Raw genomic sequence first — 125,584 nt, forward strand, 5'->3', positions numbered from 1 at the left:
GAGAGGGTCCTTGGTGCTCTCTGAGCTTGGCTGTTTTCTTGCAGGCGTTTCATTACCCAGCTACGTAACATCATCAGTACTAGAAGGGAGTGGGGTTTGCAGAGAGGAGGAGAACTATGGGGTCCTTGGTGCTCTCTGAGCTTGGAGGTTTTCCCGCAGACATTTCATTACCCAGATAGGCAACATCATCAGTGCTCAATTTGAAGCACCAAGGAGCCTAGTTCGAGATTCTTTCACATGGATCATTTCATTTCATCGGGATCTAGAATCTAGAGCAGTGGGCTGGTTTTTGTGGCCGAAAGCAGCATTCATCTAACTATGATTTCAATTTCATTGCAATTAAATCAAGCCTGCAAATGCAACAACTGTTGTGGCCCATCAGCAGAGCTGGCAGCAGATTCTGACAGTGAGGAGGTTGGGGAGGAAGATGGGCCAGTCCTGGAGTCTGGAGAAGGCTCTGATGAGGGCTCTGTGTCGGAGGCAGAGAGGGGGCCAGGGCCATCCGACAGTTATCAGCTGCCTTCGTAATTGCACATCAGTGAGGCAGACGAACAGCTGGAGCCTGTTCCCAGTGTGCGCATGCGCAGAGTTGCCAGACAAAGGGAACAGCTAAAGAACAAGGGTCAACTTGGGAGTGAGGCCACAGGTAGACGATGAACGGCCCCTCCCAGGGGAAATCAAAGAGGAGCGAAAGGGGAGTGGAGTTTGCAGGAGACCATTAGTTAACTTAATTGGTTCTTGCCTCTCTGAGACTCCTTGCTAAGTTCTGCAGATATCAGCCTGGCAGCTCTCCAAGCCAGATAAGGTCGGTGACCGTCAATCCTCCCTGGAAAGACTTTGCTGGATGTGAAAGTGCAGAATTCACAGTCCATTAATAAAAGGGTTTTTTTTTAAATCGCGACAAGGCGTTTGCTCCATGCTCTCAGGACAACGACGACTCCCCACAAAAGGTCTGTGGTTCAAATTGTCGCTTCACAGGATGATGGTGTGTTGATGGTGTTTTGTGCAAAGGAGAAGGGGATTCACCAATCACTGCTTTTTTATTTAAAAAAACACCTTTTTTTACATAGTTTTACGGTGAATTCTTCGTTTCTCTCTGCAAGGAGAAAGCGCCTTGTTGAGGCCTTGTAGCATTCCTTCATTAATCATAATGCTACCCCCGGATCCCCTGTGGCTGTGGCAGTGCCGAACCTCCTCCTGGAGAAATAACAAGGAAGGCGAGGCAGGTTGAAGAATGGAGAGCAAAGGGCTATAATTGTACTAATAAGCCTCCGAGCAAAGGAGGCAATTAATATGCCATCGGAATAAAAGGCGCATAAAGCTAATAATAGAGGCGAATGGCAGGCTCAGTCCTGGGCTGTAGGATGGCGTCGCCCTGTTGTTTATGCTTTTTGCCAAATTAACAGCAGGGAATAAATTCACACCCACAACTGAGTAAATGTCCTCTCCAGGCATAGCTTTGGAGGGGAAAGGCAAGATGTTTGAGCGGTGGGTCTGGTTTCCCACCAGGTTAAGCATCGTGAGAACACCCTTCTCCTAGAACAGGGGTCACCAAACTGTGGCTCTGGAGCCGCATGTGGCCTTTTCATCCCTCTGCTGTGGCTCCCTGTTGCTAGTCGGCCCCACAATTTTGAGAGCAGCTTCTGGTTTGAGGGAGGGGGAAGCAGGGTGCGCCAAAAGGAGACTCTATGGCAAGGGGCGGGTTTTCTGGTCAGCTCCACAATTGATAGGGCTTTCGGTTAGGATAGGTAGAGGAAAAAGGACGCCGCACTAGGAGGAGACTCTATGGTGGGGAAACCAGACTTCTGGTCGGCTCCAGAATTGAAGGGGGGGCTTCCGGTTAGGACCTTTGTGGCTCTTTGAGTATTTAAGGTTGCTGACCCCTGTACTAGAAGAGTTAAATGTTTTAGGAAAGATTTAAAAAAAAAGGCAAAATATTATATTCTCCCTAAAAGAGAAAGAGGAATCCTAAGGGAGACAGAAACTCAGAGCTTTGGCTCCCTTCCCCCGCCCCCCAGCAGATATTTGGTGCCCATTGAGAAGGACTGGGCCAGCCTATCTACAAGAGAATTAGACCTTCAGCTTCAGAGTGATGGGATGAAAATATGACCCTCCAGGACATTATAAGATTATCTAGCACAGGGGTCGGCAACCTTAAACACTCAAAGAGCCACAAAGGTCCTAACCAGAAGCCCCCACCGTTCAATTCTGGAGCCGACCGGAAGTACGATTCCCCTACCACCATAGAGTCTCCTCCTAGCGCAGCATCCCTTTTCTTCTGCCAACTGGAAGTCCGGTTCCCCTACCACCATAGAGTCTCCTCCTAGCACAGCATCCCTTTTTCTCTGCCAACTGGAAGTCCGGTTCCCCTACCACCATAGAGTCTCCTCCTAGCGCACCATCCTTTTTCCTCTACCTGTCCCAACCGAAAGCCCTATCAATTGTGAAGTCGACTTATCGTGCCTACGTTAGCGCCATATGCACAGGCTGCATCCAAGCAGATGCCACAGAGAGTACACAGAGGTGGCTCAGTGGCTAAGATGCTGAGCTCATCAATCAGAAAAGGTTGGCAGTTTGAATCCCTAGCCCCGTGTAATGGAGTGAGCTCCCGTTACTTGTCCCAGCTTCTGCCAACCTAGCAGTTAGAAAGCATGTAAAAATGCAAGTAGAAAAATAGGAGCCACCTTTGGTGGGAAGGGAACAGTGCTCTCCGTGCGCCTTTGGTGTTGAGTCATGCCAGCCACATGACCACAGAGATGTCTTCGGACAGCGCTGGCTCTTTGGCTTTGAAATGGAGATGAGAACCGCCCGCTAGATTCAGGAACGACTAGCACATATGTGCGAGGGGAAACTTTACCTTTAACGGGAGCCTTACTTCCCTCAGCTCTTCTTTCTTGACTAGGGGGTTGGACTAGAAGACCTCCAAAACCTTCCAACTGTGTTATTCTGTTAACCAAGGTTTCAGCAGTACCCATGAGGACTAGTACCTTACTGCTGATGTTTCTAAAAGAGACTGTAGGATATCTCGCTCTCTGCCGATTGTTCCTTTCAGTCTTTAAGTAGTTTTGCAGTCGGCAACACAAGTTAGGTTCCTCAGTGGAGGGGAAAAAAACCCCAAGGTCAAGTTGCGTTTAGAGATGCTGTTTCTTAATCAAACGCACATACCACCATCTACATCCGGAGGCATTTTCTCTCTTTATTGTCCCACTCTGATCGCATTTTCTGCTGCTGCTTTCCTTTCATGGGGGAACTATCAGCCTTTCCGCCTGATAGCTGAGAATTCCTGCCTCTCCAAAATGTCAAGGGAAAGTATTTGGTGATTTTTCCATTTGTCTGCATCCTCTTCAGAGATAATCTGGAGAGGGAGGGAGGGAGAGAGGGAGGGAGGGGGAGAGAGGGAGAAAGAGACACATAGAGAGAGAGGGGGGGAGGGAGAAAGAGAGAGAGAAAGAGACACAGAAGGAGGAGAGAGAGAAAAAGACACAGGGAGGAAGGGAGGGAGGGAGAGAAAGAGAGAATGACACAGAGAAATGGGGAGGGGGAGAGAGAGAGGGGGGGAGAGAGAAAGAAAAAGAAACACGGAGAGAGGGAGGGAGAGAGAGAAAGAGAGAGAGAAAGAGACACAGAGAGAGATGGAGGGAGAGAGAGAAAGAGAAAGAGGGAAAGACACAGAGGGAGGGAGGGAGAGAGAGGGAGAAAGAGACACATAGAGTGTGGGGAGGGAGAAAGAGAAAAAGACACAGAGGGAGGCAGGGAGAGAAAGAGAGAATGACACAGAGAGGTGGGGAGGGACAGAGAGAGAGAGAGAGAAAGAGACAGAGAGAGGGAGGGAGGGAGGGAGAAAGTGAAAAAGAGACAGAGACAGAAGGGGAGAGAAAGAAAGAAAAAGAGAAACACGGAGAGAGGGAGGGAGAGAGAGAAAGAGAGAGAGAAAGACACAGAGATAGATGGAGGGAGAGAGAGAAAGAGAAAGACACAGAGAGAGGGAGGGAGGGAGAGAGAGGAAGAGAAAGACACATAGAGAGAGTGTGGGGAGGGAGAAAGAGAAAGAGACACAGAAGGAGAAGAGAGAGAAAAAGACACAGAGGGAGGGAGAGAAAGAGAGAATGACACAGAGAGATGGGGAGGGACAGAGAGAGAGAGACAGAGAGTGGGAGGGAGGGAGAGAGAAAGAGAGAGAAAGAGTGAAAAAGAGACACAGACAGAGGGGGGAGAGAGAAAGAAAGAAAAAGAAACACATGGAGAGAGGGAGGGAGAAAGAGAGAGAGAAAGAGACACAGAGAGAGATGGAGGGAGAGAGAGAAAGAGAAAGAGAGAAAGACACAGAGGGAGGGAGGGAGGGAGGGAAGGAGAGATGATACCGGGGTACCCCAAATATAGGAATGTAACAGGAGGAACTGTGAGAGATCAAAGCCCTAGAAAATCCGCCTTTGCAACCCAATAATTCAAGCTGCCTGCAGCTTCCTACCCATCCCCCTTCGTCAATGAGCCATTAAAGCCTGAGCTAGTCCACTTTACATAACAAAGAGTTCTCCCCTTCAGCTCCAGAGTGATGGGATTAAGGCATGATAATATTGGCCTTTTACCCAACTCGTCACATGGCATCTGAGAACTCAACCAAACCTGGATTCAAAATGCAGCCTAGAGAGTTGCCCCTGCATGGGCCCATGGGAGTCTGACACCCAATCAGAATACAGGATCAAGATCAAAGGCCAGAGAGGGCATAAAACCAGGGTCTCAGCTTCTCTTCCTCCCTTCCTTTCTCTTTCCTCCACCAACATTGAAGCATGTGATCGCCTTTTCTGTTCAGGGCTCAAGCCACGTGGTCCTGTCCACCATTAAAACCATCTTTCCAAGCAGCCTCCATGTCTCCAGTGTCTTTTTCCTCAATTGGAGCAGAACCCAGAAGGACATTTCTTCCAACAGGAGCTTCCATGTCCAAGAGCAATATACCACTGCAGAGCAAGAGAGAAGATTCCCAGTGGCTGTCCTTCAAGGCCCACACCCCCGAAAGGCTGACTTTGTTTCCCCGGTGGCTTATCCTTTTGTAAACAGACCTGGGGTTTCCGAAGGCCTGTGTTGGAAGAATAATTTGGGGTTCTAACTGGAGCCGGGGGTTGCACACAAATAAATAAAAATGAGTTAAATTTGGGGAAAAAAATTTTATTCCTAAAAGCAAAACAGTTTGGTTTTAGGGGCTGCTGCAGAGAAATGGGGTAAAGTAGCAAACTTGTATAGAGGGAAACTTTCTGGGGTGTGGAAGTATCTATGTGCTGAGGTGCATGGGTGTGTGTATTTTTGTAAACATACAGTTCAGCTAGGAGACTTAATTTAATTAAGTCTATTAGCATTTGCAGACCTTATCATTTGATATGTGGATTAAGTCTGGGTAACATTTTGTGGTTTGAGGAAGTCTGTAATTTGATTAACTTGGAGACATGGATTTTTAGACCATCTATCTATATCTGTCTTATCTATCTATCTATCTATCTATCTATCTATCTATCTATCTATCTATCTATCTATCTATCTATCTATCATCTATCTATCTATCCATCTATCTATCTATCATCTATCTATCAATGGCTATGTGTGTGTGTCTATGTTCCAGCATAATTCTGGAGCGCCCCGGGCAATTCCAAACAAACATGGTACACAGATGACTTTAGTCTCTGGAAACAAATACTGTGCGGGTAAGATGCCCCTAACACCCCTTAGGGTGTGTGTTCTGTTAAGATACAGCCTGTTGTGCCTTAAAACGGCTTCTACTGTGCAGGACAGTGGAGTTGCCGTGGGAACGGTTTCACAGTACTCCACAAGGGGGCTCCCTATGGTAAGGGGGAAAATCCAACATTAGGAATTACGTTTGGTATGGACATTTTCCCCAGAGGTGGGTTGTGGTAGTGGCAGTGGGGGGGGGGGGCTCCGCCCACCCACACGGACACTTCTGTGCATGCTCGCGCACAAGCACGAGCAAAACGGTAGTAAACCAGTTAGGAACACACCACTGATTTTCCCCCTATAAATAAATACTCCAGGCAACGCCCGGTTATCGGCTAGATGTTAATATTTTAAGCGACGATGGAAACAGTATAGATAATAAATATATATTTGGATATAAAATGTCTCACATGGGGCTGCCCCAAAGAGGTTGCCACGCCTTTATTTAACCAATATTATCTGCCGTCCATCCCCACCTCATCCAGGACAGCATGCCCAAGGGTGCCCCCAAAGTGATCCACCCACTCTCCCCCACTGCCCCCTGTCTGGTCATGAACTTCTCTCTCTCTCTCTCTCTTAACAAAAGGGATTTTTTTTTTCCTGGAGGCAAAGAGATGCAAGTTTTGGAAAGGCCGTCCACAGGAAATGATCAATCCCATCGATTCCCCCCTTCCCTCTTCATGTTAAAAACAGCCCAGCCTGGGGGGACATCGCCCTCCCCTTGGCGCAAAGCAGGCCCACGTGACCGATTTAAAAATAAAAATCAAGCTGGAAACAATAACACCCCAGAGGCTTCCTAAGCATATTCTGTCTTGTGTCTTTTCCGATTTTGCAAAAAGCAGCCGACGGATTCTGAGTCTGCCTTCCGGTGGGATGGGGTGGGAAGCCATCAAAAAATCCTGCAAAACCCTCAATTGTGGCAGCAGCTCCCTCGCTTTGCCCAATTCATCTGCTGGATGGGATGGGGGTCTACCCTAATTTAGCCCCATTCGTCTTCCTGGGTTGGACTTCCTTAAAGCCCCCCACCCCCACCCCCATTGAAAAGCTGCTACTGGCAAGGCTGCAGATTCTTCCATTATTAATATGATTACCTTTTTATGCAATCCAACGCCTTTTTTTTCCCCCTTGGCTTTTGACGGGCTCAGCTTCACAAGGAAAAAAAATGCTAAGTGGCTTTAAGGGTTAATGTTATTTTATACACACACACACACACACACACACACCACACACCACACACCACACACCACACACACACAAAAACCCCTGCAAACACAAAATAGACAGAGGTGGGGGACGGGGCAGCTATTCAGAAGATATTCAGAAAGACTTGAACTGCGTACTAGGATAGGAAGGCTTTCAAATTTTATTATTCTCTGAAGGACAATCGAAAAACATGAGAAATAATCAAGGCATTTTACAATGTGAATCACCGGTGTCCAATATTTCTTGCCCTTGAAGAGCGTTCGAAGAGTTCAGTTAGTCCAGAATGCAGCTGCGCGAGCGATTGTGGGTGCACCTAGGTACACCCACGTTACACCTATCCTCCGCGAGCCCATTGGTCTCCGGACACGCTTCAAGGTGCTAGTCGTTACTTTTAAAGCCCTGCATGGCATCGGACCTGGTTACCTGAGAGACCGCCTCCTGCCAATTACCTCCCAAGGACCGATTCAATCGCACAGACTAGGCCTTCTCCGGATTCCATCTGCCAGCCAATGCGGGCTGGCGACTCCCCGGGGAGAGCCTTCTCTGTTGCAGCTCCGGCCCTCTGGAACGACCTCCCCATTGAGATCCGGACCCTTACTACCCTCCCGGCCTTCCGTAAAGCTACTAAGTCCTGGCTGTTCCGGCAGGCCTGGGGCTGTTGAAGTATCCAGCCCCACTTTAATTGTGGATGTTGTTGTATTTTAAATTTTGTATTGTCTTATTTATCCCCCTTCCCCTTTTTATTGTAAGCCACCCGGAGTCCTTCGGGAGTGGGCGGCATACAAAACTAATAAACTAAACTAAACTAAACTTCTGTTGTGGCCCGCCAGCAGCCAGCAGAGCTGGTAGTAGATTCGGACAGCGAGGAGGTTGGGGAGGAACATGGGCCAGTGCTGGAGGCTCGGATGAAGGCTCTGTGTCAGAGGCAGAGAGAAGGCCAAGGCCATCTGGCAGTTATCAGCTGCCTTTGGAGCTAAGCAGCAGTCAGGCAGAGGAACAGCAGGAGCCTGTTCCCAGTGTGCGCATGCGCAGAGCTGCCAGAAGAAAAGAACAGCTCAGAAATCAGGATCAACTTGGGAGTAAAGCCACAAATGGACAGTGAATGGCCCCTCCCATAGGAAATAAAAGAGGAGTGAAAGGGGAGTGGGCTTTTACAAGAAACAATTTGTTCGTTCGTTCATTCATTTCAGGAGTGTGGAGATCTGTCCCTGAATCTCAGAGACCCTGTGCCCAGTCGTTCCTTGCACAGCACTACATTTGGGAAAATATTGACATGGCAGCTTTCCAAGCTAGATAAGGTCTGTGGTCATAAATGCACCTTTGAAAGACTGTTTGCCAGGCCTTGGCTGAAGGCGAAGGAGAGGAATTCACGTACGTTCAATAAAAGGGGTTTTTGTTGGGACCAGGAATTTGCTTCGTGCTTTTTGGGGAAGCCTAAGTCAGAGCAGCTTCAGTCTTCCAAGCTTTCGGAGTCGTGCTGGAATCTATCCCCAGGGATCTTCTCTTTAGCAGAATGTACTAAAAGTTAACATTTCCCGAGGACTGGCTCCAGTGCCTCTCCGAAAGCTTGGAAGATTAAACTTCTGGTTCTGGTGACCGACCCAGATTGCAAATTTTTAATGCTTGGGAAACACTTGAGTTTTGTCAGAAGCACCGAAAGACGATTCACGTTGGTGATTTGCTTAACAACCCTGGTTATAAAATCAGACAAAACTCACTTAACGGCCGCTTCGTTTAGCCACAGGCATTCTGATCGGCCGTCTCTTATGCCGTCACTAAAGAAAGGACCACAGACAGTCAGTCACCGCAAACATGTCAAGAACTCAGGAAGTTTTGGAGCACTGCCTGTTATCTCCCCGGATTTCAAACCCGAACATTTAACATTCTTTCCCTCCCGCCTAGTCTTTGTGTATTGTTCTTTGTGTCTCGCCTCCACCTTGACCAAATCCTGGAGAATTTGCCCCAATTGCAAATTCCACCTACTTGTTATTTGTCATTTATTTCGGCATTTGACCTCAGTGGGTTAAAAGAAAAAAGAAAAAAAAAAGAATAGAATAGAATAACCGAGTTGGAAGGGACCTTGGAGGTCTCCTAGTCCAACCCCCTGCCTAGGCAGGAAATCCTATACCATTTCAGACAAAGCGCTATCCAACATCTTCTTAAAAACATCCAGTGTTGGAGCATTCACAACTTCTGGAGGCAAGTTGTTCCACTGATTAATTATCCTCACTGTCAGAGAATTTCTCTTTAGTTCTAAGTTTCGAGTTCGAGTTCGAGTTTAATAAATTTATATGCCGCTCAACCCCGAAGGACTCCGGGCGGCTTACATAAAAACAATAAAAGGAATACTAAAAAGTTTAAAAAGTAGAAGACAAGACAAGTTAAAAGAGAAGTTAAAAGTTGCTTTTCTCCTTGATTAGTTTCCACCCATTTTGCTTCTTGTTCTACCCTCAGGTGCCTTGGAGAATAGCTTGACTCCCTCTTCTTTGGGGCAGCCCCTGAGATATTGGAACCCTGCTATCCTGTCTCCCCTAGTCCTTCTTTTCATTAAACTAGCCATACCCAATTCCTTCAACCGTTCTTCATATATCTAAGCCTCCAGTCCCCTAATCCTCTTTGTTGCTCTTCTCTGCACTCTTTCTAGAGTCCAAATATTTTTTTTACATCGTGGCAACCAAAACTGGACGTCGTATCCCAAGTGTGGCCTCACCAAGGCCTTATAAAGTGGCATTAACCCTTCACGTGATCTAGCTTTTGGTCAGCTTTGCCTTCAATACTTTCAAGTATTGGCTATGCATAGCTTTGTTTTTCCAATTTTCAGCTTGCTTCTCAATTACTTCTTTCTTATATTCAGCTTTTGACATAGTTGTCTTTAAAAGGCCTCCTTTATTTACTTCCTTAATCATTGGTTCTTCACTTTTCTGGATGTAATAATTCAAGCTGTGTTTTTCTTCTTCCACAGTCTGTTTTACTCGTAGGAGTCCTCGACCACCCTCTGCTCTTGGTAGATATAATCGGTCAACATCACTTTTAGGGTGCAAAGCATGATTCATTGTCATAAGCTTCCTTGTTTTTCTGTCCAAATTGTCCAACTCCAACTGGGTCCAGTCAATTATTCATGCAGAGTATCGAATCACAGATATAGACCAGGTATTTATGGCTTTTATGATGTTTCCTCTATTCAATTTGGACTTTAATATCTTGCGAATTTGTCGAATGTACTCGGCTGAAGTTAATTCCTTGACTCTATTATGCATTAAGTCAGAGGCCTCTAAAATCCCCAAATACTTGTAGCCTTCTTCTGGTTTTACTGCCTTTATCATTTCTTCATTCTCAAGTTCTATTCCATCATCTTCTATGACCTTGCCTGCTTTGGTTACCATTGTTGCACATTTGTCAATTCCAAACTGCATACCAATGTCTTGGCTAAATTCTTTTGTGCTTTCAATTAATAAATTCAGTTCAGCTTTTGTTTTACCAAACAGCTTTAAATCATCCATGTACACAAAGTGCGAAATTTTCAGTCCTTTCTTTGCAAGTTCGTATCCACAGTTCATCTTCTTCAAAATGATTGTCAGTGGTAACATTGAGAGTATAAAAAATAGGGGCGAAAGGGAATTGCCCTGGAAAATGCCTCGTTTAATTTCAACTTCACCCAGTTCTTCCTCATTAGCTATAAGCTTCATTTTCCAGAGGTTCATTGAAGTTTCCGTGCATTTTTGTATGTTGCTGCTGATGCCAAAGATTTTCAGGCATTTTTTGATCCAGCTATGGGGAACTGAATCAAAATTGTTATTATTATTCGCAACAACAGAATTGTATCACAGCGGCCAGTTGTTTTGCCGGATTTGGCATTGATTACTAGTCGGGCCCCACCCAGGGGCCTAGGACGTTGTAATGAATTTTCGTAATATGCGTGCAAATCCAAGCAGTGCGGCTTTTTGCATTTGACTGATGGTGATTTTGTCAATTTTTAACTGTTTTAAATGTAATTCCAGTGCTTTTGGAATAGCACCCAGTGTGCCAATTACCACTGGAATTACCACTGCTGGTTTGTGCCATAATCGTTGAATTTCGATTTTTAAGTCTTGGTATTTCGCCATATTTTCATATTCCTTCTCATTGACCCTGCTATCACCTGATATTGCAATGTCTATGATTGTAACCTTATTTTTCTCAACCAGTGTGATGTCTGGTGTATTATGCACCAGTATTTTGTCTGTTTGTATACGAAAATCCCACAAGATCTTGACCATCTGATTTTCGGTGACTTTTTCAGGCTGATGTTCCCACCAGTTTATTGCTGTTTTAATATTATAATTTTTGCACAAATTCCAATGGATCATTTGTGCTACTGAATTGTGCCGCAATTTATAATCAGTCTGCACAATTTTTTTACAGCAGCTGAGTATGTGATCAACAGTTTCATCAGCTTCTTTGCAAAGTCTGCATTTGGCATCATCAGAGGATTATTATTATTATTGTTGTTGTTGTTATTAAAACATGAATGGTTGATATGGGTTGCTGCCAGCGTCCTAGGTATCAACCAAGTATCATTGTTAGTGTTGTTATTATTATTGCCATCTCTCCAGCGAAGCGGCTCCATCCATCCAACCATCCATCCATCCATCCATCCACTCTCTTTTCCTCCCCCCCCCCGCTTCCCTGGTGCAGATGGTACGCCCCTCGTCCCCCCTCCCGGCGCTCCCCATTGGTCCCTCCCTCCCTCGCCTAGCAACGGGTGCGGGAGGAGAGGCGAGCGCCTAGCGCCGCCATCTTAGTTCGTCGCCGGCGGCGGGGGAGGAGGAGGAGGAGGCCGCCGGAGCGAAGGGGGTCGCCCGCCCGTCTGCCTTGCTCTCCCGCTCGCTCGTTTTTGTCCCGCTACCCCGGCGTGAGCGGTCGGCCCGGGGGCGCCGTCGGGCCCCCTTGGAGGCGCCGAAGATGCGGCTGCTGGCCCCGGCCTGCCTCCTGGCGGCGCTGCTCTGCGGCGGCCTCCGCGGTGCCCGAGGTGAGGCGAAGGGTGGGGTGGGGTGGGGTGGGGGTGGGCGGCCTGAGGCCTCCTCTGACGGGGTCTTGGAGGGAGGGGGCGGCTGTCACGAGACGCGGCCTCGCCCGACTATGGGGGAGGGTTCTCCCCGCACCCCTCAGGGGGAGGGGGAGGGTAGAGGGGAGGGGGCTGCAAGGCAAACACGGCGGGTGGGGGGGGGAGTGGTGTATAAGCGCCTAGAGGGGGAGGGGGCTGTAGGGAGAACGCCCAGGTGCGGGATGTGGGGGGAGATGGGTGGACAGGTGCAGAGGTGGAGGGGGGGGGAAAGAGGGTCGGTCTGCAGGTCGTCAGGTTGGGTCTGTTTCTCTCCCTGCACAGACAGGGTGGGTGGTCCATCTGAGAGAGAGGGGGGTTGGGGTGGGGGGGTGCAGGGCTGCTGTAAGCGCAGGGTTGCGCCCTCCCCTCCACCCCTAAGGAGATGCACCCAAGGGTGGGGGTGGGAGTTGCGGGTGAGGGGAGGGGGAGAGAGAGAGAAAAGTGGCCTGGATGGAAGGAATGAGTGGAATAGATAGATAGAATGGATGGGTGGGTGGGAGGGATGAATGGAAGGAATGGATGGAATGGATGGGATGGAATAGATAGATGGGTGGGTGGAATGATTGGAATAGATGGATGGAATGGGTGGAAGAAAGGAATAGATGGATATAATGGTTGGATGAATGGAATGGATAGATGGGATGGATGGATGGAATGGATGGATGGATGGATAGAATGGATGGGATGGATAGATAGATAGATAAAATGAATAGATGGATGTAAGGAAGGAATGGGTGGAATGATTGGAATAGAGGGATGGAATGGGTGGAAGGAAGGAAGGAAGGAATAGATGGATAGAATGGATGGAAGGAATGTGTGGGATGGATGGAAGATGGATGAGATAGATAGATAGATAGATAGATAGATAGATAGATAGATAGATAGATAGATAGATAGATAGATGATAGATGGAATGAATAGATGGATGGAAGGAAGGAATGGGCGAAATGATTGGAATAGAGGGATGGAATGGGTGGAAGGAAGGAAGGAACAGATGGATAGAATGGATGGGAGGAATGTGTGGGATGGAATGGGTGGGTGGAAGGAAGGAATAGATGGATAGAATGGATGGGTGGGTGGGATGGAAGAAATGTGTGGAATGAATAGATGGATGAGTGGAAGGAATAGATGGATAGAATGGGTTGGTGGGAGGGAAGGAAGAGCAATAGGTGGAGGGAAGGAATGTGTGGAATAGATGGATGGAATGGGTGGGTGGATGGATGGATGGATGGATGGGATGGATGGAAGGAATGTGTAGAATGGTTGGATGGTGGGATGGAATAGATAGATGAATGGGTGGATGGATGAATGGATGGGATGGAATAGATGGATGGAATGGGTGTGTGGATGGCTGGATGGGAGAAATGGGTGGAATGGATAGATGAATGGAAGGAAGGAATAGATGGAGAGACTGGATGGATGGATGGAAGGAAAGGGGTGAATGGAAAGAATGGGTGGAATGGGTAGATGGATGGATGGGTGGCTGGGTGGGTAGGCTGGGTTCTGTCTACATAGGATTGCAATCTGAAAGATGAACCAATTTTGTTGTATATATAGAGGGAGATAAAGAGAAAAGTGGGGTGGATGGGTGGATGGAATGAGTGGGTAGAGCTCTCTGAACAGGATTGAAATCTGAAAGAAGCACCAAAGTGTGCAGTATTTACATAGCGAGTATTTACATGAAGAGAAAAGTGGGATGGATGTATGGATGGGATAGATATGATGGAAGGATAGGTGGACAGTGTTTTCTCTGCACGGGATTGCAATCTGAAGGAATAACTGCAAGATAGTTATATCCATAGGGTTGCCATCTGAGGAATTTCACCCAAATGTGTGATATTTACATGGATGGATGGATAGGGTGAGGAAGAGAGAGAGAAGTCTCCAGGTTGTGTTCTCTACACAGAATTGCCCTTCTAGGAGAAGAGGTGTCTTTTATCTGCACCATCAGAGAGAGAACACTCAGTGTTTTGTTACATATGCACAGTGTGGGAGAGAAGACCAAGGAGGACAAGTGTTGTGTTGCCTGTGCAAAATCCGACACACGGTGTTGTTACCCTCAGGGGATTGCAGTCCGAGACAGGTTTGTGATATATATACCTAGAGATGGATAAAGAGACAGGATTACTGTGCGAAAGAAAAGACACAATGTTGTGTTCTCTTTGCATAGTCTAAGAGAGCAGGTGCAATGTAGTACTCTGTGGGTACTGTCCAAGAGAGGTCAGTTGTTGTGTTACCTATGCACAATCTGAAAGAGATGTCATGGGGTTTGTTAGAGAGAGAGAGAGAGAGAAAGAGGGAGAGAGAGAGAAGAGGGTTGCTATGAGGGAGAAGGGTCACAGCATTGTGTTACACATGCATGCAATAGGCATCAGAGGAGGGGCAAGGTTGTGTTACCCATCCATAGGATTGCAATTCAAAAGAGAAGCCAGGAGCCTGTGCGACAGATTTCACAAACATTGCCATCCAAGGGAGAGTCACCATTTTGCATTTTGTTGATGTGTGCAGCCTAGCCGTCACAGAGGCAGTGTTGCGTGTGTATTACGTCTGTACACACGCGCACAGCATTGGAATTGGATTAGACAGGAGCATCCACACCGAAGAGGCACATAATGTTTCGGTATATCTCCACACGCAAGGAAGGGGAAGATTGAAAAGCTGCTTTTAATAGTTCCGTGCAGCTTACGGAGATTATAAGATTTCACGCTAAAACAACAGAAGACGCAACCGACACAGCTTTAAAGGGTGCTGGTTAAAGAATTGTCCTCTGCAGCAAGATCAGGCATGATATTCTAGTGGTTAGTCATATGTACACTCTGCATGCCACAGAATATTTTAATACGCATCCTAATGTAACTGTTAGTGCACTATAAATGCAGCGGCACATTAATGCACGATTCAATAACTTCTGAAGGCATTTCATGCGGACAGTCAGCAAAAAGGAGATTTTTTAAAAATGCACAGCTCAACTTTTGCCTTCCTCCTCTTCACAGTGATTTTTTTTAATAAAAAAAATATAATATAGCCTTGTGTTTGGGTTGTACTTACTTGGGACTAAGCCCCATTGAATTCAGGGGTAATTGCGTGCATAATACTCTGTGGCGAGATCCTTTCTCCTTCTTCCTCATTACCTGCTAATCACACCTGGGGGCATTTAATGTCTTCATGACTTCCCCTTCTCTCTTTTCCAGTCCATAACCCCAACGCAAGGACAGAGTCCTTTGTGTAGTTTGCATCCCCCCTCCCCACTTTGCACTGTGTGATTCGTGGCAGAGAGGACGCATCGGTAGGTAACACCGTATGTGTCGTCTGTGAAATGTAGGACACACTCTGAGATTTAGGAATCTTTCATTCCCCTTTACACACACACACGCACACGCACACACACACACACACCACAGCCTTTTAAACACTATCAACACTATCCTCCCCAATAATTTTACCCAGAGCAACCACCATTTTCTGTCTCTTACAAGAAGGCTCATTCTGGTTCTATGATTTGTGGGGTATAATTTTTTGGGTGGTGGTAGTGGGAGGAAGAACCTGCAGCAGACATACTAAGGCAAACTTTGGTTTTTTAAAAAAAATTAAGCACTCCTCCCTCCTCATCTTCTTTCCTCATCACTTATTTAGGTTGAAAGGAAAGCTGTTTGTTGTCATCCTGTTTGAGCTATGGAAGCTCAAGGTTGTTATTAGTGGTAAGGAAAGGTAAACTTCTAAGTGTGATGAATCTGCTTCTCAGGGCAATAGTGATATAATGCCTGTGTTTAGGTCTCTTTCTTTTTCCCTTTCCCTTTCTCTTTCTCTCTGCTTCTCTCCCTTTCTCTCTCTCTATCTCCCTTTGTTTCTCTCGCTCTCTTTTTCTCTTTCTCTTTTTTCTCTCGCTCTTTTGCTTTTTCTCCTCTCTTTTTTCTTTCTCTTTTTCTTTTTCTCTTTTTTCCTTCTGTTTTTCTCTCTTTCTGTGTCTCTGTATCTCCCTTTCTCTCTCTATCTCCCTTTCTTTCTCTCGCTCTCTTTCTTTTTTCTTTTCTCTCACTCTTTTGCTTTTTCTTCTCTTTCTATTCTTTTCTCTCTCTCTCTTTTCTCTCTTTTCCTTCTGTTTTTCTCTCTTTATGTGTCTCAATCTCCCTTTCTCTCTTATCTTTCTCTTTCTTTCTTTCTCTCTCTCTCTCTCTCCCTCTCTCTCTCTCACACACACACATACACACATACAGACACACTCACAGAGCGGCAGGGTTTGTCCGTTTGCTGGGGGAATGGTTTTTCTGATTGCCAACCAGGCAGGGACATCAAATCCTGGGAACTGGACCTGTGCAAATGTTCTTTTTCTTCTAGAAAACCCCTTTGTGGAGAGGCATTTCTCGGCCTTGAGGGTAGGGAAGGTTACGCATTGCAGAAACACCTCAGGGTTGTTATTTTCTATTAGACGTGGAAACCGAAAACAAGGGCCACGTGAGTCGGCTTAAATGCTGTATTAGTGTCTCGGTTTCAAAAGGACAAATTCACTCGCCGATTGATTTTTTCCAGCTGGCACAAGGCAAGCGCAGCAGAAGACTGAAATTTTGCTTCACAGTTGTGGGACCCAGCCTTCTCTCCCCCCCCCCCCCCGGCGTACCTGGGAAGGTATCAATTTCCTGCTTCATTTTCTTCAGTTTCCTTGCAGAGTTCCAGAGAGTTAGCACGGGATAATGAGAGCCAAAATAAACCCATTGGCGCTTTGAAAAGTAAGATAAGTAAGATAGATAAAAGAGTTTTCACCTCGGAATAATCTTCCCCGACAATTCCTGTGCCTTCCAGGCAACTGCAAGGCTTGTTATCTTAAAACTGTTTGTATTTTAACAGAGAAAACAGTAGTGTTGTATTGTTTCCCCTTGCCAAAACATATTTGAAGTCTCCCCCTCCACCCCCCTCCCTTTTTTTTTTTTGAAACTTGTCCTTTTGAAGGTTATGAATGCAATAAAGACAGAAGCTAAATTCTGGAAGAATACTTGCGCCTTAGTGTGAGATATGGAGAGGACAAAAATTGCTGAGGCAAACTTTGAATGACTGAGCAGCGTCATAATACCGGAACAGCCTTTTCTAGTGCTCCAGGAATAGCTCTTGATTTATGAAGAAGAAATAACTGGGCCAGAAAATCACCCAGAATCAGCTGCTATCATTTTCTACCTGCAACCATGGAAGGAATCCTAAATGCCAAAAGGGAAGTTAGGTGAGGCCTCTCAGCACTTTTATCCAGCTTGAATTACGGCCTAATGTAAGCATGAGTGCAGAAGGCAGGTTAATAAAGATTTTTTTTTAAAAAAAAAACCTGCTTAGCAGTTTTTGCAAATAAATCTGGGAATATAGACTGGCCTTCAGCCCATAAGTACAATAATGATTTGCAGTCTCCAGACACAACTCTGTTCATGGGGGGGAAAAATAGATGCAAGATATGAACAGTGATTTAATCACATCCTCCATCTTCCGCCTATCCACCATTTAGTGGCACTTGAATAATTCACATCCTCCTGCAGATTAGTCTTCTGGATCAATACATTGATTTTTAGGAGCAGCTCTGGTCCTCGGAAAACGTTCCCTTTGGGACTTTATTTTTATTTTTTACGAACTTTAGGCAGGATGATGATCCCCGAGATACTCAGCTCTTTGTTTACAAATATTTTTCTTCAGGACAGCTACGCTGCAGTGAATTGCTGATTTAAAACTGGAAGCCGGGGAGAGGAGATTATATGTTTTAATCTTTGGGATTAACTGGAGGGGATCATCGCGTAGCCTCTCTAGCTTTAACAGAGTTGGGTTTGCTTGTTTGAAAAGAAGGACCAGGGGTGACATGATAGCAGCATTCCAGTATTTGAGGGGCTGCAACAAAGAAGGGAGTGGGAGTCAACCAGAAGGCAATATGAGGAATAATGGATGGAAATTAATGGAGGAGAGAACTAAGAAGAACCAATCCTGATCGTGAGAACAATTAATTAACCAGGGGAACAGCTTCCCTCCAGAAGTTGTGGATGCTCCATCACTGGAGGTCTTTAAGAAGAGATTGGGCAGCCACTTGTCTCAAATTGTATAGGATCTTCTGCTTGAGCAGAGGGTTGGACTAGAAGACCTCCAAGGTCCCTTCCAGTTCTACTCTGATTGATTGATAGATGGATTGTTTGCCGGTGTTGTGAATCGATTTCACCTTCGTTCCAAATGGCCTAGGATGATGGGTCTTAAATTTCCACCCAGGGGTGGTTGTTTCCTTGCATTGACATTGACTCTCTATTGATTAGCCCTTGGGCCATATCCAAGTGCGAAGTTCCAGAAACAAATTATTACTACAATTTGATAAAAGAAATATAAAAAATGGAATTGGAATAAAATGCGGTTTAAAATGGAATTGGAATCAAATACGATTTAAAATGGAATTGGAATATAAAATGCAGTCTAAAATGGAATTGGAATAAAATACGGTTTAAAATGGAATTGGAATAAAATACGGTTTAAAATGGAATTGGAATTGGAATATAAAATGCAGTCTAAAATGGAATTGGAATAAAATACGGTTTAAAATGGAATTGGGATAGGATACAATAATTTAAGATACAGATAAAATATGATAAACGTATATTTCGGTGACACCCTTGCAATCTACCCTAATCAGTCCGACGTACGTAGATCTCAACCGAACCATCTTGTTTAAGGACTGTCCTGTGTTAAATGCTATTTTAAAAGACCACCTTGCCTCCAGGAAGCCCATACAGATGATTGCCTGGAACGTAGCTGGCTGGAAAGAGATGGTTGATACTGGATTAATGAGCTTTCTCCCTAGATTTGACGTAATACAAGAAACCTGGTTAACCAGAGTGGATGAACCACCACAACCACCGCCAGGCTTGTTCCCTTTTCAATAGGTGCCCCGTCTCGTGGATTGCTCGCTTCGTAGCAAATGAGGCTTCTTCCCCTCTTTTCGCTTCTGCATTTATTTTTATTTTTGCAGCCTGGGGTTCTCAACCCAGCAGGATCGCCGCTGGAGAACACTTTTGTTTTGGCCGTGAGAAACTTGCTTGAAAAGGCTCTTTGGCAAGAGGAGGGACCTTGAGCGTTCTCCTCCTTAAATGTCCACACTGCCATTGCAGTTAGGGTGGATGCTTAACGCTGTTCCCCCTGAGGCGTTCCTTTGATGTGGCTTTGCAAAACAAGAAAGGAAAAGAAAATAACCTTACATCTGTCCAAGACAGGGATTTGCAGCACAAGGGGAAAACAGAAGGAAAGATTTCTGAACTCTTCATCGTTTTGGGGTCACTTGGAATAGCATTTTTTTTACTTTGTCGTAAGAGACTAAGGCAGGGATGGTCAACCTTTTTGTCACATGCCAAAAGCAATGCAAGACCCCTTCTGCGTGCCTTGACACCAGCACCCCCGGCATGCATGCATGACCCCCCCCCCATGCTGCCCCTACCTCATTTTTGGCTTCCAGGTTGGTGCAGGAGGCTTTCCAAGCCTCCGTGTTCCCGCCCCCTGTGCCCCATTTGGGCCTGGAACAGTGGTGGGTTCCAGGCGGTAACGGCAGTACTGGTAGTCGCAGGGAGCAGCGGCCACCGTACCAGTACAGTGGCTGGTTTGCCCCCCCCCCGCCCGCGTTCCATAGCTGTTTATAACGCGACAGGCCAATTGCGCACAGCGTGCTGCGGCACTTGCGCGACCTAAACCAAGCATCTGGATGTCGCAGGGCGGTGGCATGCACATGTGTGCGCGGCGCGCATGCCTGGCTAGGACTCCTGGCAACGTACTGGTTGCAACAAGATCTGGAACCCACCACTGGCCTGGAAGGCCTCCAGCACCAACCTGGAAGCCAAAATTGGGGCATGGGGGTGCCACACAAGCCCCCAAAATGCAATGTGAGCGCCCCCCCGCACATGCTCCCTGGCTCCCTGCGCATGCGTGTCTCCCGCATAGGCCCCACCCCCTGCGAGTGCAGGGTAGAGACTTGAAGACCAGCTGGCTGGCGGGAGGCACACACGCATGCACGGTGGAGCTGGGCTGGGGTTCCCGCAGAGACATTCGCCACCACCAGACCAAGGGAACAAGCCTTCCTAGGCTCAGAGGGCGTCCCTATTTTTGTGATGACATTCATTCACCTGGGTCTCGATTTACAGGTAGTCGTCCTTGAGTTACGACCACAATTGAGCCCAACATTTATGTTGCTAAGCGAAACATTGGTTAAGTGCTCCCGTTTTACCGCTTTTCTTGCCACAGTCGTTAAGCGACTCATTGCAGTTGTTAAGTTAGTCACCCAGCCGTTAAGTGAATCTGGCTTTCCCCATTGACTTTGCTGGTCAGAAGGTCGCAAAAGGGGATCATGCGACACCCACCCACCCCCGGACACCCTAACCGTCATAACTATGAGCCAGTTGCCAAGCATCTGACGTTTGATCACATGACCGCAGGGAGGCTGCAACGGTCATAAAATGTGAAGAAGTCACAGTCGCCTTTTTTCCAGCACCGTTGTAACTTTGAACGGTCACTAAATGAACCGCCTGTATAACTTATGTGTTGAGCTTTCTTCCCTCCCCCCCTTTAAAATCTCTTGTGCTTTAGGAAAGATGATTTCCTTGATATATTCCTCTCTGATGCCTGAGAAATACGCCTGAAATAAAATACTTTTAAATAGGGGTTGGTTGCTTTTTTCACTAAATTTCAACAGTCAAGGGAATGCGGAACTGAATGATAAACAGTAATTAATAGTAGGTGTTTATTGCTCACCAGTGGATAGGATAGGGTAGGGTAGGATAGAATAGAATAAAAGTTGGAAGGGATGTTGAGGTCTTCTAGTCCAACCTCCTGCTTAGGCAGGAAACCCTATACCAGGGCTGTCAAACTCCTGGCCCATAGGCTGGATGAGAAGGGGGGCGGGGAAAGTCCCGATACGTCATGTGATGCCACCGTGACAACATGAGTTTGACACCCCTGCCTTATACCGTTTCAGACAAGTCCTATGATGCAGCACCCACAACTTGTGGAGGCAACTTCTGGTCCACTGATTAATTGCTCTCGCTGTCAGGAAATTCCTCCTTGGTTCTAAGTTGCTTCTCTCCTTGATTAGTTTCCACCCATTGCTTCTTCTCCTGCCTTCAGGTGCTTTGGAAAATAGCTTGACTCCCTCTTCTTTTGGGGCAGCCCCTGAGATACCATGTCTCCCCTAGTCCTCCTTCTCATTAAACTAGACATCCCCAGTTCCCGCAACCGTTCTTTGTGTGTTTTTAGCCTCCAATTGTCTTTGTTGGACTCTTCCCTGCACATCTTTTTTGCATTGTAATACTGGATGCAGTATTCCAAGTGTGGCTGTCAGCGTTCCAAGTATCATGCAGAATTAAATCAGAGTCTAAGGCAGAGCGATCCTTAAAGTTCCAATTTAATAAGACAGACATGTTGGCATCGTGCTATGGAATCCCAATGCTGGAAATGACATCAGAATCCCACCCAGTTAAAAGTTCATGATCTTGTCCCCACACCCACAATCCATCACACGGTCCAATCTTCTTCCACGTTGGCATCCACACCAGCTGGTACGGAGACAAAAGATGGCCTTGAGCTTCTAGAAAAGAATGATAACAATACATTCCACAATCTCACTCCTGTCTATTCCCCCTCCCATCAACTATACTAATGAAACAGCATAATGAAATAAGAGAAAGTGTGGCAGGCCAAAATTCTAAAAGGAATATAAATGCAGGCCTGACAGTGGCCTTACACAAGGCCCTATAAAGTGGTAGTAACTGTGGTATTATATTTAACAGATGAAGTTCAGCATTTTAGCTGTTCTTCATTCCAGGATTTTTCTTTTTATTTCGGGTTGCTGTAAATTAGAGATTATAAACAGCAGCAATAACCAGGAAGTAGATTCTGAGCCACTTATAAGGATTCCGGGATCCTGAACTTAAATCAACAAGTATTTTCTTACTAGGATTGTCTTGTGTGTCTGTGGCTTCAGTTTGTTTTTGTCCCCCCCCCCCCCCCAAAAAAAAACACCTAACCTCCTTTCTATCCTTTCTCACGATCCCTGAAACCTAGTTAATGGAGTATCCTTCTGCCCTGTGCTAAGATTTTGGAACACCATGACAAAGAAAGGTGCTAGAGCAGTGATGGTGAATCTTTCCGACACAGAGTGCTGAAAAGGTTGTGCAGAAATGTCACGTGTTTGTCTGGAGAAGCCGAATCTCCAGGTTCTAGTGCGCATGCACACCACACCCAACGATAGCTGGCCAACATGCATGTGCAAGCCAGTTTTCAGCACTGCTGCGCGCGCTAAGGGATTGCGCTTCAGAAAAGTTTAACGTCTGAAATGAGTAAATTGACATTTGAAATTAGAGAACAAGAAGATGAGCAATTCTATAAGATTTGGGACTTGTTTTATCAGTGGCTAGATTAAAAAAAAACTGGAAATGAAAAATGTTTTATTCATGTTTCAATTGAAGGAGATAATACAAAGACATTTTGTTGTTAAATAGATTAATAATGAAAGACTGGTATATATATGAATTGAATAATTTAGAATATTTTGTTCTAAAATGAAGGATAAGGATAATAATGAACCTATGTATATTTGATAGATAATTGGTGATATTATGCATAATTGTAGGTAGTGGTGTATATCATAAAGATATTTTGTTAAACAGTTTAAAAAGGAAGTAATGAAAGATTGGTATATGTATTAAGTGAATATTTAGAACATATTGTTTAAAAACAAAGGAATAACATTTGTGCTTGAATGTATGATGCACAAGGGCAACAATGAACATAAGCATACTTGATGGATGATTGGCGAGACTGCATAATCGAAAGTAGTGATGTATAAACATAAATAGTTAGAAAATTCTTTCACGCTGTAAAATAGCTAGAATGAGATAGGTGATTATATAAAGGCATATTGTTATTAGATAGATAATTAAGAATGCAAGGGAATTAGGTTTGCTTAAAAGGAAGGAATATTAATTGTAACTGAATACATGATGTTCAATGAAAGTGAGGTGTACTTAGTTATATTTGATGGAAATTTAGTGATCGTATATGTAATTGAAAATATGGATGCACAAACGCTTGTAACCAGTGGATGAGAGTTTTATATGTTATGTGTTGGTCTTTTATGTCTAAAAATAAAATTAAAAATTAAAAAAAGAAAAGATGAACGTCCGGGTTCTGGCCCGCATGCATACCCGACAATCAGCTATCCGGTGCGCATGCGCACACCGGTTTTTGGCATTGCTGCGCATGCAAAGGACAGCTGATTGCCGTGCATGCATGAGCGGCAGAAACCCGGAAGACAAACAGGCAAGGCCACGTGTGCCAGGCGTCCTGGCTTTGTGTGCCACTTTGGGCACCCGTGAGTTTTGCCCCATTTCACGACCGTTCCTGCCGCCGTTATTTAAATGAATTGCTGCAGTGTTGTGAAGTTAGTCGCATGGTTGGTCAGTGCTTTCCCTTTGGCTTTGCTTTGTCAGAAGGTCACAAAAGGGGGGAATCCCATGACCCCGGGACACGGCGACCGTCGTAAATACGAGCCAGTTTGCCAAGTCCCTGAATTTTGATCACAAGACCAGGAGGAGGCCGCAAAAGTTGTAACTGTTAAAAAACGGCCATAAGGCACTTCCTTCAGTGCCCGTTGTAACTTTGAATGGTTACTAAATGGACTGTTGTAAACCGAGGACTGACTGTATTGATAAACCAGTCCCTGAGGATCAAATAACATTCTTTTGCCATAAAGCGGTCCTAATGCACTTGAGATCTGAGTGCTATTTTTTTCCTTTTCACCTAATCAATACGGATTCTCTTTCTCTCTCCTGCATTAGCCTTTTTTAGATAAAGCCCTGTGCTATTTCTGTGCTCCAAGAACAGTTTGAAGGTTGCCACCAAAGAGTTGCATTAAATCTTAAATTACAAAACCTATTGGTAGGATAAAAGACATTTTTAAAAAGGGGGAAAAAAGCTCTAATCTTTCCATTTACTCGGGCAGCAGAATCTGCTGACTTTCAGCCGGGACATTAGATTATTCTCCTTTATGAAGAGAACGGGTCTTATTTAATGCAACCTTTTTTGTGCAGTGCTGCGTGCAAACCGAAGTAATTCATCTTTTTTTTTAAAAAAAGTCTTGCGGAATAGTCCCTATCTTGTCTGTGGTCGCTTCTGAGAATCCTAGCTCAGTTTTCAGGATTTAGTAGTCGGTCTCACTTCTTAAAGTTTTGAAGAAGAGGTTGGATTACCATTTGTCTAAAACGGTGTAGGGTATCCTGCTTAAGCAGGGGGTTGGATTAGAAGACCTTTGAAGTCCCTTCCTACTCTGCTATTCTATTCTGTCTTTCCTACAATCTGTTCTATTCTATATTCTATTCTTTCTATCCTACATTCTATTCTTTTCTTTCTATCCTACATTCTGTTCTATTATCTATTCTATTCTTTCTATTCTACATTCTGTTCTATTTTCTATTCTATTCTTTCTATCCTACATTCTATTCTATTCTATTCTTTCTATCCTACATTCTATTCTATTCTGTCTATCCTACAATCTGTTCTACTACCTATTCTATTCTTTCTATCCTACATTCTATTCTATTCTGTCTATCCTACAATCTGTTCTATTATCTATTCTATTCTATTATTTCTATCCTACATTCTATTCTGTCTATCCTACAATCTGTTCTATTCTATATTCTATTCTTTCTATTTTATATTCTTTCTATCCTACATTCTGTTCTATTATCTATTCTATTATCCAATCTATTCTATTCTCTTCAGTGCTTGTCTATTATTTAGGAAACAGGTGCTTGGTCCCCAGCTCTGCATCTCCTTACTTAACCTTGGCTGACTGTAGCTTCTCACAAGGCTCAGCTGGGTTTCCATCCTCCCCCTCCCTTCCTTCTTACATTCCAATCTGGCCCTCCCCTCCCAACAAATGCTAAATGTCAGGCTGTCCGCTCCTGAAGTTTGGATAGGTGAGATGCAGCCATGACCGAAAGCATTTGGGATAGATAGGCCGTTCCACTCATTCACTCACACTTACTAACTGTGTTCCGTTCATTGATTTTACAGTTAACAAGCACAAACCATGGATTGAAACCACCTACCATGGCATTGTTACCGAAAATGACAACACGGTGCTCCTGGACCCTCCCTTAATAGCATTGGATAAAGATTCGCCGCTTCGGTTTGCAGGTAAGGAGTTCCCGCAAAGCTTCCTGCAAGAGAGCCGGTGTCCTTTGATGGCCATCAGGAGCTCGGTTGACAGATGGTGATGCCGCCGACATCATTGTTCCGATAGATCAGTTCCAAATTGGAAAGAAAAGGGGAGGAGGGTCACTAATAGCATCTTCACTTCTGCATCTCCAGGAAATGAGGACCGAGAATTCCTTTTTTTTTTTTAAACCGAGGTTAACAGTGTTTGGGGAGGGAGGCCTTCCTTCGTGGCCAAGGCTCCTTTGACCTAGAGAAGTACCGTGTTTCCCCGAAAATAAGACAGGGTCTTGTTTTCTTTTGACACCTGAAATAAGCAATTGGCCTTATTTTCAGGGGTTTTTTATTTTTGAGGTGCAGGAGGTGGCAAGCATGGTCACCCCCTGACTGCTGCTGCGTCAGTGAGGCGCTGGGCCTGCCACTCTCTTTGCAGCGTCCATTAGCGTGACAGAAGAGGTGCAGTGGCTAGGGTTGTGGAAGCAGCCGTTAGGTAAGGGGCATTTGGGGTGCCTGGGGCATGTCCCCCCTCCCCCCCGTAGCCTCACCTCATGTTGTTTGCGCGGCAAGCAACCAGAGGAAATGGGGACCGGCTGCACACGCGTTTAAATATTTTCAGGGAGGGCTTATTTTGGGGGGAGGGCTTATTTTAGCGCATGCACTCAAAACCCCGATTAGGCTTCTTATCCCAGGAGATCTTATTTTTGTGGAAACAGAGTATACCGCTTCACAGTGCTTTTACAGCCTTCTCTAAGCGGTTTACAGAGTCAGCCTCTCCCCCCCCCCCCATCAATCTGGGCCCTCATTTTACTCACCTTGAAGGTTGGAAGACTGAGTCGAGGTCTTATTTTTGGGGAAAACAGGGTATATGCAGAGTTTTATTCCGTAAAACAGACCACGCTATCCCTATGGAAGAAATGTGAATGATAAAACAGGGCTGGGGGGGGGGGCGTCTGGAGGAATTGAGAGGGGGCTCTGAGAAAGGGGGGGGGAGCAGAATGAAACCCAGAACTCTATCTGAGAAATAATTGGCAGGTTACTTCACTCGGAAGGCAGTTCATATGTGAATATTTGGCCCGTGTGATTTTTGTACAGCGTAATGCGCAAACTGGGGATATGTATTCACTGGTTCGTGTAATCGAGAAAGCCTGGGGGGTGGGGGTGGGGAGGCAGTTGAAACCCATCCCGACTTTTATTTGCAACCGCTCTAAAGAGCTGCCAGCAATCTGCTGTAAAAACCAACTCGAGTCAATAAAGGGGCGATAAAACCTCTCAGCTTCATTTGACATAAGGAGATTACATGCAGGAGGCCATGTGGCGTTCATAACTATTAGCACAAGCTTTAAATTGGAGATTTGTCGGCATCGGCCTCTTGTTAAAGGGAAATCTTTGGCCACCTTCAGTCTGGTTTTCTAATCTGACACAGCCAAAAAGCCAGAGAATCAACCCATTTGTCACCGTGCCCCTTATCGGATTTCCCTTTTGATTGGCCAAGCCAATTCCTGACTTGGCTGCCAACCTCAGATCAAGTTGTCTATCCTGTACCCTCACCCTGCCAACAAAAGTGCGCCGAGTCAAGGCGATGGTTTTCCCGGTTGCAATGGATGGCTGTGAAGGTTGGACCGTAAGGAAGGCTGAGCACCAAAGAATGGAGGCCTTTGAACTCTGGTGCCGGAGAAGACTCCTGCAAGTCCCTTGGACTGCAAGGCCATCCAACTGGTCAGTCCTAGAGGAGATCAACCCTGACTGCTCTTTAGAAGGTCTTAAATCCTGAAGAGGAAACTCAAGTACTTTGGCCACCTAATGAGAAGGAAGAAGGACTCCCTGGAGAAGAGCCCAATGCTGGGAACGATGGAGGGCAAGAGAAGAAGGGGGGATGACAGAGAATGATGGCTGGATGGAGTCACTGAAGCCGTCGGCATGAGCTTCAATGGACTCCAGAGGATGGTAGAGGACAGGAAGGCCTGGAGGAATGTTGTCCATGGGGTCGGAAATGACTTCAAGACTAATGACAACCCTCTCGCCTTTTTTTTACACAGCATGCTGCTTCCCCTCAAGATATTGCACCGGTTAGGGACTGTTAAATTCTCAAGAACAAAGCAGCATTGGATCCTGTGTCAGTGTTAAATGGCCAAGTTCACACCTCCCCTCCAAAAAGAGAAGGGGCCATACACAGCAGAAGAATGCCTGCAGACTGTTCCCCTTGAATGGGGATAAGTTGTTTGGGTAGAGAATCAAAATTAGAGCCAGCTTGGTGTAAAAGTAAAGGCATCAGGCTAGAAACTGGGAGCCTTGAGTTCTACCATGTTTTCCCCAAAATAAGACAGGGTCTTTTGACCCCCGAAATAAGCGCTTGGCCTTATTTTCGGGGAGATCTTATCATTTTTGAGGTGCAGGAGGCCCCTTAGCCTCGGCCCGTGGATCAGCTGATCCAGAGAGGGATGGAAGTTGTGTCTCTGTTTATGGCGCACTCTTGCCAGCCTTAGCATTGCTGGGCCTGCCTCTCTTTTTGCAGCTGCCACTAAGAGAAGGGGCGCAGTAGGTAGGGTTCGTGGTTGCGGCCTCTGCGAGGCCATTCCATGTGGATGGCTGGGGCACATGGGGCATGTTCCCCCCTTCCCCTCCAAGGAAATGGCTGGGACTGGCTGCATTTAGATATTTTCGGGGAGGGCTTATTTTAGCACATGCGCTCAAAAGCCCAATTGGGCTTATTATCCGGGGAGGTCTTATTTTCAGGGAAACAGGGTAGTTCTGCTTTTTAGGCATGAAAGCCAGCTGGGCCAATCGCTAGAAGACTGTGAGTTCTAGTCTCATTTTAGGGATGAAAGTCTTTGGCCAGCCACTCATTCTCAGCCCTAGAAAAGAGGCATTGGGAAACCACTTTTAAAAATTCTTATTAGGAAAACTGCAGGGACTTGCCCAGGTGCCCGGAGTAAAAAAATTGGCTCAAGGGATTTGTAAAGACAGTGGTCATTTTTCATTAGGGGTTAAAGACTTGCTATAGTCTTGAATCGACACCTTTCTAATACCCGTGAAAGCAACTTCAAATGATTTTAGGATTTCTCCCTTCCTCTCGCTCTCTTCCCATCTCCCCCTTTGGATACACAATATTATTCACAGCTTCAAAGAGGTGAAAATGGCTTGAATGTAGGGGAAAAAACTCTTCAGATCGATACTATCTCTGCATTACACAAGGCCTTAAAAATACAAGCATGTTGGGTTTAATATTCCCTCTTGATTTTGGTGTACAAGAACTGACATAAGGGGAAAAATATCCTTTTAGATAGCTTGTGTCCTTTACAGCAGCTGTTTGCAAGTTTAGTTTCCTGTTGATGGTGGATTTCCCATCCAAACAGAGGCTGGCCTTTGGGAAAATGGTGTTTTCCAGAGCCTCGGGACAAGGCATTACTCAAGTTTTCCAACAGATAATATCGGCGCCTTCCCATCTAAGGCTGAGCTCAAAAAAAACCACATTGAGGGATGAAGCTGTTTTGGCAACCCTGCAGCGATCAGAAATGTCTGGAAGGAAGCAAGGATGGACGCTTTCAATCAAATCAAAGTTTTTAATGCTGCTGATTTTCAAAAACTGCTGGGGGGGTCTTGTTTGAAGGTACATCTTGAGACAGCCTTCCGAACCTAAACAGATTCATGCTTGAGGATTTGGCAGGATAGGATATGACTAAGACTCTTCTTCTTCGTTGCACCTTGAGTTCCCTGGGAGAAAATTTACAGAAGACCGATTAGGATATTTAATCTGAGAAAAACAGAACACGCTGTGAGAAAGGCTATTGCTAAACATCCTCTGCCAGAAATTGATTGAGAGACCTGTTTTCAGTCTGCCCAAAACTGAACCAAGAATTCAAAGAGGCTGTTCTCCTTTCAGGACGCAAGAAGATTTAGATAAGGTGTAAGCAGCAGGTCTCTGAAAGGTGGCTCAGTGGCTGAAACGCTGAGCTTGTCGATCGAAAGGTTGGCAGTTCGGTGGTTTGAATCCCTAGCACCATGTAACGGAGTGAGCTCCCATTACTTGTCCCAGCTTCTGCCAATCCAGCAGTTCGAAAGCACGAAAAAATGCAAGTAGAAAAATAGGAACCACCTTTGGTGGGAAAGTAACCGCGCTCCGTGCACTTTCAGCATTGAGTCGGCCACATGATCACGGAGATGTCTTCGGACAGCGCTGGCTCTTCAGCTTTGAAACGGAGAGGAACACTGCCCCTAGAGTTGGGAACGACTACCACATAGGTGTGAGGGAAACCTTTACCCAGCAGGCCTCTGATGTATTGTAAATTGCTTTTGAAACGTTCCCCTTAATTTTAGATTCTCCGGGTTGTTTTGTTTTGTTTTTTAGCTTCCCCTGCAGGGATCAGCAACCTTAAACATTCAAAGAGCCACAAAGGTCCTAACTGGAAGCTCCCCGTTCAATTCTGGAGCCGACCAGAAATCTGGTTCCCTCACCATAGAGTCTCCTCCTAGCGTGGCATCCTTTTTCCTCTACCTGTCCTAACCGAAAGCCCTATCAATTGTGGAGCTGACAGGAAAACCCGCCCCTTGCCTTAGAATTTCCCCTGGTGTGACAGGGAGCCGCAGCAGAGGGATGAAAGAGCCACATGCAGCTCCAGAGCTTCAGGTTGCTAACCCCTGCATTAGCGAAAGAATATTCCGTCCTCAACTATTCATGTCAAGATTAGCTCAAGGGCAGAAGATTTGTGATGGCTTGCAAAGCTCCCCTTTTGATGCCTTCGATATAGCATTGTGTACTGGTAGTCCTTGCCTTACGCCCATTCATTTAGTGACCGTTCCAAAGTTACAACGGCACTGAAAAGAGTGACTTGGGGGGTGATTCTGATGCATTTATGGTTGAATCGCTACATTGGGTGTTTAAAAAAAAATGTTTATTTGTTCAATGAAATGTCTGCGTGTTTGACCTTTTCCTCGTTTCCTCCTCTTTTCAGTCTTTCCTGAAGACTCGGGTTTACCTTTTCTCCCTTTAGAGAGTTTTGAGCTGACCCTCACCAAGGAAGGTGATGAATGGCTCTTTGTGTCCCGTTTTATCAATATTAACCCACTAACTTTTGTTATGAAATGGGGAATTGGCACTTAAACAGAAGATCCTGTCATGCTTTTCAATCCTATGTTACCACCCACTTTTCTCCCCCTCCCTTCCTGCTTCTCCCCCCCCCCACCTTGCCCTTTCCTTGGCGCTCCCCCCCCCCAAGTCCCCACTTAAAAAAAATATCAATATCAAAAATGTTGTGTTTATAATCCCTGGCTAGAAATATCAGTAAATCAGATATCCATTTGGAGTGTCCAGGTGGTGTGTGGTTTGAAAACTCCGGCCTTTCCAAGCCTCTTCTCAACAGCCTCATTTTTCCAAGTATATCGTATTTTTCGGAGTATAAGATGCACCTTCCCCCCCCCCCAAAAAAGAGGGTGAAAATCTGGGTGTATCTGATACACTGAATGCAGCATTTTTGGCCTCCTGAAACCCCGCCCCTTCACGAAAATGGACGTGCAGAGGGTTTCAGAGACATGCAAATGTTCCTGGGGGTTGGGGAGGGCAAAAACGAGCAAAAAAACAGGCCATTTTTTGCTTGTTTTTGCCGCCCCCCCCCCCAGGGCACTCTACAAGCCTCCTAAAGGCTATGCATAGACTTTGGGGGGGGGGCAAAAATGGGCCTTTTTTGCTCGTTGTTGCACCCAGGAGCACTTGGCAGGCCCCTCAAACACTCTGCATGCCCCGTTTTTAACACAAAATGAGGCGTGCAGAGGGTTTGAGAGGTCTGCAGAGTGCAAAAAACGTTTTTTTTAAAAATGTACCTCTTCAAAATCTTGGTGCGTCTTATACTCGGAAAAATACGATATATGATTTCCGCTTGAGTTGAGGAGATGGCGTGCCTGGGTTAAAAAAAACCTGCACTGAACTAGCAGTGCAGTCATCCTGACTGCAGTTAGGAAAGGGAGAACTCCGGGGCCATGTGGCATTTTAAAAATCCTAGCTTTGTCATTCCGCCCCCGCCTTCTCCCTCGCTGGTGAATTCCACCCTCCGGGTTCTCTCCGGAGCGCAGCCTTGCCTCTCTGTTGCTGAGTCGGTCAGCCGCCAAAATCAGCCGAGTGTGGGACAGTGTCCTTGCAGAGAATCTGTCGGCTCAATCCCATTGACTTTGAGCCGCGGAGATGGACGTTTTGATTCAGGATGAGTTAGTTCCTGGATCATCCTTCCCCTGGGACCTGGGGAATACAGGTGGCCCTCGACTTAACAACCACAGTGGAGCCCCAAATTTATGTTGTAAGTGAAATGTTTGTGACGTGAGTTTCTCCCCATTTTACCACTTTCCTTACCACTGCTGTTAAGTGAATCACTGCAGTTCTTAAGTTGGCACAGCGATCAGAATGCAGCCTGCCAGCTGCCTGCAATTCGGCAGTTCGAATCTCAACAGGCTCATGGTCGACTCAGCCTTCCGTCCTTCTGAGGTGGATAAAATGACCCAGATTGTTGGGGACAAGAGGCTGACTCTGTAAATCTCTTAGAGAGAGCTGTAAAAGCACTGTGAAGTGGTATATAAGTCTAAGTAATATTGCTCCCCTGTTTCCCCATAAATAAGCCCTCCCCAGATAATAAGCCCAATCGGGCTTTTGAGCGGATGCACTAAAATAAGCCCCCCCAAAAAATAAGCCCTCCCTGAAAATATTGCAACACAGCAGCAGCCATGAGGTGACCACGCTCGCTGCCTCCAGCACCTCAAAAATAAGACCTTCCCGAAAATAAGGCCAAGTGCTTATTTCGGGGGTCAAAATAAAATAACACTGTCTTATTTTGGGGGATTGCTATTAACTCTGTTGTTAAATGACTCTGGCTTCCCCATTGTCAGAAAGTTGTAAAAAAAAATGATCATATGACCGTGGGACAGTGCAACGGTCATAAGTATGAACCGGATGCCGAGCATCTGAATTTTGATCGTGGAGATACTACCAAAAAAAACAACAACAACTCATCAGTGCGAATAACGGACCTAAGATGCTTTGTCCAGCTCCGTTGTAACTTTCAACCGCCCCTAAACGAACCGTTGTAAGTGGAGGACTACCTGCAGTTAGAGAAACCCTACCAAGAAGACCCAAACTGGAGTTGGTTGGGTTTTGCTCAACGCATCGGTCTGCAAACACTAGTTTCCTGGAGCCAGTTGGGCATGCTGGTTTTGCAGAATGTGTGCGGATGCCTTGACTGTGTGCTCCTCTCCCCCCCCCCCCCCCCAGTCTCTGTCCTGGTGGATTTTCCAGTCGGCCAGCTAAGATCCAGGCAAAAAACAATGAAAAAAGGCATTAGAAGGGACAGCATTGCTGCCTAGAACTATTGAAATGGATGCCTGAGAAATTGGTATTTCTACCTTTCTCCTCTGGGTCGTTCATTTGGGTCCCCCTCCCCCTCCTTCTGCTTTTCTTTCTTTCTTTCTTTCTTTCTTTCTTTCTTTCTTTCTTTCTTTTTCTTTCTTTCTTCTTTCTTTCTAAAAAAAATCATTGCACAGGAAGACTTTCCTCCCCCTTCTCCTTTCCCCCTTGAATCAAGAATTTTTGTGAATGACAGTGCTCTTCCCCTCCACCTTTCCCTCGCCCTCACTCCCCCACCTTCCCTTCCTTGACTTGGATAACTGGAGTGTTTTTTAACTGCTCTGGTCAAAAAACATGAGGGGAGCGCCCCCCCCCCCTCCCCGCCCCGCCAGCCTTTATTCCCAGCGGCTTGACCAATTGATGCTCTCTGCTGTCGTATTCGCTCGAGTTTCTCAAGTATTCCTGTGAAATGCCTCTCTTCTCTTTTTCGACGTTCCTCCCGCATGAACGAATGCAAAGGCAATTTAATTGCTTGGAAATCCAGATGTCTGCCTGTTTTTGTTCCTTTCTTTTTAAAAAAAAAAAAAAAACAAACCACCAAACAAACTAAAAGTCCCCGGAACTCCCCAACACAAGTTCCTTTCGCTTTGTCGGCTCACAAAACCTCCCCCTGGCTGCTATTAAAACGGTTGAGACATACGTGTTTCTAAACCCACACGCTTGCTTGCGTGTGTGTATGTGTGTGTACTTCCTCGTGCACGCATCCCCCCCCCCTGTTTTTGAGATCCCTCTTCCTTTCTCCTGGCTCCCCCCCCCCTTCTGAATGGTACTCATCCGAGCTACCTTTGCCTTTCCCTTGTAGGTGAAATTTGTGGATTTAAAATTCACGGCCAAAATGTCCCTTTTGAAGCGGTGGTGGCGGATAAATCCACTGGGGAGGGGACCATCCGATCCAAAGAAAAACTGGACTGCGAACTGCAGAAGGAATATACCTTCACCATCCAGGCCTACGATTGTGGAACTGGACCGGATAGAGCCAATATGAAGAAGTCCCACAAGTAAGTGATGGGTGGGTGGGAAGAAAGGAAGCTCTCATCAGAAACACCCTTCGCTTTTTCTAAATGGCATCTAGTATATATGTGTGTGTGTGTGTGTGTGTGTGTGTTTGTGCGTGTGTGTGTGTGTTTGTGCGTGCTGGTAAATAAATAAAGGGAGACTAGTATAGATCTATTTCAAGCTATTTAGCTCTCATCAGCTACTGGGATTCGAATCTGGGCTATATTACATATTAGGCAGATGTGTTAACCACTAAGCCACAAGGTTCTCCTTGTTTATCAGCTGAGCCAGGGAAATAGATATGTATTTAGTGTTTCCCTGGCTCAGCTGATAAAGGAGGAGAACCTTGTGGCTTAGTGGTTAACACATCTGCCTAATATGTAATACAGCCCAGGTTCGAATGCCAGTAAGGGTATGGCTAGCTGATGAGAGCTAAATAGCTTGAAATAGATCTATACTAGTCTCCCTTTATTTATTTATCAGCACAAATACAACACAAAAGTAACAAAGGCAACAGTAAAAATAATGGCTTTCTGTCTGGATGGTCTTTTGTGACGAGCCGATAGAGAAAGGAAGCAGTAGACTTCCTCCCATATTTGGGCATACCAGGTTGTGACACTAAATACATACACACACACACACACACACACACACACACACACACACACACACACGAGACACATGTGGGTCCCTGCCCAAAATCCACAGCAATAGAATAGAATAGAATAGAAAATAGTATAGAATATAATATAATTGAATAGAAAATAGAATAGAATAGAGTAGAATATAGAATAGAAAATAGAATAGAATACAATGAGAGAGAGGAAGAGAAAGAAAAAATTGAAGAGTTGGAAGGGACCTTGGAGGTCTTCTAGTCCAACCCCCTGCTTAAGCAGGGAACCCTATGCCACTTCAGACAAATGACTCTCCAACATCATCTTAAATACTCCCGGTGTTGGAGCATTCACAACTTCTGGAGGCAAGTTGTTCCACTGGTTAATTGTTCTCACGGTCAGGAAATTTCTCCTTAGTTCTAGGTTGCTTCTCTCCTGGATTAGTTTCCACCCATTGCTGCTTCTCCTACCCTCAGGTGCTTTGGAGAATAGTTTGACTCCTTCTTGGGGCAGCCCTTGAGATATGAGAAGACTGATATCATGTCTCCCCTAGTCTTTCTTTTGATTAAACTAGAGGATGGAAGAGAGTGTGCCACTGTTGCGTCTTGGCACATGGGTTCCAAATCAGAAAGGCTCAGAAAACCCACTTTTGAGAAAAACAAACTCGGAGAGAGGAATTAAATCAGCAGCTTTTGAGATCATGGTTTGTAAAAATGAAGGGAATACATGCGCCACTCCCCAGTGGCTGATGGAGGTCAACGGCTCTGGCAGATGTGCAGGTTGTTTCTCTTGCAGGATTTATGGGACAGAAGCAATCTTCTTTTTAAAAAAATTCACATTAACCTTTAAGAGTATTTTCCACCTCTCTTTTGGGACAATAAAGATATAATGCCTGTGGTTAGTTCTCTCTCTGTCTCTTTCTCTCTCTCTCTCTTGCTTACTCTGTGTGTGTGTGTGTGTGTGTGTGTGTGTGTCTTTCTCTTTGTGTCTGTCTCTGTCTCTGTGTGTCTTTCTGTCTCTCTCTCCCTGTGTCTGTCTGTCTCTGTCTGTCTCTGTCTCTCAGTGTCTCTCTTTGTGTCTCTACGTCTGTCTGTCTGTCTGTCTGTGTCCCCACCAAAACCATTGTTTGCATTATGCTTTATGGCACAGTTCCTCCTCCAACATGCATCCCTTTGGCTTTTGCTGATCCACAGCGATCTTAACACATCCCAAGTCTTTTCCGTAGATCAGAAAAGCTGATCCAGGCGTCTTTCTCGGAAAGGTTCAAATATCTGAAAGATGTGATGAGGTGGGGGTTTTTTTTGAAGGCTGCTCAGTCTGCTGAAAGGGCAGAAAGCAAAGCATATCTGCAGCTAGAGTTCAGGATACCCTGATGAAAGTATATCCTGACTCCCCCCCCCCCCAAAAAAAATTACATTTTCACAGTAGAAGGGGCGTGCATAAGTGCACTAACATGCCTATCGTCCCTGTCATTGTATTTTTATTCTTAATATCTCTGATCTGATTTTCCTCTAATAGGAGAGCCCAGTTAGAATAAAATAACAGAGTTGGAAGGGACCTTGGAGGTCTTCTAGTCCAATTCCCTGCCTAGGTAGGAAACCCTACACCACTTCAGATAAATGGCTATCCAACATCTTCTTAAAGGATTCCAGTGTTGGAGCATTCACAACTTCTGGAGGCAAGTTGTTCCACTGATTAATAGTTCTCACTCTCAGGAAATTTCTCCTCAGTTCTCAGTTGCTTCTCTTCTTGATTAGTTTCCACCCATTGCTTCTTGTTCTACACTCAGGGGCTTTGCAGAATCGTTTGACTCCCTCTTCTTTGTGGCAGCCCCTGAGATATTGGAAGACTGCTATCATGTCTCCCCTAATCCTTCTTTTCATTAAACTAGACATACCCAGTTCCTACAACCGTTCTTCCTATGTTTTAGCCTCCAGTCCCCTAATCCTCTTTGTTGCTCTTCTCTGCACTCTTTCTAGAGTCTCCACATCTTTTCTACATCGTGGCGACCAAAACCGGATGCCGTATTCCAAGTGTGCCCTTACCAAGGCCTTATAAAGCGGTATTATAATGTCTTGGTGAGGCCACACTTGGAATACTGTGTGTGACTCTTAAGGTAGTGGGTTGTTATAGCTCCCTCCCACTCCCCTGCTTTGACCTTTTAAAACTATTGCCCAGGAGAAATTAAACAATTGGCCTGCAAATTGAGTGGTGTTTTTGTGTGTGTAATAAAACTGTCTGGAGCCTCCATCTTTTCTTCCTTTAACTGCCATAATTGATGGCTTCGTGAGGCCTGCTGCTCATAGTTGAAAAACCTAAAACATTCACAGCTGTCACTGCAACATGATGAGAAGCTGAGCGCAGATTTGTATATGGTGATGAAGCATTAGCCAGCCTCCTTCCCCATTGGCCCCATAGTGCCTGGGGAATTCTGGGAGTTGAAGTCCACACATGTCAAAGTGGACACAATCGAGAACACGTCTGCTGGGTCTCAAGCTCCCCCAGTCTTCACTTTATTAAGGCAAGTTAGATTCCAAGGGAGCTGCGCCATGGTGGCGCAGTGGTTAAAGTGCAGCCCTACAGGCTACTTCTGCTGACTGCCAGGAGTTCAATCCTGACTGGAAGGTTGACTCAGCCTTCCGTCCTTCCGAGGTCAGTAAAATGAGGACCCAAAATTGTTGAGGGCAATAATGCTGACTCTGTAAACTGCTTAGATAGGACAGTGAAGCCCTGTAAAGCAGTATATGAGTCTAAGGGCTATTGCTATCTTACCTTGTTTTTCTTCATCCTAACATCCGGTGGTACCCAGAAGTTACTCCCTTTGGCCTATTACCCAGATGTAAAGCAGAGTTAACTCCGTGGAGTCAGTGGATGGAAGACCAACAGGAAACTGAGCCTAAATGATGGGAGTTGTTGTCTCAAGACTATCGGTTCAGTGGCTGACCTTTTCTATTAATTCCCAGGCCCTGCTAACACTTCCGTCTGTGCGTCCCCGGTGCAGAATTTCCCTATTTATGAAAGAGCCATCCCCTTCCCCCATCTGTTCCCCAGAGCCACCGTGCACATCCAGGTGAACGATGTGAATGAGTACGCGCCCGTCTTTAAGGAGAAATCCTACAAAGCGACGGCAATCGAGGGGAAGCGGTCCGACAACATCCTAAAGGTGGAAGCAGTGGATGCCGACTGTTCTCCGCAGTTCAGCCAGATCTGCAGTTATGAGATTGTCACTCCAGAGGTTCCCTTCGCAATCGACAAAGACGGTAAGGCCAGTGGCCGGCTTGTCACGGAGGGCCTTTCTGGATAGTGACCCCAAATCCCTTGGAAGTGGCCCAGATCTCTGTTTTAAGTGGCCCAAAGGCCCCATTGACAGAGGGATGGGCTTGCCCAGGAGAAATTGGCAGGCCACAGTATAAGGTAGGACCTCGAATCCATCACCTTGGGGGAGGGATCGTCATAATTCCCTTTCTCTCATCACAGGGGTGCCAGCCATTTTTATTTGGGACCTCATTTTTTAAAAAAATAACATTTAATACCATTTTTTAAATATAACAAGAAGTTATAAACGGGTGAAATGCTACTGGTTCGGCCAAACCGCTAGTTAAAAAAATGCTACTGGTTCGGCCAAACTGGTATTTCCTACGATCAGCTGTGACCCATGATTTATATTAACTAAATAGCGTGGCACAGTGGATTTCTTCCCCCCCACCCCCGCTGTTCTACTTACCTTTGCAGATGCGCTTGGTAGCTGGCTCCGGCCACCTACCCGGACGTCATCACGTCCATTTCTGATACTCTGCCCATGCGCAGAAGGTCCTGCGCATGCGCGGAGGTGGCTCGTATGATTACATTTGTGAACCGGTAGCAAAGGTAAATAGATTTCACCCCTGGCGATAAAGTAATAGAAAATAGAGAGTAAATAGGAAAGCAGTGAGGAGGGAAAGGGAAAAGAGAAGTGAGAAAAGATAGAAAGGAAGGAAGGAAAGAAAGAAAGAAAAGAAAGAAAAAAAGTGTTGACTTCCAAGTCTCTCTGTTACAGTAAAATAAGGCATTCCCCTCAAATCACAACTTTTTCCTTTTTTCTGATAGTATAAACAAGCCACTTCTATAAAGTTCTATCAATCTAATGCGGTATTTTTTATTTGTGACCTCTTAATTCACTACGGCAAGGCCCTCTCCGTTTTTGAAACCTGCCCTCCTGCTTTTGCCAGGTTACATCAAGAACACTGAGAAGCTGAGCTTCAGCAAGGAGCACCAGTACAAGCTCACCGTCACGGCCTACGACTGTGGGAAGAAGAGGGCTGCCGAGGACGTGCTGGTGAAGATCAGCATTAAACCCACCTGCAAACCAGGCTGGCAGGGTTAGTCTAGAGCCCACTCCCCCACCCCCCTCCAGCCCCTCGCTTGCTTGCTTCGGGCACCAAAAACTGCTGGCTGCAAACGTCTCCTCTGTTAATGGTTTCAGGCTGGAGCAAAAGAATGGAATACGAACCCGGGACCGGGGCCCTTTCCCTCTTCCCCAACATCCATCTGGAGACCTGCGACGAGCCCATCACGTCCGTCCAAGCCACAGTCGAGCTGGAGACCAACCACATTGGGAAAGGCTGCGACCGAGACACCTACTCGGAGAAGTCCCTTCACAGGCTCTGCGGTAAGCCGAAAGATTCCAGGCTTCTCTTGGGTGGGTGGGTCAGGCTAGGTGAGCATCTCTCGGCTGCAGAATGGATGTTGAAAAGGGGCACAGAGGCCTTTTTCCTAACGTCCTCCAGACCACGTAAACAAAGATGCCAGGTAAGATCTAAAAAAGGAGTGTCAAACTCGATTTTATTGAGGGCCGCATCAGGGTTGTGTTTGACCTTGGGGAGGGGGGGGGGACAGAGTGGGCATGGCCAGCCACACATCACTCATGCTCTGCCAGAGAAAACGGACTCCCAAGCTCCATTTTCGGCTGTGACCGCCTCATACGATCCTCTGCCAGCGAAAACAAAGCTCGGTAGGGCTGTGTGCGGCCCTCCAGAGCTCTGCTTTTGCTGGCGGAGGCACCACGGGCCAGTACTTCTCTGTTTCCAGGGCAACCCGTGGGCCAGATCTAAGCACCCCGCGGGCCTTGAGTTTGACACCCCTGAGCTAAAGCTTTCCTCTCTGTAGCGGGGGGGGGGGGGGGGCAGAGAACTGAAAAATGAGAACCAAAATGAGTATTTTCCCTGCCAGAAGGAGTGACCCAATAGCAGATCTGCTTCTTTCCAGCCTTCCCTTTTTTATACTTCTTCATCCTGGTCTTAACAGGCGCTTCCTCTGAAACTGCCGAGCTGCTCCCGTCTCCAAGCAACACCGCCAACTGGACCATCAACCTCCCGACCGACAACGGCCACGAGAGCGACCAGGTCTTCGAGTTTAACGGCACTCAAGCTGTGAAGGTGCCGGATAGCGTGGTCACCATCAGTATGAAAGAGCCTTTTGTGATTTCCGTCTGGATGAGGCATGGCCCTGGGGCCAAGGAGAAGGAGACCATCCTCTGCAATTCAGACAAGACAGGTGAAAAAAAAAGGGGGGGACGGCACCTGTTCAGCTTGTGATGTCATGCACCTGTGGCCTTGTCAACCTCGGGATAGAATTGTTGCGACATCACAAAAGACCGTACCAACATCAGTTGGAGAGTATTAGACTAAAATATCATGGGGAACTCCCAGCCAAAAGGCTGCAAATTAAGTTCAGGCAAGCAGTCATTGTGGCACGAAACACAATGAGCAAAATCTTCAGAAATACGAACTGTTGTCTCCTACAACCACCACTCCCCTTTCCTTCTATTTATTCCCCAGCCAGGGAGGGGCCATTCAGCATCCACGTTTGCTTTGCTTTGCTTCCCGAGTCGACTCCCTGTCCTCTGTTGTTCACCTCTCCTATCTGCGCATACGCGCATCTGGAACAAGCCCCTTCCTCCTCACTCATTTCAGCCTCCAAAGGCAGCTGCCTCTCCAAGAGCTGAGAAATGTCGGACGGCCCTGACTCTTTCTCTCTGTCCGACACGTGAACATCCTTCAGAGCCTTCCCCAGGCTCCAGCACTGGCCCAAGTTCCTCCCCAACCTCCTCATCGTCTGTGTCTGCCATCAGGTCCGCTGACCTGAGCCACAACAGGTTTCTCCATAGTAACCCTGCCGTGGGTGTGTAGGGTTTCAGTCTGTCTTTGAGTTTTGTGCTCATTGTGATCTGGAGCTCCCCACCTTTCTTAGAGTCAGAAGCCCTTGCTGCCTCTTTTTTCTCCCTAGGAGACGTCACAATCTGTATATTTGGAAACACAACAGAGCAGATCTGATCCCCCCCCCCCCCTTCCCTCCTCCCAAGAGAAGACCTTTGCTCGTTGTCCCCTGTTCCCTGCCACCTATGTGTCTCTTAAACAGGTTCAACGTCTGGGCACTTCAAGTGGTTGTTTCTAACGCGGGCTTGATTCCAGGAGGAATTGGGTTTTGCAAGAAAGCAAAGAAAAGGAGATGCTTTAGTCACTTGAAAAGGCTCCATTTTTTTCCCCAGCTAAAATAAAAGGTTTGCTCTCAAGCAAGCAAAAACATTGACCACTGAGGTTTACCTACTGTTTTCATCAATGTCTGACTGACATGTGGGAACCGGTCAAGCCCACGTTCCTTGTTAAGTCACTGCGAGATTCTTTTTGCTTTTTGAGTTGCAAGGAAGGAAGAGTTGCCTTTATGTCACTCTCCCTCTCTCTCTCTCTCTCTTTTTAGTTGGCTCCAAAGTGGATTTAATTAGGGAAGGATCAGGAAATAGTGACAATGTTGTGGTTAGTTGCAAAGTCGTGTCTGACTCATCACGACCCCATGGACAATGTTCCTCCAGGCCCTCCTGTCCTCTACCATCCTCTGGAGTCCATTGAAGCTCACGCTGACTGCTCCAGTGACTCCATCCAGCCACCTCCTTCTCCATCGTCCCCTCCTTCTTTTGCCCTCCATCTTCCCCAGCATCAAGCTCTTCTCCAGGGAGCCCTTCTTCCTTCTCATTAGGTGGCCAAAGTAGTTGAGTTTCCTCTTCAGGATCTGATCTTCTAAAGAGCAGTCAGGGTTGATGATCTCTAGGACTGACCAGTTGGATCGCCTTGCAGTCCAAGGGACTCAGTGCAGGAGTCTTCTTCTCCAGCACCAGAGTTAAAAGGCCTCCATTCTTTGGCGCTCAGCCTTCCAAGGTGGCGCAGTGGTTAAATGCAGCACTGCAGGCTACTGCTAGATCAGCAGGTCAGCGGTTCAAATCTCACCGGCTCAGGGTTGACTCAGCCTTCCATCCTTCCGAGGTGGGTAAAATGAGGACCCAGATTGTTGGGGGCAATATGCTGACTCTCTGTAAACCGCTTAGAGAGGCCTGAAAGGCCTATGAAGCGGTATATAAGTCTACTGCTATTGCTATTGCTATTGCTTATGGTCCAACCTTCACAGCCATCGATTGCAACTGGGAAAACCATCGCCTTGACTAGACGCCCTTGTGTTGGCAGTGACAATGTAGGCTGCGTTTATTTCGTACGTCCCTCCCAAATCCAGGGAAGCTGCTCTGGAGAAGGGAATTGTAAGCTTCCTTTCACACCATATCAAGTGTTTCCTGCCATTTAACGAGGGGATATTTGGGATGCTGGGAATAATTACTTTAGAAAGGGGAGCTTGGAAACGGAAAATTATTAGAAACATATGCTGGCTTGCTTAGAGTTCCACAAAGGACTCGCTGCAGAGAAATTCTTCAGTGGAGCTGTGTATTCCCACCATGCATGTTGACTTCTGGCTCTTAAAACTTTCCTTTTTTCCTGGAGGCCTCCCAGCCTTCCGCACCCCACGGTGAACGTTTGTTGGACATTAGTAGGCCAATTATGAGTCTGGAGATAACGTGTTAAGTCCTTGTTTCTGGGTGTCGGAAAAAAAGAATGGTCTGGGCTTGCATGCTGTGATACTCAGCTGCGGTTTATTGGCTCACAACTCGAGTTGGCCTGGTTCCCGCTGAGCCGGAGGAAAAGTTCTCCAGTTATTAGCTGAAAACTGGGACTATTCCAGATGTTGTGCTCTTCCCCCAACCCCAGCCAGGGGTCGTGGATAATGGCAATTTGTAGTGACCAGCACTGGGAAAGATCCTATGACTTGCCAAGAGTATCAAACGCACATCACGTTGGATGTGTGAGATGAAGCGCTAATTCTGTTCTTCCCCTGTAGACATGAGCCGTCACCGTTACTCCCTCTACGTGCACAACTGCCGGTTGGTCTTCCTCTTCCGCCAGGATCCCTCCGAGGGGCAGAGTTACAAGCCGGCCGAATTCCACTGGAGGCTGAACCAGGTGGGCGCAAAAATACTTCTAGCCACCCTTGGTTAGCTTCCCCCGCGTGGAAACACAGCTCTTTCCTGGTTAGAAACTTCAGATTCGCAAAATGGGTGGCCTAAAGGGGGGCTGTAAGTTAGGCTCCTTGGGTTATCTACATCAGGGGTCGGCAACCCGCAGCTCTGGAGCTGCATGTGGCTCTTTCATCCCTCTGCTGCGGCTCCCTGTCGCTCAAAATATGTGTCACAGCCGCCAATGTGCAACACCCACCGGCACACAATTTGAGCTTTTCGGGCCCCGGTAGGTTTTGTGGCTCCCGGTGTTTTCTTTTCCGTGGGAAATGGACCCAAATGGCTCTGAGTGTTTAAGGTTGCCAACCCCCGATCTAGAAATTGGTTGCCTGCTATCAAGGGTTCAAGACCATCCTACCTGGAGGCGTATGATCTTGAATTGCTATCTGTTTGCATTCGATTATGATCCTCCCTGGCCCATCAAATCCAGAGTGCAATCTCATTAAAATCTCCCTCGCAGATAACTGTCCTGCCTTCCCTTGATCACCTCCAGCAAAGGGTAACCCCATACAGGTTCCTTGTCCTGTCGGAGTATAACTTTACTGATAGAGCCATACAGGCACAGAAGTAGCAAAGCCAGTTCTGAAGATTTCCTGGGAAAACTGCATAGTTGAAGTCCTCCTTTTCCCCCACCTGGACCACCCACTGTCCATTGTCCACCAATCCAGCGCAATCCCTTTGTTTTGGGAGACAGTCTGCTCAGATCAGAAGCTTCTTATCGGTCGACCTTGAGGTGTTGAGATTCTCCCCGTCTACCGACGGTTCACATGAATTCCTCCATTCCTTCCCAGCCACCCATACATTCCAGTCATATCCCTCCCTGGTTGTTATTGTCTGGCTGCGAGCACAGCCAATCAGCCACGACAGCTATGAATCTTTCCCAGGTAAAGCTAGGAAGGAGTCCCATCCTTTGGGAATAATGAAATGTAGGTTTGCTTCCCTCCAGTCTTTTTAAACGCTTGGCTCCCCTTCCAGGTTTGCGATCAGGAATGGCACCACTACATCCTCAATGTAGAGTTTCCAGCAGCCACGCTCTACGTCGACGGCGTTTCCTTCGATCCCTTCCCGGTGACCGAAGATTATCCACTCCATCCCTCCAAGATAGAATCGCAGCTAGTAGTCGGAGCTTGCTGGCAAGGTAAGCGACAACCTAGATTTTGTCTTGATGGCTTCTTTGTGGGCCGGGCTCCCCTTTGGGGGTTAAATGACCTTCAACTCATCCACCCAGCACTCCATGGTAGGAGCAATGGGGCTGGTTGAAGCAAAGACATTCGAAAGAGTAGCTCGGATATAATAAGACATCAGATCACACAATAACTCTTTTTCCTGCTTCTCTCCAGCTCAGATAGCTGCCTTAATAATTCTTAATGCCTTAAGAAACACTTAATTTGTTGTCATCTTGAGAGCTGTTAGTTCTTATGGCCCGCCAGCGGCCAGCAGAGCTGGCAGCAGAGTCGAACAGTGAGGAGGTTGGGGAGGAACATGGGCCAGTCTTGGGGGCTGAGGAAAGCTCAGACGAGGGCTCTGCATCAGCGGGAGCTAGACAGCAGCGAAGCAGAGGAATAGCTGGAGCCTGTTCCCAGTGTGCGCATGCGCAGAGCTGCCACACAAGACAAGAACAACTAAGAAAGCAGGGTCGACCTGGGAGTAAAGCCACACCTTGGGGATGATTGACCCCTTCCATAGGAAACAAAAGAGGAGCGAATGGGGAGGGGGCTTTTGCAGGAAGCAATTCGTGCCTTCAGTCGTTTCAAGGGTGGAAAGTTCTGTTTGTGACTATGAGAGACTCTGTGCCAAGTTTTGCCTTGCCCTGCCTTTGGAAACTAGTTATCTGGCAGATATCCAAGCGAGATAAGGTTCGTGTTGATAAATATTCCTCTGAAAGACTGTTTGCCTAGCCTTGCTGACTGTGAATGAAAGGAATTCATAATCCTGTAAATAAAAGAGGTTTTCCCGGGACCCAGACTCTGCTTCGTCCTTGTTAAGGAAGCCTGGGTCAGAACATCGATGAAGAAAAACGTGGAGTGAAGAACTTGAACTGGGTCAGGAACATATAAAACCAGAAAGTCTTGTGAGAATGTTCTCTCTCTGGTTCTGCCTTTCCTGCGATAGGGGGGTTGATTGGGAAGTTTGCCAGGATAATAATTCACTGAGCGGCTGGATATGATGATGGCGATTTTGTTACAGAGGGCCGTAAAAATGTAGCAACCCAATGGTTTAACTAACATTCAAAGCAGGTTAAAACAGGTTAAAGCAGCCCTTCCCCTCGGGAACTGCATCAGCCTGAGTCATAACCTCAGAGGTGCCCGAAGGCTTTGTGTCTCATCGGCATCCTTAGAAAATGGATGCTTGGATTAGTCTTAAGAAGGCAAGCACTGCACCAACATTTTTGCACTGTAATTCTTCCTTTTTAAAAAATAAATAAATAAAAATAAAATAAATCCCCTAATGACACAGCTCTTTAAGGACAATCAGGTTAGTGGGGAAAATGATTTTTCCTTTTCCGTAATCCTTCGCTTTCTATTGCTATTGTGTGCGAGGTGCCACCTGAAGCTCACACAGGAATTTGATGACCGTAATTGAATTGTATAAGTCAATAGTGGGATTAGGTTTAGCGCTCGGTCTAACTTTAGCAGGAAAGGAGGAAAGCAGCCGGAGAAAGACATCCCCTTTCTTTCTTCCTGCGACGCCACGGAGGTAAAACGGCTCCAAATTCATCCTTGGGTTTAGATGCTTTTTGGCTTCTCCTTCAGGGAATTAGATCAGGAGATGGGGAGTCACCCCACAAAGGCGTTGGAAACTTTGCTTGGCTATTTTTATTTTACATATTTAGAAAATTGATATTGTTGTGGCCTGCCAGCTGGCAGCAGATTCGGACAGTGAGAAGGTTGGGGAGGAACATGGGCCAGTCCTGGAGTCTGGGCAAAGCTCGGGTGAGGGGGCCAGAGCCGTATGCCAGTTATCAGCTGCCTTCGGAGTTGGAAATCAGTGGGGCAGATGGAGCCTGTTCCCAATGTGCGCATGCACAGAGTGGCCAGATGAAGGGAACAGCTAAGGAACAAGGTTCGGCTTGGGAGTAAGGCCACAGGTGGACGGTGAATGGCCCCTTCCAAGGGAATAAGAGGAGCGAAAGGGGAGTGGAGTTTGCAGGAGACAATTAGTTCGCTTCATTGGTTCGTGACTCTGAGACTCCTTGCCAAGTTCTGCAGATAATCGGCCTGGCAGCTCTCCAAGCCAGAGAAGGTCTGTGCCTGTAAATTCACCCTTGAAAGACTTTGCTGGATGCGAATGAACAGAATTCACAGTAACTTAATAAAAAGAGTTTTTTGGTCGGGACCAGGAGTCTGCTTTGTGGTTTGGGGGAAGCCTAGGTCAGAACAGATATAGTCCCCTACTCGCTCACAGCGACTCTCGGCAGCTTGCAATCAATTAAAAAAAAATACAATATTGAAAAAAAAACCACATAAATTTTAAAAATGGCTTCCCATGCATTGGCAACAGGACACGGTTAAATAATCCATTTGATGGGCTCCATCCCACTCAGGCTTCCCCAAGGCAGCAGAACCAAATCTTCTGAGCCTTCGGAAAGACTGCCAAAGTGGCGGCCAGTTTAATTTCTGCAGGGATGGTGTTCCAGAGGGAGGGAGCCCCCACAGAGAAAACCCTTCTTCTGCATCCCGCTACCTTATTCTTAACAAACTGGAATTCCAGGTGGGTGACTGTTCTGGCCCCCCTCCGTCCGGTAATGAACACAGACACAGGCTTAGCTGTTTGCTACTCTTTATTCACAGCAATTATAATCCTGTTGGCTGAAAGCCCAGACACGACTCACTGGCAAGACGTTGGCAGCAACTCAGACTCCAACAGACATGGGAACACAAGGCAGATCAGACAAGGAGTTCTCCAGATTATTACAAACGGTTGTGTCCTGCAAAAGGACTCCTCCCAAAGTCTCTTCTTATATACTCTTTTGGGAGGGGCCAAGCCACAACCACCTGGGCTTGATCATCTCTTATGAGTCTGTCTCCGTAACTGCTGTCTCTGTTTCTCTGCCCCACGTTGCCTGGTGTCAGGGACAAACTCCCTTTCATCTTCCCCACTGCTCCATGCCTCAGGCGCCTGGTGGCCAACCAGCCTCTCTGGTCCCCGCTCTGAGTCTGAACCCTGCCCAGGGTCCTCCACATCTTCCATAGCAGACTCATAGGGGTCCTCGCTATCGGAGTCCATCGGCAGCTCCAACGGCTTCTGCTGGGCCACAACAGTAACCCATCCAGGTCTGAACTGCGACAGGTTATAATATCCAGGCCCTACCTAATCCCTTTGTTCCTGTTGTTTCTTCTCCCTGTTTTCTTGCTTCTCCTCCGCAGAATATTCGGGAAATGAGAATGACACCGACCAAGCGACCGAGAATCCTACAGGTTGCTGGCAGTCTTAATTTTTCTCTTTTTAATGCTTTCATATCCAAGGCAAGCTGTGGCTTCATCACACATAGCATGACGGGCCAGCATTGCATTACTACGGCCATTGAAGAGACACATAATCATGTTGCCGAGCTTGTGTTTTGTTTTTTTCATTGCACTTTTCTTATATATATCTATATCTATATATTCACTTCCTCTTTAGTTTCTCCTCCCCTCACCTTTTTTTTAGCAATAACCCCCCCCATCACATGTTCATATGTAAGTCCATAAGCCATGAAGGTGGCCTTGAAATGAATTAGCAATAGACTTAAATACCACTTCACAGTGCTTTTCAGCCCTCTCTAAGCGGCTTACAGAGTCAGCCTATTGCCCTCAACAATCTGGGTCCTCGTTTTAACGACCTCAGAAGGATGGAAGGCTGAGTCAAAGCTCGAGCTGGTTAGGATCGAACTCCTGGCAGTGGGCAGAGTCAGCCTGCAATACTGCATTCTAACCACTGCATCACCAGGGCTCTGACGAACTAGTTTGAGAAATCTCCCAAGTGGGTGTTGGCTACCGCAGGGTGGGACCTATCATGGACAGTGACTTCTCATTGGCCCGTCGTTCGCTTCCTTGGAATCAAGCAGCCAACCCAAAGCAATGCCTCTGTAATTGATTTCCTGTCCAATGGGGCATCTTCAGCCATGGAAAGTCGCTGACCCATCTCGGTCTCTGTCACAGGCTGATTCTTGGGGAAAGCCTAGGAAAGGCAGATCCTAAGGAAGATCCCTTGGAGAAAAAGCAGGATCTCACCCAGAGGTGCCCAGCGTGGGGCTCATGCCCCACAGGGAGGCAATTTGATTTGTAATGGGGGCAATTTGAACCTTGTTTAAACCAAGTTAATAGGTTTCCTCCCCATGAGTAGTTCACGTTTTGAGTAAAGTAAGAATTATGTCACAGGAAGGGGCATCGGGATTTTAGAGATGCTTAGGTGGGGCATGCCCCCCCCCAAAATAAAAAAGGTTGGGAATCACTGATCTAACCCATCCATAAAGAGAAGAGAGAACAGGATAAAATTGCAGAGGTGGGCACAAAACGGAAAATGTTTTCCCCCACCTTCAAATCGGAGGCAAACCTCACCTTTTGGCCTTTCTCACGAACCCATTCCCGTCAATTCAAGCAAACCTCTTCAAATAGGGTTTTACAGGGCCAGGCTGGTGAGGATTAGTGGTGAGTCAGAGAATGGCTCACGTCCAATTTTGTTTGGCTCCTCTTAGTGCATCGCAGGCTGATGAGCAGTTGGCCACGCTAACCTGCTGAATCACCTGTCTAGTTTTGGAGGATATGACTTGGCGGCCTTGAACTTCCCAGTTGGAGGCCACTGAATCATTCTGGCTTTAATTTAAAATTGCCTCTTGCCAAATATCCAGCACCCAGGCATCTTTTTAGTATTATTATGATTATCATCAACCTAAAACAGAGGCCCTGGAAGCCAAAGGAAAAGGATGGCTTTCCTGCAATTATATCTAAAGGCTAGATTAAACTTGCGGAGAAGATGGGATTTCAGTGAAAGCTACATATGCCCCGTTTCCCCGAAAATAAGACCTCCCCGGATAATAAGCCCAATCGGGCTTTTGAGCGCTTGCGCTGAAATAAGCCCTCCCCTGAAAATAAAGCTCTCTCCGAAAATACTGCAACACAGCAGCAGCCATGAGGTGACCATGCTCACCGCCTCCTGCACCTCAAAAATAATAAGACCTCCCCGAAAATAAGGCCAAGTGCTTATTTTTTGGGGGGGGGAGAAAATAAGACCCTGTCTTGTTGTTTGTATGCATGGTGTTTGCATACAAAAGTATTTGTTTCAAAAAGTATTTCCTTTACGTGTGGATTTTTATCAGTGGGGATTATAGAGAACTACAAGAACAGGAAGAGTTCCAATTTTACTAGGCTTCATCAGTTTTTCAACCTTGGGAACTTAGCTGGCTAAGGGGAATTCTGGGAGTCCACACCTCTTAAAGTGGCTACAGTTGAGAAATGCTGGTCTAGAGTGATTTAGATGACTTCCAGGAATAGTTCAGTGAAACCCTTGCAAGGACTGGATTTCCAGAATTGATTACAGCATGGAAATGTAGCAGTCCACATCAGGTCTCTCCTCTCCCCCCCCCCCAATCCTGGCTTTCACTGCAGTCTTCATCCGGGACCTGTGATTCTTGGGAGTGGGGAAGGCCTCCCTTTCCACTGGTTGCAGTCACCTGTTTTACACAAGCTGTCTTAAAATAAAGGCCGCCGGACAGGTGTCCTTTTAAAGTCCCCTTGATTCCTCAACAAAGCTCGCTCATCCCATCCCTGCCCCTTGCTGCATGAAACGAGCATCCGTTTTATTTTCCGTTCCCTCCCCCATCACGCTTGAGCATAACTGCGAGTCGACCTCCGGAACGGGCAACTCACTAACTGCATGCCGTCGGAAAGCAAAGCCGAGCACAGTGCGCGAGTGGAACCGGGCCAGAGAGGCCGCCGAGTGCCAGGACTAAATACGGTTGCTTTTCCATTCCTTCCTCAAGGTGGCGACCAGCGGATGGCTCAGTTCTTCCGCGGCAACCTGGCCGGCTTGACCATCCGCTCGGGCAAACTGGAAAGCAAGAAAGTGATTGATTGTCTGTATACCTGCAAGGAAGGCCTGGACCTGCCCACCACGGACGGCACTGCAAAGGGCCTCAAGGTACTGTCCTGACCCAGCTCCCCAAACACAACAAACCTCCTGATGTGAATTCAAAAGATTCCTTTATTAGGAATGCTGGCGGTCCCGACAAAACTTTTCTCAGGCTAACGAGTCCGCCGGCTGGAAGATGAATAGTTATCTGCCACATCTATTCATCACCGCCTCCTGCTTTTTATCCCCAGAGCTAGGGTGGGGCTTCGCTAGCAGCGGTGGCTCTTCTGTCCCAAGGACCAGCCCATAGATTTTCATTGTTCTTCTCTCCTCTGCCTTCTGTGCAACCACAGAGCTAGGGTGGGGCTTCACTAGCAGTGATGGCTCTTTCGTCCCAAGGACCAGCCCATAGATTTCCACTGCTCTCCTCTCCTCTGCCTTCTGGGCATCCACAGAGCTAGGGTGGGGCTTCGCTAGCAACGGTGGCTCTTCCGTCCCAAGGACCAGCCCATAGATTTCCACTGCTCTCCTCTCCTCTGCCTTCTGGGCATCCGCAGAGCTAGGGTGGGGCTTCACTAGCAGTGATGGCTCTTTCGTCCCAAGGACCAGCCCATAGATTTCCACTGCTCTCCTCTCCTCTGCCTTCTGGGCATCCACAGAGCTAGGGTGGGGCTTCGCTAGCAACGGTGGCTCTTCCGTCCCAAGGACCAGCCCATAGATTTCCACTGCTCTCCTCTCCTCTGCCTTCTGGGCATCCGCAGAGCTAGGGTGGGGCTTTGCTAGCAACGGTGGCTCTTCCGTCCCAAGGATCAGCCCATAGGTTTCCACAGCTCCCCTCTCCTCTGCCTTCTGTGCATCCGCATGTCAGGCACTAGACCCAGCTGTTCCTCCTCTTCCCCATCAGCCACCTCCAAACCTAGGGGCTCTTGACTCCATCTGAGGACTGACAGATGGCCACCAAGTTTTAGATCGGTGTCCAGCCAACCTGGGCTAGGGCTGAGGCGCCGAGAACCGGTCCTTGGCTCTTTTCAAGGCAGCCTTGTGGGCTAGATCTAACCACATCGCGGGCCGGATCTGGCGCCCAGGCCTTGAGTGTTAACACCCTTGATCTAAGAGAAGAACAGACAAATTCCAGCAGGCTTTTTCATCTTCCATTATTCTACCTATTATTTACATTATTACATTTATTGTAAATTACATTAATGTAATAATTATTACATTATTATTACATACAGGATTATTACACTCCGGGTGGCTTGATTGACCAGAAAGCTTTTCTTCCCTGATGGGCTACCTTTCTCGCAACCTACGACTTCTCTTGCCCTCATTTCAGATCCACATGAATCCCAGCCAGTCAGCCTTGAGCTTGGAAGGGGACGACCTCGAGAGGTTCGACAAAACCATGCAACGCATCTCGTATGTGAACTCCCGCCAGTTCCCCACCCCCGGCATCCGGCGGATCAAAATCACAAGCACGGTGAAGTGAGTCCTTGCGGCGGGCGGAGAAGAAGAGACGCAACCAGGGGTTTGACTCAGGGGTTTTTCGGTTATTCTGGGTCACGACGTTTGCCTTGTGGCTTCGTTCTAGCCTTTTAGAGTGGGGCTGTTAAGATTTGAGAAGAATCTGACTGGAGGTTTAGGGTATGGTAGAAAATAGAATAGAATGCAGAATAGAATAGCAATAGAACTTATATACCACTCTACAGTGCTTTACAGCCCTCTCTAAGTGGTTTATAGAGTCAGCCTATTGCCCCCCAACAATTTGGGTCCTCATTTTACTCATCTTGGAAGGATGGAAGGCTGAGTCAACCTTGAGCCTGGTGAGATTCGAACTGTCAAATGTCAGGCAGCCTGCAGGCAGCAGAAGTAGTCTGCAGTACTGCACTCTAACCACTGCGACACTGTGGCTCATAGAAATAGGAATGTAATAAGAATTAGAATTAGAACAGAACAGTAATATATAGTAGAACAGAACAACAGAATAGATTAGAACAGAAACAGGAATAGAATAGAATAGGAATAAGAATAGAAAAATGGAATGGAATAGAATGGAATAGAATTAAATAGAATTCTTTATTGGCGAAGTGGACACACACAAGGAAATTGTCGCCAGTACACAAGCTCTCCGTGTACATACATGCAACAAGTGATCAATCATAATCATAAAATATGTCCATCAAACATCGTAAGATACAACATTCAGTGATAGTCATAGGATACCAAATTCAAGTTACCAAGGTTGAGAAACACTGGTCTAGTGTTAGAGAGACCCAAGGTCTGCCTGTACTCTCTCATGGAAACCCATCACCTGCTGATGGCCAACGACGCCTTACCTCCCCAGGTGTGCCGACAACGAAGCCTGCATTGCCATTCCGCTCGTGGAGGGTTACATCATGGTCTTGCAACCCGAGGAGCCCAAAATCAGCCTGAGCGGCATCAACCACTTTGCCCGTTCGGCTTCGGAGTTTGAGAGCCCTGAGGGCGTGTCCCTCTTCCCTGAGCTTCGGATCATCAGCACCATCACACGGGAGGTGGAGCCCGAGGGAGAGGGGGAGGAGGACCCTACAGGTGAGACACAGGGACGGAAGAGGAAGGGAAAGGCTGCCCGGAGCTCTGTTCTATTCTCAAGCAACCACTTTTCTCCCGAACGGAGCAAAGCGGCGTCTTCTCCATAAAAGTGGAAGTTAATTTTGGGAATGTTGCTTTATTTTGGGGGGGTGTCTCTTTTTATTCTGCCCTGAAAATCAGGGGTGAGTGGATGCGGGGTCAGATTCAGCAGTGTTTGAGGGAGATGGGCGGTTAATGAAATAGAGGAAGGGAAGGGGAGAGAGAGAGAGAGAGGAAGGAAAGGAAAGAGAAAGGAAGGAAAGAAAGAGAAAAGAACAAAAGGAAGGGATGGGAAGAAAAAAAGAAAGAAAGAAAATGAAAGGAAAGGGAAAGGAAGGAAAAAAGAAAGAAAAGAAGGAAGGAAGGGAAGAAAAAAAGGAAGGGGAAAGGAAGGGAAGAAAAAGAAATGAAGGGAAAGGAAGGGAAGAAAGAAAAAGAAAGAAAAAGAAAGGAAGGAAGGGGAAGAAAGAAAGGAAAGAAAGAAATAGAAAAGAAAGAAGGAAGGGAAGAAAAAAAGAAAGGGAAAAGAAAGGGAAAGGAAGGGAAGAAAAAGAAAGAAGAGAAAAAGGACGGAAGGGAAAGGAAGGGAAAGGAAGGGGAGAAAAAGAAAGAAGAGAAAAAGAAAGGACAGAAGGGTAAGAAAGGGAAAGGAAGGGTAAAAAGAAAGGAAAGGAAGATCTGGTGGTCAAGACACCAGACTAGAAAGTGGGAAACTCTTGAGTTCAGGTCCTGCTTTAGCCATGAAAGCCAACTTGAGTGACTTTGGGCTAGTCCTTCTCTCTCTCAACTCAGCCCATCTCACAGGGGGGTTATGGTGGAAGAAAATAGGAAGAGGAACATGTGTTGGATAAGTTTCCTACCTAATTTGTCCAAGCAATAAAGGCGGGTTACAAATAAATATTTAAAAATGTTGCGTATTTGGCAGTCGGGACAAGATCGATGAACAGAGAAAAACATCCAGCAACCATCTCATGCAGCCCAGATTTTATAGGGTAAAGATTCCAGTCGGGGAAACAACTTGATGATCAGCTGGTATTCAGCTGGTTAGGATTCAGCTGGTTAGGATGGGTTCTGGTGAACCGGTAGTGGAAATTTTGAGTACCGTATTTTTCAGAGTATAAGACGCACCTTTTTTCCCTCAAAAAAGAGGCTGAAAATCTGGGTGCGTCTTATACACTGAATACAGCATTTTTGGCCTCCTGAAACCCCACCCCCTTCACCAAAATGGCCATGCAGAGCCTTATGGAGGTTTACAGAGAGCTCCTGGGGGCTGGGGAAGGCAGAAATGAGTGAAAAACAGGCCGTTTTTTGCTGAATTTTGCCCCCCCCCCCCAAGCCCTTAGGAGCACTCTGTAAGCCTCTTAAAGGCTATTCATACAATTTTTTTTGACAAAAAATGGGCCCATTTTCACAAAAAAACGGGCCGTTTTCGGGAGGTCTTCAGAGTGCAAAAACTTTTTTTTAAAAAAATTGCCTCTTCAAAACCTTGGTGCGTCTCATACTCTGGAAAATATGGTAGCTCGAACAACCGGTAAATACCACCTCTGGTATCCTTCCCCTGCCACGCCCAAAGAACAGGTAGTAAAAAAAAAAATTGAATCCCACCACTGGTGGAAACCTAAAAGCCATTTCTTATTTCCTCCTTCCTGATCATTTTTCCCCTTCCTTCTCCTTTCCAGTCCAAGAATCCTTGGTGTCCGAAGAAATCATGCATAATTTGGATACCTGTGAGGTCTCGGTCTTGGGGGAGGAACTGAACAGGGACCAAGAGAGTCTGGAGGTCGACCTGGTACGGCTGCAACAGAAAGGAATGGAAATGAGCAGCTCAAGCCTCGGCCTCATCCTTACTGGTACGGCTCCCCCTCTCCCTTCAACCCTTGGAGAAGGTTTACACGTTGCACTAAGCCACAGCTATCTTTCCAGGACATTCTAGCTCCGTGATGGGGAGCCTACGGCGCATGTGCCAGAGGTGGCACACAGAGCCCTCTGTGTGGACACACGTGCCGTTGCCAGCTGCTCTTCTGGTTTCAGTAGCCCTGAAAACCAAAAGACCATCTGGCCAGTGTGCCTGCATGCAACGGCCACCTGATCTTCGGGTTTCCCGTGCTCCGGCGTGCGCGAAGACCAGCTGGCCAGAAACCAGAAGAACCAGCTGGCCGACGTGCGCAGGTGCACCTATCAGCTGGTCTTCGAATTTCCGGGGCTCCGGCGCACACGCATGCGTTCCGGTTTGGGCACTCAGGTGTCGAAAAGGCTCGCCATCCCTCTTCTATGTCCTAAATCATGGCTTGCAATCCGCCACAACCGGGTTTTGACAAAACACGGCCTCCTAACCAGCATTGATTGTTTTTAGCTGACCCGTGTCTGTTCTCCCCAGGGGTGGACACTATGGCCAGCTACGAGGAAGTTTTGCACTTGATCCGATACCGTAACTGGTACGCCGTCTCGCTCTTTGACCGGAAGTTCAAGCTGGTGTGCTCGGAGCTCAACGGACGCTACGTTAGCAATGAATTTAAGGTGGAAGTAAGTGAAGGAGTTTCCTCTTCCGATAGGACTTTGGGGTTTGGGAATCCTCGTTGGATGTATTGTGACCTTCTATCGATGGGACAGAAGTAGATTTGTCATTAATGGAAAGAGTACAGGAGATGAACGCAAGAGGAGAAACCATCAGTTAATCCTGTGAAGGAGGCGTTTAAAATGACCACCCTCGAGTGCCCTGGGTATAAGACGGGGGCTGTTGTGGCCCGTCAGCAGCCAGTAGATCTGGCAGCATAGTGGGACAGTGAGGAGGTTGGGGAGGGTCCTGGCGGCTGGGGAAGGCTCTGAGGTGGTCTTTGCGTCGGAGGCAGAGATGGGGCCAAGGCCGTTTTGCAGTGATCACGTGCCTACAGAGCTCGACAGCAGTGAGGCAGAGGAACAGCTGGAACCTGTTCCCAGTGTGCGCATGCACAAAGCTGCCAGAAGAAAAGAACAATCGTCCTGCAGATGGGGGAATTTGGGGAAGAGGACCCTCAGGTCAGGAAGTATAGACTAGTCAACAAGGCACACACACAAACAGGCATACACCGGGTTTCTGCGGCTGATTTCCTAAAACTCTTGTGTTCCCCTTTCTCTAATCTTGTATGTGCCAGGTGAATGTCATCCATACCGCTAACGTCATGGAACACGCCAGCCATATTGCTGCCCAGCAGCCACAGTTTGTGCAGCCTGTCCATCATTCCTTCGTTGACCTCTCTGGCCACAACCTCGCAAACCCTCACCCAGGGTTTTCCGGTAAGGACCACATCCCTTCCTTAAATCTCCCCGTTGCCATTTCCAACAGCTCCCCAGTTTTTGAAGAAGCAGCTGTTGAGATGCCATTAAACCAGGGTGTCAACATTGCCATAGTGAGAGAAGGCGAGGGAGAGCATTCCACGCATACTTTCAGCTAAAGTTGGGTCTCAGATTACTGGAGCAGGCTTGGGAGGGGTGCAACTCATTGGGGAATGTGATTTATGACACAGACTGAGGGGAAGGAAGTAACAGACAAAGTTCAGGGCTTAGTTTCCAGTTAGGCCTTATTTTGGGGGAAATACAGTAGATCCCTGGTATAGGAGTTAGCCCATTCTGCTTCTCCACTTACATCCCCGCAGATTCTGTTCCCCCAGATCAGTTGCCCCAAATTCCCGCCGCCCAGAACAGGGGAAAAAAATGAATGCATTTCTGTGCCTCCTGCCTTCCCTTCACACCTAACTCCCTTCCTCTTCTGAACACGCTGTTCCCCAGTGGTTCCCAGTACAGCCACGGTGGTGATTGTGGTGTGCGTCAGCTTCCTGGTTTTCATGATCATCCTTGGAGTCTTCCGGATCCGAGCGGCCCATCAGCGGACAATGCGGGACCAGGACTCTGGGAAGGAGAACGAGATGGACTGGGACGACTCTGCCTTGACCATCACGGTTAACCCCATGGAGGTAAAGGCTGGTTGAGATCTCGGCTCGTCCCAAAGTTTGGAGTCGCAAACTGATATTCTCATTATAACTTTTGAGTTGGATTGATTGGAGCTGTTGTGGGTGGGGAGCCAAGGATTTTGGTCCCATCTTTTCTTTAATAGCAATAGTCCTTAGACTTACTGTTAGGTAAGCTCCCCGTTGGGAGAGCGAGTACGTTCAGCAAAGCATTATGAGAGTTGTGTTGGAGAACACAAACCAGCATACAGAGACACTGCAGTTTAAATAGGCTTTTACTTTCGTGGAAATAGAGGTATCAGAGTCCATCAAACAGTCCAAGTCATACACAGATAAGACAGTCAGTCATCAACGTCTTTCAGTTAAGGGATAATCCAAAAAACATAGACCAGTAATCATATAATCAGTCCGGTACACAAAGTTTGCTAACAATTGCAAAACTTACAATAGCTCACGGCACTCAGATCAGATCAGCCCAGCATCTAACAAAACAGAGAGAGCTAAGAGTCATTCTGGCTCCCTCTTATGGCCGAATGAGGAAACAGCACCCAATCACATTTACAGCATGATTTAAAGAAACAGGTATAGCATTGTTACAAGATTTATATATTGCCAACCCAACCGTTAGAATTATATTCCTAATATTTGCCATGTTTTTGGAGCATAAGGCACCATTTTCCCCCAAAAAAGAGGGTGAAAATTTGGGCGCGTCTTAGATACCGAATGTATCCCCACCCACCCTCACCAAAGGCCAAAAACGCGAGGCATGGAGGCAGCGATGGTCTGTGGCAATCCCTGCAGCCTGGAACAGCCGACATTCCGGCAGTCCGACCCATCTGCCAATCAGCTGTGCTGATGAAATCAGGCTGCAATAAGTGCTGAAGCTGACCTGGCTTGTCAGAGTTTTCAGCAGCAATCACATTCAGAAAGCAGAGTGACTGATTCAGCAAGATTCAAAATAATAATAATAATATACAATACATTACCAAAAGCAGGTTTTCCAAGGTAGCAGTAAATACAAGCAAAACACAAGCAGTTTCACTTTCAGTTTTCAGTTCTCAGAGTCAGCATATCTCCCCCAACAATTTGGGTCCTCGTTTTACCCACCTCGGAAGGATGGAATGCTGAATCAACCTTGAGCCAGTCGGTCAGGATCAAACTGCTTGCAGTGGGCAGAGTCAGCCTGCAATACTGCATTCTAACCACAGGGAGGGAGAGGGACGAAGGAAGGAAGGAAGGAATAGTACTTAAGACTTATATACTGCTTCACAGTGCTTTACAGCCCGCATCTAAGCCAGGCTCCTTCCTGTCTCCTTGTTGCTCACACAGCAAATTTCAGACTCCAAATAGCCCTCATTGGCTGACTTAGTTGCTATGCCTATTCATTGGCTGATCCTGTTACCATGTGTCAGCTGAATACCATGGATGCTGGTAGGCAGAGGCAGAATTTTTTTCTTATTATTTTTCTCCCCCCAAAACTCAGGTGCACCTTATACTCCGGAGCGTCTTATACTCCGAAAAATATGGTATATACCGCTTCACAGTGCTTCACAGCCCTTTCTAAGCCGTTGATAGGGTCAGCCTCTTGCCCCCAACAATCCAGGTCCTCATTTTACCCACCTTGAAAGGATGGAAGGCTGAGCCAACCTTGAGGCAGTGAGGGTGAAACTACTAGTGGTCAGCCTGCAGTACTGCATTCTAACCACCGCGCCTACACGGCTCTTAAAAGCACCATTATTTTACAGTTTCCATGACTGACTTTCCGCATGGGAAACTTCAAATGCTAGGAAGGACCCCGTTGTTTTAGGAAAATTTTCCCCAAATTGGGCCAATTCCTCTCTCTATTATTTCTTGGAAAGCAGCTCCTTATTCTCATCTCCGTACGCAACACCCACATCCCCCTTCACACCCACCACCCAAAATACCTCTTAGTGGTGCTCTTTCCTCCTGTCCATCCTTTTCTCCCCGTAGCCTGCCTGTTCCTCCCTCGAGCTCTCTGATGAGACTTTGAGTTGAATCTCCGGGTGTAAGACAGGAGGGAAGGCGACTGCCCCCCCAGGGTTCTCTCTTAAGGTGCTTCCCCCCAAACGGGAGAGCCCCTTGAGAGAGAGTCTCCATGTGTCTCTGTTTCCCAGACGTACGAGGACCAGCACAGCAGCGAGGAGGAAGAGGAGGAGGAGGAAGAGGAAAGCGAAGACGGGGGCGAGGAAGACGACATCACCAGCGCGGAATCGGAGAGCAGCGAGGAGGAGGAGGGTGGGGGCGAGCAGGAGGAGGACCCCCAGCACGTCAACCGGCAGCAGCAGTTGGAGTGGGACGATTCGACCCTGCCCTACTGAGCTTCACACTCCCTGCTCGCCTCGTCGGTTTTTCTTTCGTTTCATTTCGTTCTCTCCCGCTCCGGAGGATGCCAGGACAAACCACTTCCCTTCCTTTCAGGGGTGCCAGAGGCCAGGCCGTCTCTTGGCCCCATTAGAGTTGGCCAGTCTCCCTTCTCTCCCACCCACCCCCTCCCCTTCGTGTGTCGGGCATATCCTTTCCCAAACCCCTGCCTGTAGAAATGTAGCTAGCACTTCTTCCTCCCCCTCCACCAGTGACTGGATTGTGGTGATTTCCCTTTCTTTCTTTTTTAACCGCAGGGCCTTGCCTTGTACTTTCTGGCCCCAGTCATCTCCCTCCAAAGGGCCTCGGTCATCCCAGCTGCCCCCACCCCCGTTTGACGAGCTACGTTCCCGCCCGCGACCACGTACGGGTGGGCTCTTAAAGCAGCCACCGTTTCCAGCTTGCGGAGGAGGCTGCTTTAATGAACCACAGGGAAAAGGGTGTCTTCTCAACGCTTGTAAAATATGCCCGGATCTAATGCTTCCCCTTCTGTTTCCCCCCCCCTCCCCTTTAGAATTTAACTTTTATTTTATTTTTATTATTTTATATGGGGATGTCTTCTCTCTACCCCACCCTCCTTACTTCACACCTCTTTTTCTGATTTGCGAAGGGGTGAAAGCAAGGGAAAACAACAACCCGCCACTCCTTTGTCGACTGAGAGCTAACCTATTTTTTTTTTAATTATTATTATTATTTAGTCTTTTTCTTAAAAAGAAAAAAAAACAAACACCTTGGTTTGATTTTAGTTGATTTTCGGTTGTCTCGGGTCCTCCCGCGGACAACGCTCTTTTTTTTCCCCTTCCCGACTCTAGTGCATGTGTAAAATGGCAGAATGGGGTGGGGGTATCGATATTTAGGAGATTTAACAAGACTTTTTAATATTTTGTAAATACGTCGGAACTATGTAATTATGTCACTTGTGGTAGTGAAAACATGGCTGGGCTAGGGAGGGACAGGGAGGGAGGGAGGGAAGGCAGACGACTGCGCGGAGGTTTTAAAAAAAAACGAAAAAATCACGCAGCATGGCATAGCGATTTCAAGGATTTTTTTCCCCCCAGAATCCCCTAAAACTTCCCTGAGACAGGTTTTAAAAGTAGTAAAGCAGAGAAACCAACAGCCACCGGAAGCCGACGGACTCGACTTGTGATTTCATAACGAGGTCTGTGGATGGGTTCTCCCCCCCCCCTTTTTTAAATTAATACATTTTTTCTTTCTGAAACGGGGGAGAGGAGAAAAGAAAGAAAGATAGCTTCTTCTCTCGGCCACCTTCAGATGCCAACTCCGCTTGTTATCCTCGGAAGCTACGCGGCTTCGCAGCTTCTGTTGTTGTTGTCGGCGTTGTCGTTTTGAAAGCACCCAGGGCCCCTTTAAACACGGCCCTCTCTGGGTTTTACACTACACTTCTCAGGAGTTGAGCCAGATCCAGAAAGCTGCGCGGTCCAAGTTCACCTCGGCTTCCGAGGGAAGCTTCTCTTCTGGCGCCATTTTGTTTTTCCCAACACTCCATTCATTCCTGTAGCTACTACACCACTAACTTTTGAGATGTGGGTGTCTCTTCTCTCCGGCTTATTTTTTTATTATTATTATTATTTTTATTGAGGGAGGAGGAGACACACACAGGAGGGGGGGGTCTTTGTATACCCCCAAATGGATGGGGCTCTTCCTTCTCTCCCCCCCCCTCCAGCGATCACATCAACATTCCAGATAACGTTGACGAGAGTGGTCCAAGAGATGGAAACCAACCTAGCGTTTCATTTAAACCTTGCCTGGGTGAATTAGTGCCAGGAGCAGAATGATTCCCCCCCCCCCCCAAGCAGCTTTACACACCGGTAGTGGCAGGAAATAATGTCACATTCTCCTGGGTGGAAAAGGGTTGGAGGATTTGAGGGTGGGGGGCTTGGGGGGTGTCAAGGAAGGATCTTCTCCTGTTGGTTTCACTTTTTGAACAAAAAGTTCTCAGCTCTTGTCGCCAAAGTGGAAAAGCCCTTTGCTAATCACGCTTTCCGACAGAATAATTAACCGGTGGAACTGCTTGCCACCAGAAGTTGCCGGGGCTCCATCAACGGGAAGTTTTTAAGAAGAGACTGGACAACCATTTGCCTGAGATGATGTAGAGTCTCCTGCCCTGAGCAGGGGGTTGGACTAGAAGACCTCCGAGGTCCTTCCAACTCTGTCATCCTGTTAAAACGTCACACACACAGCTTCCCTTCAGCTACATGGTAGATCATCTCCCCAAAAACTGTCAAAAGCACACAAAAAAAAAATTACAAAGGGAGGAGGAAAAGGATTTCAAAAATAAGGATTTCAGCTGCAAAAGTATAGAAGAGTGTTTCTCAACCTTGGCAACTTGAAGATGTCCGGACTTCAACGAATGCTGGCTGGGGAATTCTGGGAGTCGAAGTCCGGACATCTTCAAGTTGCCAAGGTTGAGAAACACTGGTATAGAAGCTTTTGTTTAATTTACATTTTTTGCAGTGGGAGGCAAGGAACAGAAAAGGAAAAGAAGAGACACAATTTGTGGCAGAAATATTTGGACAGGTAGAATTCTCCCTTCGGTCCTGGCCATCTCACCGTGCAAAAATGAGGTGCCTGTTATCAGTGGGGCGGGGTGCTTGAATTATGCCCCCTCCCTGGGCATCCTTTTGAGAACTTTTTGTTAACTGCCAAACGAGGAGCGTACATAGGGTTTCCTTTGGGCCGGTGTGATCTCCACAGTGCCTTTGGCAACGGGACAGCTGGGGAAGCCAAGTGCAGTTTCACTCGCCCTCCCCCCTCCTCAAATCATCACCCCTTCCCTCCCCCCTTTTGCAAAAGCAAAACACAATGGATAGGAGGAAAAAAAACAACAGTTGATTGATTAAACAGGCAAGGGAAAAGCTGGTTTGGAAGATTTCCACACACGACTTTTCACTGGGAACACTCTTTAACTTGTGTCTGAATTTGTCCTGTGTTTTTGTTGTCACCGTGTAGAGGAAAAAAAAACAACCTTAAGCCTTTTTCTCCATCATCCCATCTCTGTTTAGCAACTGTATTTTAGAGATTGTAAACCTAATCATGTCCACTCCGCTTTTCCCCTCCCTCCCTCCCACCCATGCTAATACGGAAAGGCTGTTAATTTTTTTTCTCCCCCTCTGATGCATTTTGTAGCCATCATGGGTCTAACATTTCAGATGTGTATATTGGTAAATAGGTCACGTTTGGAAAAGTCTGAGCTACAATAAATTTCTGATTCTAAAAAAGATGAGTTGAATTGCTGTCATTTCGGGAAGGGAAATCCAGAAGCTTCCTTGTGTCTACCTGCCTGCCTGTCACTTATCTATCTACCATATCGATCTGTCTATCTACCTTGCAATCTACTGTATCTATCTACCTATCATTAGCTATCTATCCTATTTAGCTATGTATATCCTATCTAGCTATCATCTCTGGCTCTCTGTCTTGTCTATCTACCTACCAATCTACTGTATCTATCTATATCTATCTATCTCTATCTTGCTATCTAGCTATCGCTATCTATCTATCTATCATCTATCTATATCTTTATCTAGCTATCTATCCTAGCTATTATCTCTGCCTCTGTCTTGTCTATCTACTTACCAACCATCCATCCATCTATCTCTGTCTTGCTATCTATCCTATCTAGCTAGCTCTATCCTATCTATCTATCTATCTATCTATCTATCTATCTATCTATCTATCTATCTATCTATCTCTATCTTGCTATCTATCTATCTCTATCTTGCTATCTATCTATCTATCTCTATCTTGCTATCTATCCTATCTATCTATATCTATCTGTGTGTGTGTGTGTGTATAGTATATATCTATCTATATTGCTATCTATCCTATCTAGCTAGCTCTATTTAGCCTATTTATCTATCTCTATTTAGCCTATCTATCTCTATCCATCTATCTATCTTTATCTAGCTATCTATCCTATCTAGCTATCTCTTGATCCTATCTATATCTATCTATCATCTATCTTTATCTATATCTATCCTATCTATCTATATCTTTAACTATATCCTATCTAGCTATCTCTATCCTATCCTATCCTATCCTATCCTATCTATCTATCTATCTATCTATCTATCTATCTATCTATCTATCTATCTATCTATCTATCTATCTATCTATCTATCTATCTATCTATCTATCTATCTATCTATCTATCGCTATCTATCCTATCTATCTATATCTTTAACTATCTATCCTATCTAGCTATATCTGTCCTATCTAGCTATCATTTTGTCTTGTCTATCTACCTACTGTATCTCTCTCCCTCTCTCTCTCTCGCTATCCTATCTAGCTATCTCTAGCTATCCTATCTATCCATCCATATAACCACCTACCCTATTTATACCTACCTACCTACCTACCTACCTACCTACCTACCTACCTACCTATCATCTCTGCCTTGTCTGTCTATATCTACTGGTACCGTGTTTCCCCAAAAATAAGCACAGGTCTTATTTTCTTTTGACCCCCGAAATAAGTGCTTGGCCTTATTTTCAGGGAAGTCTTATTCTTTTTGAGGTACTGGAGACCCCTTAACCTCGGCCCACAACCCGTGGATCAGCTGATCCAGAGAGGGCTGGAAGTTCTGTCTCTGGCACACTCTTGCCAGCCCTAGCGCCGCTGGGCCTGCCACTCTTTTTGTGGCCGCCACTAAGAGAAGGGGCATGGTAGCCAGAGTTTTCAAGAGCAGCCTCTGCAAAACCGTTCTGTGTGGATGCCAGGTGCATATGGAGCACAAGGGGAATGTTCCCCCTCTCCCCCCCCAGGACTGGCTGCACATTCGGTTAAAATATTTTAGGGGAGGGCTTATTTTCAGGGGAGGGCTTATTTTAGCACATGCGCTCAAAATCCGATTTGGCTTCTTATCCGGGGAGGTCTTATTTTCGGGCAAGCGGTAGTTAGGAATCTCAGGCTTTGAAATTTTTTGGAAACATGCTCAGGTCCCCAGCAGAAACAAACCTTGTCCAAAGATATTGGTGAAACAAACTTGCATTTATTGAAAAGCTGGATTTTAAAAAGAAAAAGGGTTATCGGGAAGTGACCAGTTGTTTTTTTTTTAAAGAAAGAATGCAATTAAGAAGTAACTGAAAAGTTTGCAAGAACATTTCTGCATCGGACAAACCAGGACGCGTGACGTCATCAAACCATCCACCTCCTTGCCAAAACTTCTCACCGTACTTCTCACTAAGGGCTCTTCTTTCAAAAGACAATTCCTGGCCTCGCAAGACTGGAAATTTGAGGGATGGGGGGGGGGGGTTTCCAACGTTTTGTGCAAAAACCAACAAGTTTTGTGAGAAAAGTCCATCTCTTTCTAAAGAGGCCAGCTCTTCTGGATGCATCTTTGAAACCTCACAACCACCCTCAACCAGTGAGCGAGTCGAGTACCATTGAGCAGTATAAAATACGAATCTCACACACGTGCACACACACACACACACACACACACACACACACACACACACAGTTGCAGCTATATGCAGATCATCAAACAGCGCGGTTGCCAAAATCGTGCCACGGTTCCTCCTCATTCTCTCGCACCATCACCATTCGGCCGAGGAGTTATCTCCAGGGGCTTCCAAGCAGGACCTCTGGAATAAGGACATCGTCTTGCCACCAACATCTGGGCCGCCTAAAAACGGTCCTGTCAACCTGTTTCACGCAAGGTGCGGAAGGGCCCGCCTGCTCCACCCGGAGAGCCAGGAAGGAAGGACTCCAGGAGAGGGCCTCCCCTACTGGCGGTTATCCTTGGAGACGTTATGGGCCAGCCAGTTGACTTTGGTTTTCCAGCTCTCCCGAAGAGCCTCGTTGAACTTCAGTTGGAATTGCTTCCGGGCCTCTTCATCCGTCTTCCCCAACGCCAACGAGTCCTGAAAGGTGTAAATGAGACCTTAGGGGGAGTGGGTGTGTGAGAGGAAATCTCTTCACCTAGGTTTTCTACAGAATAGAATGAAATGGAATACAATACAGTACAATACGGTAGACTTCGGTAGAGTAGAATACGGTAGAATTAGACTAGGATAATAATAGAATGGAACAGAACGGAATAGAATAATAATAGAGTAGAGCAGAGCAGAATAAAATAATAGTGGAGTGGAGTAGAGAGTAGAGTAGAGTAAGGAATAGGAAAGGATAGACGAATAGGGATAGAATGGAATGGAAGGGACTTTGGAGGTATTCTAGTCCAGCCCCCTGCTCAAACTATACCATCCCAGACAAGCGACTTAGAAACCTCCAGTGATGGAGCACCCACAATTTTTTTTTTGGGGGGGGGCACCATTCTAAACCCCTGCTAACTCTTAAGAGGCCACATCAGAGCTTCACCCTCAGCCAGAAGTTAATACACCAAAGTAGGAGGCAGACTGGGAATATCATATTGTCTTCCTTTCTGCCTCACTTTTGATGTATATTATGTCTCTTGCAATCTGCAGAAATCCCTATTCCCTCCCACCCCACCCCTTTTCTCAGTCCCTATATAAATTACACGTGGGCTAGCACAATGGCCTTCAAACTCGGGAGTCATTGGCAATCTAGTGGGCAGAATCGGCCTGCAGTACTGCATTCTAACCACTGCGTTGCCATGCGCCAACCTGGGTTCTCGTTTTACCCACCTCGGAAGGATGGATGCCACGGGTGAATAGACGGCGATATAAATTTAACGATAAATTTAAAAAATGGAAGGTTGAGTCAGCTTTGAGCCTGGTGGGATTTGAACTGCCAAATTGCAGGTAGCCGGCAGTCAGCAGAAGTAGCCTGCAGTACTGCCCTCTCACCACTGCGCCACCATGGCTCACCTTCCGTTTTTGTGGTGTTCAGAACACTTGACTCTTTGTAATGGATTTCATGATCCAGCCCAAATCTGGAAGATTGTGAATCCACTCAAAATGTCTCCTCCTCCTCCTCCTCCTCCTCCTCCTCCTCCTCCTCACCTTGAGATACTGGATGTCTTTGGAGCAGCTCAACTCCGGCAAGCCAGCAGCTTTCATCAGGGAGAAAAGATGCAAGAAGAGAAGGCCATGGCCTCGAAGGATCATGTATGCCCTTTCACAGTAATCTCTGAATCTGAGAGGGGTGGGGAAAAGATCACATGGGGTAACTCGGGTGAAATTCAGCAGGTTCTGACAGGTTCTGGAGAACCGGTAGCGGACATTTTGAGTAGTTCGGAGAACCGGCAAATACCATCCCTGGCTGGCCCCAGAGTGGGGAGGGAGTGGGGATTTTGCAGTATCTTTCCCCCAGGAATGGGGAGAGAATGGGGATTTTACAATATCCTTCCCCCAGGAGTGAGGAGGGAGTGGGGATTTTGCAGTATCCTTCCCCCAAGATTGGGAAGGGAATGGGGATTTTACAATATCCTTTCCCCAAGAGTGGTGTGGGAATGGGGATTTTGCAGTTTCCTTCCCCTGAAGTTGGGAGGGAATGGAGATTTTACAGTATCCTTCCCCTGGAGTGGGGAGGGAATGGAGATTTTACAGTATCCTTCCCCTGGAGTGGGGAGGGAATGGGGATTTTGCAATATCCTTCCCCTGGAGTGGGGTGGGAATGGGGATTTTGCTGTATCTTTCCCCTTCCATGCCCACCAAGCCAAGCCCACAGAACCAGTAGTAAAAAAAAATTGAATTTCACCCCTGGGGTAACTACTTAGTCCCGGATTTGGGAGATCAATTGCCAGCTGTAAGTTGAATTGAACTGAACTTTATTTGGGGGCCTGCCTACTCAGTATCAACATCCAGCTCGAGTATCCAAATAAAAGTCATGGATCATTTAATTTCTGATAAGCTTACCATTTATTGAATATACTGCATGATAATAACGAGGTAAAACTAACTCTGAAATTCTCAGGCATCAGTTCAACGTATTAAAACAATGTTTTTTCCCAGCCAACCTGCCCCCAGGCTTCCTTGTAAACCAGTGGTGGGTTTCAAAAAATTTTCGAACCTACTCTGTGGGTGTGGCCTCCTTTGTGGGAGTGGCTTGCTGGCTATGTGACCTGGTGGGAGTGGCTTGCCGGCCATGTGTCTCTCCCTCCCTCTCTCTCTCTCATTCTCTCTCTCTTTCCTTCCTTTTGTCTCTCTGTCCCTTTTTCCTTTTTTTCTTTCATCTCTCTCACTTTTTCTTTTTTCTTTATTTCTTCCTTTCTTTCTCTTTCTCTCTGTGTGAGTCTGTCTGTGTGTAAGTCTGTCTGTGTGTGAGTCTGTCTGTGTGTGTGTGTGTCAGTGGTGGGTTTAAAAATTTTTTGGAACCTCTTCTGTAGGTGTGGCCTGCTTTCTCGGTCCACTGGTGGAACCTCTTCCAACCGGTTCGGTAGATTTGACGAACCGGTTCTACCGAACTGGTGCGAAAACTGGTGCGAACTGGTAGGAACCCACCTCTGTTGTAAACCATGTAAACAAATTTGTTATGGGAACTATCTGCCTTCTTCTTCGCACTTGTTAAGACGTCCTTGAAAGGTTTCCAGAGTCTCACAAGCTTCAGTGAAACCGTATAAGTTTCGTTTCTCCAAACTAACCCATTCGTAATCGACACCTCCGCCCCCTTATTCTTAAGGGCAAGTTGAAGCTGCCGATGTTTCACTCTTTGACACTGAGTCTCCCTATATGACCAACCACGAGCATTTCCCCTCTGCGGAGGAGAGGGACCTTGGTTGAAACCGAACGACAAGCCTCCGTCCCACGCTTACCTTTCAAACTTCTCGCTGTTGCTGGTTTTCCCCTGCTGGATCACGTGGACAAAATCGTAAGTTAGAATGAAAGGCACTCGCTCGCGATTGATTCCAAATTTGGTCTTGAAGTTCCCCAGGAAGTGGCCGAAATCAATATGGAACAACTGCAGAGGGACGTTTGAAGGGAAGGGAGGAAAACGTTTTACAATTCTCACATTGCAAATCCAGCAGTGTTTTTGTTTCAAACAAAAAAGGAGCAGCGTGTGTATGAAAGAATTCCGAATCTGTTAAAATATTCATGACTGGGGGAGACATGGGAACAAGGTCAGCCAATGAACAGGCATAGCAACTAAGTCAGCCAATGGGAGCTTCAACAGATCTTGAGTGTCAGGCCTGCAGTCATATTCCTTTTTAGGATCTTTGGCCTGCCACACACTCTATTATTTCATTATGCTATTTCATTAGTGTAGTAATTGGGAGGGGGAATAGTAAGGAGTAGAATTGTGTTGTTGTCATTCCTTTTTAGAAATCAAAGTTATCTTTTGTCTCCACACCTCTGCATCTGACCGGAACTAGATGGGTGGAAATGCCAGCGTGGCCAAAGAAGATTGGACCATGTGATGGATTTATGGGTGTGGTGATAAGATCATGAACTTTCAATTGGGTGGAATCCCAGGAAGCTTTTAGATTTGGGATTCCACAGATTTGCCAACATGTCTGTCTTATTAAATTGGAACTTTGAGGGTAGCTCTGCCTTGGACTCTGATTTAATTCTGCATAATATTTGGAACGCTGACACTGAGTCTGTGCAGAGAATTGAAACAGAAACTTGAGCAATTTGCTGCTCTGAGAAGTAAACTAGCAGTTTATCTGGGCTTGTCTGCTGAAATGAAACTAACTGCTTGTGTTTGTCTGTAACTCTCCTGCCTTGTGTTTACTTGGAAGAACCATCTGTTGGTATTCTACATTTATTCATCTATTCTTATGCGTATCAAGAAGTTAATGAATCCAGCTGCATCCGTTATCTGTGTGCACTTCTGGATTTGAATTTATTCAACAAACTTTGACAGAATCAAAACTGTATGTAATATTTAGAATCAAGCAATTTACAATGCAGGGGATCACAATATGAATGAAATGCATAACCCTAACTTGGACAATGTTAACCAACTCGTTAGGAATTTTTAGGTTGCAAAATAATATGTGAAGTGGTATATAAGTCTTAAGTGCTATTGCTGTATCCACTAATCTACCTTTGGTTCCTATAGAATAAAATGGGAATTAACAAGGAAAGTCAGGTATGAGCTGCGGTGGCGCAGTGGTTAGAGTGCAGTACTGCAGGCTATTTCTACTGACTGCAATTTGGCAGTTCAAATGTCACCAGGCTCAAGGTTGACTCAACCTTCCGTCCTTCCAAGGTGGGTAAAATGAGGACCCAAATTGTTGGGGGCAAGAGGCTGATTCTGTCAACCGCTTAGAGAGGGCTGTAAAAGCACTGTGAAGCGGTATATAAGTCTTAAGTCTATTCCTTCCTTCCTTCCTTCCTTCCTTCCTTCCTTCCTTCCTTCCTTCGTCCCTCTCTCCTTCCCTCACAGTGATTAGATTGCATTATTGCAGGCTGACTGCCCACTGCTAGCAGTTCGATCCTGACCAACTGGCTCAAGGTTGATTCAGCCTCCCAATACTTCCTAGGTGGGTAAAACGAGGACCCAAATTGTTGGGGGCAATATGCCGACTCTGTAAACTGCTGAGTTTAGAGAAGGTTGTGAAGCACTATTAAGCAGGATATAAGTCTAAGAGCGATGGCTATCATGATCCTCAAAATACCTGGCCATTCTCTCGCACCATGATGTTGTCGCTGTGACGGTCGCCAATCCCCAGCACATAGGTAGCCACGCAATATCCGGCACATGAAAGCGTGAATTCTTCAATGGCCTGCTCCAGAGCATCACTGCACAAGAGAGGAGAACAGGCTGTTGAAGGAAAAGTCAACTTGGCTCTTGGAGGTGGCATAAAAACCTCACCCCGTGGTGCCCTTTCCAAGCTGCAAACAGCCCAAAGAATGCCCCAAGATCGAATTCTTATCCCCCCAAAAGATCTTCTCTTCCTCCCTTAAATTCATTTTAAGCTCTGCTGCCCTCAATTCTTACGATTCTTAAGAAAGACAATTCATCCAGTTAAGTATCTGAGGGCCTCAAAAGCATCACGAGAAGGATCTACTTAAAGAGTTATTGAAGAACTGGGTTGTTTGAGACCAGCCGGTCATTAACATGTTTGTATTCCATGTTCCATGTTTCACATGTACCCCTCTGCTCCTTCCAGCTAAATGAGTTGAGTAGAGAATGGGCAGGGGCCATTTCTGAGTAAACCTTCATCCATTGCATCTCATCTTCATAGTCTTCTCAAGCCTGAATTTGTTTAGACTTTTATAGGTAAACGTAAAGGTTCCCCTTGAACATATGTGCTAGCCTTTCCCGACTCTAGGGGGCAGTGCTCATCTCCGTTTCAAAGCCGAAGAGCCAGCGCTGCCCGAAGACGTCTCCGTGGTCATGTGGCCGGGATGACTCAACGCCCAAAGGCGCACAGAATGCTGTTACCTTCCCCCCCAAAAAAGTGGTTCCTATTTTCCTACCTGCATTTTTTACGTGCTTTCCAACTGCTCGGTTGGGCAGAAGCTGGGACAAATATCGGGAGCTCCCTCCATTACAGGGCACTAGGGATTCGAACCGCCGAACAGCCGACCTTTCTGATCAACAAGCTCAGCATCTTAGCCCCTGAACCACCACGTCCCTGTTAGGACCACCTTTTATTCTGAGCCTCTTCATTCAAGATCTGAGTCACCGACACAACATCGGCTGAGCTAGCGAAGATTTCTGGGAGTTTTAGTCCCAGCCAATCTGGAAGGCCTGGGGGCTTCCCATAGAACATACCCGGGATTTTTGGATTTCAGCCAATTCAAGAGGGCATCCTTGTTGAAAGCGGCAGTGGCCGCCATGTTGCTCTTGTTGAGTTGAATGTTGGCGATGGTGTCCGAATTCATCACCACTTCGATCAGCCCCATTTTGTCTCCTGTGGAAAGGCAGCCGTAAGGGGTCATCCTTGAGAGGAAGAGAGAGAGAGAGGAATCATCAGACCCTACCCTGGTGGAGGTGATATGTGAGATGTCAGAGAGGGTACCGGCACCTCTACCGAACCCAAAGTTGAGATCAAAACTCAAGCAAGCAACCTTTGGAAGAAGGATCAGATGAAAAGCGAAGAGCAGGAAAGGGGACACTTCCGTCACAACTGGCGGGAGTTAACGGAAGATAAAGACTGCAGGGGTGTCAAACTTTATTCCATTGAGGGTTGTGTTTGATCTTGGGGTGGGCATGGCCAGCTTGATGTCACTCGTGTCGGGGGTTGCTGTGGTGGCCCAAGCGCTTTGCCGGCAAAAATGGGCTTCCGAGTTCCGTTTTAGGCTGCGACAGCCTCCTGCAGCCCTCTCCCAGCGAAAACAGCTGATGAAATGTGGAGTCTGGGAGGGACGTGCGCGGCTCTTTCGAGCTCCATTTTCACTGGCAGAGGCTCCGCGGGCCAATCCTTCGCTGTTTCCAGGGCAACTCTGCGGGCCAGATCTAAGCACCCCATGGGCCGGATCCGGCCCGTGGGCCTCGTGTTTGACACCCCTGCTGTAGAAGAAACAGGATGGAGAAGGGACTTCATCAGCACCCTCCAAGGTTTGTATTACAGCTGCAGAAAGCGAAGTATTACATTCTTTGGGACAGTTTACCCCCCACATCAACTCACCTCAAGTCGAGACCTTCTTGTTTCCATAAGATATCCATGAGTTGGATCATTTGGAGGGTCAACATATCCTGGCGGAGATCTGCCAAATAGCAATAGCAATAGCAGTTAGACTTATATACCGCTTCATAGGGCTTTCAGCCCTCTCTAAGCGGTTTACAGAGTCAGCATATCGCCCCCATAGTCTGGGTCCTCATTCCACCCACCTCGGAAGGATGGAAGGCTGAGTCAACCTTGAGCCGGTGAGATTAGAACCGCCGAACTGCAGATAACAGTCAGCTGAAGTGGCCTGCAGTACTGCACTCTAACCACTGCGCCACCTCGGCTCTTGGAGAAAGGTTGGTTTGGCCCTTCATGTCTCTCTCATCTTTCCTACAACCCTCAACTTTCTCCAACCAGAAATCACAAGGATGAGATCCGTGTCCAAATTCATCGCCCTGAATTTTTTCAGCTGGACCACAAGGGGGCGCTTTTGGCTAGGCAGAAGGATGCAAAAATCTGCCACGAACGCGGAGATGCATCTGATAACGTTGGCTAGTTTGGTAATGAAATGTCTGCAGGAAAGCAAGTTCAGAGAGCACTAAGGCCCCCTGGATGCAGGATTTTTTTTTAGCATGGCTTAAAATCCTCTGCAGCTCCATCGACTCACTCATATTTTTAATATTTTGTTTCTCCTTGGAGCCGAAGTCTTTATGGAAGAATAGAGTAGAGTAGAATAGAATAACAGAGTTTGGAAGGGACCTTGGAGGTCTTCTAGTCCAACCCCTTGCTTAGGCAGGAAACCCTACACCACTTCAGACAAATGGTTATCCAACATCATCTTAAAAACTTCCAGTGTTGGAGCATTCACAACTTCTGGAGGCAAGTTGTTCCACTGGTTAATTGTTCTCCCTGCCAGGAAATTGCTCCTTAGTTCTAAGTTGCTTCTCTCCTGGATTAGTTTCCACCCATTTTGCCTCTTGTCTTGCTTTCAAGGTGCTTTGGAGAATAGCTTGACTCCCTCTTATTTGTGGCAACCCCTGAGATATTGGAACACTGCTATTGTGTCTCTCCTAGTCTTTTTTTCCCATTAAATTAGACATACCCAGTTCCTGCAACCGCTTTTCATATGTTTTAGTCTCCAGTCCCCTAATCCTCTTTGTTGCTCTTCTCTGCACTCTTTCTAGAGTCTCCACATCTTTTCTACATTGTGGCGACCAAAACTGGATGCCGTATTTCAAGTGTGGCCTTACCAAGGCTTAATAAAGTGGTATCAACACTTCATGTGATTTTGATTCTATCCCTCTGTTTATGCAGCCTAGAACTGTGTTGGCATTTTTGGCAGCTGCTGCACACGGCTGGCTCCTATTTAAGTGATTGTCCACTAGGACTCCAAGATCCCATCTCATAGTTACTACTATTGAGCGAGGTGCCACATATACTGTACCTGTGACGGGCTCACCTCCCCTTTAACTTAAGAAAAACACCGAACGCCAATCCAGAGGGGGAGGCTTCCTCTTAAACCTGCCTTGCAGTGGAAGGAGTAAGTGAATTCATCCCAGGGGAAGGAAACGGTGCGTGAGGACATCTAGCCTGACCCCTTGCACACAGTATCTTGCTAACCCAAAACTGGGTTTGTTGCTCGCTCTCTCTCTCTTACCGTCCCCGTTTTTGAATATCAGGCCGGTGCCGTTTCCTCCTGCCTCTCCGTTGCTAAACATAATCCATAGCGGCTTCATCTTGGAATCCATGACGGTGCAAAGCTCTACGCTGAAAAGAGACACACACAAAAGAGTGGATGGGTGGGTGGGACACACAACACAAGTCCCTTGTTGAAAGGGAGGAAAATAAAATCCTTACCGCTCCTTAAACCGAAGAACTGACCTAAACACACACATGCACACACTAACTTTTAAGTAAAATCAGCATTTGTCTACCTTGGCAATTTTAAGGTGTATGTGTGTGTGTGTGTGTGTATTTAAATTCCCAGAATTCCCCAGCTGGGTTGGCAGGAATAACAGAATACTTCATTGGCGACCTTCCTTAAAAAGCAAGAAGCAGACTCTGGGCCCCGGCAAAACCCCTTTTATTTACATGACTGTGAATTCCTTTCATTCACAGTCTGCAAGGCTTGGCAAACAGTCTTTCAGAAGAATGTTTATCCACACGAACCTTATCTCACTTGGCGAGCTGCCAGAGCAGTTCCACTAGTTTCCAAACTCAAGGCAAGACAAAACTTGGCTTCTTATAGTCACAAACAGAACTTTCCACTCTTGAAACGACCGAAGGAAAGTATTGTTTCCTGCAAAAGTCCCCTCCCCGTTCGCTCCACTTTTGTTTCCTATGGGAGGAGCCAATCACCTCCAAGGTGTGGCTTTACTCCCAAGTCAACCCTGCTTTCTTAGTTGTTCTGATCTGTCAGCTCTGCGCATGCGCACACTGGGAACAGGCTCCAGCTGTTCCTCTGACTCACTGCTGCCTATCTCCCTCTCTGCCTCCGACGCAGAGCCCTCGTCTGAGCTTCCCTCAGCCCCCAGGACTGGCCCATGTTCCTCCCCAACTTCCTCACCGTCTGACTCTGCTGCCAGCTCCGTCGGCTGCTGGCGGGCCATAACACCAGGGAATCCTGGGAGTCCACCCTTCTTAAAATTGCCAAAGTTGAGAAACACTGAGTTAAATCAGCCAGTTATGAGTGGTAGTTGTCTAAATGTGAATGAATGAATGACAAGTTGCAGCTATTTCTCTCTCTTTCCTCATTCACCCCCAATTCCATCTCAGCGCTACAATGCCCATCATTTTTAGCGGCTGCCCTGAATCATGTGTCATGCCTGCAAGCCATCTTTGCTTTTGGGACTTCAGTCAGGCCTGCCCCACTTTCTATCATGGGAAACTGGTAGGGGGGATTATGTGGAGTTGGGTAGTATGTAGCCATAACAACATTCTTCTTAGAAAGCCAAGGTCATCCTGGCAGGGTCTGGATGGGAGGAATCTGTCTTCATGGAAGTGAACGATTGGACCATGTGATGAGCTTGTGAATTTTGGGGCAGGATCCTGAACTTTCAATTGGGTGGGGAAACCAGGGAGCTTTCAGATTCGGGTTTTCTCAGATGTGCCAACGTGTCTCTTTTAATAAATTGGAACTTTGAGGAATCCTTTGCCTTGGACACTGATTTAATTTTGGATGCTCTTTGGAACCCTGACATCACAACTCTCAACTGACATGATTCTATCATTTAACCCAGCAAGACAGGGCTGGCCTTCTGACACGACCCTATCAATTTTCAGTCCCACCATGAAATCATTTCCCCTCCCCCCCCAACGCCACTTTCTTCAGCCCTCTTACCTGACTTTTGCCAGGAGGATTCGCGGATCCAGAGGGGACTGGAGATTGGAGAGGGCCTCTAGGTAGGTCTCTTGGCGCATACAAGTATGCATGAACTCCTTGGTTTGAGGCTTGGTGTTTTTCTGAGCGCTGACCTTGATCAGGTCATTCAAGGCCTTCAATTTGTTGAGAGCTTCACTCTTGAATTTGGAGACAGACAGAAAGTTAAGATCCCACATGGTGTTTGCTAAGACAATCCTCTAGAGCAGCGGCCTCCAACCTTGGCAACTTTAAGACTTGTGGACTTCAACTCCCAGAGTTCCTCAGCCAGCTTTGCAACTTTAAGACTTGTGGACTTCAACTCCCAGAGTCCCTCAGCCAGCTTTGCAACTTTAAGACTTGTGGACTTCAACTCCCAGAGTCCCTCAGCCAGCTTTGCAACTTTAAGACTTGTGGACTTCAACTCCCAGAGTTCCTCAGCCAGCTTTGCAACTTTAAGACTTGTGGACTTCAACTCCCAGAGTCCCTCAGCCAGCTTTGCAACTTTAAGACTTGTGGACTTCAACTCCCAGAGTTCCTCAGCCAGATTTGCAACTTTAAGACCTGTGGACTTCAACTCCCAGAGTTCCTCAGCCAGCAAACCTGGCTGAGGAACTCTGGGAGTTGAAGTCCACAGGTCTTAAAGTTGCCAAGGTTGGAGACCACTGCTCTAGAGGTTGGAAATTAATAACAGAGTACTTCATTGGCCAAATGTGATTAGACAAACAAGGAATTTGTCTGTGGGGCAGAAGTTCTCAAGTGCCCCTTGAGTTGAATCCGGAGAGAAGACAGAAAATTAGATCAAATGGATCCCACAAGGGGCTCGCTAAGACACTGATTGTATATCTTGAGGTTGGAAATAATAACAGAATACTTCTTTGGCCAACTGTGATCAGACGCACAAGTTCTCGGAAGTTCTCACATGCCACTTGAGTTGGCATATGGACTCATATTGTTTGGTCTCGCCCTCTTTTTTTGTCTTTGCTGGTTGTTCTGAGCGAGGCTTCCCAAGAGCATGAAGAAAACTCCTTGCCCCAACAAAAACCCCTTTTATTAATTGACTGTGAATTCTGCTCATTCACATCCAGCAAAGTCTTTCCAGGGAGGATTTACGGTCACAGACCTTATCTAGCTTGGAGAGCTGCCAGGCCGAGGTCTGCAGAACTTGGCCAGGAGTCTCGGAGAGTCAGGAACCAATGAAGCGAACTAATGGTCTCCTGCAAACTCCACTCCCCTTTCGCTCCTGTTTTATTTCCTCTGGGAGGGGCCATTCATCGTCCACCTGTGGTCTTACTCCCAAGTCAACCCTTGTTCTTTAGCTGTTCCCTTCGTCTGGCAACTCTGTGCATGCACACATTGGGAACAGGCTCCAGCTGTTCGTCTGCCTCACTGATGTCTGACTCTGAAGGCAGCTGATAACTGTCAAGATGGCCCTGACCCCCTCTCTGCCTCCGACACAGAGCCCTCGTCAGAGCCTTCCCCAGACTCCAGGACTGGCCCATGTTCCTCCCCAACCTCCTCACTGTCCAAATCTGCTGCCAGCTCTGCTGGCAGGCCACAACACTGTTTGACTATCCTCTTGAGGTTATAAATAATAACAGAATACTTATTTGGCCAAAGGTGATCAGGCGCACAAGTTCTCGGCAGTTCTCACAGGCCACTTGAGTTGGCATATGGACTCATATTGTTTGGCCTTTTCCTCTTTTTTCGTCTTTGTTGATATCAACCAAACTGGTATGACATCTCTGGGTAAATGGCTATGTGTCTGGCTCTCACCAAGACCGATATGTGTGCACGGGTGTTACAAGGCATTTGTGAAGGATACATGCAACCTTCAACAGCGATAACCAAGTGGTTCAGATTGAGCCCATTTAACTAGAAAAAGCTAACCATCCTGCTTTCTACCTGTCCCAAACAGACATAAAACTTGAGTTAGGAGTTTCCTTCCCACGCCCTTCGTCCTTCTGTGGACTAAGATATCTTTGATATGATGATGGTCCTGTGTGTGTGTGTGTGTATGTATGTATGTGTACATGCACGCATCTGCCTGCCATTTCTTTAGACCAGGGGTTGGCAACCTTAAACACTGGGAGAGCCATTTGGATCCATTTCCTACAGAAAAAACACCGGGAGCCACAGAAACTCTTCCCGTGCATGACTATTTCCTGCACCCACAAAACTAGCATAAGTAGTTGAATTAAAGGTTAAAGGAAACATTTCTTTTCTTGGATTTATCCATGGTTGGCCTATCTGGGGTCAAACAACTGAATAAATCAAATGCCGGCAGGCATCACACATTGGCAGTTGTGACGCATATATTGAGCAAGAGGGAGCTGCAGCAGAGGGATGAAAGAGCCACATGCGGCTCCAGAGCCACAGACTGCTGACCCCTGCCCTAGACCAATCTCACTTCCCAAGGGAGCCTCCTTACCTGCTTCATCAGAGCTTTGATATGGTGAGCGTTTCCCCGGCAATAGGCCTCGAGAATCAGGCCAAACCTTAAGGCAAGTGAAGGGAAGTGCATTTCCGATCTAACCACGGTTAAAACGTCGAAGGAGACATGGAACCCGAGCAAGAAAAAAAAAAGACAGAATTTTAATCATGGGGGAGTTACAATACATTGCCATAACCCTGGACAGCTGTGGCTCATTGAATTTCTTCTTATCTCCCGCTCATTTCCCTTGACTGTTGGTAGTTCAGATTCTTGTAGAGAGCTTAAGCTTGCAATACATTTTTATATTCATTTGAACTGCCCAAATCTCCTGATTTCCCCCGGGGACTTGATAAATTAACATACGTATGAGCCTTGGTGGCCCAGTGGTTAGAGGGCAGTACTGCAGGCTATTTCTGCTGCCTGCCGGCTGCCTGCAATTTGGCAATTCAAACCTTACCAGGCTCAAGGTTGACTCAGCATTCCATCCTTCCGAGGTGGGTCAAATGACCCAGATTGTTGGGGGCAAGAGGCTGACTGTAAACCACTGAGAGAGGGCTGTGAAGTGGTATATATGTCTAAGTGCTATTGCTGTTTTCCTTCCTTCCTTCCTTCCTTCCTTCCTTCCTTCCTTCCTTCCTTCCTTCCTTCCTTCCTTCCTTCCTTCCCTCCCTCCTCCCTTCCTTCCTTCCTTCCTTCCCTCCCTCCTCCCTCCCTTCCTTCCCTCCCTCCCTCTCAGTGGTTAGAATGCAGTATTGCATCCTAACTCTGCCCACTGCCAGGAATTCGATCTTGACCGGCTCAAGGTCAACTCAGCTCTCCATCCTTCCGAGGTGGGTGAAATGAGGACCCAAATTGTTGGGGGGGGGGGCGATAGGCTGACGCTATAAACTGCTTAGAGAGCAGCTGTAAAGCAGTATATAAGTCTAAGTGCTATTGTGATATAAGTGACAAAGTTATTCTAAGTCTAATCGGCTTATACTAAAATGAAATTTCATTGCATTCAGCTCTCAAAGGGTCACCACCTCCACTCTACACTACTAAATAAAATAAATGACAAAATAAATAAATGCAAAATTGTGTATACACCCACATATATCATATGACACAGAGAAACAACACTGATTTCAGTTAACTAAGCCTCCATGTTCCAGGGCAGCCTATCTCCAAATCTCAACTGCTGAGAAGTGAATGTAAGCAAAGGGCTGGGGATGGATGGGTATATGTGTGTATGTGTCTCTCATTATTTCCTCAAAATGTCCAATCCCAGAGAAACGGATCGTAAACCCGCCTTGTTTCTCCCAAAATCCTCTTTTCTCACCTGAGATGCCAGAAAAGGAAATGGCCGATCTTCCGGTTGGATAAGGCCCTGCCCAGAAGGAACCTGGTTAATTCACAGTCTAAGTATGACTGGTATTTCAAAACTTGAACCAGCTGTAGGAGATACTGGAACAATTCGGCATCCCTGAGGAAGGAAGAGCAGAGGGTTAATCGATGGCCTCCTCGGTTGCATCGTTGTATTTGTATTTTGTATTTGTATTTGTTTATTATTTATAGGCCGCCCTTTTCCCTGAGGGGACTCAGGGCGGCTCACAATTTATAGGGAGGGGAATACAAGACGAGACATGAGACAATACATAAGTAAAAATAGAACACAACATTCATTCATCATTCGGGTGGGGACGGATTAGAATCTTTATCCCCAGGCCTGATGGGATAGCCAGATCTTGAGGGCTGTGCGGAAGGTCTGGACGGTGGTGAGGGTGCGAATCTCCACTGGGAGATCGTTCCAAAGGGTCGGAGCTACTACTGAAAAGGCTCTCCTCCGCGTAGTTGCCAGTCAAACACTGACTGGCGGATGGAACTCGGAGGAGGCCTAATCTGTGCAATCTAATAGGTCGTAGGGAGGTAATTGGCAGGAGGCGGTCTCTCAAGTTGTGGCCCGCTAGCAGCCAGCAGAGCTGGCAGAAGAGTCAGACAGTGAGGAGGTTGGGGAGGAGCATGGGCCAGTCTTGGAGTCTGGGGAAGGCTCGGACAAGGGCTCTGTGTCGGAGGCAGAGATGTGGCCGAGGCCATCTGGCAGTGATCAGGTGCCTACGGAGCTACACAGTAGTGGAGCAGAGGAACAGCTGGAGCCTGTTCTCAGTGTGCGCATGCGCAGAGCTGCCAGAAGAAAAGAACAGCTCAGAAATCAGGGTCGACTTGGGAGTAGAGCCACAGATGGAAGGTGAATGGCCCCTCCCAGAGGGAATAAAAAAGGAACGAAAGGGGAGTGGGCTTTTGCAGGAAACAATTTGTTCAGTCGGCTGTTAGATTTATTTCAGGAGTGTGAAGATCTGTCCCTGAATCTCAGAGACTCAGTGCCCAGTCTTTCCTTGCACAGCACCTCATTTGGGAAAATATTGACATGGCAGCTTTCCAAGAGAGATAAGGTCGGTGGTCATAAATACTCCTTGGAAAGACTGCCAGGCCTTGGGCTGAATGTGAATGAGAGGAATTCACCTTCGTTTAATAAAAGAGGTTTTGTCGGGACCAGGACTCTGCCTCCTGCTTTTTGGGGAAGCCTAGGTCAGAACATGCATAGCCATTCAGACAACACATTTAATCCTGAGGGAATTATCCTGTTTTCTGGGTTTCCAGGTTTATACTAACCACGATCCAGGTTTAAACTAACCCATTTTGGCCCGTTGAGGGGAGGGAACTGTCGGATCTTTAAAACAAATATATATCTCCCGTTGGAGGATTGATATGACTCCCATCCTGGGCAGGTGTGGGTTGCTGCTGGTTGGGGGGCGTGGCCAGCCTGGGTCACTGCCAGTTCTGCGACCCAGGCCTGAATTCCACTACCAGTTCGGCCGAACTGGGCCGAACCAGGAGCAACCCACCTCTGATCCGGGAGACAGGGATGATGAGACTTGTAGTCCAATCCCCCTGGGGGAGTGCCACATTCAGTGGAGGGGGAAGTTCAGCAACCCCGAGCCCTCTTCCTCCCCCCCCTCATTCGCACGGTCAATTTCATCTCCCTCTGTGTTTTGACAACGCACTTTTTGCCATGTTTTTCTCAAAGCCAGAAAGACATCCGCCAGAAAGGTACGCAAACAGTACCTCGGATCGATATTTTTTCAATCTTGGCAATTTTTAACCTGAGAGTTGAATGTCTACCCAACTCCCGGAATTCACGGCTGGCTGGCGAATTCCGGGAGTTGAAACCCACCCATCTTAAAATCGCCGAGGTTTAAAGTTTGTCCCCCTTTTTAAAGTAAAACCCGAAATTGTGTTAGAGCACAACTGCAGCCTATCCTCTCCTTTTCAAAACTGCCTCCGCTGTTCCTTTCTCTCTCTCTCTCTCTCTCTTCCTCACCCCATCCCTCTTTCCTCCCCCCCCTTTCTTTGAGAGAGGGATTTTAACTCACGTCAGCTTTTTCAGGGAATTGACGGTGAAGCAGCTCACGTTAGGATCGGGGAAATTGAAATCTAAAAGCTCCAAGGCATTGAGAACGGGAAGCTCGGGCCAAGATTGCAGCAAAAATATCATCTGCAAGAAAAGAGCAGGGTCAGATCTGGATGAGGCCAAGCCTTTTGTTGTATTTTGGACGCCGCCCGACACCCCCCTTCTGTTACAAAAGCACTGAAGGTAACGCTGTCCTGGTACACTGCCCCTACATAAGGAGGCTTGATTTAACAGCCTGGCCTATACAATTATAGCTTTATCGATTAGCCTGTAGGCCATATCAAAGCACAAGGTTCAAACACATATCGCCAATAAAACCCTATACAAACAATTCAAAATAGTAAAAGTAAAGGTTCCCCTTGCACATGTGTGCTAGTCGTTCCCGACTCTAGGGGGCGGTGCTCATCTCCGTTTCAAAGCCGAAGAGCCAGCGCTGCCCGAAGACGTCTCCGTGGTCATTTGGCCGTCATGACTCAACACCAAAGGCGCATGGAGCGCTGTTCCCTTCCTACCAAAGGTGGTTCCTATTTTTCTACTTGCATTTTTTACATGCTTTCGAACTGCTAGGTTGGCAGAAGCTGGGACAAGTCACGGGAGCTCACTCCGTGACGCGGTACTAGGGATTTGAACCGCCAAACGGCTGACCTTTCTAATAGACAAGCTCAGCATCTTAGCCCCGGAGCCACTGCGTCCCTTAATTTATAATAAAAGTAGCATAACATTTAATAGTTATAGGATAAGATACAATATAATTTAATACATAAATATGTAAAATAGAATTCTGGTTTGCTTAGTAGAGAAAACCTTCCTCTCATTCACCACATGCTTTACTAGCTGGAGTAAAAAAGCTGGAGTAAAAGATGAACCTCTCAAGTAGTAAAATTGAAACTTTAAAAGTTAAAAATTGATTTAAAAGTAGAGTATTTTTTTAAAGAATAAAACTAGAGAGCAAAAAGGAGAACAAAGTTAAAAATTGATTTAAATTTCCACTCTCAGTTCGGCCAAACAGTCAGAATTGGCAGACTACTACGTCTGAATTTGGGGCAGCTTTATAGATGAGTTTCTAAAATTAATTGCTTGTCATCCCCGGCTAAATATTTTGTCCCCCGGCGGATCTTAATTAAAATTCTCACCTGAGCCACATCCTCGTGTTTATTCCACTTGGTTACCATAAGCAGTTTAGCCAACGCTCCTGGATACTGATCCCGAATCTGGTATCTCATTTTCCACACCAAATCTTTCTCGTGCTCATATAGTTCGATACAGGATCTTCGCTCGAGTATCTCCTTCAGCTGCTGTTTCTAGACAGACCACAAGGTGGCGGTCAAGAGCAAGACAGAAAGCTGACAATTTACCCCACTAGAAAAGGACGAAGTTAAAAGACTTTTTGAAGGGAGGGGGGGCTTAGAAAAGCTGTCTGTTGTTTTTTTGCAGGCTTATGGGGGGGAAGTGGGGGGGGGATTCTTCAGGGATTAAAAAAAGGGGCTCAAAAGGGGAAGCCCATCGTCCCCTGCACAAGAAAAGCAGTTGTTTAGTTTAGTTCAGGAGAGGAAAAGGAAATACAGAAATGTAAATATAAAAATTAAGGATATAAAATTAAGCCCAGGCATTGTTGAGTAGGAAATATCTTTTCTATGGTAAACCTTAGCCGCATGAAGACGGGTGGACTTCAACTCCCAGAATTCCCTAGCCAGCAAGCCTATTCTTACAACTTTTTTTAAAAAAAATTAATTGCTTTAATTTCCATCGCGTTGCTGGATTTAAATAAGGAGGGGAAAAAACCGTCTTTGAACAGTGGCCTTGGAAGGTTGAAATATTCAAGATTCGGTCCCTGCTTTTAAGAGGGCATGCTTGGGTCTTTTGAAGGTCTCCTGCTTGAGCAGGGGGTTGGACTAGAAGATCTCCAAGCTCCCTTTCAACTCTGTTATTATTATCCATCATTTGTCTGAAGTGCTATAGGGTCTCCTGCGCGAGCAGGGGGTCCGACTAGAAGACCTCCAAGGTCCCTTTTCATTCTGTTATTCTGTTGTTATCATCCATCATTTTTCTGAAATGGAATACTGTCTCCTGCTTGAGCAGGGGGTCAAACTAGATGACCTCCAAGTTCCCATTCAAGTGTTATTATTATTATTATCCATCATTTGTCTGAAACAGGATAGGGTCTCCTGAGCGGGCAGGGGGTCAGACCAGATGTCCTCCAAGGTCCTTTTCAACTCTGTTATTATTATCCATCATTTGTCTGAAATAGAATAGGGTCTCCTGAGCGGGCAGGGGGTCGGACTAGATGACCTCCAAGGTCCCTTCCGGCTCCGTTATTCTGTTTTTAACTTACGATCACAACTTGGGCTAAGAATTTTCAATGCTAAGCATGGCAATTGTTAAGAACGGAGTGGGGACTGATTTGTACAACCATTTATTTTGCCACGGCGGCTAGGCAAATCACCGTTGTTAGGCAAATCACTCCGTCGTAAAGCAAATTCCAGCTGCCCAGATTGAGTTTCCATATTGGAAGCCGGCTGGGTAGGTCTCCACTGAGTGGTCTCATGATCCTAGGATATCTACAAACACTGTAAGTACACCCAAACGCCCAATTCTTATCACGTGACTGTAGAGATAGCAATAACATTTAGACTTATATACCGCTTTACAGTGCTTTACAGCTCTCTCTAAGCGGTGTACAGAGTGAGCCTCTTTCCCCCAACAATCTGGCTCCCCATTTTACAGACATTGGAAGGACAGAAGGCTGAGTCAACCTTGAGCCAGTCAGTCAGGATCAAACTCCTGATGGTGGGCAGAATTAGCCTGCAATACTGCATTCCAACCATTGGGAAGGGAGGGAGGGAGGGAGGGAGGATGGATGGATTCATTTTACCAATCTCGGAAGGACGGAAGGTTGAGTCAACCTTCAGCCTGGTGAGATTCGAACTGCAAAATTGCAGGCAGCCAGCAGTCAGCAGAAGCAGCCTGCAGTACTGCCCTCTAACCACTGCGCCACCGTGGCTCTTCAGACATTGCAATGGTCCCCAAGGATCGGTTGTAAACCTCTTTTTCTGATGTTTCTGTAATCTGAGCAGTCATTAAATGAATGGGCTGTACGTCCAGGACTAACGCTATCCTCCCTGTATCCCCAATTCCCGTTTTAAGCGGAATTTCTGCATGGCACTATGGATAGAGCTCAAAATATCCGCCAGACATTAAAAAAAAATAGAGAGTTTGTTTCGTGCTGACCTCGTCTGGATCCTCCCCCGTACTGCAGACAGCATGGCCATTCTGCCCTTTTTCTAAGATCTGAAACAATAAAACACACCAACACAAAAATGGTATTTGAACAATGTTTGTCCTCCAAGAAAGATGGACTTCAAGAGAAAATGGCTTCAGTTATCATCTGGTCTTCGTTTTCCCTTCCTTTGGGGGAGATTCCCAGTTGGCATTTTCTTACTAAATAGTATAGCCTTTATTGTCATTGTACAAAATAAATACAACAACACTGATTCCCAATGTTATAAAAAGTAAGGGTTCCCCGCGCACATGTGTGCTAGTCATTCCCGACTCTAGAGGGTGGTGCTCATCTCTGTTTCAAAGCCAAAGAGCCAGCGTTGTCCGAAGACATCTCCGTGGTCATGTGGCCGGCATGACTCAACGCCTAAGGCGCACGGAGCGCTGTTCCCTTCTCACCAAAGGTGGTCCCTATTTTCCTACTTGCATTTTTAACGTGCTTTCGAACTGCTACGTTGGCAGAAGCTGGGACAAGTCACGGGAGCTCCCTCCATGACGCGGCGCTAGGGATTCGAACTGCCGGACTGCCGACCTTTCTGATCGACAAGCTCAGCGCTTTAGCCGCTGAGCCATCCTTTCCCAATATTATAGCCGATGGCAAATTTCTTTGAAAAACCATTAATAGTTCCTCGACAACACTACTAGTCCCTTCTGTGGGATTCGGGAAGGAAAGGCCACATGGAATCGGTTGCTCCTGGACTAAAATTTCCCAAGAAATCCACTGGTATTTTCTACAAATCTTCACATTTTTGTGTTTTGGAAGAAAGAGGTTGGAAGGAAAGAAGAATCCACAACAGGTTGTCCACTGTTGAAATGAATACATTGAATTTCAGATGCAAAAACATGACGCTTGGGCAGATTAAATGTTGCGGACCCCTTTTGGGGAAGAAAGTGCAACACACACAAACCCCCGGGATCTTGTTAGTTTGGGAACCAAAAGATCCAGATCTGGTTCACAGTTCCGCTCCTTGTCTGCTTTTGGGAAAAACTTCGACCCACGAACACCAAGAGAATCGGGAAAAACCATCCCAGCGATGGTCCCAGGGGCCTATTTGAATTGAATTGAATTGAATTGATTATATTTCTATGCCGCCCTTTTCCCCGAAGGGGACTCAGGGCGGCTCACAACCCAAGTCAAGGGGGAAGGGTACAAATAAGGAATAAAAAGACAGACAAAACAATACCATAGTTTAAAAGCACACAACAACCATACCATACCATATTTGTCCAGTTACCGTATTTTTCGGAGTATAAGACGCAACTTTTCCCCCCGAAAAAGAGGGTGAAAATCTGGGTGCATCTTATATACTGAATACAGCATTTTTGGCCTCCCGAAACCTCGCCCCCTTCACAAAAATGGACCCCCAGAGGGTTGGGGAGGCTTGCAAAGTGCTCCTGGGGGCTGGGGAGGGCAAAAATGAGCAAAAAATGGGCCAGTTTTTGCTCGTTTTTGCTCCTGCAGCCCCCAGGAGCACTCTACAAGTCTCCTAAATGCTATGCATGCCCTTTTTTTTGTTAAAAAAGACAGGCCCATTTTTGCAAAAAAAAACGGGCCTTTTTTTGCTCGTTTTTGCCCCCCACCAGCCCCCAGGAGCACTTTGCAGGCCTCTCAAACTCTCTGCATGCCCCATTTTTCACACAAAAACGAGACCTGCAGAAGGTTTGAGAGGCCTGCAGAGTGCAAAAACCTTTAAAAAAAAAATTTACCTCTTCAAAATCTTGGTGCGTCTTATACTCCGGTGCGTCTTATAGTCCAAAAAATACAGTACCCAGAACACAAAACAAGCAGCAGGGAAGACACCCACCCACTCACACAGGGTCTCACCTGTCTCATGGAAGGGTAGTAGATCGGGTACAACGAAATGCCGGGAAAGCGGATGTAAAGCGTGGCCGCGCTCTCTGTGTTGGGGTTGGTCTGGATGGTGCCCGTCGGGTTTAACAATTCCCCTTTCTCATCTGGAAGGCAAAAGGGCACAAGCTACCAAACGGCTCCATTCCAACGCAGAGCCTCGCTTGGCTAGGTTTTTTTACGGGGTGCCGTAACCGTGTCTGCTGGAACAAACCGCGATCACTGGGACGTTATCCCACCGCGCCCTGCGTGAACCGGGCTCCTACATCCGATATCAGCAAATTCTAGTGAATACCTTGTTCACCGTTTAACTGCCTGGGGGGGGGGGGGGGGACAGAACCTGTTCTGACCTCGGCTTCCTAAGATTACAAAGCAGACTCCTTGTCCCGATAATTTAGGTTAAAAGGAATTCCTCTCCAGCAAAGTCCCGGCCAACAGTCTTTCCTGAGAGTTCACAACGACAGATCTTTATCAGGCTTGGAGAGCTGCCAGGCCGATATCTTCCAAACACCATGCTGTAGCAGCAATTACTTGGCAAGAAGTCAGGAACGGATCTTCACACTAATGAATTGAACTAACTGTCTCCTGCAAACTCCACTCCCCTTTCGCTCCTCTTTATTCCCTATGGGAGGGGCCATTCACCATCCACCTGTGGCTTTACTCCCGAATCGGCTCTTGTTCCTTAGTTGTTCCCTTCTCCTGGCAAGCTCTGCACCTGCGCACATCAGGAACAGGCTCCAACTGTTCTTCTGCCTCACTGATGTCTGACTCCGAAGGCAGCTGATAACTGGCTTACGGCTCTGGCCCTCTCTCTGCCTCCGACACAGAGCCCTCATCAGAGCCTTCCCCAGACTCCAGGACTGACCCATGTTCCTCCCCAACCTCCCCACTGTCCAAATCTGCTGCCAGCTCCCCTTGCTGCTGGCGGGCCACAACAGAACCAATCTCTTGCTTGCAAAATTACAATTTGTTCCAAAGAACAGGTAACAAGGCAGTGTTACTCATGCAGTCAGGACGGCGAGGAGTCCGTGCTTCGCAGTTGCACTTATCTGCCATCAAGTCGAGCCTCCATATCCAAAAGCAATCCTGTACTCTTCTAAATTGCAGGATCAAATGACTCCCGGACCACAGAGTGGTTACTGTTGTGGCCCAGCAGGAGCCGTTGGAGTTGCCACCAGACTCCGACAGCAAGGGGCCCTATGAGTTGGCCCTGGAGGATGTGGAGGACCCTGGACAGGGTTCTGACTCCGAGCAGGGTGCAGAGAGACTGATTGGCCACCAGGTGGCGACTGAGCCTTGGATCAGTGGGGAGGAGACAGGGGAGAGTGATTGAGAAACCAACAGTGAGTTGTTCCGATATGTACGCCGTCGAAGAGCTACTCGGCGTCAAGAACAACTACGTAATTACAGGAGGTTAGGGTTAGGGTTAGGTCCAAGGTCCCTTCCAACTCTGGGATTCTATCTTTAAAACCTGACTCTTGTCTTTTAGGCCTTCTGGTTCAACAGAAACCAGATGGGTTTAAATAATCGTAAATTAAAGGAGCAGACTCATCCAACAGGAAGCCCTTCCTGTTGTCCCTAGAAAAAAGAGGAACGGGAAGGATTTATCCCACCTGGGAAGGCCGACCACATGGGTAGGACACATTCTCCGGTTTTCAGCTGGTCTTGGTAGTCAAAGAGCATCACGTTCACCCAAGCAAGTGGGCAGTCCTAGAGAAGGGAGAAAAGGAGACGGGGATGATGGTATACGTGGTGATGAAAATGAAAACTGAATAAAAAAGCAAAATGAAATTCAACGTAGAGAAAAGTCAAGTGCTACACTTTAGGTAAGGAAAACTAAAAGGACACATATAGACTGGGTGAAACCAGGCTTAATAGCAGTGACTGGGAGAGGGATCGTGGAGTCTTAGTGCACAACCAGCTAAATATGAGCCAGCCGTGTGCGGCAGCAGCCAAAAAAGGCAACACAATCCTGTTGTGGCCCGGCAGGAGCCGTTGGAGCTGTCACCAGACTCCGACAGCGAGGGGCCCTATGAGTCGGCCCTGGAGGATGTGGAGGACCCTGGACAGGGTTCCGACTCCAAGCAGGGCACAGAGAGACTGGTTGGCCACCAGGTGGCGCCTGAGCCTTGGATCAGTGGGGAGGAGACAAGAGAGAGTGATCCAGAAATCAACAGTGAGTTGTTCCAGGATGCACGCCGTCGAAGGGCTGCTCAACAACTACGTAATTACAGGAGGTAATTACGCTCAGCTGATGGTCATTAAGCTCCTCTCCACACTATAAAAGAGACTGCTTGTACCACGCCCTTCTTGCAGAAGTCAACGCTTGGACTAAAGAGAAACGAACTTGGCAGGCTGGATTGCTGCCAGAGTTTGTCTGCATTGCTGCCAAGGTTTGTCGGACTTGCTGCCAAGGTCCTTATCTGTTTATTTGGCTTTCAGCCACCGAGTCTGGTTTTGTTATTAAAGGACATTCCATTTTACGCTTGTCTCGGCTTTCGTTACTGGACGGAGGAGGGGGGTCAGAACACAATATTAAATTGCATTAAGCGAGGAATACAATCAAGATCAAGGGAGGTACTAATACCACTCTAGAAAGCCTTAGTAAGGCCACACCTAGAGTACTGCATCCAGTTTTGGTCACCACACTAAAAAAAAGATGTTGAGACTCTAGAAAGAGTTCAGAGAAGAGCAGCCAGGATGATGAAGGGACTGGAGACTAAAACATATGAAGAACAGTTGCAGGAACTGGGCATGGCTGGTCTAGTGAAGAGAAGGACCAGGGGAGACAGGAGAGCAGCCTTCCAATATTTGAGGGGCTGCCACAGAGAGGAGGGGGTCCACCTTCAAAGCACCTGAAGGCAGGCCAAGAAACAATGGATAGAAACTAATCAAGGAAAGAAGCAACTCGGAATGAAGGAGAAACTTCCTGACAGTGAAAACAATCAACAGAAGCTTCCTTCGGAAATTGTGTGGGCTTCATCACGTGAGACTTTCGAGATTGGACTGCCATTCGTCAGAAATGGCGTAGGGTCTCCTGCTTGAGCGGGGGGGGGGGGGTTGGTCTAGATGACCTATAAGGTCCCTTCCAACTCTGATAACAGGACTGCCAAGGGGTGCCTTAAAGACAAGCCAAAGCAGACCTTTTTAAAAAAAGGCAAACACGTTCATTTTTCAAAGCCAAACCCCAATTTTTCTGCCTTTTCGCTCCACTGCCTGCCTCCTGCTTGTGGTATCCTGCTTGAGAGGCAGCCGTTAATCCGGTTCAACAGGGATTTTTAATTTTAAAAAAAACCTCAAACCTTTTGCAGTGCAAACAAGACACGGGTTCCAGCTACAAAGGGCTGGGGTTTTTTTGAGGGGATACTTCCATGCTGTTCCTTTCCAAGTGAGGCTGGCCAAGAAACTAACAAAAGTGCCTTCACTTCCTTTTTCCTTCTTTATTAATATTATTCTTATTCATCATCCACACAGTCAGCCAGCGCAATTTTTGAGTCCTTACCAAGGACCTGGGATAGGCAAATCTGGATGTTTGATGGTGTTACAGATATTGCCGCAGGATGAGGATGATTATATTCGTTAAACGTGGAATTCAAGTCAACTGAACATTTAAAAGCGTATCTATATTACGGACTATCGACCAAGTTGTTGTAGTTATTATTATTGTTATTTCTTTTATTCATTAAGCATGAAACTCAGTCAAGTGAACATTTAAAGTTGTGTCACAAATACCATTGACTGGTGCTAATGGTTGACATCCTAGATACCCACCATCCTAGGTATTAACCAAGTATCTTCTTAAAATATATGATGTTCTTGGAGGAAGTATTTTGCAGTTGCGCTGGTGTTATTGCAGGAAGCTGCAATTTCTTTATGTGTTATTTATTATTATTATTATATACTTTATTCATTAAACATGAAACTCAGCCAACTGAACATTGCAAACACTAGTGACGAGGGCTAATGGTTGATACGGTTTGCTGTCAGCGTCCTAGGTATCAACCAAGGACCTTCTTAAAATATAAGATGTTCCGAGTAGCGCAGTTTTTGGCAGTTCCGCTGGCGTTATTGCAGGAAGCTGCAATTTGTTGATCTATCTTGTAAAATTCTTGGACGTGGTACCAAGTGCCCTGATGACAATGAGTATCACTGTGACATGCTTCATCCAATTATTATTATTATTATACAATTGTATCACAGCGGCCAGTTGTTTTGCCGGATTTGGCATTGGTTACTAGTCGGGCCCCACCCAGGGGCCTAGGACCTCGAAACGTATTTTCGTAATATACGTGCAGATCCAAGCAGTGCGGCTTTCTGCATTTGACTGATGGTGATTTTGTCAATTTTTAACTGTTTTAAATGTAATTCCAGTGCTTTTGGAATAGCACCCAGTGTGCCAATTACCACTGGAATTACCACTGCTGGTTTGTGCCATAGTCGTTGAATTTCAATTTTTAAGTCCTGGTATTTTATTAAGTCCTGGTATATGATGATGATGATGATGATGATGATGATGATGATGATGATGATGATGATGATGATGATGGTGATGATGTGTGGTTAGTCTTTGGTGAGACTCACAGCCTTTGGGGCTGGTTGATAGCTCAACAGCTTGAGTCCTAACCAAGGACCTAGGAACTATTAAGGTAACGTTGGAGGATATAAGCTGTTCCAAGTAGGGTGGTTTTTTGTAGAATCAGAACGTTCAAGTCTGATGAATTTAGAATTTCCAAATAGCGAAGTAGCCCTTTGGGTATTGCTCCAAGGGCTCCAATTACAATCGGGACGACACACGATTTCTTTTTCCACAGTCGCTCGACTTCAATTTGCAAGTCCCGGTACTTGTGATTTTTTCTTGCTGCTATCTTCAATTCGTGTATCTCCAGGTATTGCAATGTCAATGAACCATACTTTTTTCTTTTCAACTATTGTTATTTCAGGTGTGTTGTGGGCCAAGTGTGGGCCTGTCAGTCTGGATTCTGAAGTCCCACAAGATCTTGACTTTCTCATTCTCTAAAAACTTCTGAGCCTGATGTTCCCAGTGGTTTTTGCTGTACTCAAATCCAAACTTTTGGCACAATTTCCAGTGAATGATCTTAGCAACGCGGTCATGGCGTTGTAGGTAGTCAGTTCGTGAAACTTTGCTGCACCCCCTGATCAAATGGTCGACTGTCTCGTCTTTCTCATTACAGAGGCGACATTTGCTGTTGGTGGTAACATGTTGAATTTTTGCCTTCATGCAGTTTGTGGCTAAGGCTTGTTCTTGAGCTGCCAAAATAAAGCCTTCTGTTTCTTTTTTTCAGTGCTCCTGATCTTAACCAGTTCCAAGTTAGCTTTTGGTCAGCTTTGCCTTCAATACTTTTCAAGTATTGGCTATGCATAGCTTTCTTTTTCCAATTTTCAGCTCGCTTCTCAATTAGTTCTTCCTTATACTCAGCTTTTGACTTAGTTGTCTTTAAAAGGCCTCTTTTATTTACTTCCTTAATCATTGGTTCTTCACTTTTCTGGATGTTATCATTCAGGCTGTTGTTGTTATTATTATTATCAACAACTTTTATTCATTAAATATGAAACTCAGACACCTGAACATTTAAAAATGTATCACAAATATTATTGACTGGGACTTTATTATTGTTGTTGTTGTTACATAAATAATATAAATATTATTTATATTCTACAATAATATAAATAATAGTCGAAGAGAAGGACCAGGGGAGACAAGATATCAGTCATCCAATATTTGAGGGGGGGGGGGGTCAAGCTATTCTCCAAAGCACCAGATAAGAAACTATGGATGGAAACTGATCAAGGAGAGATTCAACCTGGAAATAAGGAGAAATTTCCTGAGAGTGAGGACAATCCAATGGAACAGAAGTTGCCTTCGGAAGTTGTGGGAGCTTCCTCATTGGAAGCTTTCAAGAAGAGACCGGACTGTCATCTGTCAGAAATGGTGTAGGGTCTCCTGTTTGGGCAGGGGGTTGGACTAGATGACCTACAAGGTCCCTTCCAACTCTCCTCTTCTCCTCTCCTCTATTATATTCCTAATTTGAATTCTATTTCTATTCTCCTTCCTCCTCTCTCCTTTGAACTCTTCGCCAGAGTCAGGGCAGCAAAATAAACCAGGCAACTAAGCAGAGAGTGGTGAGTAATTCAGTGAATGGACTCCAAAAAACCAGATGACTCAGCAAATTGGGAGGAAATGGGGAAAACAGAGGCTGTATGACTCAGCAAAGGACACCGAAATGCGTGTGGCCAGACCATCAGGAGCCCAGTTCTAGGAAGTCCCAACGCCTTTCGCTTCCCCTCCCTCCGTTCTCCCCCCCACATCAGCCTTTGGCAGCTGCACAGCTTGTCTGTTGGCGCTTTCTCATGTTTCTACAACCGAGAAACACATCCCGTCCCTTTGCTGAAACGAAATCTTCTTTTTAACATCTGGAAGGAGACGGGGACTTTCTCAGAAAGCTGCCGGTTTTTTTTTGTACGGATGTCAAAGAGAAGGCAGCCTCTGGAAGGATAAACAGGCCCACGTGGGCTAATTCTCTCTCTCTCTCTCTCTCTTTTCTTCCAATTCAGGGTTTGCGAGATGAATGTTTAAACCCCTCAAACGCTGGTCTGCATCCCTTGTAAAGCCTTCTAAGCCGACTTATTCTCTTGCAGGCGGGTGCGCGAGAAAAACTCTTCCCGTTTTGCACGAGGGTTAATTTTTTAAAATCCCGAATCTGCCATCATTCCCCACTGGTGGTCCGTGAGAAAATTTTGGTGGTCGGCAGAAAAATTATTTGCATTTTTCATATTGCACTAAATCGGGGGTCCTCAAACTACGGCCCCTGGGACGGATACGTGCAATGAACAGTTGCTGCAGAGAGTCTCCCCCTTCGGGGTCTTTTTGTGGGGGGCAGAAATCCCGACTTGGGGTCTGCTTCAGCCTCCTGGTGGGGGGCTTTGGGTGAAGGCTGGAGGGAAGCACCGCTGGTGGCAAAGAGCCGGAGGGCCTCGTTCCAGTGGGGCTGCATCCTGGCCTGGAACTGGCTGACCATCTCAGCCTGCTGAGCTTCCAGGCGCCGGTAACCTGGCCTTGCACTCCCGCAGGTGTTCCCTTTGCTTGGAAAGCCTATGCTCCTAGTCCTCAGTGAGATCCTTCTGCTGAGCCTCCTCCTCGGCCAGATCCAATTTGAACGGAGCTGTTTTGCCAACTCTTTCTCCTGGTGGCTGCTTAGCTCCAGCAACTGCTTCCTGTTGGGGCCCTAAGGAGCCCCGGCGGGCAGGCGAGGAGCAGCATGTAGTGGCTGGCAAGGCGCCCTTCGACGTGAGTGACATTGAGTTGGCCACACCCACCCAGTCACACGACCAACTAGCCACGCCCACCCAGCCGGCCATTAGGCAGATCATATTAGTGGTCCGCCAGATTTAAAATTATGAATTTAGTGGTCCCTGAGGTTGGAAAGGTCAGAGACTCCCGCCCCCAATGCAACCATTCTCATCCTTGGCCGAATTTCTATCTTGCAGGATTCTCAAATTGCCACCCAGTGGAGGCAAGAGTTGTGTTTTACACCCCCGATTTGCAAGTTTTGATTGCTGCACATTTTGGAGACAACTTCCCAAAGCTGCATTTCTTGACTGCGGGTTTTTTTTTTTACATTTTTTTTATTTGTATTAAACAAACAACACACACACAAAAATAATCATCTTACATCTTGTAGAAATTGTGTCAATTGGTTATCATTAGCTTTCGGGCATCTCTTCCACAGTCATTACTTAACATTCATATCAAATGTCTTAATGAGTCTTATTTTCAACATATCATAGTTCTCATTTGACTGAAATTGGCTGTGGTTTTTGTTGTTGTTGTTGTTGTTGTTTTGCTGGCAAAGGATGGTGCCACCTTGCTTTAGCAAAGGACCAGGGGTGGGTTCCTGCCAGTTCTGACCTCTTCTATAGAAGAGGTTCCACAAATCTACCATGCCGTTTAGAACCGGTTCCAGCTCCCTCCCTCTGCCCGTCCGCATATCATCAAGATGAAGAGCGAGAGGAGGAATTCTGGGAGTTGAAGTCCACAAGTTTTAAAGCTGTCAAGTTTGAACACCCCTGGGGGTTTTTTTCTAAAGGGTTAGGGGTGCAAGGGTTTTGTAACTTGACAGCTTTAAGATTTGCACACTTCAATGCCAGAGTTCCTGAGCCAACATGACTGGAGGAGGAATTCTGGGAGTTGAAGTCCACAAGTTTTAAAGCTGCCAAGTTTGAACTCCCCTGAGGGTATTCTCCTAAAGGGTTAGGGGTGCAAGGGTCTTGTAACTTGACAGCTTTAAGACTTGCACACTTCAATGCCAGAGTTCCTGAGTCAATACAACTGGAGGAGGAATTCTGGGAGTTGAAGTCCACAAGTCTTAAAGCTGTCACGTTTGAACACCCCTGGGGTTTTTTTTCCCTAAAGGGTTAGGGGTGCGAGGGTTTTGTAACTTGACAGCTTTAAGACTTGCATGCTTCAAATGCCAGAGTTTCTGAGCCAACATATTGGTTGCTAAGCAAGAGCGTTGTTAAGTGAGTTTCACCACATTTTATAAGTAGGCCACGCCCACCCAGTCACATGGCTGGCAAGCCACTCCCATCTGGTCACACGGCCAGCAAGCCACTCCTACAAAGCAGGCCACACCTACAGAAGAGGTTCTAAAATATTTTGAAACCCACCACTGTGCAAAGGACTTACCGCTTTTTTGGATTTCTTCTTGGTGGACCTGGCCTTTTTGGCTTTTTCCACTACCGAGTAGAGAGCCAGGCAGAGCCGAGCCATCCGGGGCAAGTCGCAGACCTGGATGTCAAATTTTAACGTCTGATCCCACGCGGGCTCGGAGCAAACGTTGGCTTCGGCGCTGGTCATCATCTTGCACAGCATTTCGTGCCCGTGGTAAAGGCCCGCTTGCACAATCAACTGGGGGGGGGGGAGGAGATAAACAGACAAAGGAGCGTGTTAGCCACCCTTTCACACACACCCCCAAAATGAACAGCCACCCGATCTGCTGACGGAAAGCAGGAAGTCTCCAATTCGTGGGCAAAGGCAGGATGTCTGTTTGCAAAGCTCTCGTGCCACGTTTCTAGTCCTCGTGGCTGTGAGATTGAAAAAATCCCTCGGACAAACACGCTCGCTGTTACAAGTAGACCTTAACTCTTATTCAGTGACCATTTAAAGTTACAACAGCACTGGAAAAAAAATCATTTTTTTCATACTTATAACGGTTGCAGCATTCCCCCCCGGTGGCATGATCAAAATTCGGACACTTGGCAACGGACTCACACGACGGTTTCAGCAATACCCTAGGAGCCTAGGTAGCGCAGTGGTTAGGGTGCAGTACTGCAGGCCACTTCAGTTGACTGCAGTTCGGCAGTTCGGCAGTTCAAATCTCACCGGCTCAGAGTTGACTCAGCCTTCCATCCTTCCGAGGTGGGTAAAATGAGGACCCGGATTGTTGTTGGGGGCAATATGCCGACTCTGTAAACCGCTTAGAGAGGGCTGAAAGCCCTATGAAGCGGTATATAAGTCTAACTGCTATTGCTAAAAAGAGCCGAGGTGGCGCAGTGGTTAGAGTGCAGTACTGCAGGCCACTTCAGCTGACTGCTATCTGCAGTTCAGCGGTTCAAATTTCACCGGCTCAGGGTTGACTCAGCCTTCCATCCTTCTGAGGTGGGTGAAATGAGGACCCAGACTGTGGGGACGATATGCTGACTCTGTAAACCGCTTAGAGAGGGCTGAAAGCCCTATGAAGCGGTATATAAGTCTAACTGCTATTGCTATTGTTATCAAAATTCAGACACTTGGCAACGGGCTCACACAACGGTTTCAGCAATACCCCCTTGGGCGACTGTCTGACAAGCCAAGTCCGATTCACTTAACAACCCTGTGAATGAACTAACTTAATGGTTGCAGCAACTCACTTAACAAAGGTGGCAAGAGAGTTCGCAAAATGAGTCAAAACTCATTTAAACAACTGTTTTCCGCTCCGAGCAGACATGTTGGCTGTAAGCCGAGGATCCTCTGTACTGAATTATTTACCTATATCCTGCCTTTATTACTTTTACAAATAACTCAAGGACGCCATAATCCTTCCTCCTCCTGTTTTCACTCCCCCCAACAACAACCCTGTAAGGTGGGCTGGCCAGAGAGAACTCTTGGTCTCCCACTTTCTACCTTGGTGCTTTAATCACTAGACCAAGATAGCTCTTTTGACACCCCTTTTTTCTAGAGATTAGACATGACAATATACTTGCTTTAATCTCCTATTAGGATAATGTCTTGTCTTATTTTATAATCTACACTATATACATATGACTTACTCTCTGGAAACAAATACTATGGGGGCAAGACACCCCTATAACATCCCTTGAGGTGTGTGTTCTGTTAAGATATAGCCTGTTGTGCCTTCAAACGGCTTCTACTCTACTGCCGTAAAATGGCTTCTAGTGTACAGCGCAGTGGAGTTGCCATAGTAACGGCTTGACAGTACTACACAAGGGGGCTCCATCTGGTAAGGGGGAAAATCCAACGTTAGAAATTACGTTTGGTCCGGATATTTATAAATAAATATCCGGGCAATGCAAGGTTATCCGCTAGTTATATTATAAATAATCTATAATAACCCCAGTCACATAATAAACCTGAAGCAACAGACTCCAATTTTGGTCAACGCAATTTGGAAATTTGCACTAGTAAATTCAGGAAGGAAATCACGATGTGCAAAAAAAAGAAGGAATTCCAAAAAAAAAAACCTTTGCGGGTTCCGTGTTTCCTCCTACCCTCTAATTTCTCCATTTAAAAAAACAAAAAACTCCTAGAACTATAAAGTCAAGAGACGTTCACCTTTTTTAAAAAAAAGAAAATTACTTGCAAAAAGCTGCATTTTAGCGTAAGTGGAAAGGAAGGAAAACATTTTTTTTAAAAAAAAAACACACACACATACGCACACACACACACACACCATAAACAGTTTCTAAGAAGTTCATTTCTGGCTAATCAACACTGCCGCCCTCACTTCCTGTAGTGAGACCGCCGAATGTTTGAATGAACGAGTTTCCGAAAAGAAAAAGCGAAAAAACAACAACAACCGCCACCCGTTGCAAGATTTTGAGCTTGAAGATTGCAGGTTTGGTTCAATGCAAGTCGTAAACAAATCTCGAGTGGGAAGCCACAGAGAATGTCTAGCCGAAAGAAGAATAGGAGAGAGAGAGAGAGAGGGAGGGAGGGAGGGAGGGAGGGAGGGAGGGAGAGAGAGAGAGAGAGAGAGGAAAAAGGGAGACAGACAGACAGAGACACACAGAGAGAGACAAAGACAGAGACACACAGAGAGACAGAGACACACAGAGAGAGACAAAGACAGAGACACACAGAGAGACAGAGACACACGGAGAGAGACAGAGAGAAAGACAGAGACACAGAGAGAGAGAGAGAGAGAGCAAGAGAGAGAGAAAGAGACAGACATAGGGAGAGAGATAGAAACAGAGAGAAAGAGAAAGACAGACAGAGACAGACAGATATACACACACAGAGTGAGCGAGAGAGAGAGAGAGAGAGGAAAAAGAGACGGACAGAGACAGAGAGAGACACACACAGAGGGACAGAGACACACAGGGAGAGAGACAGAGAGAAAGACAGAGACACAGAGAGAGAGAGAGCAAGCAAGAGAGAGAGAGAAAGAGACAGACACAGGGAGAGAGATAGAAACAGAGAGAAAGAGAAAGACAGACAGAGACAGACAGATATACACACACATAGAGTGAGCGAGAGAGAAAGAGGAAAAAGAGACAGACAGAGAGACACACAGAGACAGACAGAGACAGACACACACGGAGAGACAGAGACAGACACAGGGAGAGAGACAGACAGAGAGAGACAGAGACACACAGAGAGAGAGACAGACAGAACGAGCAAGTGAGAGAGAGAGAGGGAGGGAGGGATAGGAAAAAGAGACAGACAGACAGAGACAGAGACACACAGAGAGACACAGAGACAGAGACACACAGGGAGAGAGACAGAGACACACAGAGAGACACAGAGACAGAGAGACAGACAGCGAGCAAGAGAGAGAGAGAGAGACAGACACAGGGAGAAAGATAGAGACAGAGAGAAAGAGAAAGACAGAGACAGACAGACAGACAGACAGACACACACACACACACGCAGACAGAGTGAGCAAGAGAGAGAGAGAAAAAGAGACAGAGAGAGAACTAACCACAGGCATTATATCTTTATTGCCCCAAAAGAGAGGTGGAAAATACTCTTAAAGGTTAATGTGAATTTTTTTTAAAAAACAAGATTGCTTCTGTCCCATAAATCCTGCAAGAGAAACAACCTGCACATCTGTCAGAGCCGTTGACCTCCATCAGCCACTGGGGGGGGGGGGAAATGGCACAAGAGAGAGAGAAAATATTTGGCTTAGGGTGACTTACTTTCATTCCTTCGTCGGCGTTCACCTTGCTGCAATGCAAGAGTTCGATCGAATACAGCTGCTCCAGAGACCACAGAGATACACAGGTCAGCTAAGCGGAGGAACAAGGAGAAGAGAGAGAGAGAGTGAAGTTGGATTTCATGGCTAATTTTGACATTTGGCCCCTAAAGAATATATAGCTAAGGTAAAGGTTCCCCTTGCACATCTGTGCTAGTCGTTCCTGACTCTAGGGGGCGCTGCTCATCTCCGTTTCAAAGCCGAAGAGCCAGCGCTGTCCGAAGACGTCTCTGTGGTCATATGGCCGGTGTGACTCAACTCCCAAAGGCGCACGGAACGCCGTTCCCTTCCCACCAAAGGTGGTCCCTATTTTTCTTCTTGCATTTTTTACCTGCTTTCGAACGGCTAGGTTGGCAGAAGCTGGGACAAGTCACGGGAGCTCCCTCTGTGATGCGGCGCTAGGGATTCGAACCGCCGAACTGCCGACCTTTCTGATCGACAAGCTTGGCGTCTTAGCCACCGAGCCACCACGTCCCTCTAAAAGGATATATAGCCAGCCCCTATTTAAACTTCCCCCGCAAAGATGGGATTTGCAAAAGTCTGAAAAGAGGGCCTTGAATTAAAGCCGTCCTTCCTGGCTTCCGAACACCCCTACGAGGTAGGACACATCGCACCAAAGTCGGGATTTGAAGAAAGAAGCACTGAGGATGAAGGGGGAGGGTGGGGGCAGAGGCCAATCCCATAACTCCAACCAAAGAACTCTGTACCAGCCTCCCAGGGATCTGCTTCGTTTCCTAACATAATTTTAAAAAAAAATAGATTTCAATCAATTAAAATAGAGCTGGAAGGGACCCTGGAGGTCTTCTAGTCCAGCCGGCTGCTCAAGCAGGAGACCCTACATCGTTTCAGACAAATGGCCGTCCAATCTTTTCTTAAAAACCTCCAGCGATGGAGCAGCCACAACCTCTGGTGGCAGGTTGTTCCGCTGGTTAATTGCTACTCCCTGTTAGTAAGTTTCTCCTTAATGCCAGGTCGCTTCCTTCTCTCCCTGATTATTTTCTTTTTAAGTTTTATTTTTTTCCTTCCATATACATTCACAAATACACATTCTCGTACATACTATTAACGTTTATCTGTTGACTTCTAGCATTTATCACCATCCGCTTATGAATATAAAAAACACAATTGGGATCACTTTCTTGCCACCCCATATCTCCCATCTTATTTGGCAACAACCCTGCTCCTTCCTTCTTCCCAACCTCCCTTCTCTGCCTTCTTCTTTCCTCCTCTCCTTCCTCTTTTCTTTTTCCCCTCCTTCCCCCCCACTCCTCCTCTCTTCTTCTCCTTCTTGCCCTCTCTCCTACTCTTATTCCTCCCTTCCATTCGGTTTCTTGTCCTGCCTTCAGGTGCTTTGGAGAATAGGTTGACCCCCTATTCTCTTTGGGGCAGCCCCTCAAATACTGGAACGCTGCTATCTTTGTGTGTGTGTGCCCCCCCAATACTTCTTTTCTGAATTTGAAAAATAATCATCTATGGTGAAAAAGGAACATTATACAATACAATACAATAGCAGAGTTGGAAGGGACCTTGGGGGTCTTCTAGTCCAACCCCCTGCCTAGGCAGGAAATCCTACACCTCTTCAGACAAAGCATCTTCTTAAAGACTTCCAGTGTTGGGGCAACTTCTGGAGGCAACTTCTGTTCCATTGATTAATTGTTCTGACTGTCAGGAAATTTCTCAGTTCTAAGTTGCTTCTCTCCTTGATTAGTTTCCACCCATTGCTTCTTGTCCTACTCTCCGGTGCTTTGGAGAATAGCTTGACCCCCTCTTCTTTGGGGCAGCCCCTGAGATACTGAAACACTGCTATCATGCCTCCCCTAGTCCTTCTTTTCATCAAACTAGACATACCCAGTTCCTGCAACCGTTCTTCATATGTTTTAGCCTCCAGTCCCCTAATCCTCTTTCTTGCTCTTCTCTGCACTCTTTCTAGAGTCTCCACATCTTTTTAAAATCGTGGCGACCAAAACTGGATGCCGTATTCCAAGTGTGGCCTTCCCAAGGCCTTATAAAGTGGTATCAACACTTCACGTGATCTTGATTCTCTCCCTCTGTTGATGCAGCCTTGAACTGTGTTGGCTTTTTTAGCAGCTGCTGCACACGGCTGGCTCCTATTTAAATGGTTGTCCACTAGGAGTCCTACAGATTACCTTCTGCTTACGGCCCGGAGACAATTTGGGGGCTGTTTTGGGGGGATGCCCAAGCCCGTTGCTCTGTTCTTCCCGCAAACTCAGAAGAGAGGATCTGTGGACCATAATGAGGTGTGGGACGAAACGCTGGTGGAGGCACTGACGGATGTACTGAGGGGGAAAAAAAAAAGAGACCCCATTAACACCCGGAGCCAAACTTCAAATGCTAAACGGGTCAGCGAAATTGGGAACAAAATGAAACCAGGCTCAAATCCCTGGAGCCGAATCCTAAGAACTTGGACTAAGTTTAAAACCGACCTCAAGGTTCTAGCCCCTGTGAAGGAAAGGGGGCACATTAGGCACACCGTTCGCCTTAAATAGCCAAAAAGGACTGAGGCGCGACTTCCAAAGGTGAACAGGTTCAGGTAGTCGTTTTAGTTCCTTCCTCGTCTCTGCCTTGAAATTCCTTGGGATTCATGAGGACTAGCATGCCAGTTTGGGGCTCGAAGTCTAAACTGCAACCGAGGCTACATATGGACACACCAATTATTTGAAGCAGTGTTTTTCAGCCATTTTAAGAAGAGGAGGACTTCAACTCCCAGAATTCCTCAACCAGCTTTGCTTTGCTACCTGGGGGATTCTGGGAGTTGAAGTCCACCCACCTTAAAAGTATCCGAATTTGTATTATATCACCCTGCCTCCACTGGTTGTGTTTGCTTAGCAAAAGTGGGGAAAGACACATTTCTGATCTGGGCTTCCCCAGCAGCACGAAGCCGAGTCCTCGTCCCGATAAACCCCTTTTATTTAATTTATACTGAATTCCTCTCCAGCCAAGTCTTTCCTCAACCGCAGTCTTTCAAGATAGTTCACAACCACCGACATTTATCAGGCTTGGAGAGTGGCCAGGCCGATATCTTTCAGATAATAATGACAGAATACTTTTCTGGCCAAATGTGATGAGATTCACAAGTTCTCGGAAGTTCTCACATGCCACTTGAGTTGGCATATGGACTCATATTGTTTGGCCTTGTCCTCTGTTTTCGCCTTTGCTGATTGTCCTGACTTAGGCATCCCGAGAGCAGGAAGCAAACTCCTGGTACCAACAAAAAAACCCTTTTATTAATGGACTGTGAATTCTGCTCATTCCCACCCAGCAAATTCTTTCAAGGGAGGATTTACAGCCACAGGCCTTATCTGGCTTGGAGAGCTGCCAAGCCGATATCTGCAAAACTTGGCCAGGAGCCTCGGAGAGTCACGAACCAATGAAGCTAACTAATTGTCTCCTGCAAACTCCACTCCCCTTTTGCTCCTCTTTTATTCCCTCTGGGAGGGGCCATTCACCGTCCACCTGTGGCCTTCCTCCCAAGTCGACCCCTGTTCCTTAGCTCTTTCCTTCGTCTGGCAACTCACACTGGGAACAGGCTCCAGCTGTTCTTCTGCCTCACTGATCTCCGACTCCGAAGGCAGCTGGTAACTGGCATACGGCCCTGGCCTCCTCTCTGCCTCCGACACAGAGCCCTCATCAGAGCCTTCCCCAGAGTCCAGGACCGGCCCAGGTTCCTCCCCAACCTCCTCACTCCCCGAATCTACTGACACTGGCGGGCCACAAGAAGACATACCTGGAACTGATAAAGGGGATACTCCCCGTAGATGTACTCATGTTTCCCGTTCACCTGCAAGGTGTACTCGTCCACGGGGCTCACTTTTTGGTGGCGGAAAATGGTGGCCTGTTTCTTGACGGCGTAGCTCATCAGAGTGATGGGGAATTCCTTCAGGGAAACCTGGAAAGTGAAGCTCTCCTGCCCATTGGGGAAAAAATAAATCAAAAGGCAAAAGGTTTAATTTTTCTGTCCGTCTCTGCGGCTTCGTTGTTGATCAAGGCAGTTCTCAACATACAACCGTTCGTTTAGCGACTGTTCGGACTTACAACAGTGAGGAAAAAGCGACGTACGGCTGTTTGCCGCGTGTCACGACCGTTGCGGCATTCCCCCTCAACATTTGGATCCTTGACAACGGATCCGTGTTTACGACGGTCGCGGTGTCCCCTTTTTGCGACCTTCTGACAAGCCGAGTCAATGGGGAAGGTGGATTCACTTAACAACTGTGGCAAGGAAGGTGGTAAAATGGGGCAAAACTCACTTAACTGAACGTCTCGCTTTGCAACATAAATGCTGGGCTTAATTATGGTTGCAAGTCGAAGACTACCTGTATTTTGCATTGGTTCAGCCCCCGTGTCTTCACCCCGTTCCTCTAAAAAAAATCAGGTCTTTGCAAACCAGCCAGGATTCTGAGGAAAATGGGAGGTTAAGGAATATGAAAAAGGGAAGAGAAGGGAAGGAAAGGAGGAAGAAAGGAAACAGAGGGAGGAGGAAGGAAGGCTGGTAGAGGGAAGGGAAGGGGGAGGGAGGAAGAAGGGAGGAAGCAATGTAGGAAGGAAGGAGAAAGAAAGGGAGGGAGAGGGAGGAGGAAGGAAGGAAACAGAGGGAGGAGGAAGGAAGGCTAGTAGAGGGAAGGGGGAAGGAGGAAGAAAGCAACGTAGGAAGGAAGGAGAAAGGGAGGGATAGAGAGGGGGGAGGAAGGAAGGAAGGAAACAGATGGAGGAGGAAGGAAGGACGATAGAGGGAAGGGAAGGAAGGGAAAGGAAAAATGAAAAGGAAGGAAGGGAAGGAAAAGGGGGAGGGAAGGAAACAGAGGGAGGAGGAAGGTAGAGGGAAAGGAAGGAACGGAAAAGGGGAGGGAGGAAGAAGGAAGGAAGCAATGAAGGGAGGGAGGATAGAGAGGGGGGAGGGAGGAAGAAAGGAAACAGAGGGAGGAGGAAGGAAGGATAGAGGAAAGGGAAGGAAGGAAAAGGAAAAATGGAAGGGAGAGGAAGGAAGGGAAGGGAAAACAGGAAGGAAGGAAGGGAACGGGTAGGAGGAAGGAAGGATGATAGAGGGAAGGGAAGAAAAAGAAAGAGGGAGGAAGAAGGAAGTAATGAAGGAGAAAAAAGGGAGGGAGGATAGAGAGGGAGTAGGGAGGAAGGAAGGAAAGAAAGAAAAACAAGGAAGAAAGAGAAAGAAAGATGATAGATAGATAGATAGATAGATAGATAGATAGATAGATAGATAGATAGATAGATGATAGATGATAGATAGATAGATGCATTTGAGATTTTACACATTAGCAAGAGCATTCTTAGTTTCTCCCTTTGGCTGTCCATGATCTAGGGGACACACACACACAGACACACAGACACACACACAAATCTTTGCACTTTTCCACACACTACGACATCTCTCTTTCTCTACAGAGACTCCGGAAGCGTCCGTATTTACCCCTCCGGATTGAAATTTGACGTTGACAAAAATGGTCTTCCCAGGAATGGGCAGAGTCCGTCTCCTCCCGAGCCCACTCAGGGCGGTCTCCAGTTGAACTGGGAAACTGTACTCCATCCACTCCTTCCAGCTGAGCCGCTGGCGCTGAGCCGCTTTCTGCTCGCAGTAATCTTTCATTTGGACCCGGAAGTCGTCCACCTCGGGGTCGGCCAAGGAATCAAACTCGTGCAAACCTAGACAGAGAACAGGAGGAGCTTCTAAAAAACTGGCAGGGAGAACTCGGTCCGTCTACCTACCGCCTCAGATTTCCTCCCTCGACAAGGTAGGCTTTTTGTATCCCTTCACAGCCCTAAGTTTCTGGTCCTCTTGAATGCATGGAGGATTCCCCGCGGCCGGAAGTCACACACAAGAAATGGTTTGACTGCGAGTCTTAGGAATTCGGACAAACCTTTATAGAAAGCTGCAAAGAAATCTCCAGCTGGGTTTTCTCATTTAGTTACTACTGGTTCGCCGCACAGATGCCCCTTCCACGTATGCGCCCAGCTTTCCGTGCATGTGCTTTGCTCGCGCGCACGCCTTGCATGCACGCGCCCGGCCTCAAAAACATGCCTAAATAAGACGGCATCCGAACCGGCTGAATACCATCTCTGGAAATCTCACTTCTGCTGCCTTGGTCCATTCCAGTTGGCAGGAAAGGTTTTGTTAGCGGCCCTGAGATTTTAGGTTTTTCAGCCGCTTTCCTGATTGATCTTTATGGACTATAATTGTCAATAATACTGTCTGCCTTCTCTTAATTATTCTGATTATACTGTGGGGTCCGTGCTCTCTGAGCTTGGTGGTTTTCCCAGCAGACGTTTCATTACCCAGCTAGGTAACAACATCAGCGCTAGAAGGGAGCGGGGTTTGCCCTGATTGAATTGAATTTATTGCACTTATATGCCGCCCTTTTCCCCGAAGGGGACTCAGGGCGGCTCACAATCCAAGTCAGGGAAGGGGATACAGATAAGGGATAAAAAGACGAACAAAACAATACACAATTTAAAAGCACACAACAACCATACCATTCGAGGAGGGGGGCAAAAGCTGATGATGTTACCTCGTTGGGTAATGAAACGTCTGCAAGAAAACCACCAAGCTCAGAGAGCACCAAGGACCCCACAGTTCTCCTCCTCCTCCTGCCCCACTCCTTTCTCCTATTCACAACCCCACTTCCTTCTAGCATTGATGATGTTACCTAGTTGGGCCATGAAACGTCTACCAGAAAACCGCCAAGCTCAGAAAGCACCAGGGACCCCACAGCTCAACCCCACTATATTCTTTTCTATCAGTACTTTGAATATACATTAATAAATCAAAACAAGGACTAAAAACACAGCAGTGAAAAAGAGCAGCTGGGCTATTTTTCAGAGACATAGATACCATATTTTTCAGAGTATCAGACGCACCTTTCCCCCCCTAAAAGAGGATGAAAATTTGGGTGCGTCTTATACACGGAATGTAGCCCCACCCACCCACCGTCCCCCACCCTTTGGCCTCTGCCTCCCTGCATTTACCTCCTTGCATCAAATGTGGAAAATGGGGCTTGCGGGAGGCTGCAATAGGCTATAGTAATCCCTGCAGCCTGAAACAGCTGATCATCGGGAGGCCCCTGCTGAAACTGAAATTTGCTGTTTGCTGCAAGGAGGCAAATTGCTGGGAGGCAGAAGCAGAATTTTCCCCCTTGTTTTCCTCCCCAAAAGCTTGGTATGTCTTATACTTTGGAGCGTCTTATACCCCGAAAAATACAGTATGTGTGCATGTATGTATCTATATATATGTGTGTGTGTGTATGTGTATGTATATGTATTGTGTCACAACCCTTGGTATGCCCAAATATGGGAGGGAGCATATTGCTTCCCTTTTCTGTCTTTCGGCTCACCCTAGGAGCCATCCAGGCAGAAAGCCATTTTTTTATGTTGCCTTTGTTAGCACAAATGCAGTGTGTGTGTGTGTGTGTGTGTGTACAAGCTTTCAACTCCTCGCCCAGGTACCCTTCCACCAACCTTTGCCAATCAGGAGGCTAATCTGGGAATTGAGCAGCTTCTTTGCCCGGTCCCCCTCACGGGCCACCAGGCGCAAGACTGGGACGAAAGGCTGGACGTCACAGAGGCGCCTCTGCTCATCCTCCAGCTCCTGCAGCTCTGCGGCTTGGTTGATGCAGGTGAAGACGTAGGCGTCTGGGGTGCTGAGCATCTGGAAGAAGGGCTCAAACTGGGCATGGTGCCAGACCAGCTGGAAGGAAGATAGCAACAGTCCTTAGGCTTCTTATATACCGCTTCACAGGGCTTGACAGCATCTCTCTAAGTAGTTGACAGAGTCAGCATCACTTGCCCCCAGGCAATCTGGTCCTCATTTTACACACCTCGGAAGGATGGAAGGCTGAGTCAACCTTGAGCTGGTCAGGATCGAACTCCTGGCAGTGGGCAGTTAGCCTGTAATACCACATTCTAACCATTGTGCCACCACAGCATGCATCCCTCTATATATATATATCTGTCTGTCTGTCTGTCTGCCTGCCTACCTGCCATCTACCTACCTACCGACTATCTATCTATCTGTCTATTTATGTTTCATCATCATCATCTATCAATCATCTATCCATCCATCCATCCATCCATCCATCCATCCATCCATTATCTCTATCTATCCATCAATCATCTATCCATCCATCCATCCATCCGTCATCTATCTATCTATCTATCTATCTATCTATCTATCTATCTATCCATCCATCCATCCATCCATCCATCCATCCATCCATCCATCTATTATCTCTATCTATCCATCAATCAATCAATCAATCAATCATCTATCTATCTATCTATCTATCTATCTATCTATCTATCTATCTATCTATCTATCTATCTAGGTGGCGCAGTGGTTAGAGTGCAGTACTGCAGCCACTTCAGCTGACTGTTAGCAGCAGTTCAGCGGTTCAAATCTCACCGGCTCAGGGTTGACTCAGCCTTCCATCCTTCCGAGGTGGGTACAATGAGGACCCAGACTGTGGGGGCGATATGCTGACTCTGTAAACCGCTTAGAGAGGGCTGAAAGCCCTATGAAGCGGTATATAAGTCGAACTGCTATTGCTATTGATCATGTATCATCATTCTATCTATCTATCTATCTATCTATCTATCTATCTATCTATCTATCTATCTATCTATCTATCTATCATCTATCTATCCATCCATCTATCTATTATCTCTATCCATCAATCATCTATCTATTATCTATCTATCTATCTATCTATCTATCTTTCTATCTATCATCTATCTATCTATCTATCTATCTATTTATCTATTATCTATCTATCATCTGTCTGTCTGTCTGTCTGTCTGTCCGTCCATCCATCCACAACTTCAGTGAAAAGACAAGGCTGATGGGCTCCCTCCCTGAGCTGGCCTCAGGTGGGTGGGGGGAGCCCTGGTCCTTTTCGCCAGAGAGGATATTTTAATTCCACTTTATAAACCAGTCCCTTCTCTAATGGCCTTACAAGGAACTGACTCATTCCAGCATCAGCATCCTCAAAGGCATAAATCTGCTTGCGGGAAAAAGACAAGAAAACGAGTCTCTTTTCCTTCCCACCAAAGACTAAGAAGACAGAGGTGGTCCTTGACTTACGACCACAATTGTGGTCACAATAGGGGATCCAGTGACCCAGGGACTCTGCAACTGTCGTTGCCCAGCCTCTGGGTTTTGATCACGTGACTGCAGGGAGGCAGGAACGGTCGTAAGCGTGAAAAACGGTCGCCCGTCACTTTTTTCGCAGTGCCGCACTTTGAACAGTCACTAAACGAACTGTCGTAAGTCGAGGGCTACCTGTAGCCTGGGAAAACTCCCGCCGCGAAGACCTTACCTCTTTGATGGCGGCCAGGCTGGCATGGCAGGAAACGGACAGGGGCAGGTAAATCCCGGTGGGTAAGAGGAAGTCCACATAGATATCATAGTTGCTTTCTTTAGACCAAAATTCTGGCGGGCAGTGCATTTCTGGGCACAAGCCTGGCACTTCTCAATGCCAACCTGCAGTGAAACAGAACCAGGGAGGGGGGGAGAATTAATCCTGCTGTGTAAGATTCTCGTTGGGAGTTTGCAGGTAGATAAAAGGCTCCCGACTTTCTCTTTAAAACAAGGAGGGCCGACGAAAAATGGGACCTCCCAAATTGATACTCGATAGATGATTAGATATACAATTGAAAACAGTGATATATAAATAGTTGGTAAACTTTTTTACATTGTAAAAATATTCAGAATGGGATAAGTGATTATATAAAGGTATATTGTTATTAAACAGACAATCAAGAATGTAAGGGAATTGGGGATTATTGAAAAGAAAAGAAAAATATGAATCGTAATTGAATATACTTTGTACAATGAAAGTGAGGTATTTAGTTATAGTAGATGGAAAATCAGTGATTGTATATGTAATTGAGAATATGGATGCAAAAACATGTCTAACCAAATGACATGCTGTATGTAATAGATAAGAATTTTTTATGTAGTTTTTTTATGTTTAAAAATAAAATAAAATAAAAAAGGCTCCTGACTCTCTCTTTAAAACAAGGAGGGCCAACGAAAAATGGGACTTCCCGAATTGATTGAGCACAACTGATGATGTCTATTTGTTTTCTAAGAAATAGAGAAAGAATGGTCGGTAGATAGATACACATAGAAGATGATAGGTAGGTAGGTAGGTAGGTAGGTAGGTAGGTAGGTAGGTAGGTAGGTAGGTAGGTAGGTAGGTGGATAAATGGATGGATGGATGGATGGATAGTAGGTATAGACCAGGGATAGTCAACCTTTTTATACCTACCGCCCACTTTTGTATCTCTGTTAGTAGTAAAATTTTCTAACCGCCCACCGGTTCCGCAGTAATGGTGATTTTTAAAGTAGAGAAGTTAACTTTACTTTATAAAATTTATAAAACAGAGTTACAGCAAACCCCTACCATCCACCATGGAAGCTGGAACGCCCACTAGTGGGCGGTAGGGACCAGGTTGACTACCACTGGTATAGACAGACAGACAGATAAATAGATGTGGATGGAAGGATGGTTGGATGGATGGATGGATGGTAGAGAGAGGGATGGATGGATGGATAGATGGGTAGATGGTAGGTAGATAGATAGGTAGGTAGGTAGATGAATAGATAGGGATGGATAGATAGGAGAGAGAGAGAGAGAGAGAGAGAGAGATGGATGGACAGAGGGATGGGAGAGAGAGGGGGTTGATGGATGGATAGATAGATGGATAGATGGTAGTTAGGTAGAGAGAGAGAGGGATGGATGGATAGATAGATGGATAGATGGTAGTTAGGTAGGTAGGAAGGTAGATAAATAGATAACATAGGGATGGATATAGGAGAGAGAGAGATGGATGGACAGATGGATGGGAGAAAGAGGGGGTGATGGATGTATAGATAGATGGTAGGTAGAGAGAGAGAGGGATGGATGGATAGATAGATAGATGGATAGATGGTAGGTAGGTAGGAAGGTAGACAGATAGGGATGGATAGATAGGAGAGAGAGAGATGGAATGACAGATAAATGGGAGAGAGGGGGGGTGATGGATGGATAGATAGATGGATAGATAGTAAAGTAGAGAGAGGGGGGATGGATGGATGGTAGAGAGAGGGATTAATAGATGGATGGATAGATCATAGTTATGTAGATAGATAGCTGAATAGATAGATAGGGATGGATGGATGGATATATGATAGATAGATGATAGATGATAGATAGATAGATAGATAGATAGATAGATAGATAGATAGATAGATAGATAGATAGATAGGGATGAATAGATTGTAGATAGGTGGGTTAGGTAGTAATAGATTATTTGGTGGAGAGATTAAATTATATTGTCCTCCCCTGTCCCCAAAAAAAGCAGAATGTAAGTGGGGACGGATCCCAGGCAGAAAACAAAAAGGGCTTGAAAACCAGATGTCCTAGATCGTTTGAAAGGAGATTCCTGAGAGATGATTCATTTATTTATAAAACGTGCATCTCGGCTTTTCCCTTCTTTTTTTCAACTACCCCAGAGTTGGAAATGACTTCACCACCCTCCTCCGATCCGATCCCCCCGCTGTGTGCAAAGCAGATCTTTTAAATCTCCCAAACTCTCTGTCCTTTCCAGAGTCCCCACCTTTCTGAATCTATGGATTTCTTCCCAATTCATTTGCTGCAAGGGCTTTGCATGCGTGCCATCGCACCCCTTGCGCCACTGTCTTTCCATGCGACACATTTCTCTGCTGAACGTTCTCAAATCTGCCGGCGCTGTTTTATGCAATATTTTCTGCAGAGGTATTTCGAGATGACTTCGACCCGCCTTATTGTAAACAATTTTTACACCGAAAAAGTCTAGTGGCATCTTATTAAGCTCACTGCGGGGTTTCCAGAAACCTACTAATAACCAAATTGACCGGGGGGGGAGGGGGGAGGATGTAAAGTACACAAAGTTGAATTGAAATAAATCAAGTTTCTAGACCTTAAGATAGAATAGTCTGTCTGCAAAATCTGGGAATTAATTTTTTTTAATATCATTTTCCTCTTCTTTTTTTGCATCCTTTAGAGACAACATATACAGTACTAGCCAAAATTGTGGGAACTTTTTGGGAAAAGTGTACAGTATTTTTGAGGTTTGGTGGTTAATAACACCACTTTGTTTTGGAGTCGTACCATAAAATTATACATCAATGGAAAGATAATTTAATCAAGAAGGTAATGCAATAACTTTTATGAAGGGTTAGCTATTAGAGTAGCAGTTATAAAGAAGAAAAGTGAAACACGTAGAAAAAAAAAAAAGATATACAAAAATTATCACCATGGAAAGAAATGAGATATACTAACACTGGAAGCCTTTAAGAAGATGTTGGATAGCCATTTGTCTGAAACGGTGTAGGGTTTCCTGCCTAGGCAGGGGGTTGGACTAGAAGACCTCCAAGGTCCCTTCCCAACTCTGCTATTGTATTTGTATTTGTAACATTATCACCATGTCAGTTAATACTTAGTTGGGTAACCTTTAGCATGAATTACTGCTAATCACAATTTTCCATGGAGTAAACCAAGTCTTTTAGTTCTGCAGCTTGTGAAACCAAGATTGAATGATTGCTTGTATTAACTAGGTTTTATTGCTGGCTATATTTAGCTCTTTTCCTAGAATACAGATAATTGAGCTTTTTCCTAGAATACAGATAATTAAACAAACTTGGTTGCATTGCATTCTTGATTAAATTATCTCTCCATGGATATATAATTTTATGGTACTATTAAAAAAAGAAACAAAGTAGTGTTATTAGCCATCAAACCTCAAAAATACACTTTTTCCAAAAGGTTTCCACAATTTTGACCACGACTGTATATGCATCAACGCAAGGGCCTCAATTATGGAAAAGTCCATCCGATTCCACTAAGCAATGGACTAAATTATTTATTGACCCTTCTGAGAATTGAAGGCGCTGGGCGGGGAAAACCTTTCAAGCTAAATGCTTTGTAGGATAAGATTGTTTACCAAGGACTCCCAAACAAACAGAAAGTCCCTTTAAAAGGAAAGCTTTGCTTTTTAAAAAAAAGAAAAAACACCGATTAAAAAAAAAACCAACACTCCAGATTCCCTTGTAGTAAAAAAAAAAAAATTTAAATAAAGATGTTGAGAGGTTTTTCTCAACAAGTGCAAATATGTCAGAAGTTTGCTGAGAGATTGTTTTCGCCGGAACAAAACGATGCGTTAAGACACAATTGACACAAAATGATATAGAGAACAATTAGACTCTTGGTTCATTAACTGAAGCCCCCCCTCTCTCAAACTTGTTTCCCACACACACACAAACAAAGCCTTTCTTGAGGACTAGCGTCTTGCAAAGCTTATATTAGTCCCCTTTTGGATTTAAAGGAAACAAACGCCCAGATTCCCAGCGTTTTAAATCTTGGGCGTAGCCAAGGCTTAGCTTTATAGGGGCAAATAAAATTAATCAGATGTTTAATTTCTGGGAAAGGCTGATATGATATTATTTTTCTGTTTTTTAAAAAAACAAAATAAAAAAACAGTGGCTCTGAAACGGACGCAAAGCGAGTCAATTTATTTGTACCCATTGCGTGATCTTATTCACGTGTATTCTTATTCTTGTTATCTTCTTACATGAGTGACAAACTAAATAACTCAATAAATAATAAATAAATAAGAGGAGGAAAGGAAGAAAGAAGGAAGGAGAGGAGGGCGGAAGGGAGAGAAAGAGAAGGAGAGAAGATAGGAAGGGGAAGAGGAAGAAAGAAGGTAGGAAGGGGAAGAGGAAGAAAGAAGGAAGGAGAGGAGGGCGGAAGGGAGAGAAAGAGAAGGTAGGAAGGGGAAGAGGAAGAGTAGGCATAGGGGAGAGGTAAGGGAAGAAGGAAGGGGAAGGAGAGGAGGAAGGAAGGAAGTAGAGGAGGGAGGGAGGGAGAAAAGAAAGAAAAAATGAGTAAACAAAGCAACCCAAATTGTATATTGTAACCTTTTAAATGGAATAACAAATGTATAAGAATGATAAATGTAAAGAAGAAGAACCATACAAATGTTTACCTATAATTTGTATGTAAGAGAATAAAAAAATTAAAAAACTTTTCAAAATAAATAAACAAATAAATAATGAGTAAATAATAAATGAATAATGAATAATAAATGAATAAATAAATAATAAACAAATAATAAATAGATAAATAAATAACAAATAAGTAAAATAAACAAACCATAAATAAATAAATAATAAACAAACAACAAACAAACAACAAACAAACAACAAACAATTAAAATAAATAAATAGTAAATAATAATTAATAAATAAAATAAACAAATAAGTAAAGAAATAATCAAATAATAAATAAATAATAAACAAACAATAAACACAATAAACAAATAATAAACAAACAATAAACAATAATAAATAAATAGTAAATAATAATTAATAAATAAAATAAAAGCGACCCCTCCCAATCCAAATATTGCAGACGCCAACACACACACACACAAACACACACACACACACACACACACACACACACACACACACACACACACACACACACACAGCCTTTCCAGGTGCGCCCGATCCCTTGGGCATCCTAAGGCTCGGCTCTTGTTAAGGACGAACAAAGGAGGGCGCCTGCAGAAAGCCCTCTGCACGTGCTCAGAGGCTCGGTGCCCCCCGCCCTTCCTTCCCCCTCCTTTACCCCCAACCCAACCCAACCCAATTCCCCAAAGGAAGGAGGGAAGGAAGGAAGGGGGGGGGGTCCGCCCAGGGGAAAGGCTCCCCAAAGGCGGAGAAGCTACCCACCTCCGAGCAGCGGTGCCGGCTACTGCATCCCTTCCTCCCCGCCGAGGCTGCTTAACCCCCGGATCGGCTGGAAGGATGGGAGTCTCACAGCCAGCCGGCCGGCCAGCCCCACCTCTCCGGCGGCTGCCTTGCAAGGGAGCGTGGCCAAAGTGCCCGGAACGGCCAGAAGCGTCCGTCCCAGCCAGGGATCCCGCCCAGTCCGTGGTGGGCTGGATCCTTCCCGATCCCCACCCTCCATGGAACGGATCCCCCTTCTTTCGAAACAGATCCCTCCCTTTCCCCTCCTCGGTAACAGCTCTAGCCCTCGCAATCGATCCCTTTTCCTACCCTGCGTGCTCCACCAGCTTCCCTTCACTGATCCATGGATCGATCGAGCCACTGCCGAGAGAGCTGGGAGAAGTTCCTTTAACGCGCGTTCGGGTAGTAGATCCGCTTCCCCACGTGCGCCCTGAAGATTGGGGAGGTCTGCTTTTTTTTTTCAAGCGGCGCGCTTTGAAGCGAGTCCCCTCGCGGATCCCATCGCCCCAGGATCGACTTGGGGATCTTAAAAGAGGAGGATCCCCCTCCCGAGCGCTCGCTTTCCCTGCGGGGGCTTTTTTAAAAACAGCTACTCGCTGGGAAGGCTCCTCTCCGCTGCTTGGAGGCTTTGAAAGGCGCGGGAGTTGCGCTTCCTGCGCATAACCGGGTTGAATCCTGCGAGTTGGACGGAGTGGTTGCTTTCTCTTTCGCTCTCTTGGTTTTCGGCAACCTACTTCCCCAGCCAGGCCTGGCTTCGTTGGGTTTTGGCCGATGGAACGGCGGGAAAACTTCACCAGGTGAAAAGAAAGAAAGAAAGAAAGAAAGAAAGAAAGAAAGAAAGAAAGAAAGAAAGAAAGAAAGAAAGAAAGAAAGAAAGAAAGAAAGAAAGAAAGAAAGAAGAAAAATTTAAAGAAAGAAAGAAAAAAATTTAAAGAAGGAAAAGAAAGAAAGAAGAAAAATTTAAAGAAGAAAGAGAAAGAAAGAAAAAATTAAGAAAGCAAGGAAGAAAAGAATAAAAGAAAAAAGAAAAAAAGAAGAAAAACTACAAGAAGAAAGAAAAAGAAAAGAAAGGAAACAAAAGAAAGAAGAAAAACTAAGAAAGAAAGGAATAAAAAAGAAGAGAAAGAGAAAAACAAAGAAAAATTAAGAAAGGAGGAAAGAAAAGAAAAAAACAAGAAAGAAAGAATAAAAGAAAAAGAAAAATTATGAAAAAAGAAAAGGAAGACAAAGAAATAAGAGAACAAAAGAAAATGAGAAAGAAAAGAAAAACTAACAGAAAAAGAAAGAAAAAAGAAAAATTGAGAAAGGAAGAAAGAAAACAAGAAAGAAGAAAAGAAAAAATAAAACTAAGAAAAAAGAAAGAATACAAAAAAAAGAAAAATTAAAGAAAGGAGAGAAAGAAAAGAAAAATTAAGAAAGGAAGAAAAAAAGAAAGGGAAAAGAAAAATGAAGGAAGGAAGAAAAAATAAACAAAGTTTTTCTGAGGTTATTTTTTTCCCCTTCTCAGAATGGGTAACCTCACCCTGTATGTTTCTGAAACTGACAGCTTAGCCGAGTTCTGCTTTTCTTTTACAGTAAGTTCTTTTTTTAAACTCTCAGATCAGCCACAGTGAATTTATCATCTCAACAAAAACAGTGTTTGTTTTTTTTAAACCCCTGATCATTGATAAGGGATTTGGAATCTATTTTGCTGGCCATCTGCTTCAGTTTTCCCTCTAAGCTGTTTCCTCCTGGATTTCCCCCCTCTGCACTTCATTCTAATTTAATATCTTCACCTTTTAAGGCACTTAACAACTTGGAAAGTGATGTTTGCCACGAGCTACCAACAGCGTTTACTTCCTAAATATTATTTATCTTGAAAAAAAAATCAAGGGAATCTGGACCAACCAAGTTTCTTTCTTCGAACCCTCTGACCTTGCTAATTAAGGGTTTTTATTTTTACCCTTTTCCAAAACTGCTTTCTATGCAGCAGATTACTTATCCAATCCGAGGCCGATTTTATAATATCCTCATTTTCTAACATCCAAAAATGCAAAAATATCTGGGGGAGGAGGGAAAAAACATGGGAGAAGGAAGAACTTCGGGCCAATTCCATTGGCAGGCCTCTCAACCAAGGCTTACCGGTATGTTGCAATTTCCCCAGAATTGCTAAAAACAAATAAGTTACTAGTCCTCAGGAATGGCAAAATAAATAAAGCCAGATCTCTAAGATTAGGTTGCAAAGATAAGCACAGAAGCGTTCGGGGAGGATGAAATGAAATTCATCTGGTATTTTTTAGGGAAAGCGATGGTTTTCCCAGTTGCAATGGATGGCTGTGAAGGTTGGACCATAAGGAAGGTCAAAGAATGGAGGCCTTTGAACTCTGGTGCTGGAGAAGACTCCTGCGAGTCCCTTGGACTGCAAGGCCATCCAACCGGACACTCTTTGAGGAGATCAACCCTGACTGCTCTTCAGTGACGTGCGGTGAGGTTTATGGCTGGTGAGGCACTGATACAGTGGTGGGTTTCAATTTTTTTTAGACTTGTGAACTTCGACTCCCAGAATTCCACAGCCAGGCATGCTCAGTTCCGATTTAAAGCGACAGCATTTGTTTTTCTCCTTTGTGAAAGAAGTTTCCTTCTTTCTTTTTCTTCTCCCTTCCCCTCCTTCTTCCCTCTCTCCTCCCTCCCCCTTTTCTCAAACACACACACACACACACACACACACACACACAGAAGTTGGATTGGACTATCTCTCCTACCCCCTTCCCTCTCTCGCTCACTCTCTCTCAAACAAACACAAACACAGAAGCTGGATTGGAGCTGATCCGAGCCTTTGATTGCAGGCAGAGCCATGTTGCCTTTTCAAACTTGTAATCAGTGAAGTTGGGCTTATATAGTTTTATCCAGCTCTGTGTGTGTGTTGATCCATTCGGAGCCTTTCCAGGCAAACCAAGGGGCATTGGGCAACGACGAATAAAATGTCTTAAAAGGCCACCTTTGAAGGAGCCACAAGACAAACAGGAAGCGTGGCTTTTTCAAGAGGTTACCAAGGTTTTGTGTGTGTGTGTGTGTGTGTGTACCAGCTGCAGAATACATTTTTGGGATCTGCAAAAAAGCCAGAGACGGCCAGTTTGTGCCCAGAAATACTCACAGGAAGAGGTTGCTGATTTGATGAAGCTCTCTTGAGATAGCAGAACATTAGCAATGCGGAACAACTGAAGACTTTGGGGGAGAATTCAGGGCAAGGCTGCAATGTACCCAAAGCGTAGATCAGGGGTCTCCAACCCCTGCTCCGTGGACTCGCACTGCGCCGCAGGATGCCAGAAATCAGGCGGTGGAAACAAGCGAAGCCCCATTCATAGGATGCAAGATGCACGCGACATCACACTCCCCTCCGGTCTACGGAAAAACCTTCCTCTGGTGGCCAAAAGGTTGGCAACCACTGGCTTAGATCAGCAGTCACCAACTGCTGGTCCGTGGACCACTGGTGGTCTGCGAGAAAATTTTGGGGGCCCGCAGAGAAACTATTTGCATTTTTTATATTGCATTAAATCAGGGGGTCCTCAAACTACGGCCCCTGGGATGGATATGTGCAATGAAGGCTTGTGTTGCTGCAGAGAGTCTCCCCCTTCGGGGTCTTTTTGTGAGGGTGGGAGGACAGAAATTAAACTAATTAAATTAAGCTTCAGCCTCCTGGTGGGGGGCTTTGGGCAAAGGCTGGAGGGAAGAGCCGCTGGTGGAGAAGAGCCAGAGGGCCTCGTTCCAATGGGACTGCATCATGGCCTGGAACTGGCTGACCATCTTCACCCACTGAGCCTCCAGGCGCCAGTAACCTGGCCTTGCACTCCCGCAAGTCTTCCCTCTGCTTGGAAAGCCTATGGTCCTAGTCCTCAGTGAGGTGCTTCTGTTGAGCCTCCTTCTCGGTCAGATCCAATTTGAACTGAGCTGTTTTGCCAACTCTTTCTCCTGGTGGCTGCTTAGCTCCAGCAGCTGCTTCCTGTTGGGGCCCAAAGGAGCCCGGGCGGGCGGGTGAGGAGTAGGTGGCAGGGGAGGGGTGAGTAGAGGCCGGCGAGGTGCCCCTCGATGTGAGTGACATTGAGTTACCCACACCCACCCAGTCACATGACCGCCTGGCCACGCCCACCCAGCCTGTCATTAGGCAGATCATATTAGTTAGTCTGCGGGATTTAAAATTATGAATTTAGTGGTCCCTGAGGTCCAAAAGGTTGGTGACCCCTGGCCTAGATGACCCGGGCTGATTTTTAAAAAAATGGGAATGGATGAAGGAGCCAGATCTGGAATGCGGCAGGATCAAGCTACATCGATGTAGGTTCTCTGGATGTAAGCTGTTAGGAGGAGAGCTGCCTTTTGCAATTGACTTATTTTGGGTTTATCAATGCTGAATGTGTACCTAGTACTCCCATTGTTTTGGAGTTGATATTCATCAGGTTCTGACCAGTTCTGGAGAACTGGTAGTGGAAATTTTGAGTGTTTCGGAGAACCGGTAAATGCCATCTGGCTGGCCCCGCCTCATCTAGCTGCCTTTTGCAATTGACTGATATTGGGTTTATCAATGCCGAATGTTTACCTAGTACTCCCATTGTTTTGGAGTTGGTATTCATCAGGTTCTGACCAGTTCTGGAGAACCGGTAGTGGAAATTTTGAGTATTTCGGAGAACCAGTAAATGCCATCCGGCTGGCCCCGCCCCATCTAGCTGCCTTTTGCAATTGACTGATATTGGGTTTATCAATGCCGAATGTTTACCTAGTACTCCCATTGTTTTGGAGTTGGTATTCATCAGATTCTGACCAATTCTGGAGAACCAGTAGCGGAAATTTTGAGTATTTCGGAGAACCGGTAAATGCCACCTCTGGCTGGCCCCGCCCCATCTAGCTGCCTTTTGCAATTGACTGATATTGGGTTTATCAATGCCGAATGTTTACCTAGTGCTCCCATTGTTTTGGAGTTGGTATTCATCAGGTTCTGACCAGTTCTGGAGAACTGGTAGCGGAAATTTTGAATATTTCGGAGAACCGGTAAATACCACCTCTGGCTGGCCTCGCCCACATCTATTTTCTGCCTCCCGAGTCCCAGATGATCGGCAGGGAATGGGGATTTTGCCGTATCCTTCCCCTGCCATGCCCACCAAGCCACGCCCCCAGAACTGGTAGTAAAAGAAATCGAATCTCACCGCTGGGCTTGTACAGGAGGCAACTATGACTATTAGTGCGCTCTTTGCTTACTTTTGCCACATTCTATTTCAGAATAACAGAATTGGAAGGGACCTTGGAGGTCCTCTAGTCCACCCCACGCTTAAAGCAGGAGACCCTACAGCATTTCAGACAGATGGCTGTCTAGTCTCTTCTTAAAAGCCTGGAGTGATGGAGCACCCAGAAAGTGTTGGAGGCAAGCCATTCCACGGATTCCTAATTCTTATCACTCAGTAAATCTCTCCTTAATCCCATGTTGTTTCTCTCCTGGATTAGTTTCCACCCATTGCTATTTGTTCTGCCTTCTGGTGCTTTGGAAAATAGGTGGTTCCCCCCTCTTCTTGTTTTGTGTCAATTGCTCTTTGCAAGGCTTTGTTGTTGTTATTATTTTAGAAATATTTTCCTGGGATGGAGAGAGCATAACAAGTTATGCCGACATAAAAAGCCAAGGAATCATGTTATGGATGCAACTGTCACCACGCCAAACCTTTAAAAAAAAAACACACACATTTTCTGCCATTGATTAATCAGAAGAAATAACTGCGTATCTCCTTTTTGTCTTCATCCCCATTTCTGTATTTATAATTTCTTGATCTGGAAACGTTTGCACTCTTAAAAAAAAAGTCAGTTAAAAATGCAGGACGGGAAGAGGAAAAGAGAGAGAGAAAAACACCACCAAAATAGTCTCTCTTTTTACCCTTACACACTTTAAGATGACCGCAGCTTCTCCAGGAGAAAAAAAATGGGTCAGTGCTGGGAAATTTTAAAGCACTCAAGGGGAAATCCACCAGCAAGCAGTACAGAAATGTCATTTTTAGGCAATTTACGGGCTTCATTCTAAATGTGAAATGTTTTTTTTTTTTAAATCACAATACTATAAAGCTCTCTTTTCTTTTGGCCCATCAGGCACACTGCAATCCCCACCAGCCATTTTGGTACCCTGGAAATCTCATTTTAACAAAAGCACCTGCTCTCAAGTTCCTAGTCCTCAGGATCGAAAGCAACAAAGAGAGGAGGCAGCTTGAGATGTAACGGGTCCACTTTGGATCCTTGCAATTCATTTTGTGGAATGGTCAGATTTGAGAACTGGAAGGGTAAAAAGGAGACTCATGTTATAATTTAAGGCTCTTTCTTTAAAAAAAAAAGAGAGAATAATATAAATCCGGCAGCAGGGAGTTCCATTGGTAGAAAGATCTCCTTTATATCAGTTTAGCTGTCAGTTGAACCCTGTCCATTAACATTTCAATGTTTCTCGCATCTGCCACTGCCAGAAGTACTACCCTTCCCATAATCCCCCAATAGGATGGGCCCAGGGCATTAGATTAAGCCCCCCCCCCCCATTTAAACCATCCAACAGCGCCACCTGGTGGAGGCCACAGAGCAAACATGAAAAAAAATGCATTCAAACTCCCCCATCTCTCTCTCTAGAAATTGCTCAGGAAGACAAAAGTGAAACTGGTGTTTAGTGGTAAATGCTGTTTGTTTGCGCTGTTTGAAAGAACCGCAAACAGGTATAAGGAGTTCTCAAATCTCATGCTTGCCGGTGAGAAAAAACAATACTCAAAGGGAGGAGAAAACCCCCAAAGCGTTAGTAAAAATTGTTTTTAACTTTTTAATACATGCACGTTACTGGCTGGTGATGACGGAAGGCAAAATAATAAGAGACAAAAGAGGTTAAAATTATTCTCTATTAAAAATAGGTAAAGGGTTCCCTTCGCACATATGTGCTTGGCGTTCCTGACTCTAGGGGGCGGTGCTCATCTCCGTTTCAAAGCCGAAGAGCCAGTGCTGTCCGAAGATGTCTCCGTGGTCATGTGGCCGGCATGACTTAACCCCGAAGGAGCACAGAACACTGTTCTCTTCCCACCAAAGGTGGCTCCTATTTTTCTACTTGCATTTTTTACCTGCTTTCGAACGGCTGGGTTGGCAGAAGCTGAGACAAGTCACGGGAGCTCCCTCCGTTACGTGGCGCTAGGGATTTGAACTGCTGATCGACAAGCTCCGTGTCTTAGCCACTGAACCACCATGACCCTTTTATTAAAAACACAAACCTACAAATAACTATACTAGAAATTTATCCTAAGTAAGTAAAAAGGAATCAAACGGGCTTCAGAGACTTTAATGCAATCAAAACTTTAATTTATTTTTAAAAAAGTTTTTTTTCACAAACAGCACACAACATTTGAAACATAATTTTAACTCACAAGGAAGGAACTGAATAACAGGTTATGTTTACAACTCTATAGATAGAATAAAAATATATATTCTTCCACTATAACTTAAAAATGTTCCTGGCAGCCCTTGCAGTATTAAAAATATTACAGTAACAATTGGAGATAACAAATGCTAAACGCATCACTTTTTTTTTCATCCTGTGATTTGCTAATTGACTTTAAATCACTCCACAGTCCTGTAAATTTAAAGAAAGGAGCTATAAAAATTAGCCGGGGTTTATAGAAGATGGCGTGAAACTTTATTTGAGAAAGTTTTCATGTTCATTCTTACTTTTTAAAAATCTTTGATCTTTATTCAGAAGACGGAAAAATTAGCTTCTCTTTAAAAAAAAAAAAAAAAACCCCAGCCTTTTCCCTTACCCAGATTTTCAGTTTCCCGGACCTGTCAAAATTTGTTTTTTTCCCCCCCACTTCTCATATTACAACTGTCAAAACCTTCTACAGAGCAGAAAGCAGTGAACTGATGAACTATGTTTATCCAACAAACAAACTTAACAAAAAAAAGCTAGCGAAAACTGTGCCATTTACGCATTTGCCAACCTGGAAGGAGGAAATCAAAATATTGCAAGCCTCAACATTGGACAATCAATCAACAACAGTAACCTCATCCAGCAAATTCTTTGAACCAGGATTATTAACTTTTTAAACAAGGAACTTGCTGGACTATATCATGAATGGTGTTTTCAACTTCCCTTTTCTAAATACAATCAACGAATATGTTTTGCAGAAAAAAATGTTTAAATTGTGTGTGTTTGTATGTGTTAAAGGTTTATGCCCTCCTGGCACCTACACATTGGGTGGAGGGGGGGAATTACAAATATCGCTCTATCTCTGTACAAGGCATCGAAATATCTTTAAATGAAAATAATGAATGGAAACTATTTTAATGGAATAATTAATGGAAAGGAGGTACAGCCAATTTTCTTCGGTTTGGCTTTTCGTAGCTGGACACTCTTCCCAATTTCTCTGGATTTTGTTTCAAAAGGAAAGGAATTGCACCACTCGAGACATTTTTCAAATGGATTTTTTTTTTTTAAAAAAAGAGGGCATTTGCAGAGTTGTGATCATCCTGCAGAAAATAATTTTGCGAAACTGCAGCAGAAATTCTTTGCGAAAAAAACCCGGGTCGAAGTCAGTGACCTCTTCCTAGTATAAATGATTTAAATGCTTCTATATTAAAATAAAAAATAAAGAAATAAGGACTTCCCCAACTTAAAAGCAACATTCACATACACAGAAAAAATATCACAGGAGTGGTAAAAACATTGCCTGGTTTTAACTTCCTACGCGGTGGAGTTTCCTCATTCAAAAACCAGGTGCTGTTTTATTTTTTGTATGTGTCTTGCAAATTGGCGGAATTGGCCTAGTTTCAAACAGGCTACTTCAGGGGGTCTCCATCTGCAGACACCCACTCTCCCCCTTCAGTACTCCTGATCTACAATCAGGGCAGTACCAGGAACGTAACTAACACCATGACATATTGGGAGTTATAGTTTTACCAACTTGACTGCCAACTCAAGAGTGAAGATCTCTCTCTCTCTCTTTCTCTGGTGGGTTGTTTATTTTTTTATTTAAAAAAAAAACAGAATCTGCCTTTGCAGAAAAACCGAAGTTTGTTGGAATTCGTGCCCTGCGCCACCTAGTTGCTTCCGTCCCGCATGACAAAGCTGTGAATTAAGAGCGCATCGGAGCAGAACTGCTGTCCATAAGTTGGCCGCCTGGATTTCAATAAGAGAAGATTGATGGAACACCTTTGCTTTGAGAGGCCTCGAGAAAGAGGCATCCTTGAAAAGAACATGGAAAATCAGAAGCTGGAGGGGGACCATCCTCACCCAGAACTAGAAACTTGAGACTGCCAACCTCCAGAATTGGATTGTCTGTCTTCCTTCAGCTTTTTCTCCGGCCCCCTTTCTTTTGCAGGATGTTCTCATTTCAGCTCCATCAGGGAATATGTCGACTCGTGCCAGCTCCAATAAGGGAAAATGGGAAGGTCGGAGAAGGCCGGGACGGGAGCCGAGGGTTGGAGAACCAGTGGCTGCGGGGGAGTCACCCCGCCGGGGATCCACAGGCAGGGACAGGGCTCGTAGACGCCTAAGGGGACGATCCCCGGCGGGCGGTGGGCGATCGGATGCGAGGGGGGCTGCCCCACCGCTGGGGGCACCCAGAGGCTTCCATCCGGGCCGCAGGATGGCTGGACGGGCGCCTCCACGCGAGGCGGCGGGGAATTCGGTTTGGATCTGCTGGCGCGCTTCCGCCGCAGGTACTTGCCCGGCTCGAACATGCCTCGGCAAGCCGGATCCAGCGTCCAGTCGCAGCCTTTCCGCGGGGCGCCCGGGCGGGGCAGCTTGACGAAGCACTCGTGGAGGCTCAGGTTGTGGCGCACGCTGTTCTGCCAACTGCGCTGGCCCAGCCGGTAGTAGGGAAAGCGGCCGGCGATGTACTGGTAGATGGCGCGCAACGGCAGGCGGCCGCCCGGGCTGGCTTCGATGGCCATGGCGATCAGGGCCACGTAGGAGTAAGGGGGCTTCAGGCCGCTCGCAGCCTCCTCCGGGGCATCCTCCCCGGGCCGTTCCGCCTGGCCCGAGCCGGCCAACTCCGGAGCGCAGCTCTTGGAGAGCCTCTCCAAAGCGCGCGTTTGGCGAGGCAGCGCGCACGCCTCTCCTTGCCCTCCTCTCGTTTTGGGGGAGTCGGGGGACCCGGCCGGGCAAGGGCGCGGGGAGCCCCCGGAGCATTGAAGGGGATCCAGCTTTGGGGGCAATTTCCTGGGCTCCTCTTTTGGGGGGAGGGGGCGATCGCGGGTGAGCAAGCTGGGCGCCCAGCTCCTCGGCAGCCTGGTGCGCTTCTGCGCCCGGCGGTTGACCTCCGCGGTTCAGAGACGGGTCAGCGGGAGAATGTAACTTTCCGGAGCGATGTAACAAACTGTAGCCCCACTTTTGAACCGAAGACAAATTCCTTGTGTGTCCAATCACACTTGGCCAATAATACGAATTCGAATTCTATTCCTATTCTATTTTCTATTCTATTCTACATTCCATTGCATTCCATATTTTCTGTTCTATTCTAGTCTTAATTCCATTGCATTCCATATTTTCTACTCTATTCTATTTTCTAGTCTATTCTTCATTCCATTGCATTCCATATTTTCTATTCTATTCTATATTCCATTGCATTCCATATTTTCTATTCTATTCTATTTTCTATTCTATTTTATTCTATTTTCTATTCTATTCTTCATTCCATTGCATTCCATATTTTCTATTCTATCTTCCATTGCATTCCATATTTTCTATTCTATTCTATATTCCATTGCATTCCATATTTTCTATTCTATTCTATTTTCTATTCTATTTTATTCTATTTTCTATTCTATTCTTCATTCCATTGCATTCCATATTTTCTATTCTATTCTTCATTCCATTGCATTCCATATTTTCTATTCTATCTTCCATTGCATTCCATATTTTCTATTCTATTCTATATTCCATTGCATTCCATATTTTCTATTCTATTCTATTTTCTATTCTATTTTATTCTATTTTCTATTCTATTCTTCATTCCATTGCATTCCATATTTTCTATTCTATTCTTCATTCCATTGCATTCCATATTTTCTATTCTATTCTATATTCTATTTTATTCTATTTTCTATTCTATTCTTCATTCCATTGCATTCCATATTTTCTATTCTACTCTATTTTCTACTCTATTCTTCATTCCATATTTTCTATTCTATTCTAATTCTACTCTACTCTATTCCACGCTCCCCGTGGATTGCAACTTGGCTTTTCCTTCTAATATTCATGGCTAGGGGTTTTTAGAGCCGCCTGCACTGTTTTAAATATTTTTTTATATTTATGATTGTCTCAGGCCTTGGTGTGATGAGGGGAAAGTTGGTTAAAAATAGCCCACAATCCAAAACAAGGATTACAAGGGATATGGTGGCTCAGTGGCTAAGATGGTGAGCTTGTCAATCGGCAGTCAAGTGGTTCGAATCCCTAGCGCCGCATAACAAAGTGAGCTCCCGTGACTTGTCCCAGCTTCTGCCAACCTAGCAGTTTAAAAAATGTAAGTAGAAAAATAGGAACCACCTTTGGTGGGAAGGGAACAGCGTTCCGTGCGCCTTCGGCATTGAGTCATGCCAGCCACATGACCATGGAGACGTCTTCGGACAACGCTGGCTCTTCGGCTTTGAAACGGAGATGAGCAACGTCCCCCTGGAGTCAGGAATGATTAGGACATATGTGCGAGGGGAACCTTTGCCTTTGCAAGGATTAAAAATCACAAATTTAAAATTGCATCTTCAGAAGGATGCGCAAATCTGTGGTTAGAAGGGCTGCCCCCTTGTGGATACCTTTGGTCATATCATTCCCCCAGAAAAAGTTTTTATAATTGAATTTAACGTCAAACGGCGTCTTTATACAAACACAATCACTCCATGCACACGCTGGGTTTTTTTTTTCTTTTTCTTTCTTTTTTCGTTTCTGCTCTAATTTTGCACCAGTGAGGTTAAAACCAATTTCGTTGTATTTAAGTACTATGACAATAAAGATTATACTTATACTATACTTATACTTTAGAGATGCACCCGGGAAAAATAGTTAACGTTGGCCACAAAAGGCCAGTTGTTACCTTGCCATTTATTGCTTTGCAATATTGTTTGGCAAACACGATTTTAAATTAAATGGAACACAAAACACAATGAAATACATTGCTTTTCTTTGTGGGGTGCAATGGCACACTGTATCCACCAGAGGGCAGTTTCCTAAGTCATTATCTTCAAGATTCTTTTCAATGTTTTTATTAATAGTCCTCGCTTTACAATAATTCATTTAGTGACCATTCAAAGTTACAATAGCACTTGAGTAACTTGTGACCATTTTTTCACACTTACGGCCGTTGCAGCCTCCCAACGGTCACGCGATCAAAATTCAGATGCTTGGCAATGGATTCATATTTACGACGATCGCAGTGCCCCGGGGTCATGTGACCCACTTTTGTGACCGTCGGACAAACCAAGTCAATGGGGAAGCCAGATTCCCGGGTGACTGACTTAACAACCGCAGTGATTCACTTAACGAACGCGGTTAAGAAAATTCGTAACACGGGGCAAACCAAACTCCCTTAACTAATTTCTCACTTTGCAAGCTGAATTGGGGGGCTCGATTGTGGTCGTAAGTTGGATCTTAACTGGATTAAAATTAAAATTTCAAGTGTGATTTTGCACACCAGGGCCGAAGCAACTTTGAAAGTTTAAAACTTCCCTCTACTTTTATACAGAAATAAGGACCTGTGAATTCTTAAAGGGACAGTTTTAAGATAGTCTTTAATGTAAATTTGGGGTCAGGTTTGCCCTGGGATATAAATGCAGATTTTATTTGGGCTGTTGATCCTTTACCCTCGGCGACACCTGCCCGGGGGTGTGTGTGTGTGCTACATTTCATCCCACATGTTGGGTTTGGTCGGGGGCACCAGCTTGCAAAGGATCAATTCTGTTTAGCAAACAA

The 125,584-nt window shown here is 46.1% G+C and overlaps 2 protein-coding genes across 4 annotated transcripts; one reads left to right on the plus strand and one right to left on the minus strand.

Annotated features, from left to right (window-relative positions):
- Window positions 1-11,680: 11,680 nt before the first annotated feature.
- Window positions 11,681-60,475, plus strand: CLSTN1 (calsyntenin 1). 3 transcript variants are annotated; one of them, XM_087702253.1, is made up of 19 exons: window positions 11,681-11,932; window positions 25,070-25,192; window positions 30,160-30,228; window positions 33,394-33,589; window positions 37,253-37,461; window positions 38,410-38,559; window positions 38,664-38,849; window positions 39,485-39,733; window positions 42,398-42,519; window positions 43,548-43,710; window positions 46,940-46,990; window positions 49,534-49,691; window positions 50,956-51,104; window positions 51,964-52,190; window positions 53,909-54,079; window positions 54,607-54,752; window positions 55,361-55,502; window positions 55,995-56,179; window positions 58,309-60,475. In XM_087702253.1, the coding sequence occupies exons 1-19, from the start codon at window positions 11,866-11,868 to the stop codon at window positions 58,510-58,512; spliced, it is 2,967 nt and encodes a 988-aa protein (XP_087558379.1). In that variant the 5' UTR covers window positions 11,681-11,865; the 3' UTR covers window positions 58,513-60,475. The 3 variants fall into 3 exon arrangements, with proteins under 3 accessions (XP_087558379.1, XP_087558380.1, XP_087558381.1); XM_087702254.1 differs by lacking the exon at window positions 46,940-46,990; XM_087702255.1 differs by lacking the exon at window positions 30,160-30,228 and having other exon boundaries at window positions 11,682-11,932.
- Window positions 60,476-64,008: 3,533 nt separating this feature from the next.
- On the minus strand, window positions 64,009-113,266 carry PIK3CD (phosphatidylinositol-4,5-bisphosphate 3-kinase catalytic subunit delta). The gene is made up of 23 exons (XM_087701805.1): window positions 112,963-113,266; window positions 107,192-107,355; window positions 105,336-105,564; window positions 103,294-103,526; window positions 101,599-101,778; window positions 100,001-100,150; window positions 97,798-97,887; window positions 94,067-94,288; window positions 86,976-87,072; window positions 85,339-85,469; window positions 83,466-83,525; window positions 81,371-81,538; window positions 80,200-80,321; window positions 78,108-78,251; window positions 76,787-76,886; window positions 74,338-74,516; window positions 72,655-72,764; window positions 71,019-71,097; window positions 70,163-70,330; window positions 69,060-69,183; window positions 67,251-67,396; window positions 65,500-65,632; window positions 64,009-64,440 (listed from the first exon to the last, which is right to left on the minus strand). The coding sequence occupies exons 2-23, from the start codon at window positions 107,318-107,320 to the stop codon at window positions 64,303-64,305; spliced, it is 3,132 nt and encodes a 1,043-aa protein (XP_087557931.1). The 5' UTR covers window positions 107,321-107,355; window positions 112,963-113,266; the 3' UTR covers window positions 64,009-64,302.
- Window positions 113,267-125,584: the final 12,318 nt, after the last annotated feature.

The sequence above is a fragment of the Thamnophis sirtalis genome, unplaced genomic scaffold, assembly GCF_051295495.1.
Source record: "Thamnophis sirtalis isolate CommonGarterSnake01/CBP01778 unplaced genomic scaffold, rThaSir2_p1.2 scaffold_15, whole genome shotgun sequence".
NCBI classification, from domain to species: domain Eukaryota; kingdom Metazoa; phylum Chordata; class Lepidosauria; order Squamata; family Natricidae; genus Thamnophis; species Thamnophis sirtalis.

What these genes read in the sequence shown, in the direction of transcription:
- PIK3CD (XM_087701805.1), bottom strand. Translation starts at nt 107,320, where the DNA reads ATGCACTGCCCGCCAGAATTTTGGTCTAAAGAAAGCAACTATGATATC. An exon ending in AGAAGAAATCCAAAAAAGCG is followed by an intron (nt 87,073 to 94,066) that starts GTAAGTCCTTTG and finishes TCCCTTCTCTAG; the next exon opens with GACTGCCCACTTGCTTGGGT. An exon ending in TTCCTTTTCTGGCATCTCAG is followed by an intron (nt 76,887 to 78,107) that starts GTGAGAAAAGAG and finishes AACCGTGGTTAG; the next exon opens with ATCGGAAATGCACTTCCCTT.
- CLSTN1 (XM_087702253.1), top strand. Translation starts at nt 11,866, where the DNA reads ATGCGGCTGCTGGCCCCGGCCTGCCTCCTGGCGGCGCTGCTCTGCGGC. An exon ending in TTCGCCGCTTCGGTTTGCAG is followed by an intron (nt 25,193 to 30,159) that starts GTAAGGAGTTCC and finishes TCCTCTTTTCAG; the next exon opens with TCTTTCCTGAAGACTCGGGT. An exon ending in CTGCAATTCAGACAAGACAG is followed by an intron (nt 39,734 to 42,397) that starts GTGAAAAAAAAA and finishes CTTCCCCTGTAG; the next exon opens with ACATGAGCCGTCACCGTTAC.